The sequence below is a fragment of the Salvelinus alpinus genome, chromosome 5 (genome assembly GCF_045679555.1).
Source record: "Salvelinus alpinus chromosome 5, SLU_Salpinus.1, whole genome shotgun sequence".
Classification (NCBI taxonomy): Eukaryota; Metazoa; Chordata; class Actinopteri; order Salmoniformes; family Salmonidae; genus Salvelinus; species Salvelinus alpinus.
The window spans coordinates 71,177,859-71,322,037 of NC_092090.1; the positions used below are offsets into that span (position 1 = coordinate 71,177,859).

General features: G+C 44.5%; 4 protein-coding genes and 1 pseudogene across 7 annotated transcripts; all 5 read left to right on the forward strand.

Moving 5' to 3' along the window:
• The first annotated feature begins 9,703 nt into the window (after window positions 1-9,703).
• On the forward strand, window positions 9,704-47,257 carry LOC139576679 (transforming acidic coiled-coil-containing protein 1-like). 3 transcript variants are annotated; one of them, XM_071403013.1, is made up of 13 exons: window positions 9,704-9,886; window positions 31,642-31,733; window positions 37,997-38,405; window positions 39,661-39,721; window positions 40,132-40,216; window positions 42,919-42,966; window positions 44,096-44,253; window positions 44,321-44,397; window positions 44,625-44,668; window positions 44,799-44,959; window positions 45,075-45,181; window positions 45,271-45,391; window positions 45,569-47,257. In XM_071403013.1, the coding sequence occupies exons 1-13, from the start codon at window positions 9,822-9,824 to the stop codon at window positions 45,635-45,637; spliced, it is 1,497 nt and encodes a 498-aa protein (XP_071259114.1). In that variant the 5' UTR covers window positions 9,704-9,821; the 3' UTR covers window positions 45,638-47,257. The 3 variants fall into 3 exon arrangements, with proteins under 3 accessions (XP_071259114.1, XP_071259113.1, XP_071259112.1); XM_071403012.1 differs by lacking the exon at window positions 9,704-9,886 and adding an exon at window positions 29,505-29,869 and having other exon boundaries at window positions 42,919-42,968; window positions 44,116-44,253; XM_071403011.1 differs by lacking the exon at window positions 9,704-9,886 and adding an exon at window positions 29,608-29,869.
• A 593-nt stretch (window positions 47,258-47,850) lies between these two features.
• Window positions 47,851-51,010, forward strand: LOC139575228 (activin receptor type-1C-like). Its single transcript, XM_071400204.1, has 3 exons — window positions 47,851-48,019; window positions 48,771-48,884; window positions 50,757-51,010. Exons 1-3 carry the CDS (start codon window positions 47,971-47,973, stop codon window positions 50,972-50,974), a joined length of 381 nt encoding a protein of 126 aa, XP_071256305.1. The 5' UTR covers window positions 47,851-47,970; the 3' UTR covers window positions 50,975-51,010.
• A 6,461-nt stretch (window positions 51,011-57,471) lies between these two features.
• On the forward strand, window positions 57,472-88,585 carry LOC139576681 (pleckstrin homology domain-containing family A member 2-like). The gene is made up of 12 exons (XM_071403014.1): window positions 57,472-57,610; window positions 59,580-59,744; window positions 63,207-63,263; window positions 63,369-63,417; window positions 78,321-78,418; window positions 85,450-85,578; window positions 85,673-85,774; window positions 85,849-85,917; window positions 86,219-86,289; window positions 86,375-86,438; window positions 86,734-86,811; window positions 86,993-88,585. Exons 2-12 carry the CDS (start codon window positions 59,604-59,606, stop codon window positions 87,446-87,448), a joined length of 1,314 nt encoding a protein of 437 aa, XP_071259115.1. The 5' UTR covers window positions 57,472-57,610; window positions 59,580-59,603; the 3' UTR covers window positions 87,449-88,585.
• Window positions 88,586-93,273: 4,688 nt separating this feature from the next.
• Window positions 93,274-115,699, forward strand: LOC139576682 (T-box transcription factor TBX5-like). 2 transcript variants are annotated; one of them, XM_071403017.1, is made up of 9 exons: window positions 93,274-93,425; window positions 96,874-97,043; window positions 97,844-97,938; window positions 104,646-104,765; window positions 107,115-107,262; window positions 107,872-108,024; window positions 111,002-111,093; window positions 113,180-113,406; window positions 113,577-115,699. In XM_071403017.1, exons 2-9 carry the CDS (start codon window positions 96,909-96,911, stop codon window positions 114,137-114,139), a joined length of 1,533 nt encoding a protein of 510 aa, XP_071259118.1. In that variant the 5' UTR covers window positions 93,274-93,425; window positions 96,874-96,908; the 3' UTR covers window positions 114,140-115,699. The 2 variants fall into 2 exon arrangements, with proteins under 2 accessions (XP_071259118.1, XP_071259117.1); XM_071403016.1 differs by lacking the exon at window positions 93,274-93,425 and adding an exon at window positions 95,047-95,452.
• A 16,305-nt stretch (window positions 115,700-132,004) lies between these two features.
• LOC139575327 (coiled-coil domain-containing protein 42 homolog) lies at window positions 132,005-135,353 on the forward strand (annotated as a pseudogene).
• The last annotated feature ends 8,826 nt before the right edge of the window (window positions 135,354-144,179 follow it).

Genomic DNA, 144,179 nt, shown 5'->3' on the forward strand with positions numbered 1-144,179 from the left:
AAGGAAGACCCAGAGTCACCTCTACTGCAGAGGATACGTTCAATAGAGTTACCAGCCTCAGAAATTGCAGCCCAAATAAATGCTTCACAGAGTTCAAGTAACAGACATATCTCAACATCAACTGTTCAGAGGAGACTGACTGAATCAGGCCTTCATGGTCGATTTGACGCAAAGAAACCACTACTAAAGGATACCAATAATAAGAAGAGACTTGCTTGGGCCAAGAAATATGAGCAATGGACATTAGAACGGTGAAAATCTTTCCTTTGGTCGGATGAGTCCAAATTTGAGATTTTTGGTTCCAACCGCGGTGTCTTTGTGAGACGCACAGTAGGTGAACCGATGATTTGAGCATCTGTGTTTCCCAACATGAAGCATGGAGGAGGAGGTGTGATGATGTGGGGGTACTTCGCTGGTGACACTGTCAGTGATTTTTTTTAAATTCAAGGCACACTTAACCAGCATGGCTACCACAGCATTCTGCAGCGATACGCCATCCCATCTGATTTGCACTTAGTAGGACTTTCATTTGTTTTCAACAGGACAATGACCCAACACATATCCAGGCTGTGTAAGGAGAGAGCACTTCCTCCCAGCTGCCCACTGCACTGAGGCTAGGTAACACTGTCACCACCGATAAATCGGCGATAATCGAGAATTTCAATAAGCATTTCTCTACAGCTGGCCATGCTTTCCTCCTGGCTACCCCAACCCCGGCCAACAGCTCCACACCCCCCCCCCCGCAGCTACTTTCCCAAGCCTCCCCAGCTTCTCCTTCACCCAAATCCAGATAGCAGATGTTCTGAAAGAGCTGCAAAACTTGGACCCATACAAATCAGCTGGGCTAGACAATCTGAACCTTCTCTTTCTAAAATGATCCGCCGCCATTGTTGCAACCCTTACTACCAGTCTGTTCAACCTCTCTTTCGTATCGTCCGAGATCCCTAAAGATTGGAAAGCTGCCGCGGTCATCCCCCTCTTCAAAGGGGGTGACACTCTAGACCCAAACTGTTATAGACCTATATCCATCCTGCCCTGCCTTTCTAAAGTCTTCGAAAGCCAAGTCAATAAACAGATCACTGACCATTTCGAATCCCACCGTACCTTCTCCACAGTGCAATCCGGTTTCTGAGCTGGTCACAGGTGCATCTCAGCCACGCTCAAGGTACTAAACGATATCATAACCGCCATCGATAAAAGACAGTACTATGCAGCCGTCTTCATCGACCTGGCCAAGGCTTTCGATTCTGTCAATCGCCGTATTCTTATCGGCAGACTCAACAGCCTTGGTTTCTCTGATGACTGCCTCGCCTGGTTCACCAACTACTTCTCAGACAGAGTTTAGTGTGTCAAATCGGAGGGCCTGTTGTCCGGACCTCTGGCAGTCTCTTTGGGGGTACCACAGGGTTCAATTCTCGGGCCGAGTCTTTTCTCTGTATATATCAGTGATGTCGCTCTGCTGCGGGTGATTCCCTGATCCACCTCTACGCAGACGACACCATTCTGTATACATCTGGCCCTTCTTTGGACACTGTGTTAACTAACCTCCAAACGAGCTTCAATGCAATACAACACTTCTTCCATGGCCTCCAACTGCTCTTAAACGCTAGTAAAACCAAATGCATGCTTTTCAACCGTTCGCTGCCCGCACCCGCCCTTCCGACTAGCATCACTACTCTGGACGGTTCTAACTTAGAATATGTGGACAACTACAAATACCTAGGTGTCTGGCTAGACTGTAAACACTCCTTCCAGACTCATATTAAACATCTGCAATCCAAAATTATATCTAGAATCGGCTTCCTATTTCGCAACAAAGCCTCCTTCACTCACGCTGCCAAACATACCCTCGTAAAACTGACTATCCTACCGATCCTCGACTTTGGTGATGTGATTTACAAAATAGCTTCCAACACTCTACTCAGCAAACTGGATGCAGTCTATCACAGTGCCATCCGTTTTGTCACCAAAGCCCCTTATACCACCCACCACTGCAACCTGTATGCTCTAGTCGGCTGGGCCTCGCTACATATTCGTCACCAGAACCACTGGCTCCAGGTCATTTATAAGTCTATGCTAGGTAAAGCTCCACCTTATCTCAGCTCACTGGTCATGATAACAACGCCCACCCATAGCACGCGCTCCAGCAGGTATATCTCACTGGTCATCCCCAAAGCCAACACCTACGTTGGCCACCTTTCCTTCCAGTTCTCTGTTGCCAATGACTGGAACGAATTGCAAAAATCGCTGAAGCTGGAGACTTACATTTCCCTCACTAACTTTAAACATCAGCTATCTGAGCAGATAACCGATCACTGCAGCTGTACATAGACCATCTGTAAATAGCCCACCCAATCTACCTACCTCATCCCCAGATTGTTTTTATTTACTTTTCTGCTCTTTTCCACATCAGTATTTCTACTTGCCCATCACCATCTGCTCATCTATCACTCCAGTGTTAATTTGCTAAATTGTAATTACTTCGTTACTATGACCTATTTATTGTCTTACCGCCTCACGCCATTTGCACACACTGTATATAGACGTTCTTTTTTTCTATTGTGTTATTGACTGTATGCTTGTTTATTCCATGTGTAACTCTGTGTTGTTGTTTGTGTCGCACTGCTTTGCTTTATATTGGCCAGGTCGCAGTTGTAAATGAGAACTTGTTCTCAACTAGCTAACCTGGTTAAATAAAGGTGAAATAAAATAAAATAAAAAAAGGGCTATTTGACCAAGAAGGAGAGTGATGGAGTGCTGCATCAGATGACCTGGCCTCCACAATCACCCGACCTCACCCAATTGAGATGGTTTGGGATGAGTTGGACTCCAGAGTGAAGGAAAAGCAGCCAACAAGTGCTCAGCATATGTGGGAACTCCTTCAAGACTGTTGGAAAAGCATTCCAGGTGAAGCTGGTTGAGAGAATGCCAAGAGTGTGCAAAGTTGTCATCAAGGCAAAGGGTGGCTACTTTGAAGAATCTCAAATATAAAATATATTTTGATTTGTTTAACATTTTTTTGTTACTACACGATTCCATGTGTTATTTAATAGTTTTGATGTCTTCACTGTTTTTCTCCAATGAAGAAAATAGTAAAAATAAAGAAAAACTCTTGAATGAGTAGGTGTGTCCAAGCTTTTGACTGGTACTGTACACTGAACAATTTCAAACAATTTCAAAGATTTTACAGTTCATATGAGGAAATCAGTAAATTTAAATAAATAAATTAGGCCCTATCTATGGATTTCACATGACTGGGAAGATATGCATCTGTTGGTCACAGACAACTTAAAAAAGTTTGGGCTGTGGATCAGAAAACCAGTCAGTATCTGCTATGACCACTATTTGCCTCATGCTGCCTGACACATGTTCTTTACATAGTTGATCAGGTTGATCAGGCTGTTGATTGTGGCTTGTGGAATGTTGTCCCACTCCTCTTCAATGGCTGTTTGAAGTTGCTGGATATTGGCTGGAACTGGAACATGCTGTCATACACATCAATCCAGAGCATCCCAAACATGCTCAATGGGTGACATGTCTGGTGAGTATGCAGGCTATGGAAGAACTGGGACATTTTCAGCTTCCTTGAATTGTGTATAGATCCTTGTGACATGGGGCTGTGCATTATCATGCTGAAATATGAGATGATGGCCTAGGATGAATGGCACGACAATGGGCCTGTAAGGGCTGTCTCCCTCCTCATCCTCGGACGAGGAGAGGAGAGAAGGATCATCAGACCAAAATGCAGCATTTGGGAAATAAGCCATCTTTTATTTAAACCGACGGCAACACGAAACAAAACACTTTCAAATATACAAAACAAGAAAACGACGTTGACGAAACCTGAACATAAACTTGCATAACTAAACGTAAACTCACGGACAGGAACAGACTACATCAAAACGAAACGAACAGCCAAACAGTCCCGTATGGTACATACATTCAACGACACAGGAGACAATCACCCACAAACAAACAGTGAGAACACCCTACCTAAATATGACTCTTAATTAGAGGAGAACGCAAAACACCTGCCTCTAATTAAGAGCCATACCAGGCAACCACAACCAACATAGAAACAGATAACATAGACTGCCCACCCAAAACACATGCCCTGACCTAAACACATACAAAAACAACATAAAACAGGTCAGGACCGTTACAGAACCCCCCCCTCAAGGTGCGAACGCCGGGCGCACCAGCACAAAGTCCAGGGGAGGGTCTGGGTGGGCAGTTGACCACGGTGGTGGCTCCGGCTCTGGACGCTGTCCCCACACCACCATAGTCACTCCCCACTTCTGTCTTCCCCTCCCAATGACCACCCTAAAACTAACATCCCCTAAATGAACGGCCAGCACCGGGAGAAGGGGCAGCACCGGGACAAGGGGCAGCACCGGGACAAGGGGCAGCACCGGGACAAGGGGCAGCACCGGGACAAGGGGCAGCACCGGGACAAGGGGCAGCACCGGGACAAGGGGCAGCACCGGGACAAGGGGCAGCACCGGGATAAGGACCAGCACCGGGATAAGGGGCAGCACCGGGATAAGGGGCAGCACCGGGACAAGGGGCAGGTCCCGGCTGAGGGACTCTGGCAGATCCCGGCTGAGGGACTCTGGCAGATCCCGGCTGAGGGACTCTGGCAGGTCCCGGCTGAGGGACTCTGGCAGGTCCCGGCTGAGGGACTCTGGCAGGTCCCGGCTGAGGGACTCTGGCAGGTCCCGGCTGAGGGACTCTGGCAGGTCCCGGCTGAGGGACTCCGGCAGATCCCGGCTGAGGGACTCCGGCAGATCCCGGCTGAGGGACTCCGGCAGATCCCGGCTGAGGGACTCCGGCAGGTCCCGGCTGAGGGACTCCGGCAGGTCCCGGCTGAGGGACTCCGGCAGGTCCCGGCTGAGGGACTCCGGCAGGTCCCGGCTGAGGGACTCCGGCAGGTCCCGGCTGAGGGACTCCGGCAGGTCCCGGCTGGACGGCTCCGGCAGGTCCCGGCTGGACGGCTCCGGCAGGCCCCGGCTGGACGGCTCCGGCAGGCCCCGGCTGGACGGCTCCGGCAGGCCCCGGCTGGACGGCTCCGGCAGGCCCCGGCTGGACGGCTCCGGCAGGCCCCGGCTGGACGGCTCCGGCAGGCCCCGGCTGGACGGCTCCGGCAGGCCCCGGCTGGACGGCTCCGGCAGGCCCCGGCTGGACGGCTCCGGCAGGTCCCGGCTGGACGGCTCCGGCAGGTCCCGGCTGGACGGCTCCGGCAGGTCCCGGCTGGACGGCTCCGGCAGGTCATAGCAGGACGGCTCCGGCAGGTCATAGCAGGACGGCTCTGGCAGGTCATAGCAGGCCGGCTCTGGCAGGTCATAGCAGGACGGCTCTGGCTGGTCATGGCAGGACGGCTCTGGCTGGTCATGGCAGGACGGCTCTGGCTGGTCATGGCAGGACAGCTCTGGCTGGTCATGGCAGGACGGCTCTGTAGGGAGGAGAAGGAGAGACAGCCTGGTGCGTGGTCTAGGCACTGGCTGCGCTGGAGAGGAGGAAACAGCTGGAGAGAGAACCCGGAGAGACAGCCTGGTACGGGGGGCTGCCACCGGAGGACTGGTACATGGAGGTGGCACCGGGTATACCGGACCGTGAAGGAGGACACGTGCTCTTGAGCACCGAGCCTGCCCAACCTTACCAGGCTGAATGGTGCCCGTAGCCCTGCCAGTGCGGCGAGGTGGAATAGCCCGCACTGGGCTATGCAGGCGAACCGGGGACACCACCTGTAAGGCTGGTGCCATGTACGCCGGCCCGAGGAGACGTACTGGAGACCAGATACGTTGGGCCGGCTTCATGGCACTCGGCTCGATGCCCAACCTAGCCCTCCCAGTGCGGCAAGGTGGAATAGCCCGCACTGGGCTAAGCACGCGTACTGGGGACACCGTGCGCTTTACCGCATAACACGGTGTCTTACCAGTACGACGCCTTCTACCTCCACGGTAAGCACGGGGAGTTGGCTCGGGTATCCTACCCGGCTTTGCCACACTCCTCGTGTGCCCCCCCCCAAGAAATTTTTGGGTCTGACTCACGGGCTCCCAACCGCGTCGACGCGCTGCCTCCTCATACCAGCGCCTCTCAGCCTTCGCTGCTTCCAACTCCTCCTTGGGACGGCGATATTCCCCTGGCTGAGCCCAAGGTCCTCTACCATCCAGGATCTCCTCCCAAGTCCAGGAGTCCTTGTTGCTCTGTTGAGCATTCCCTTGCCGCTTGGTCTTAGCGTGGTGGGTGATTCTGTAAGGGCTGTCTCCCTCCTCATCCTCGGACGAGGAGAGGAGAGAAGGATCATCAGACCAAAATGCAGCATTTGGGAAATAAGCCATCTTTTATTTAAACCGACGGCAACACGAAACAAAACACTTTCAAATATACAAAACAAGAAAACGACGTTGACGAAACCTGAACATAAACTTGCATAACTAAACGTAAACTCACGGACAGGAACAGACTACATCAAAACGAAACGAACAGCCAAACAGTCCCGTATGGTACATACATTCAACGACACAGGAGACAATCACCCACAAACAAACAGTGAGAACACCCTACCTAAATATGACTCTTAATTAGAGGAGAACGCAAAACACCTGCCTCTAATTAAGAGCCATACCAGGCAACCACAACCAACATAGAAACAGATAACATAGACTGCCCACCCAAAACACATGCCCTGACCTAAACACATACAAAAACAACATAAAACAGGTCAGGACCGTTACAGGGCCTCAGGATCTCTTCCCGGTATCTTTGTTCATTCAAATTGTCGTTGAAAAAAGCAGTTGTGTTCATTGTCCGTAGTTTATGCCAGCCCGTACTATAACCCCATCGCCACCATGGGGCACTCTGTTCACAACGTTGACATCAGCAAACCGCTCGCCCACACGACGCCATACACACTGTCTGCCATCTGCCTGGTACAGTTAAAACCTGGATTCATCCATGAAGAGCACACTTCTCCAGCGTGCCTGTGGCCATCGAAGGTGAACATTTTCTCACTAAAGTCGGTTATGACGCCAAATTATAGTCAGATCAAGACCCTGGTTACGACGACGAGCACGCAGATGAGCTTCACTGAGACGGTTTCTGACAGTTTGTACAAACCCACAGTTTCATCAGCTGTCTGGGTGGCTGGTGATTGTGTGGCCGGTTGGACAAACTGACAAATTCTGTAAAACAAAGTTGGAGATGGCTTATGGTAGAGAAATTAACATTCAATTTCTTACAACAGCTCTGGTGGACATTCCTGCAGTCAGAATGCCAGAATGATGTCTCAAAACTTGAGACGTCTGTGGCAGTGTGTTGTGTAACAAAACTGCACATTTTAGAGAGGCCTTTTATTGTCCCCAGCACAATGTGCACCCGTGCAATGATCATGCTGTTTAATCAGCTTCTTGATATGCCACACCTGTCAGGTGAAAGGATTATCTTGGCGACCAATAAACTTTGATTTGATGAAGAGTCTACTGTTAAAATACTTTTATTTCATAACCGTTGGCTCTGTGCTGTGAGAAGACTGAATCGTCACCCGAGAACAGAGACTGATAACAGGGTCACTCAGATTCAGTAGTGAAAAAGTACCCAATTATCATATTTGTGTTAAAGTAAAGATACACTACATGGCCAAAAGTATGTGGACACCTGCACGTCCAATGGTGGTGAGCTTGACACCACTACAGCCAACCCTTGGCACAGGTGATCTTAGGCTTGTGTGCTACTGCTCGGCCATGGAAACCCATTTCATGAAGCTCCCGATGAACAGTTATTGTGCTGATGTTGCTTCTAGAGGCAGTTTGGAACTCGGTAGTGAGATTTGAGAAATGTTTACGCGCTACGCGCTTCAGCACTTGGTTGTCCCATTCTGTGAGCTTGTGTGGCCCACCACTTTGTGGCTGAGCCGCTGTTGCTCCTAGATGTTTCCACTTCACAATAACAGCACTTACAGGTGACCAGGGCAGCTCTAGCAGGGCAGACATTTTACAAACTGACTTGTTGGAAAGGTGGCATCCTATGACGGTGCCACGTTGGAAATCACTGAGCTCTTCAGTAAGACCATTCTACTTCTAATGTTTGTCTATGGAGATTGCATGGCTGTGTGCTCGGTTTTATACACCTGTCAGCAACGGGTGTGGCTGAAATAGCCGAATTCACTAATTTGAAGGGGAGTCCACCTACTTTTGTATATATATTGTGTATCTTAATAGAAAATGATTCAAGTAAAAGTGAATGTCACCCAGTAAAATACTGCTTGAGTAAAAGTCAAAGTATTTGGTTTCAAATATATTTAAGTATCAAAAGTAAATGTAATTGCTAAAATACACTGAGTATACCAAACATTAGGAACATCTGAAGTACAGATACCCCAAAAACTACTTAAGTAGTACTTTACAGTATTTCTACTTAAGTACTTTACACCAGTGCTCAGATTCCCTTCATCCTTTGACTGAGAAGAACGCTGTGCAGTCCAACCTCGGCATGCTCTCTCTCTGTGTGTGTGTGTGTGTGTGTGTGTGTGTGTGTGTGTGTGTGTGTGTGTGTGTGTGTGTGTGTGTGTGTGTGTGTGTGTGTGTGTGTGTGTGTGTGTGTGTGTGTGTGTGTGTGTGTGTGTGTGTGTGTGTGTGTGTGTGTGTGCGTGCGTGCGTGCGTGTGTGTGTGTGTGCATGCTAATGCTGGGCTTAGGGGAGGGGTCCTGACACACATTGGTTCACAGCAGGTAGAATGTCTCAGAACAACAGGGGCTGTGTTAATGCTCACCCCCCTTCTCTTTTCCTCCCACCATCCTTCTCTCAATTCAATTTAAATTTAAGGGGCTTTATTGGCATGGGAAACATATGTTTACATTGCTAAAGCAAGTGAAATAGATAATAAACAAAAGTGAAATGAACAATACAAAATTAACAGTAAACATTACACTCACAAAAGTCCCGAAAGAATAAAGACATTTCAAATGTCATATTATGTCTATATACAGTGTTGTAACTATGTGCAAATATTTAAAGTACAAAAGGGAAAATAAATAAACATAAATATAGGCTGGTTTTACAACCCTCTCTCCCCTCCCACCATCCCTCGCTCTCTTCCCTCTGTCTGTTGTTCAGCTGCCTAACAATAGGGGCGAGTCTCCCTCTGGAACAATACCCTCAGCCCTACCCTCCTTCCCTCTTCCCCCTTCACTGTTAGAGCTTAGTGGCCTTTACACCACCCCCGTCCCGCCCTCTCTCTCATTCTTTCTCACTCCCACTATCTCTCTTTCTTCAGAGAAGCTCTGTAATGCAAGGAATCTGGTCTGTGCAGGAGGGACCACTCGATCGAAAGAGAGAGAGAAGAGAGGAGAGGAGGGGTTAGAGGAAGCGATAGAAGGAGAGAGAGGGAGACGGCTGGCAGACATACAGAGAGAGAGGCAGGGACTGGCAGAATAGTTGACATGTGATCAGGACTCCTGAGCAGCCAGACCATTCACCCTAGATACAACATCAGCAGCAGCAAGAGAGAGTGAGAAGGAGCTAGAAAGAGACAGAAGGAGCCAGAGAGAGAGACAGAAGGAGCCAGAGAGACAGAAGGAGCTAGAGAGACAGAAGGAGCTGGAGAGAGAGACAGAAGGAGCTAGAGAGAGAAGCAGAAGGAGCTAGTTAGTCAGGGATGTGGTGTGTGAGATGAGAAGAGGCTATAGTGGTCGTGCTCTCATCACTGGGATTCTACTATTTTCAGACAGTGGGAATATGGAGAGAGTGCTCTAAAAGAGATACGCCTGTCGCTTGGAATAAGATACAACACACACGCTACACACATACACACCCAGCGTTGTCATGGGGGGCTCCCTCAGTCAGCACAGGAAGAGCTCCTTCAGCTCCCCCAGAAAGAAGAGCAGCATGTGAGTACACAATCTATCACTGTTATTGTGTGTGTGTGTGTGTGTGTGTGTGTGTGTGTGTGTGTGTGTGTGTGTGTGTGTGTGTGTGTGTGTGTGTGTGTGTGTGTGTGTGTGTGTGTGTGTGTGTGTGTGTGTGTGTGTGTGTGTGTGTGTGTGTGTGTGTGTGTGTGTGTGTGTGCGTGTGCGCGTCTGTGTGCTTGCACACGTATTATTGATCTTGTTCCTGTCCCGTGAGCATGTGGTTTAGTTTCCTGTGTAAATGTTGTGTATCGCTCTCTGAACAGGTTTCCCAGCATTGTCCATTAGCTAAAGTGCAGCAGAACCCGACACGACAATAACGCTTGTTTAGATTGAACTTATTTGACTTCAGAAAGGGGATCTAGATAGGGGAGATGTACAGAGAATTAGGGTCATGAGAGAGATGTAATGAGAGAGATGTGATCAGATCTCCTGACGGAGACACTTAGTACTGAATATGCACAAGATGAGGTGGCATCTAAGGTGAGTGATCAATCAACAGAAGACCAACAGTTTATGCCCATTAATCAGGTGAATAATATAACACTATAATGCATTGTCTCATGATGGCCTCTGACTAAGTCAAGTGTTGAGGTGTGGTTGAATCACTTAAAATTCAATTAAATAAAAACAATTTTGGTCACATACACATGGTTGGCAGATGTTATTGCGAGTGTAGATAAATGCTTATGCTTCTAGAGCCGACAGTGCAGCAGTATCTAACAGGTAATATCTAACAATTCCACAACCAAACCTAATACACACAATCTAGTAAAGGAATGGGATAAGAATATATAAATATAAAATATATGGATGAGCAATGACAGAGCGTCTAAGATGCAATAGATAGTATAGAATAGATATTGTAGGATACAGTATAAAGTATATACATATGAGATAAGTAATGCGAGATATGTAAACATTCTTAAAGTGGCATTATTAAAGTGACTAGTGTTCCATTTATTAAAGTGGCCAATGATATCAGTCTGTAGGTAGGAGGCAGCCGCCTCTCTGCTAGTGATGGCTGTTTAACAATCTGATGGCCTTGAGATAGAAGCTGTTTTTCAATCTCTCTGTCCCAGCTTTGATAAACCTGTACTGACCTCGTCTTCTGGATGGAAGCGGGGTGAACAGGCAGTGGCTCGGGTGGATACTGTCCTTGATGATCTTTTTGGCTTCCTGTGACATTGGGTGTTGTAGGTGTCCTGGAGGGCAGGTAGTTCGCACCCGGTGATACGTTGTGCAGACCGCACCACCCTCTGGAGAGCCCTGCAGTTGTGGGCGGTGCAGTTGCCGTGATACAGCCCAACAGGATGCTCTCATTGTGCACCTGTAAAAGTTAGTTCGGACAAGCCACATTTTTTCAGCCTTCTAAGGTTCAAGAGGCGCTGTTGCGACACACACCCCATGGACCTCCCGGTCGCGGCCGGCTGCGACAGAGCCTGGGCTCGAACCCAGAGTCTCTGGTGGCACAGCTAGCACTGCGATGCAGTGCCTTAGACCACTGCGCCACCCGGGAGGCCAGTGAAGGTTTTAATATTCACAGTGGGTACAACATCTCCTATACACTTCATTATAAACTCACTCACCGAGTCAGCGTATACGTCAATGTTGTTGTCTGAGGCTACCCGGAACATATCCCAGTCCACGTGATCGAAGCAATCTCGAAGCGTGGAATCCGATTGGTCAGACCAGCGTTGGATAGACCTAACCACAGGCGCTTCCTGTTTTAGGTTCTGCCTATAAGAGCGGAGCAACAAGATGGAGTCATGGTCAGTTCGCAAAAAGGAGGGTGGGGGAGGGCCTTGTATGCATCGCGGCACTTAGAGTAGCAATGGTCGAAACATGTTACTCTTAGAGTAGCAATGGTCGAAACATGTTACTCGCTCGTGTACTGCAATCAATATGCTGATAGAATTTAGGTAGCCTTGTTCTCAAATTCGCTTTATTAGAATCCCCAGCTACAATAAATGCAGCCTCAGGATATATGGTTTCCAGTTTGCATAAAGTCCAGTGAAGTTCCTTGATGGCCATCTTGGGGGTCCGGGGGAGATATACACGGCTGTGACAATAACAGAGGAGAGTTCTCTTGGGAGATAATACGGTCGGCATTTGATTGTAAGGAATTCTAGGTCAGGTGAACAAACAGACTTGAGTTCCTGTATGTTGTTACAATTACACCATGAGTCGTTAATCATGAAACATTCACCCCCGCCCTTCTTCTTACCGGAGAGATGTTTATTCCTGTCGGCGCGATGCACTGAAAATCCCATAGGCTGTACTGATTCGGACAGCATGTCCCAAGCTAGCTCTTGTCCTGATTTCGTCGACTTTATTAACTAGGGACTGGACATTAGCGAGTAATATACTTGGAAGCGGTGGGTGGTGTGTGGGTATCCGAAGCCTCACTAGAAGACCGCTCCGGCACCCTCTCCTCCGGCGGCGTTGTTTTGGGTCGGCCTCTGGAATCAGTTCAAATGTCCTGGGAGGTGCAGACAAAGGATCCGCTTTGGGAAAGTCATATTCCTGGTCATAATGCCGGTTGTGCTGGTAAGTTGACGTCTCTCTGATATCCAATAGTTCTTCCCGGCTGTATGTAATAATACTTTTCAGGTTTTCTGGGTTAACAATGTAAGAAATAATATATAAAAAAAACGAAATACTGCACAGTTTCCTAAGGACTAGAAACAAAGCTGCCATCTCTATCGGCACCATTGGTCTTATGGTAAAAGGCTGTTTTGGCCGTTTCTCCTCTCAAACGCCTCCTCCTATTTCTTTCTCTCTCTCTCTCTCTCTCTCTCGAATCGGGACCCGAAGGGGTGCATGTTTTGGTTTTTGTCTTAATACTACACAGCTGATTCAAATTATCACCACTTGATGATTAGTTGATTATGGGGTCCCGAGGACCGAGTTTGAGAAATCCAGCCCTAATCCATGGTAACAGAGAGCCAGTCCTCTCTTTCTCCCAGTAGTTCCCAGTGGATCATCACCATGTTAATGAGCTGCTGAGCCTTTTACACTTTCTACCCATTCACTGATGTCCTTCCTAGTCATACCCTGATGCTGCTCTGCTCTACCCATCCTGTTGTCACAGTGACTCAGCAGTACCACTGGCAGTATTAGTGGTGTTGTCATCTTCTACAGCAGTTGTTGTTTACGCTGGAGGTCATTCCAATTGGTACTGAATAATCCAGAGTAGTGCAACTGTAGAGTAGAATGAGAGCCTTGGGCACTGAGTGGCTCTGAGACATAGATCTGAGACTTCTTCTGTTAGCTTCTGTTAGCTGGAGCGCTCAGAGAATCAAAGGAGAGTCTGCAGACAGAGACATCTTTGTTTGGCTGGTTTTACATTAACAAGCTTAGAATTGGAAATAAACCAGTCAACTTTCTACTGGATGGGGATGTGCCCTCTCACTACACACTGTCAGGCTTCTATATGTACTGTGGGTTAGGCAGTGTTTTTCTAGGCAGTGTCCTTGTTTGTGTGTGTGTGTCTTTCTTTCTCAGTGTGTGTGTGTGTCTCTCTCTCTCAGTGTGTGTGTGTCTCTCTCTCTTTCTCAGTGTGTGTCTCTCTCTCTCTCTCAGTGTGTGTGTGTCTCTCTCTCTCTCTCAGTGTGTGTGTGTCTCTCTCTCTCTCTCAGTGTGTGTGTGTCTCTCTCTCTCTCTCAGTGTGTGTGTGTCTCTCTCTCTCGCTCAGTGTGTGTGTGTCTCTCTCTCTCTCTCAGTGTGTGTGTGTCTCTCTCTCGCAGTGAGTGTGTGTGTGTCTCTCTCTCTCTCAGTGTGTGTGTGTCTCTCTCTCTCTCTCAGTGTGTGTGTGTGTCTCTCTCTCTCTCTCAGTGTGTGTGTGTCTCTCTCTCTCTCTCAGTGTGTGTGTGTCTCTCTCTCGCTCAGTGTGTGTGTGTGTCTCTCTCTCTCTCAGTGTGTGTGTGTCTCTCTCTCGCAGTGAGTGTGTGTGTGTCTCTCTCTCTCTCAGTGTGTGTGTGTCTGTCTCTCGCAGTGAGTGTGCGTGTGTCTCTCTCTCTCAGTGTGTGTGTGTCTCTCTCTCTTTCTCAGTGTGTGTCTCTCTCTCTCTCTCAGTGTGTGTGTGTCTCTCTCTCTCTCTCAGTGTGTGTGTGTCTCTCTCTCTCTCTCAGTGTGTGTGTGTCTCTCTCTCTCTCTCAGTGTGTGTGTGTCTCTCTCTCTCGCTCAGTGTGTGTGTGTCTCTCTCTCTCTCTCAGTGTGTGTGTGTCTCTCTCTCGCAGTGAGTGTGTGTGTGTGTCTCTCTCTCTCAGTGTGTGTGTGTCTCTCTCTCTCTCTCAGTGTGTGTGTCTCTCTCTCTCTCTCAGTGTGTGTGTGTCTCTCTCTCTCTCTCAGTGTGTGTGTGTCTCTCTCTCGCTCAGTGTGTGTGTGTCTCTCTCTCTCTCTCAGTGTGTGTGTGTCTCTCTCTCGCAGTGAGTGTGTGTGTGTCTCTCTCTCTCTCTCAGTGTGTGTGTGTCTCTCTCTCGCAGTGAGTGTGTGTGTGTCTCTCTCTCTCTCTCAGTGTGTGTGTGTCTCTCTCTCGCTCAGTGTGTGTGTGTCTCTCTCTCTCTCTCAGTGGGTGTGTGTCTCTCTCTCGCTCAGTGTGTGTGTGTCTCTCTCTCTCTCTCTCTCAGTGTGTGTGTGTCTCTCTCTCTCTCTCAGTGTGTGTGTGTCTCTCTCTCGCTCAGTGTGTGTGTGTCTCTCTCTCTCAGTGTGTGTGTGTCTCTCTCTCGCTCAGTGTGTGTGTGTCTCTCTCTCGCTCAGTGTGTGTGTGTCTCTCTCTCGCAGTGAGTGTGTGTGTCTCTCTCTCTCTCAGTGTGTGTGTGTCTCTCTCTCGCAGTGAGTGTGTGTGTGTCTCTCTTTCTCTCTCAGTGTGTGTGTGTCTCTCTCTCGCTCAGTGTGTGTGTGTCTCTCTCTCGCAGTGAGTGTGTGTGTGTCTCTCTCTCTCTCTCTCTCAGTGTGTGTGTGTCTCTCTCTCTCTCTCAGTGTGTGTGTGTCTCTCTCTCGCAGTGAGTGTGTGTGTGTCTCTCTCTCTCTCTCAGTGTGTGTGTGTCTCTCTCTCGCAGTGAGTGTGTGTGTGTCTCTCTCTCTCTCTCAGTGTGTGTGTGTCTCTCCCTCTCTCAGTGTGTGTGTGTGTGGCTATGAGAGGGATAAGAAGTTCCGTAGCAGCATGAGATCGTGGCCCTTATTCTCAGATCTATATTTAGCAAATCATCTTTTTCATTTTTAAGTGCAACAGAAATCTGCCTCAGTCCTCATTTCTCAATCCCCCCTCCACTCATCGCCCCTCCTCCATCTCATCCATTCCTTTTTGGAGTAGAGAGTGGCCTGCATTTGGAGCTCCTTTAGACCCTATTTCAGACTGTACTAGGCTGATCTATCCTTGGCCTGAAGCTCTTCCTCTCCTCCTCTCTTCCTCCCAACCTGTCCTCCTCTGTCAGTACTATATCAGCAACAATTCAGCTGTCGATAGACAGACATGGACCATAAGAGGAGGCCTTGTATGACCTTCAGAGTGTGTGTGTTTGGGAGTTCATGTGCGTGCGTGTGCGAACCATTGTTTGAGGAATTATGTATCCTTTGTGTCCCTGTATTGTTACACACAATAGCCTGGTGTCTGTCTGTCCCCTGACCCTACTCTGTCAGTCCTCTCAGAACTCACCCCCAAAAATACCTTCCCCCAAATATTGGACTATAAATTGTGCCTTCATGTATTATACTTATGCTAAAATATTTATTATATTTTACTGAGCCATTTACTTTTATTTTCGTATTCTTATCTTTTATTATTTCTTATCGTTGTTGCATTGTCGATAAGAAACCTGCAAGTAAGCATTTAGTTGGATGGTGTATACCATGTGTATTACATTTAACATTTAAGTCATTTAGCAGACGCTCTTATCCAGAGCGACTTACAAATTGGAAAGTTCATACATACATACAAGTTCATACATATTCATCCTGGTCCCCCCATGGGGAATGAACCCACAACCCTGGCGTTGCAAGCGCCATGCTCTACCAACTGAGCCACACGGGACCAGTGTATCCCGTACATATGACTAATATAACCTGATACTTGAAACCATCTCTCTCTCAGTTAGATGCCTGTTCAAGCTGCTCAGCTCAATGTATTCTCCAGATTGTTAGAGACAGGGTAGGTTTAGATTGTTGACAACATGTAATCTATATTTCGTCTACAATTTTTATTAAGTTAATTAATTAATTTGCACAATGAGCACTTGTTGTCTCTCAAATACATCATTACAGTTGTTGGTTAGCTAGCTAGCGAATTTTAGCCATATTAGCATTGACATGAAATCAGTCAAAACACCTCAAAACAAGACATACTATCAAAAACAAGATGAAACGAGCTGAAACAGGCCACTTGCAATTCCCCACATGGCAGTTTCTTGTCATTCTTATTAGCAGTCTGGCCATCCAGAAACACTCTGAATTCTGCCCCATGGAAGCGCGCACATCGTTTTTGTGACTTTGTCAGCTAACCCATCGATAGACAATAAAAATAGCAGAGGTGGGATGGGATCACTTTGCCTGCTACTTCCAGTCATTTTGAACGGAGCAGAGCAGGTATTGCCTGTCCTTACTATGGCTGAGGGATTGGCATATAGTATTTTAATCATGAGTTCAGGTGGGCTTTCGTGCATCAGCAAACAAAGAAAAAGGAGTGGTGCTCAACAATAATGACAAAATCGCAAGAATGTCTTACCAAGAAAAACTTGTTTCTGCCTTGATTTTTTGGATCTCTTTGTCTGATTCACAGACACCCAAATATCACCTATGTATATTTTGACATGGACTATTGATTAACGAGACACACTATTTCTCTTATCATTTTGTGCAATAATTTTTCATTTACCTTGAAACATAATATAATTATAACTGTTTTACATTGTTGTGTCTCAATTGGCCACTAGGCTATAAATATAAGTTATGTCCAATGGTCAGGTCACTCTGAGGAAGACGTCAGTTTGACCATCAAATGTCAGTCACCTGTTCACATCCTGTACAATGGATTAAAACTTCTTATGGCTGGGGGCAGTATTGAGTAGCTTGGATGAATAAGGTGCCCAGAGTAAACTGCCTGCTACTCAGTCCCAGAAGCTAAGATATGCATATTATTAGTAGATTTGGATAGAAAATACTCTGAAGTTTCTAAAACTGTTTGAATGATGTCTGTGAGTATAACAGAACTCATATGGCAGGCAGAAACCTGATAAAAAATCCAACCAGGAAGTGGGAAATCTGAGGTTTGTAGGTTTGCCTATCCAATATACACTGTACAGTGTACAGTGTCTTTGGGGTCATATTGTACTTCCTAAGGCTTCCACTAGATGTCAACAGGCTTTAGAACCTTGTTTGATGCTTCTACTGTGAAAAATGAGGGAAGGAGAGCTCTTTGAGTCAGGTGTCTGGCATGAGCTGACCACGCGCACTCACGTGATAGTAACCTGCGTTCCATCGCATTTCTGAAGACAAAGGAATTCTCCGGTTGAAACATTATTGAAGATTTATGTTAAAAACATCCTAAAGATTGATTCTATACATCGTTTCACATGTTTCTACAAACTGTAATGGAATTTCTTGACTTTTCGTCTGACCTGCGAGTCATCAATTTGAATTTTGGAACTAAACGCGCGAACAAAAAGGAGGTATTTGGACATAAATTTTGGACGTTATCGAACAAAACAAACATTTATTGTGGAACTGGGATTCTTGGGAGTGCATTCTGATGAAGATCATCAAAGGTAAGTGAATATTTATAATACTACTTCTAACTTCTGTTGACTCCACAACATGGCGGATATCTGTATGGGTTGTTTGGGCTCTGAGCGCTGTACTCAGATTATAGCATGGTGTGCTTTTTCCGTAAAGTTTTTTGGAAATCTGACACAGCGGTTGTATTAAGGAGAAGTTTATCTAAAGTTCCATGTATAATACTTGTATCTTTTATCAATGTTTATTATGAGTATTTCTGTAAATTGATGTGGCTCTCTGCAAAATCACCGGATGTTTTGGAGGCAAAACATTACTGAACATAACGCGCCAATGTAAACTAAGATTTTTGGATATAAATATGAACTTTATCGAACAAAACATACATGTATTGTGTAACATGAAGTCCTATGAGTGTCATCTGATGAAGATCATCAAAGGTTAGTGATTCATTTTATCTCTATTTCTGCTTTTTGTGACTCCTCTCTTTGGCTGGAAAAATGGCTGTGTTTTTCTGTGACTAGGTACTGACCTAACATAATCGTTTGGTGTGCTTTCGTCGTAAAGCCTTTTTGAAATCGGACACTGTGGCTGGATTTACAACAAGTTTATCTTTAAAATGGTGTAAAATACTTGTATGTTTGAGGAATTTTAATTATGAGATTTCTGTTGTTTGAATTTGGTGCCCTGCACTTTCACTGGCTGTTGTCAAGTCAATCCCGTTAACGGGATCTCAGCCATAAGAAGTTAAAGTGAGCAAAAAGAAATCAATCTCTGCCTTTTTTGGTTGAGTGCTCCAACTCCTTTTTACCTTAAATTAGTATTTTTGGAAGTTTTTCTTGGTAAGCCATTCTGAAATTGTTTCTGTAGGTAATATTGGCATTCCTGAAATATTATTTGGTCGAAATTTGATTTGATATCTGAAAAATTTAAGATAATTGATTGCACCCAAATTTGACATTTTAATTTATATATAGATTCAGATAATATTCAATAAATATAGAACCGGACATCCAATTTGGACCAAACCTCTTCCTACCAATGAGTAAAAAGCCACGCAAAGACCTCCCACACCCCATGCCAATCCCACCCCAACAACCAGTATACAGTATCACGTTTCAAGGTAAGACCCAGATGCAGACAATGTCGAAGTAACAACAGTTTATTAATCCAACAGGGGCAGGTAAAGACAGGTCAAGGGCAGGCAGGGGTCAGTAATCCAGATAGGCGGGGCAAAGATGCAGGACAGCAGTCAGGCTCAGGGTCAGGGAAGGCAGAGGTCAGTAATCCAGATAGGTGGGGCAAAGGTACAGGACGGCAGGCAAGCTTGGGGTCAGGGCAGGCAGAAATGGTCAACCCAGGAAAACTAGGAAACAGGAACACTCAAAAGACAGGAAGAGAGAAGAAGAACCCTGCGCCGGCGGGAGAGGAAGAGGGACGGATGTCTGTTCATGTTGAACTCTCAGGTGTGGCCTGTGCTGGCGGTGATGGGGGGTGCTGACGCAGGGCTGCGTGTCGGGGGGCGCTGTGTACACAAACAGACCGGTCGGCATGCTACTCTCCTGGGCGTGGTGAAGGAGGGGAGCACCTCAGCCAAGGTGCAGTGGGACGAGGCTGAGATCACCATCAGGTATTAACATTATAGTTGACCCTGCAGGTCTTGGTAGCCTGGTCCCAGATCTGTTTGTGCTCTCTTTGTCTAATGGAATTCTCATGGCTTGACAATGGCAAGGGAATAGGCAATAGCAGAAACTGATCTGAGACCAGGCTAAGGTATTGATAGAAACTGAGCTGAGACCAGGCTAACGTATTGATAGAAACTGATCTGAGACCAGGCTAAGGTATTGATAGAGCTGATCTGAGACCAGGATAAGGTCTTGAGAGAAACTGATCTGAGACCAGGCTAAGGTCTTGAGAGAAACTGATCTGAGACCAGGCTAAGGTATTGAGAGAAACTGATCTGAGACCAGGCTAAGGTATTGAGAGAAACTGATCTGAGACCAGGCTAAGGTATTGATAGAAACTGATCTGAGACCAGGCTAAGGTATTGAGAGAAGCAAGGCGTATTATTAGGGCTGGGCACAATTATAGCATAATCGTTTCACCAACAATTATGAACAATAACCATGATCCCCCCCCCCCCCCCCTCAAAAATACCCGTCACAATCGTGTTAATACATTCATTTCAGGAGAAGGAGGATTCAGATTTATATTCAAGGAGATTTAGTTCAGTTTGATGTCTTGCTGAATATGTACACTCTCTGATAGATATTATCTACACTGGCTGATAGATATTATCTACACTGGCTGATAGATTTGTAAGTCGCTCTGGATAAGAGCGTCTGCTAAATGACTTAAATGTTAAATGTAGATATTATCTACACTGGCTGATAGATATTATCTACACTGGCTGATAGATATTATCTACACTGGCTGATAGATAGTATCTACACTGGCTGATAGATATTCTACACTGGCTGATAGATAGTATCTACACTGGCTGATAGATATTCTACACTGGCTGATAGATATTATCTACACTGGCTGATAGATTTGTAAGTCGCTCTGGATAAGAGCGTCTGCTAAATGACTTAAATGTAAAATGTAAATGGATAAATCCTGCAGCTAGGGAGTCTCCAATGTAGGTCTCCATAGCCTTGGTCTCCGGTCCCGACAGAGAGTACAGGCGTGGTGGCGTGGTGCTAGGGAGAAGGTCAATCCCGCAGGGTCGGTGCGACGGAAATGAAGTGGCCCCGGCCTTGCTGAATACCTCCCGGAGGTCCTAGTACTCCGTGGGGATGGCGGAGAGATCCGGAGCACCTTCCGAGCCCCCAGGAAGAAGTCCTGAGGCAGGTTGCGCTGACTTCAGATGGGCGTGGCAGAACGGACTCCAGCCCATGATGGCACCAGCAGACCAGATGATGAGAGGATTGTGTCGCTGGAGCCAGGAGAATCCCAAAATCGCAGGAATCTGTGGAGACTTGATGAGCAGAAATTGAATAGTTTCACTGTGATTTCCTGACACCCGTAGGTTTATGGGAGTGGTATTATGAGTGACCCGGCCTATAGAGCGCCCGTCCAGCGCTCTAATATCCATGGGAATGGAGAGGGGCTGAGTGGGGATGTTCAGCTCCGAAGCCAGGGTAGCGTCCAAAAAGCCCCAGTGTCAATGAGGACCCAAAGAGATTTAGCCTGCTTTCCCCACAGCAGAAGGGCATGAAAAGGGGTGCCTGCAAGGGAAGCAGAAAAGTTATCCAAATGGCCCTCCAGAGTACTCGCTCCTACTGGTGAGCCTGGTCTTTTAAAGGACAAGAGTACACAGAATGACCAAGAGTCCCACAATACAGACAACTCTTCGTGTTGACCTTGTATTGCCATTCCACTGGTGACAGCCCAGCTCTGCCTAGTTGCATAGGATCGGGAAGCGGTGACTCGGCCGTCTGTGGAGACTCTCGTTGAAGGTCGGGAAGCCTCGGGTTCTCTCGGCAACAGGACCGTCGGGGACTTTCGGGATGACTCGGAGGCAAGGTGGACGTGCGTGCAAAATCAAAGTTCCTCTTCCTCCATTGTTCCCGTAATCGCCCATCGATACGGATTGTCAACGCGATAAGGGAATCGAGATCGGTAGGTAACTCCCGAGCTGCAAGCTCGTCCTTGACCTCCTCCGAGATGCCGTATCGAACAGCGCTTCCTGGTTCCAAGCACTCTCCGCTGCCAAATTGTGGAAATCCACCGCATGGTTTGCCACACCGCAGGAGTCCTGCCGAAGCTGGATTAGCTTCCGGGCAGCTTCTCTCCTGGAGAACGGGGCATCAAAAACCTTCTTCAACTCTCTCACGAACCCCTTCAGACTAACGCATATGGCCGACTGTTGTTTCCATACAGCAGTAGCCCAGGTGAGAGCCCTCCCTGACATCAGCGTGATGAGGTAGGCTATCTGGCTATCTTGTAGCGATCCGAGGGGAAGGAAGAGGGCTGAAGCTCGAAGATAAGGGCACACTGAGCTAGAAACGCCCGACAGGTGCTCGGCTCACCATTGAAGCGTTCCAGAGGAGGTAAGCGGGGCTCCCGAGAAGGTTGAGTGACCGATGAGACGGCGCTGCTAACAGCTGAGTTACTGAGGGGCTGTGGGGTTACCACTGTGGCCTCCCAGATAACCCGCGGAATTGCTCCAGCAAAATGTCCAACGCCCAGTTATGGCATTCAGCCAACATTTGGACCCCTTCCATAAAACCCCGAAGCAATTCCTTGTGCCTACCGATGGTGGCTCTTTGGGAGGAGATGGCGTTGCGCAGCTGGCCCGGGTCTACTGGGTTAGTCATGGCCAGTTCGTACTATCACGTTTCAAGGTAAGACCCAGATGCAGACAACAACAAAGTAACAATAGTTTATTAATCCAACAGGGGCAGGAAAAAGACCGGTCAAGGGCAGGCAGGGGTCAGTAGTCCAGATAGGTGGGGCAAAGGTACAGGACGGCAGGCAGGGTCAGGGTCAAGGTAGGCAGAGGCCAGTAATCCAGATAGGTGGGGCAAAGGCACAGGATGGCAGGCAGGCTCAGGGTCAGGGCAGGCAGAAATGGAAAAACGCTGGGAAAAACGCTGGTACGCTTGACGAAACAAAACGAACTGGCAACAGACAAACAGAGAACACAGGTATAGATACACAGGGGATAATGGGGAAGATGAGCGACATCTGTAGGGGGGTGAAGACAATCACAAAGACAGGTGAAACCGATCAGGGTGTGACACACAGTATCAGTTCTCTATGTTTGACAAGTAGTATGAAGCTGCGGCTTGGAGTGTTGCTTCTTTATACTTTGTAATATATTCCCTGTGAATCTGGCTATGTGTCACGCCCTGACCTTAGAGATCCTTTTAATTCTCTATTTTGGTTAGGTCAGGGTGTGACTAGGGTGGGCAATCTAGTTTTCCTATTTCTTTGTTTGGCCTGGTATGGTTCCCAATCAGAGGCAGCTGTCTATCGTTGTCTCTGATTGAGGATCATATTTAGGCAGCCTTTTTTCCCACCTTAGTTTGTGGGATCTTGATTTTGTATAGTTGCTGTGTAGCCTGCAGAACTTTACGTTCGTTTTTTGTTGTTTTTCGGTGTTCATTTTAATAAAAGTAAGATGTTCGACTACCACGCTGCACTTTGGTCTCCTCATTCAAACAACGAGCGTAACACTATGTTTTGTTTGCTTTCATGAAGGACTGGCTTGAATTGTGAGGATGGCTACACAATTTATTTTCATCATGAGCAAAATCTATTGGTTTTTCTACCAAAAGTTGAATTTTTTTTTTTTGTGATCTATATAACACAAGAGACCAGCAAAATGGATAAAAGAGTCTGGCGGTATAGCAGGAACAGCATTATCTACTGGTCAAAACCTGGTATTTTCACACTACTTTATGGTAAATAATGCAAGCGACTTCAATTACAAATTTCTCTAAACAGGGGGAAAAAACATCCCCAGTCACAGGGAATACACTACACTGAATAGAGAAGCAATAATCAAAGCCACAGCTTCATACTACTTGTCATACTGTATATTGGTTGTTTGGGTGGGATTGGCAAGGGTTGTGGGGGATTTGTGGGTGGCGTTTTAGATTTTTTGGGATTCCTCATGTCTGTCTTATTAGAAGGAAGAAGTTTGGTCCAAATCGGGTGTTAGGTACTATATTTATTGAATATTATCTGAATCATATAAATTAAAATGGGAAATTTGCATGCAATTAATTTGCAGAATTTCTCAGAGATAAAATTATATTTAAATATTTCAGGAATGCTAATCATATCTGTTACTAACTACAGAAACGATTTTAGAATAATCTGAGATGGTGGGTGTCGAAATCCTCTTCCATTTGCTTTTTGAGGTGGAAAGACCCAATATATTCTAAAATATTCCATCATACAGGTAAAGGAAACACTTGAGTAAATGAGTGATACAAAATATATTGAAAGCAGGTGCTTCCACACAGGTGTGGTTCCTGAGTTAATTAAGCAATTAGCATCCCATCATGTGTAAAAATTCCCAGTTGGAGCAGCAACTGAGACAGTATTTTCCACCACCATCAACATAACACCAAATGATGGAATATCTTGTTGAAGAATGCTGTCGCATTTCTACAATAGAGTTCCAGACACTTGTAGAATAGGGTGGCCCAGCACACTATTAAGACACTTTATGTTTTTGTTTCCTTTATTTTGGCAGTTACCTGTAGGCCTACATTGAACACAACATATTTGATTTGATTTGACATATCCCAACATAACATCTCTAGACCCCCATGTAGTAAAGGTTCTACTGGTCCTCTCATCTATAATTTGTGTGTCTGTGTGTGTTTTCCGCTCTAATTACAAGAAAGGGAAAGGGGTTTACCTAGTCAGTTGTACAACTGAATGCGTTCAACTGAAATGTGTCTTCTGCATTTAACCCAACCCCTCTGAATCAGAGGTGCTGGGGGCTGCCTTAATCAACATCCACGTCATCAGCGCTCAGGGAACAGTGGGTTAACTGCCTTGCTCAGGGGCAGAACAACAGATTTGTACCTTGTCAGCTCGGGTATTCGATTCAGCAACCTTTCATTTACTGGCCCAACGCTCCTACCCGCCAGGCTACCTGCCGCCCCAAATTGGGCTTAGATTAAATATGCAGATACTGTTTTAAGGGAAAGGAAAGGGGGATACTTAGTCAGTTGTAAAACTGAATGCTTTCAACTGAAATGTGTCTTCCGCTTTTAACCCACCCCTCTGAATCAGAGAGGTGCGGAGGGCTGCCTTAATTGACATCCAAGTCTTCGGTTGTTAGCTATATAGGCAAACTATCTCAGTCACGCTTCCCAAATTCACCATCAAAAGTCTTATTGTAGCATTATCTGCACTTATCTCTCTCCTCATCTCCCTCTCTCTCCTCATCTCCCTCTCTCTCCTCATCCCCCTCTCTCTCCTCATCTCACTCTCTCTCCTCATCCCCCTCTCTCTCCTCATCTCCCTCTCTCTCCTCATCTCCCTCTCTCTCCTCATCCCCCCCTCTCTCCTCATCTCCCTCTCTCTCATCTCCCTCTCTCTCCTCATCTCCCTCTCTCTCCTCATCCCCCTCTCTCTCCTCGTCTCCCTCTCTCTCCTCATCTCCCTCTCTCTCCTCATCCCCCTCTCTCTCTCTCCTCATCTCCCTCTCTCTCCTCATCCCCCTCTCTCTCCTCATCTCCCTCTCTCTCCTCATCTCCCTCTCTCTCCTCATCCCCCTCTCTCTCCTCGTCTCCCTCTCTCTCCTCATCTCCCTCTCTCTCCTCATCCCCCTCTCTCTCCTCATCTCCCTCTCTCTCCTCATCCCCCTCTCTCTCCTCATCTCCCTCTCTCTCCTCATCTCCCTCTCTCTCCTCATCCCCCTCTCTCTCCTTATCCCCCTCTCTCTCTCAATCTCAGCTAGCACAATTACAAGGTCTGTTGTAGCAGTACAAGATGATGTAATGCATTTCAGACTACTTCCCCAGGATGATGCTGTAATGACAGCTGGCCTGGTTACTGTAACCGTGCCGACCGGCGCTGTACCACACTTCTCCTCTGTTTAATTTAAACACGTGTCATGATGATGCTCTACACATGCACGCACACACAAAAGCATGGGAGAAACTAGGCTAAAGCATTACTCCATTCAGGACAGAGTTGTAGAACTATATTCAAACACGGCTTTTACTGCCTGAGAGAGACAGAGAGACTCAGGGACTAAGAGAGACTGAGAGAGACTGAGAGGGTGAGTGTACTCAGCACTCTAAGCAGGGTTTCTCTCTTGTTCCTGTGTGTTCCTGCCTGCCTAAGACTGAGGATCCCAGTCAACACGAGCCTCCAGTTTGACAGTGAGAGAGACTGGATCTGGTCAGAGACCACTGATCGCCACAAGGTGGAGCTCTCTTTCCCGCACAAGGCAGAGAATCGTGTACTGTATACACCATGAGTTTACATGGACAGTTTGAGTGTTGTGGTTTGTGATCAAACCTTGAATGAAACTGTTAAGGTGCTGAACGAGGCTAAGGGTGTAGGTATGTATGGCCTTAGACTAGAGGGGACTGTATCATCAATATAATTCAGGCTCTGATCTTGTCCCATCTCGATTACTGTCTGGTAATATGGTCAGGTGAAGCAAAGAAAGACCTAGCAAAGCTGCAGCTGGCTCAAAACAAAGCAGCACTCCTTGCCCTTAACTGCACACACAGAACTAACATCAACAACACACATGATAGTCTTTCACTGTTGAGGAGAAATGTACTACTTCTCTTCTAGTCTTTTTAAGAAACGTTTGCGTTGAAAATGTCTGACCACTTGTATAATCTATTTGCATACACTTCAAACAGACATGCGTACCTCACCAGCCACTCCACTATGTGTTTCTTCACAGTACCCAAACCTAAAACAGATTTAATGCAAGTTCAGCTTAAAAAACAGATGAAAAACATAATTAGTATCACAGCACCTCTCCTCTTTCTATAAACATTTCAAAATATCTAATTTAAATGTACTGTTTATAAGAATATGAACATGTGTATCTGAATAGTGTGTAAATAGTATTTTTGTTGTCACTTGGTGTCTCATCTATACATAACTCTTATTTTGTTTGTTTTTTGAATTTAATTGAATGTCTTATGTTGTTCTTGTCTATAACTGTTCTGTACTTTGTCATGTATTTGTACGTTTTATGTGGACCCCAGGAAGAGTAACTGCTGCATGTGCAGTAGCTAACGGGATCCTAATAAACTAAACCAATACCGCGGTTCACTACTACATTACAGTATGTATTTGGCCAGTACAGACAGAGAGATGTGTTGACTTCTGTTTACCACCAGATGACACTGTTGAGCTTGTTTTTATCTCAGTGCCACAGCTTCACCAGGCAGCCGTGCTATTATAGGAAAGTTAAACTTACTGTTCAGATCATTATTCAGAATCATTGGAGGAATGCTTTTGGTAATCCACATATGTGTGTTCCAGCCTGCTCAATTATCTCATACGGTATCACACCACTCCTCATGTGGCTATGTGGCTACTATACATGTTTACACTGGTTATATTTAGCTCCTAACCACTTCCAGTCAACTCTTAGTTTAATTAAAAGGATGATAGGTTAGGCTGCCTGCACGTACACTCACAACATAGACACATGCATATGCACAAACACACACACCAATCACACACACACACACACACACACACACACACACACACACACACACACACACACACACACACACACACACACACACACACACACACACACACACACACACACACACACACACACACACACACACACACACACACACAGTGGTCTGGGTTGGAATGGGGTCTGGGTTCAGATGAGGACAAAGATTCCAGACACCGGGAATGTGACCCTCTGTCTTTACTCAGGGAAGCTGAAGTCGTCTATAGTCACAAATGTGACTGGGCCTGTGTGTCTGTTAGAAATGATAATATCCTTATTTACTCTTCAGAAACCACCTCTGTTCTACTTAAGCTCTCTGAAGCTTCCTGGAGTGAGATCTTTGGTGTGGTTCTAGAAGTCTCAGTGTGTTCCCGACTGCATGGGTTCCAGACTAGAGCATGGCTGTGTGTCTGTGGGTCGGCCAGCTATTTCTGTGTCCAAGGAAAAGAGTTACATAAGACCTGATTAGTCTCTCTTTCTCTTCATCTCCCTCTCTTTCCTCTCCTCTGCACATTTTCCAGCCCGTGAGTCAAGGTGACTAAGACCTTCCTGTGTTTGTGTGTGAGTGCGTACATGTGTGCTTGTGTTTGAGGTGGACTGTTTATCCCAACTGTAGTGTGGGTGTAGCCTCGTGAAACCAGCCTGATCTCAAGATGGCTCACATTCTGAAACTAAATGTGAGGGTATCGGTTTAGCTAGTTTACCAGGCTAATGTGGGTGGACCCTACTCTATACAGGTGTGGCGAGAGGTGATAAGGTCAAACAGCTCCCCTAACAGGTCTGTCCTGCCTGCTACAGACAACAGACAATAGAGAGGGGAGGGAAAGCAATGCCAGGCATCCCTGACAGCTATGACAACAGATAAATCCTAACAAAATATATACACACTCACTCACTTTCTCTTCTGCCTTCCCTCTCTCTCTGTCAAAGGGTTACAGATAGCTGTGCTAAATGGGGTTCAGTCTGAAAGAGGGAGAGAGAGAGAGAAAGAGAGAGAGAGAGAGAGAGAGAGAGAGAGAGAGAGAGAGAGAGAGAGAGAGAGAGAGAGAGAGAGAGAGAGAGAGAGAGAGAGAGAGAGAGAGGGAGAGAGAGACAGGGTACCCTCTGTGTGTCTTTGTGGGTTCTCCAGCTTGCTGATCACGTCTGAGCAGAAGAGAGCAGAGTAAAGGGGAAATTAAAGAGGAGATGAGAGAGACTCTTTCCTCTGTCACCTCTCTTTATCCATACCTCGTTCCTCTCCTCCACAGAAGCAAATGGTTATTAGATTAGTCATGGTTGATGTTTCTCATACAACACATCTCATTTGGCTTGGCCTAGTTAGAGAGTGTGTGTGTGTGTGTGTGTGTGTGTGTGTGTGTGTGTGTGTGTGTGTGTGTGTGTGTGTGTGTGTGTGTGTGTGTGTGTGTGTGTGTGTGTGTGTGTGTGTGTGTGTGTGTGTGTGTGTGTGTGTGTGTGTGTGTGTGTGTGTGTGTGTGTGTGTGTGTGTGTGTGTGTGTGCGAGCATGAGTGGGATGCATGTTAATCAGAGTTGTGTCAGTGCTGTGTGTCAGTGTGAGAGTGTGTCTGTGTGAGAGTGTGTCTGTGTGTGCGTTTTGGAAGTTATGTAAGCCATCATGAACAGCCTCCAGGCGTGTGGTTGTACATGCACACTTTTGTGTGTGTGTGCGTGTGTGTGTGTCTGCAGAGATGGGAAAGAGAGAGTTTCCACATGGTTGACTAACTACAGCCTGCCATGGTCGCAGAGTTACCGGCACGTTCCATAGAGAGAAGAGTAAGAAGAGCTCTGGAGGATGGTTGTATACACATAGGAGGAACTAAAGGTTCACATTTGATTTGTTTTGATGTAACAAATCTATTAGACTGTAATGACAGAGGACGGAAGAGACAGTGGAACAGATACAGCCCAATAGCAAACTAAATGTTGTTATTCTTGTCGAGATAGATAGGCTAGATGCATCTCCGAGTTTCTGTCTGTCCACCCAGCCTGATTCACTCTGATCCTCTGCACACACCTCTTTCTATCTGTCGGTCTCTTAGATCTCCTATCCTCTATTAGAGTATGTCTGGTCAGGTCTGACAGAAATGTGTACTACTTGTTGTGTTAGCTGTGTTAGGTGTCCTGAGTCTCTCCTCTATTGCAATAGAGCAGCCTGAGAGAGTTGGGGTAGGGGGAGGGTGGAGGGCTAGGCAAACTCTTTTTGGGTGCGAGTGAGAGAGAGCGAGGGAGGGAGGGAGAGAGAGAGGAAGAAGGAGGGAGGAGGGAGCAGTCTGGCAGCCAGCTGATCACTGCTCTGCCATTCAGAGTCGAAGCGGAGGATGGCGAGAGAGAGAGGCTGAGGGAGAAGAGGCTACTGATGCTACAGTAATCTGTGATCTAACAGAGAGTAAGAAACAAACAGCGTCATCTCAGCTCTGTCAGCCTCTTGTCACGGTTTGTTCCGGGATCAACAATGCAGAAGAGCAGTCTGGGAAACGAAAGCAAAAGGAGGAAGTGAAGAGAGAAACAAGAGATGCCAAAAAATCAACATCCTTTCAAAAAGAGAGAGAGAGAACACACGGATCAGCTCCAAGACAGAGAGTGAGAGAGAGAGAGAGAGAGAGAGAGAGAGAGAGAGAGAGAGAGAGAGAGAGAGAGAGATACAAGTAAACAGACTCTGTGGTGAGTCACTCCTCCTCTCTTCTACTCTCCTCTGTGTGTTGTTGCTTATGCACAGAGGAGCAGCAGAACTACGGGAGGAGTTCAATCTAGAGCCAGAGGAGGAGAACCAGACTGTGTGGGAGTAACAGAACCGAGAGTGGAACTGTAGAACCTGTAAGGGACCAGACCATTACAACCAGGAGTATCATCAGACCCAGTGGGGTGCAACCAGACCCAGAGGGTTGTATACTGTATAGAGGAGCTGGTGTGTCTCTGTAGAGATGTCCTGGGGGTCTTTGCTGTCTCCGGTCCAGTGGGCCAAATGGACTTGGTCAGCTGTACGGGGGGGAGGGGAGGATGAGGGGGAGGAGGGAGCGCCCGGAACCAATGATGGAGAAAAGTAAGTGGGCTACAGGTGTGTGTGTGTGTGTGTGTGTGTGTGTGTGTGTGTGTGTGTGTGTGTGTGTGTGTGTGTGTGTGTGTGTGTGTGTGTGTGTGTGTGTGTGTGTGTGTGTGTGTGTGTGTGTGTGTGTGTGTGTGTGTGTGAGATCGATAAAGAGAGATTGTGCTGGGAGATCACTGTGCATGGTGGATGGCAGCAGTGTGTCTGGATCCACCTGTCAGGATGACTTGGGGGAATTTGCTGTTATTAATCATAGAGAGAGAGAGAGAGAGAGAGAGAGAGAGAGATTTTACTCCATTACACACCCAGGCATTTACCATTACTCCATTCCAGCCATTATTATGAGCCATCCTCCCATCAGCAGCCTCCTGTGGACCACAGATACTTAGGAGAATATGTCTTCCTTCATGTGTGTCTGTGTGAGAGAAGGGCAGGAAAGGGATGGCGGCAGGTTTGGGAAGTTTGGGGGAAGGTAGGTTGAGTTTTCTAAAGATGTGGGATTTTTTGTGCTAGTTTCTAGTTTCCAAGTAACTGTCCAAGATCGCCGTATAGAGGTCATCACTGGGACTTTATTTCTGATTGTCTTGCTCTGCTTTGTGTGTGTGTGTGTGTGTTTGTGAGTAGGTGTGTGTGTGTGTGTGTGGGAGAGAGAGAGAGAGAGAGCTGTCTGTATTCTGGGCGCCTGTGTCTTTGTTCTCCTGAGCTGTTTTTCATTAGTGTGTGGACAGTTTGATGTGCATTTAGGTGCATGGGAACACAATCACACACTGGAGCAAAGCATGGAAATAAATCTGGGCCGGGCATCTGAGGCAGCAGACCCTAAGACTGTATGTGTGTGTGTGTGTGTGTGTGTGTGTGTGTGTGTGTGTGTGTGTGTGTGTGTGTGTGTGTGTGTGTGTGTGTGTGTGTGTGTGTGTGTGTGTGTGTGTGTGTGTGTGTGTGTGTGTGTGTGTGTGTGTGTGCGTGCGCGTGCGTTCGTGTACATGTATGTGAGAGAGAGAGAGAGAGAGAGAGAGAGAGAGAGAGAGAGAGAGAGAGAGAGAGAGAGAGAGAGAGAGAGAGAGAGACAGAGAGAGAGAGAGAGACAGAGAGAGAGAGAGAGAGAGACACAGAGAGAGAGACACAGAGAGAGAGACACAGAGAGAGAGACACAGAGAGAGAGACAGAGAGAGAGCGAGAAACTGAAACACAGTCTGTCCTTGTATTGGGGACACGTGGGCAGGATGAGGAGGCTAGTGGATGCAGGTGGCCAGGCAGGGTTAAGCTCCCCTCCTCCCCTCCTCCCCTCCTCCCTTCTTCCCCTCTTTCCCTTTCCTCCCATTTGCTTCTCTTACAGTGACACTTCTTATAAACTCCTTTGGTGGCTGTTGAAGGAGCCATTAGCGAGCCACTGGCCTGAAAGTTCCCCTTCTAGACAACCAGGAGAAGTGCCCTTTGAACATGTAGCAGAAGATCAGTGTGTTACAGAACTGGATGTTTTGTGTCTGCTCTGGCTTTAGTCTGGCTCAGTCTGGGACACAAACACAACTCTGGAACCATGGAGGTGCTATATAAACTTGTAATCAATTCCCCCCCCCCCCCCCCTCTCTCTCTCTCTCTCTCTCTCTCTCTCTCTCTCTCTCTCTCTCTCTCTCTCTCTCTCTCTCTCTCTCTCTCTCTCTCTCTCTCTCTCTCTCTCTCTCTCTCTCTCTCTCTCTCTCTCTCTCTCTCTCTCTCTCTCTCTCTATCCCTCTCCCTCTCTCTCTCTCTCTCTCTCTCTCTCTCTCTAGTTCGGACTCAGAAGGGAACTTTGAGACCCCAGAGGCGGAGTCTCCTGGTCTGCTGAATGACCTGACCCAGCTGGATAACTCTGCCCACACAGGTGAGATTCTGTCCTCTCTACCTGTGTGTCAGTAGGAACAATGAGACAGGAGTAGTGGATGGCGGGTGGGCGCAAGCTACTCTAGCATCGCTCTGTAAAGCCACAGAGACCTGAAGTACAGGTGCTTCTTCACCAATAAAGACTGGCTTAAGATAAGTGCGCCCCTCCAACACACACATACGCACGCACACCGCTGACATCCCAAACCAACAGCACACACAGATCATGTGTTGTCGACCATTGACTTTTATAGAGTAACAATGTTATCCTATTAAACTGCTCTGTGGTGTATTGGACTGGATTAGTTCAATTGTTTGGGATTCATAATCCTAGATCTGGACAAAATGCAATTTAGAAATGGGATTCTATGATCGTAATGTACTGAATCTCCTTTGTCTCTGTAGACAATAACGACCCCTCCTCTTATAACCTCTTATGGGTTACTGACATAAATAAAACATTGACTGAGAGATAATTCAGTCTGGAGGAATAATAATAGTCTACTCGATTACAGCACCGAAGGGAGAAACTACACGGTAACAACAACACAATACTAGATATTAGATATACATAGTCTATTTACTGGGTTAGATGTCTGAGCAGAGTTGGAATTTAGGGTTTCTGAAGAATTGAAGGCCTTTCTTGTTATTGTGCTTGATTGTTTAGAGAAATCAAATAGACCCTCCCATTTCCCCCTCACATCTCTCCCTCTCTCTCTCTCTGGTCAGTGTGTTACCCTGTTAAACTGTGTAGAGGCTGTTATTTATCGGTTGCTAGGCTACAGGGTGAGGCCTAAAGGCCAGGGGCGAGGTTGTCCTGCTCTACTCCCAGATGATTCTGGTTAGAGTTGAGGTTAGGGAAGGTTTCCTCTCCTGTTCAGACAGTAGACATATGGGATTGTCATGATCTCTCCATACTACACATCCACAGAGGGCTAATTTGACTGTAACATCTTACTCATATCTCTGAGAAAAGACAATTGAAAGATGATCTTGTTATGTTTGAAAACAAACCCTTGTTCTTAGTTGAGTCAGATGTTTATCTAAACGAGTAGCGTCTCACATACAAGGGAAATAGAACAACCAAATCACCTAGTGATTTTCGATAACATATCAACAAAACAGACTGTGCAACCAATGATACGAATCATGAATGGATGCTAATCGGTGCTGAACACCCCCCCCTTTAAACTAGGCATGAAAGGAGGTGATAAAGTCTTGAAGGTGAGCAGGGCTGGAGCGCACCCTTACAGGTCGCAGGACGGCTGCTGCAGAGACAACAACAGGTGTCCGTGGGACTGGCACTTGTACTTCAGGTGGGGCCAAGGGAGCGTGTGACACCGGTAGTGAACTACTCAGGGTGGCATCAATGGCAGAGTGGGGACATGCAGGAGGTGGCACCTTCATCAGTCGGCTGCCAGCGAGAGCCGTCAGGCAGTTGAAACGTTGCTGGGCCCAGCTGACGTTGAACTTGACACGGTGTTGACCAGAAGGTGCAGAGCTTGTCTGCACGCTGTGGTCGTTGCACCCTGACCCAATCCCTCACTTGGATTCCAGGAAGCCGTGCTCTCTTTCCTTTGTTGTAGCGCTCCTGACTTTTACGCTGTTGGCTATGCACTGCTGCTTTGACTGTCGAGGCTGAGGGACGGAGCCTGTGTAAGGGCAGCTCTAGTTCACATCCTAGCATCAGCTTGGCAGGAGAGACTCTGGTGGTGGAGTGGTGAGCAGCTCTGTAGTGCAGCAGAGTTTGCAACAAGGAGTCAGTGAAGGAGCAACCCTGAGCTAGGTGAGCTCTGATTGAACCTCTCCACCCGCCCCCTGTTGACCTGGGGGTGGTGGGTAGGTTGTTCTGATGTGCTTGATCCCTTTGCTTTGGATGTAAGAGCTGAACTCAGCCGAGACCAGCCAAGGGTCATTGTCCATGGTCAGAATTGCAGGCAGTCTCCAGCGAGCAAAGAGCATATCCAGGAAGTTTATGATGGCCCCTGATGTGATAGAACTCATGGGTGTGACCTCTGGCCATTTTGAATGTAGGTCATACTCAACCAATAGGAAGTGTTGGTGATGTGGCACATTGTTCACTGCAGATGTCCAGTTGGATATGTTGCCATGGACGGGAGGTCCAGGCCAGTGGTTGCAGTGGTAGTGGCGGATGTCCTGTCTTTCCACAGAGAAGACATGGAGCACAGTCGCATACTAGTCCTTCAATATCATGACCGATGCCAGGCCACCACACCAGATCCCAGCAGCACTGCTTCAGCAAGGTGGCCCTCATGAGCCATGGCCAACACTCGTCCTCTGAGGCTGCTTGGTATGCTGGTGCAGTTTCCACAGGCCAGACGTGTCATTCCAGCATGACAGCTCATGTTTGAACCTGGCATATTGTTGGTGTCGCTGTGCCGGCCAGCCATTGGCTACGTATTCCCGCAAGGTCGTGAAGAAGGGGTCGTTGGTTGAATATTGGGTCAGCTCCTTGTGCGACACTGTGTCTTGGAGAGGTGAGTGTAGGAGCTGGATGAGGTCCTCATCTGAGTCAACCTGGAAACAGGTGGAGTCTGAAGGAACTGAGTGCGAAAGGAGGTCGGCCAACACATTGTCCCTGCCCGGCGTGAACTGCAGCTTAAAGTTATACTGCTGGAATTGGTCTGACCAGCAGTACATGCGGAGGAGCTTGTGTCCCGACCCGGAGGTAGACATCAAGGCTGTGTGGCCTGGTGGTCAGTGCACAGTTTGAAACAACTGTGTTGACCAAGTTGGACACCCATGGGAAGGCATCCACCGGCTAGATGAATCCATCCTCCAGCTGCTTGTGTAGATCCTTAGTGACCTCCTGGCATAAAGCCAGCGGGATATGGCGTAGAGGCTGAATGACTGGAGTCACCATAGGGCCGAGTTCAACAGAGAGAACCCCTGGCTGGTGAACAGGTCCAGATCTAAGATATTAGTGCCCTGCCGTGTGATGTGGAAGGGGTACTGAGTGAAGGCCTTGTTGCCATACTGCACACGTGAGTGTATAAAGCCAATGATATCAATCACTGAGCGCCCATATCCATACAGGCTAAAGCTGGGCAGCTGGAGGGGCAGGTGAGACATGAACTGCTCATAGGAGGCCATGCTGAGGAGCGACACTTTTTCTCCTGTGTCTAGCACGAGAGGAACGCAGGAGTCACCCGGGTATACAGTACAAGTGGAAAACCCAGTCGGGTTTGAGCCAACAGTGCAAGTGACAGGACGGGGTGTGGCTGTGGGGCATGACCCAGACCAGTTTGAGACAACTGCGTGAACGACAGGAGGGGGTGTGTCTGTGGGGTGTGATCCAGCTGGGTTTGAGCCAACCAGGCGAGTGACAGGAAAGGGTGTGTCTGTGGGGCTTGCTTACTGCACAGCTTGAAAAGCACTGGAAGCATGTGTTTGTGCCTCATAGATCTTAGTTGCACAGTGAGCTGCTGATTCCATTTGGGAAGCTATGGCTACAGCTTTTGCTGTAGAAGAAGCCTCTCCCGCACGAGTGAACATGAGGTTTGCTCAATGAACTGGTCCCTGATAATTTAATCTCGAAGATATCCAAACTGACATGACTGCGCTAGCTCTTTCAGATCAGCAATGTACTGCGTCACTGACTCACCCGCTCGCTGTCGAAAACGCAGCCTCTTCAGAAGCACACTCTGTTTCTTTGCAAAATGCCCATCCAAAAGTTCAACAGCTGCATCATATGTGTACGCTTCCCTGAGCGTTTGGAAGATGCGCAGGCCCTCGGCACCGAGACAGTGGAGAAAAAATGGCTATTTTCCTCTCAGGGCTAACCACATCCAGTCCGATAGCTAGCATGTACGTCACAAACGACGACTTCCATCTGTCCCATGGGATTGTTGGTTCTCCCCTGTGAGGCCACTGCTCCGGTGGAGGTAGGGATATTGTAGAAATACTTTCAGCCATCCTCTGTTCGCCAAATGTTATTTTTAAGGAAGAGACAAAGCGAGAGGGATAACTGGGCCCAAGATCTGTCGTCTACAGGAGGTGGCATTTTTCCAACTCACTAAACGAAAAGTTTTTGTATGGAGAACAATTTTTTTATTTTAACCGGTAAGTTGACAGAGAACACATTCTCATTTACAGCAACAACCTGGGGAATAGTTACAGGGAGATGAATGTGCCAATTGTAAACTGGTGATGATCAGGTGGCAATAATGGTCAAATTGGGAATTTAGCCAGGACACCAGGGTTAACACCCCTACTCTTACAATAAGTGCCATGGGATCTTTAGTGACTACAGAGAGTCAGGACACCCATTTAACATCCCAGCACCCTACACAAGGCAATGTCCCCAATCACTGCCCTAGGGTATTGGGATATTATTTATTTATAGACCAGAGGAAAGGGTGCCTCCTACTGGCCCTCCAACACCATCTGGTCTCCCATCCAGGGACTGACCAGGACCAACCCTGCTTAGCTTCAGAAGGAAGCCAGCAGTTGGATGCAGGGTGGTGTGCTGCTGGGTAACAATGAGAGATTGTTGAACATTTAATGGGTTTATTTGATCTAATAGAGATTTTGCAATGCTTAGGTTGTTACGAGTTTAATGATATAAGTAGAACAAGTGATATCCCGGCAATTTTGAGAAAAAACATTTTATATCGGAGTTGTGCCTCTTCGTCACTAGTTACAACAGCCACAAAGTCATAAACCCCACCTATTTATTTTTCTTAAAATGTGATTTTAAACCTAACTTTAACCACACTGCTAACCTTATGCCTAACCCTAACCTTAATTTAAAACCAAAAAAGCTCATTTGTTTTTCAAAATGTTTATGATATAGCCAATTTTGCCTTTGATGCTATGGAAACTAGTGGAAACCATTTTGCCTGTTGTTCACACACGTATCTGCCTTCTCATTGGCTAGAATGGTCCCACCTGATCTTGCCTCCTCCTGACTGCCTTCCATTTTGTAAGACATTTATTTTCATTGTTAGAGTGACCATTAGAGTATCTGGTCAATGTAATGGATAATCTGTGGTAGCATCTCACATACAACAGAAATAGAACAACCAAATCACCTAGTGATTTTCGATAACAACCTATCAACAAAACAGACTGTGCAATCAATCATACAAATCATGGATGTTATAAGTGATGAACACAACATATCTGACACACCCTAGAGAAAGAGAGAGCATTGAGCAATATCACAAGTGTGTGTGTGTGTGTGTGTGTGTGTGTGTGTGTGTGTGTGTGTGTGTGTGTGTGTGTGTGTGTGTGTGTGTGTGTGTGTGTGTGTGTGTGTGTGTGTGTGTGTGTGTGTGTGTGTGTGTGTGTGTGTGAATTGCAGTGTAGTCACATTGTTCTGCGTTCCTGGGCTTTGTGCTGGATTTCTCTATAACAGAGAGCTCACCGTACAGCAGTATGAGTCAGCAACCCTGACTTAAACACACACACATACACGCACACTGGGCTAGAGCCTCTCCTCTCTCAGTGTCAGCCCAGACTGAATTGAGCAGCCCCAGACCCCAGAGAACAGAAGCATGTTAAGTGCATCGCCGTCAGCTGTTGTAAACACAGCAGGATCCTGGGCTAAACATACACTCAAAGCATTACTGTGCTCTTAGGGAAAGGACCATTGTGTGTGTGTGTGTGTGTGTGTGTGTGTGTGTGTGTGTGTGTGTGTGTGTGTGTGTGTGTGTGTGTGTGTGTGTGTGTGTGTGTGTGTGTGTGTGTGTGTGTGTGTGTGTGTGTGTTTGCTGTTGACAAGGTTTTTGTTGACGCAGGGACCATTGTAAGGGATCATTTTTAGCATTCTAGCAGGAAGTTAGGAGCCATTCTGATTGTTCTAACAGGAAGTGAGAGGCCATTCAAACATAGCTCAGTCCACAAGCTGCAGCTCAGCTAGTCACGCTTTTAACTAGGCACGGACTGAGGCTGACCTCCAGTGCTTTAAGTGTTCCCTGTGTTTTGAGCCGCTATAGGACTTAGAGTTACGACACTCCGTACGATTCCAGAGATGTTTTTCACCCTGATGCCCTGGGAACTGAGCTCCCACAGAGAGAATATCCTAAAGAGAAAAGAGCTATAGAGAGAGATGTGCATTTCCTGTAGTGTATTATCTGAAACAAGAAAACCATACAAAGATAAATCCAAGATGTATTTGCTGCTAAAATGTCTGTTGTTGTTTTTGTTGTTGTTGACATAGCATCATTATTGGTGCCACTTTTAAAGAAAGGTTGTTGTCTTGCTTCTCTCCAGCGTGATACTAACTCCACCTCTCTTCAGTCCTCACCAGAGATGTCGGACAGCTGACGCCCCGCCTCGTCCTGGACAGAAACTCCAATCAGGATGTTTATCCCGCGTCCCTACAGGAAGTCCAAGACGCCCTAAACAACCTCAATAGCTCCTCCCCTTCTCTGAGTGGAGCAGGTTTAGACCAGAACCTGAACCTGAGGTTGATCTCAAGACCTGGAGAAGGAGATGGTCTCGCCCCGTCCCCTCTGCCCCAGCCCCGCGCCCTACGCCCTGCCTCGCTCCCTGTCCACAACTTCCCTGACCCCGCCGAGGTTGATGACCTTTCTCCTATCACCTATGACCCCAACGGCAACATGAACTCTGACCCCAACAGCCTGACCCCTGAACTGGACAGACCGGACTCAGACAGACAGTCACCTAGGATGAGCGCGGACATCATGTGAGTAACACTCACATAAGACATATTTTCTTACACATGCCTGACCACTTAGCATACAATCACATGATCTTATCTCTCCCTTCCTCAACCAATCATCCCCCCTCCTCTCCCCTCCACCCCTCTCATGTCTCCCCCACACTCCACTGTCTCTCTGTCCTCCACCTGTCTCTGAGTCTATTTCTGTGTGGCATCAGGACTGCTGACCAGGTCTGTTTACTATGTATGATGCTGTAAGTATAGAATACTGTACTGTGTCTGTTGGCCCGCCACTAAACCTTGACCACATCCCCTGCCTCTGTGTCTCCCCTCCATACATGTTCTCCTACACCACGACTCACTGCAGTCAGAGCAGCCCTGGCTAGACTTCTTTAGTGCGGTGTCAGGTTGACGCATGGAGATAGATTTAACGATATAACCATTTGGTCATCAGATTCTCTCAGGCAGGGCTAGTCGATCTCAGAGTCTGTTTCATTATCACTACCTCACCTCAGAGAGAAAGAGAACCTCACAATACTCTAGTCTACAGAAACTTAACAATACTCTCTGTTCAAGCGTAATCATGCTCTGTGCAGTAGTCTGGTGAGGCAACAGCCTGTTTCATTAATCTGCTTTCTGCTTTCATTTAGCAGCACATATGTACAAAGCAACTCAACAGAGAACATACAGAATGTGGTCTGATTACAGTCTGCTTTCTCCTCTACTTTCTCTCCATTCTTCCTACTGTACTAGGAAGACTGGTCTGGGTCATACTCAGGAAAAGCAACATCGTTTCAGTCTCACCTAATATCATAGGTGTAACGTGTGCGCTGAGCGTCGGGGAGAAAGTTCAGGGAGTGAGTGTTTTAATAAACAAACACAACTACATACAAAACAAACACAACTACATACAAAACAAACACAACTACATACAAAACAAACACAACTACATACAAACCAAGCATAACAACCACCACACAGACATGACACAGAAACAATAACGCCTGGGGAAGGAACCAAAGGGAGTGACATATATAGAGAAGGTAATCAGGGAAGTGATGGAGTCCAGGTGAGTCTGATGACGCGCAGGTGTGCGCCATAATGAGCAGCCTGGTGACCTAGAGGCCGGAGAGGGAGCACACGTGACAATAGGACTCTGCTACCTTTGGGTCTGGCTGCTGTCCCAGACACACATGTTCGGTGGGTGAGCGATGATCTGGTTAGGGTTCGCATAAGGGTAGGTCTCAGTAGCTCTGACCTCAGTGCTCTTTGTCTTCAGGAAGTCCTGTAAAGTGAAGAAGCTGGACAACCAGACTCCATTACAGAACACCAGCGGAGAGGTAATGGTTAATTTTCTTACCAGCTTCTCAAACAGGAAATGCTGTACTCTTCTTCACACCTTACTCATAAAGACAACAAACTTTATTTACCTCTTTTAAAAGAATGATTTTGAATACTCCAGATAAAAGTGTGTGTGTGTATTGCTGTCCTTGGTCATTGTATCACATTTTGTGTGTGTCTGTATGCGTGTGAGTGTAGTGTTTCTCACGCTGGTACCTTTCCTCTGTGTGCCTGACCATGACTGGTAACCGTACAAATTTCTCTCTGAGAGCCCTGTCCTCTTTACTTTACCGCAGCCCTCGGTATATGTCAGGCCTGCTCTGGCACGGAAACAGGGCGAGAAGGGAGCCTGTCTAATTAGACAGATGAAAATGTCTCTGACCGTCTGTCGCTCCCTCCCTGTCTGTAGGACAACGACCATCGCAAAGGTCATGCTACAGACGAGGAGAAGCTAGCCAGCACGACAGGACTCAGAGCAGATAGAGACCACAACGGTGAGTGAGGAATAAGGGGATCAGACACACCCAACATTATTGTGTGTGTGAACCCATGTGTTGGTAAATCAATATCACAGGGAAGGTCATTGTTGTCCCCTATACACCCCCCCAAGAACAGTAAACAGAGACCTGGCAGTGTGGTGCCAGGACAACAACCTCTCCCTCAATGTGAGCAAGACAAAGGAGCTGATCGTGGACTACAGGAAAAGGCGGGCCGAACAGGTCCCCATTAACATCGACGGGGCTGTACTGGAGCGGGTCGAGAGTTTCAAGTTCCTTAGTGCATATCACCAACGAACTATCATGGTTCAGATGCACCAAGACAGTCTTGAAGAGGGCACGACAACACCCTTGCCCCCTCAGGAGACTGAAAAGATTTGGCATGCGTCCCCAGATCCTCAAAAGTTCTACAGCTGCACCATCGAGAGCATCCTGACGGCATAGTCACTTCACCCCTACCTACAGTTGAAGTCAAGTTTACATACACCTTAGCCAAATACATTTAAACTCAGTTTTTCACAATTCCTGACATTTAATCCTAGTAAAAATTCCCTGTCAGTTAGGATCACCACTTTATTTTAAGAATCTGAAATGTCAGAATAATAGTAGAGAGAATGATTTATTTATTTCTTCACATTCCCAGTGGGTCAGAAGTTTACATTCACTCAATTAGTATTTGGTAGCATTGCCTTTAAATTGTTTAACTTGGGTCAAACGTTTTGGGTAGCCTTCCACAAGCTTCCCACAATAAGTTGGGTGAACTTTGGCCCATTCCTCCTGACAAAGCTGGTGTAACTGAGTCAGGTTTGGAGGCCTCCTTGCTCGCACACACTTTTTCAGTTCTGCCCACACATTTTCTATAGGATTGAGGTCAGTGCATTGTGATGGCCACTCCAATACCTTGACTTTGTTGTCCTTAAGCCATTTTGCCACAACTTTGGAAGTTTGCTTGGGGTCATTGTCCATTTGGAAGACCCATTTGCGACCAAGCTTTAACTTCCTGACTGATGTCTTGAGATGTTGCTTCAATATACCCACATAATTTTCCTGCCTCATGATGCCATCTATTTTGTGAAGTGCACCAGTCTCTCCTGCAGCAAAGCACTCCCACAACATGATGGTGCCACCCCCGTGCTTCACGGTTGGGATGGTGTTCTTCGGCTTGCAAGCATCCCCCTTTTTTCCTCCAAACGTAACGATGGTCATTATGGCCAAACAGTTCTATTTTTGTTTCATCAGCCAAGAGGACATTTTTCAAAAAGTATGATCTTTGTGATGTCAAGCAAAGAGGCACTGAGTTTGAAGGTAGGCCTTGAAATACATCCACAGGTACACCTCCGATTGACTCAAATTATGTCAATTAGCCTATCCAAGCTGTTTAAAATAATAGTCAATTTAGTGTATTTAAACTTCTGACCCACTGGAATTGTAATACAGTGAATTATAAGTGAAATAATCTCCGTAAACAATTGTTGGAAAAATTACTTGTGTCATGCACAAAGTAGATGTCCTTATCGACTTGCCAAAACTATAGTTTGTTAACAAGAAATTTGTGGAGTGGTTGAAAAACTAGTTTTAGTGACTCCAACCTAAGTGTATGTAAACTTCAGACTTCAACTGTACATGTACAAATTACCTTGACTAACCTGTACCCCCATACATTGACTCAGTACCGGTACCCCCTGTATATAGCCTCGTTATTGTTATTTTATTGTTACTTTTTAGCTCTTTCTTGAACTGCACTGTTGGTTAAGGGCTTGTAAGTAACCATTTCACGGTAAGGTCTACACTTGTTGTATTCGGGGCATGTGACAGTTTGATTTGAATTAGTAACTCGAATTGTCCACATCCACAATTGTTTCATTTGAAGCTGCGTGTTCCTATGCTCTGATTTGAGCTCCCTCCATCCCTCAGCTGACTCAACCACTAGACATACTCTATATGACTCATGCAGCTTGTTGTTGTGTATGACTGGTAGGTCTGTGTGTATGAGCCAATAAGCAGAACCCCATTAGTGTGACAGGAAGCAGACAGAATGTACCCGATCAATAGTCCCTCAGGCTGCATGTGACACTCTTCTACTGTAGCTGTGTTCTTTTCTCCGGAGCTGAGTTGGCCTTATATTGTCTGTTTTGCTCTGTTCTCTTTTTAGTTCTGTCTAGTCTGGGGAGAAGTACATGGTAGATTTTGTCTGTCATTTTAGGAGTTTATTATGATACAGAAGTGTTTCATGCCCTCTGAGCTGCCGGTATACACTGCCCCCTCCTGGTTACACAGCAGCAGTACATGGAGCTCCCAGTGGTTGGAGTCAGATAAGAATAAAAAAATAAAATGACAGAAAATAAAATAATAGAAAAATAACAGAACAAAATATAATAGTTCCTTTTGAGAATAGAAGGTGGGATAGACCGCTGCTCCCGAATGGCGCAGGGGTCTAAGGCACTGCATCTTAGTGCTAGAGGTGTCACTACAGACCCTGGTTCGATACCAGGCTGCATCACAACCGGCTGTGTTGGGGAGTCCCAAAGGGCGGCGCACAATTGGCCCAGCATTGTCCGGGGTAGGCCGGGTAGGCAGTCATTGTAAATAAGAATTTGTTCTTAACTGACTTGCCTTGTTAAATAAAGGAATATGACAAAGATACTTTTATAGAATTGTCATTCAAGGGTACAAAGGTTTGATGTGATGTTCTCTTCCAGAGCCAGAGCTGAATGTGTCAGCCAGACCAGAGTCAGACTGCTGTTCTATGGTGAGTACACTAACATGCCCTGTTAATAGCCCAGTGAGAGTTTGGTCCACTTCCGATCCGGATCTAGAGATGACGGTTCTGTCAGAATCATGTGCTCCCCCTGGTGACCACTAGATGGCGCCACCAGTGAGCCAGCTGTATGGAACACTTTTCTCTGAAAACAGATTATGGCCATGATGCTACTGTAGAGCGTTAACAATCATTGTCATCATCATGTTTTAGTAGTTGTAGTGGATTACAGCTGTGTTCACAGTGGCGTTGAGGAGCTATCTGGCCCGCTGTAATGGTGACTGGCTTGATTAGTCTTCTAGTCTACCCGGTGCCTACTACAGTAGCACATTACACTACCATGGTAGCTTTACTCCCACACTGTCTGAACATGAACTGACCACAGGCTCCTCAGCCTGCCTGTCTGTCATCTCCAGCTTGTCAGGTGATAGAGGGCTTGAGATGATTAGGATTAGGATATGAGTGTGAGTTATAATCCAGGGAAGGATAAGAGGAGGACGAGGGTTGAGGTCAGCGGAGTCAATCACCACCTTCCGGAGACACCTGAAACCCCACCTCTTTAAGGAATACCTAGGATAGGATAAAGTAATCCTTCTAACCCGCCCCCCCCCCCCCCCCCCTTAAAAGAGTTAGATGCACTATTGTAAAGTGGTTGTTCCACTGGATATCATAAGGTGAATGCACCAATTTGTAAGTCGCTCTGGATAAGAGCGTCTGCTAAATGACTTAAATGTTGAGGGCGAGGGGAGGGCTAGCGAAAGAGATGGAAATAACTACCCTTAGCTCCGGCACTGAGGAACAAGACCTAAACTTCTAGCCCCCCTCCTCTCAGAGCACCAGGGTAGGCATGCTGATGAAGGCAGAGCCAATACAGAAGTGATTGTGTCTGTATACGGCTCTGACAAACACTGTACTATATAAGCTGTTTATTATTGAGTGAAACACACAGATGGAAATGACCTATAAACAAACTGTTTAAACCAGTCTGCCACACCCAGAAACATTCACAGAGAGTGTATCCAATGCTACAGGCCACAGTTGACATTGTGACTAAATCAGGGTTTGGGTCAATTGATTGTAACATCTAGTCAGGTACTTATGGAACTCCTCTCCTACACTGGCACCCATTCCTTCGCAGTATGAGGACCCCTGCCAGCTGAAGAACGCCAAGCTGGGAGGAAGTAACACGCAGAAGAAGACAGGAAGTGAGGTTCTAGACTCCATTTGCATCAGCGAGGAGGAGAAAATGGCTGTTCTCACCCTTATCAGAGAGGAGGTAGGTTAAAAAGTAGACCGCACACACTCACACAGGGTAACACAGTAATAACTGTTTCCTGTGTCAGATCATCACTAAGGAGACGGAGGCCAGTGACTGGAGGAGAAAGTACGAGGACAGCAGACAGGAAGTCATGGAGATGAGGTAACTCACATGTAAGGTTACAAAATTCCTGGAACTTTCAATAAATTCCCTGGTTTTCCAGAAATCCTGGTTATTGAAAGTTACAGGAATTTTGCAACCCTACTCGCATGTACCATTCACCTGAACTGTACTGTGAGGCTAGTAATCATGTGATGTGTGCTGAGCAGTGAACAGACTGAGGGTCAGCTAGTATAGACTCATCAGTAGCCGTTCCTCCTCTCTCATAGGAAGATTGTGGCAGAGTATGAGAAGACCATCGCCCAGATGATTGGTGAGTGGCTCGGTCAACCAACCTCTTCAAACATTCCTCTCCGTAAAATGACAGGTATACCCAGTGTAGTGGTGGCGTTGATGCACGGAATCATAAAATGACCCGTCCGTGTGAACTCTCTCTCGTTCAGAGGACGAACAGCGCAACACCATGAGCGCCCAGAAGTCTTTGCAGGCTGTAACCATGGAGAAGGAGTTGGCGCTAGCCGACCTGAACTCGGTAGAGCGCTCGCTGTCCGACATGTTCCGCCGCTACGAGAACATGAAGAGCACCCTGGACGGCTTCAAGAAGGTCAGAGTTCAAGGGTCAAGAATAGTCTGACCTGAGTATCATTAGTCTTTAAGCACATTTGACGTCTGTTCTTTATGTGGAATGTGGTCGTTCTACCATTTTTGTGTGCGTGTAGAATGAGGAGGTGTTGAAGAAGTGTGCTCAGGAGTATCTGGCCAGAGTCAAGCAGGAGGAGCAGAGATACCAGACGCTCAAACTCCACGCTGAGGAAAAACTAGACAAGTATGATCACGCAAGCACGCACACTACACACACAGTGGTCTGTGACTACGTACCAACCAATGAAACATCTACCCTATTCCTCCCCCCAGGGCTAATCAGGACATATCCCAGGTACGCAGCAAGGCCAGCTCTGAGAGTGTTGCTCTGACCGCCAGCCTGAGGAAGGAGCAGATGAGGGTGGACTCTCTGGAGAGAGCCCTGCAGCAGAAGGTAACGCACAACACAAATGCTACATGCTAATGCATTTTGCTAGCCCCATAGCAGAAAGTAACGCACAACACAAACTCTACATGTTAACAGAAGGTTGCTTGCCCTACATAATAAGTGTTTTTGCTAACCAGATCTTAGTCTTGAATCTCCCTGACGTGATCTTCCATCTTTTCACAGGCCGAGGAAATCGAGGAGCTCACCAAGATCTGTGACGAGCTCATTGCCAAGATGGGCAGAACAGACTGAGACAGATTCCATACGTCCAAATCATTCAATCTTGATCCGCCGAGAAATCCCTGCCTACAACCTATGGCATACTCTGCCCTGTGCATGCGTCCAGCCAATGAGCAGTTCTGTTTTCCCTTGGGGCGCCTGCCCCTAATGCTGCTGTACAGGTCCGATGTCATATGATAACCAATTTTCTCTTGAGTAGTGCACCCTATGGATCGCCATAGGGTGTCATTTGAGCTAGAGATTGTTACATGTGGACTGTTTTTGTTTTGGTCATTTTTGCCATGAAAGACCAAATCCCTTACTCCCTCCATCTGTCTGTCCTGTAACACAAATATAATAGAATGTGCTGTCTAGGCAGTGCATAGATTTGGGCTTATTTACCTGACGATACCATTTTTGTAGAGCATTTATTAATAGATTGTGTATATAAACACCCTGGCTGAGATGTACTGTACATATTTATTCTGAACACTAGGAGACTAGGGTGGGACCAGGTAGACACTCTCTAGGCTCTAGGACAGTTAGAGGTCAGGGGTGAGCTGTGTTTGACCCTTCTGTATGACTGCACTATTACAGGGAGCGGGGATATGGACATAGGGTTAGGATGCACTGCTATTGATAGCGGTCATGTGGGGGGGGTTGTCCTGGAAAGTATAAAGCTTTTCTCCTGTCCCTAATATGAGGCCTTGTGTTGGCAGTGGAAGAGGAGCTGTAGGTCTACTGTATAGTCTGCTCTGTGTGGTCTTGGACAGGTTTAGAAAACCTCCAGCATAACTGCACAGGGGAGGATTTCTCACGGTCCTAAACTCCACCTGGTTAGTGTTTGTCTCAGGCCAGTGTGTTTGAGTAACTGAGTATTCTACTCTGCTCCATCTGGAAATGGTTAATTTAATACCAAGCCTATATATTTTGTTTATGTACAAACATACTGTAAACTGGAAGAGTGTTTTAATGACTGTGGCTGTTATCTTTGGTTCAGAATAAAAAATGCTCAGAATATCCTGCTCATGTTCCCCTCTGGCCACTGACATGCACTGTAGTGTCCAGGTGTGAAACGTTATGACATGGAGGTAGAGAGAACTGTTCCAGGATTACTTGAGCTCCCATTGACCCCGGTCCAATGTAGTGCACTATATAGGGAATAGGGTGCCCTTTGGGACGCACCCAGTGTGTTTTACTGCAGCACCTATTTAGTGGCATAGAAAGATAACGTTTCTCTTATTCACTGCTGAACTGGTTAAATACTCTTCTTCACCCCTGTGGAGTCACACCGCCTCACAGTACTAGTTCCCTCTCCGCCATACCGCTCTGTGGACGCCATAGTTAAACAAGATGCATTATAAACTGGGTGGTTCCAGCCCTGAATGCTGATTCGTTGACAGCTGTCTCTATCATGCACATTTTTGCGCCATTCTGCAGTTGCGTTACCTCCAGCTTCACTGACGGTTTCGTTAAACAATATTTTTTTTTTTTTTAAACGTTATGTCACCGACGATCCCTTCTTTGAATTGTCATTATTTGTGAAGTGGTTATAAGAAAAGTACAGCTATACTGACTATGTTGACTAATATGGTATATGCAGTGTGTCTTGAGTAAACAAGATTGCAGTAATAAAGAAGTGTGTTCTCATGGCTTCTGTGTGCAGGAGAGTTTCTCTGTTCATAGCTTCACAGGTATGGTCTGCCATCACGGCTAGACAGATTGGGTCTGACATCACAGCTACAAGCACTGACTTAACTGAATCCTCGGTCTCTGCCAGAGAACCGTAGTCTAGCCCTGGCCTAGCAGCCGAACAGAGTGTGAAAGGCGTCACCATGTCGGCTTTATCCTCTTATTCTCAGACCTAACATTCCCTGACACAACAATGTCCTCTGTGTGACACACTCACAGAGATAAAGACACATGCACGCAGACTCACATATACTGTGCGAAATGGGTGTTAGAGGGCAAGTACATGCGAGACACATTTTAGGTTGAATTTCACTGTAGTTGGTGTGAATGGTCTGACAACCCCAGTGTGGTTGTATTATTTCTCTGATCACTAAGACAGCATACTGTAGGGGGGGGTGCTGACCGCAAAGGTGAATGAGTGAGTGAATACAGTACAGACAACAGTATTGAGAGTATACCTGACCCTGTCAAAGCTACCCTGGGTAAGCTCATTAACACAATAACAAAGGGTGCTGGGTGTGCAGGGTTGATAGGGATTAGGGCTAAGATGTTATTGCCCCAAAGACACCCCTGCCCCCATTCTCTTTTCTCTCCTCTGCGTTTACCTCCTCTCCGCTCCCACTCCAGCACTGGACTTCCAAACGCACACTTATACGCACCGTGCATCCAGCACTATGAAGACTGTCCTGGCTCTGCTGATGTTGGTATGCCTGGCCTGCCACAGTAAGTATCCTTGTTCATGTAGTAGCAGGGTTATTGGATCAACTAGAGGGGGACCGTATGGGGGTTTCAGGGTTTTATAAGGGGTTATAAGGGCTTTTTAAAGGGGGCTCTGACTCAACGGTGGGTCTGAATATATAGTCTTTACTGGGTCATTGTTAAATGATGTAATCAGGTTAGAAATGTGTTTATCTGGTGGGTGGCAAACAAAATGTCAAGAGCTTAGTTGGATCACATAATTCACAGAAGAGTCTGGGACACAATGAGAGTAACTGATGCTAACACTAACCGTAGGTCAACACTAGCCCTAACTGTACCAGGGGGTCAGATTTCAGTATATTTTGTTTTAGTCATCATATTGATAAGGGTTGTGCCTTGAAGTGCTAGCGAAGGGCTGTTTACTTATTTGTGTCTGTCTCTCTGTCTGACCGGCTGACAGTGGGTTTCAGTGTGCTCTTATTTGTTCATAAAAGCCAGAGGGGTTGACAGGACAGATCATATGGACAGGGTCATTCCTGGTTAGGTCACAGACACAGCCGTGGAGTTGCTCTGTACATGATCAGATATTAGTTTGTATTTATGGGCTCCCGGTTACTCAGAGACAAGGTGTGCATGTTGAGACTGAGAGTTAGGGTTATGTTGAGAGGTAGCCTCGATCCAACCTTCTTGCAGAGGGATTGCTAGTCTTTCTGTGTGTGTTGGTACATGCTGCTTAGTCTCATCTCAGATGTTCTCTCCTGTTCCATGTGTAAAGGCCACGCACTGAAGTGTCACTCATGCGTAGCGTCCAATGAGGATGATTGTACTAAACAAGGATCCACCACCTGCCCTCAATTCGCTGACGCCTGCTCCACCATCACAGGACAGAGTGAGTACACTCCCATAAATTACTTTTATTACCAAAGCATGCAGTATTTTCTTCTACCACTAGATGTCAGGCTAGTTCTAGGAGTCAGTTGATTTTCCTGACTGTAATGTAGGACAGCGCCACCAAAGAGTAGTGTGAAGATAGGCTGAAACTGCTTCTCCAATTAGAAATCCCTGATCACACCTGTAGGCTATGTCAAGGCGACGTTGGTTAGGTAGCCTCATACGTAGAAACACGTCCCCGGTCCAACGGTTGTCTCGCGCTGAACTGCGCCTGTACAGGCCATCAAATCAAAGGCACTCACTCCTTCGATATAAAGTTGATGTGACGAAAATGTAAACGTTTCAGTTTGTCACTTTCACGAGGTTGGAGAAATAACATCGACTACTTACGAAATTGGCTCAAACATAGGTTGTGCCTTTAGATTTCGAGAAAATGAACAGCTAAGGAAGAATGTTTTACTTCTCCCATTGACTTGGTGTGGGTTTAGAAACTCTGTTGCACCACCATCAGCACTACACCACAGATAGAACAAGGAGCCATATGTTTCACCGGCAGTATACATCTGAAGCATCCGGTTGAATTTCCACTCTCCACCAAATATGGTGCGAAGAGGAAGCCCAGTGGCCTGCAGTGGGGGAATATGGCAGAGATAGAACTGGGCCAACATTCTGCAGATTTTGTCATATAAGGAAAGCTCTCAATTCAAGTTTCTGTTCCCAAAACTAAAATCTGTTAAGAACAGAATGAACTACGTTTTGTAGATGTTACCCTTTGCCAACGTTTCTACAAATTGCATTGTTTACAAGGAGTGCAAGGGCGAATTGAGTTAAAGCACATGTGCACTTTTGAAATATGCAAATACCTGCTAGAACACACCACTATGATACATTTTCTCCCATTGAAAACAACACAGATTAACTATCTTTGACTATACACAGCAGAAAGTAGAGCACAGATGTACAAGTGCCGAAATCCACATCGACCCCTAGACCCCGCCTCCTATAGACACTTCTGTAGATCTGAAATTATTAGATTGCAAAAAGATTTAATTCCGCAAAGATCCGCAAGGTACACTTTTTAGACTTCAATTGTATATTATCGGTGTTCTAGCTACTGTGGAACTGACACGAACACATCTTGTACAAAACAGATTTTAAAGCTAAATAAACACGATTCTTTATGCTACTATACTATTTCACACACTAAATCAATGACCACGGAAATTCGATAATAGAGTACATGTGTACGTATTTCTCTCTCTTGTGTCAGCAGTCTCTCTCCCAATCCATGCCCTGTAATCACTGTGTCATCATCTCTCAGGATTCTGGATAAATTCCCAGCAGTTTTTATCAACCACAATTGGGAGTCCTATAGTGTTGTCCGGGTTTGGTCGTCATTGTAAATAATTTATTTAACTAGACAAGTCAGTTAAGAACAAATTCTTATTTACAATGACAGCTTACCGTGGAACACTGGGTTGTTCAGGGGCAGAAAGACAGATTTTTACCTTGTCAACTCGGGGATTCGATCCAGCAACCTTTACGGTTACCGGCCTAACACGCTAACCACTAGGCTACCTGCCACTAACTGACTTGCCTAGTTAAATAAAAATGTTGTTTAAAAAATAATGATGTGATTGCTGTATATAAAAGTACCATGTATGTAAAATGTATGTATATGTAGATGAAAAGCTGTAAAACCCACAAAAAATGTGTCCACCGAAGAGGACAATAAAAGAAATCTCATTCCTCACATCTTTCCTCTCACTCTCCCTCTCCCTCTCCACTCCTCTCTCCCTTCCTCCCCACTCCTCTCTCCTCGCTCTCCTTTCCTCACACTCCTCTCTCCTCCCTCCCTCCTGTGTTTCAGACACGGTGATGAAGTCATGCTCCTACAAAGCATTCTGTGATAAGGCACACAGTGGCAACTCTGGAGCCAAGATGGAGTGTTGTTTCACTGATGACTGCAATGGGCCTCATAAGGGCCACCAGCACGGGGAACACAAAAACACAGCTGGAGCCCTGGGAGCCAGCCCTGCTCTGCTTCTTGGGGCTCTGATGCTCCGCATGGCCCTCAGCAGGTTCTAAACTCCTGATCATAAATACATTCATCCCTTTACTATCCATCTATCCGTGTATTCATTATTTCATACAGTCCTACCACAAAACCATTTATCCATCCATCCCCTCGGAGTGTGCCTACAGAATGCTGATGAGCCAGGGTTTGGTGAATCATACAGGGATTAGTAAGAGTATGTGTGATGCCTGTGGTGGGGGGGGGGTCATAAAAGCACATTCAATCAAGTTTAAAGACAGATGGAACTGATGTATCACTCCACATGACTCAGCTCTGTCACAGTTGTGTGTCCGTAACCAGTCATATGTACAAACTGAGATGTTTGATATGATCAGAGAGAGGATGGAACTCCTGTAGTGTCAGTAGACTCTGGGTGGATGTGAGCCAGGCTGGGGTTAGAACTTTAGATGTATATACTATGTTTATACCTGGGACAGATCTAAAATGTCACCCATGGTAGCCTGTGTGTATGTATGATACTGTTGGTTAGTGCTGGGCTCCCAGTAGGCCTAGTGTTAGGCTCGTTCCCACAGTGACCACATACGCTAGGGCACTCTTCAGCCTTCAGACTCCAATCATCATGAATTAAACAGGAACTCAACACTGAGAGACATGTTGGTACTTGTTGGTCCATTGTTAATATTGTTATGCTTCAATACTTATTTATAAATAAACATGCTATTACACCCTTACATTTCCTTTCTATCTCTCAGCAGTTGGTTTTGTTGTGTGCGTGTAGTGTGCTACAGTGTGAGACTGTCAGTGGGTGGCATCAGTGGAAATGTTGAGACCATAGGTTTAGACTCCCTCCTCCGTTTCTGTGACCTCTGACCTAGTTACAGGCCACATGACAGGACGTGAGGTCACACACACACACACACACACACACACACACACACACACACACACACACACACACACACACACACACACACACACACACACACACACACACACACACACACACACACACACACACACACACACACGCACGAACACACACACACACACACATTTCCTCCTCACACCTCCAGTCTGTCTCTAGTGAACGCTGACTTCTTCTCTGTCTCTGTCTCAGACTGTATAATCACTCGGTGCAGGGAAGGCTCATATAAGGACAGTTGGACGAGGCAGAGAGAACAACTGGTCTAGACAAGGATACAGATCGCACCCGCTAATCACCCCATTCAGACAGAATATCTACCCCATTTAGGCTAGTCACAGTAGCTCTGCGCACCGTAGCATACTGTTACTGTAATTTCTATTTCCCTGTTAGCTTAGTCTCTCCTCCATCTGAGGCCATGTCTCTCTCCCTCCTCTGTCATAAATACAAGTCAGCTGAGCAGAGAGAGACAGAGAGAGGGGGGGTGAAATTCTGAATCATATGATGTGACTTTGACCCAGTTCCCATAGCGATGTTGCCAGCTGAGAGATGGAGAAGGAAAAGGAAATGGTTAGAATATCGCTCTGTTTATGAGAATTTATCATAAATGCATGGTTAAAAATGTATTGAACAAGTAAAACTAACCTACAGTTGAAGTCGGAAGTGTACATACACCTTAGCCAAATACATTTAAACTCAGTTTTTCACAATTCCTGACATTTAATCCTAGTAAAAATTCCCCATTTTAGGTCAGTTAGGATCACCACTTTATTTTAAGAATGTGAAATGTCAGAATAATAGTAGAGAGAATTATTTATTTCAGCTTTTATTTCTTTCATCACATTCCCAGTGGGCCAGAAGTTTACATACACTCAATTAGTATTTGGTTTACATACACTCAATTAGTATTTGGTAGCATTGCCTTTAAATTGTTTAACTTGGGTCAAATGTTTCGGGTAGCCTTCGACAAGCTTCCCACAATAAGTTGGGTGAATTTTGGCCCATTCCTCCTGACAGAGCTGGTGTAACTGAATCAGGTTTGGAGGCCTCCTTGCTCCACATGCTTTTTCAGTTCTGTCCACACATTTTCTATGGGATTGAGGTCAGGGCTTTGTGATGGCCACTCCAATACCTTGACTTTGTTGTCCTTAAGCCATTTTGCCACAACTTTGGAAGTATACTTGGGATCATTGTCCGTTTGGAAGACCCATTTGCGACCAAGCTTTAACTTCCTGACTGATGTCTTGAGATGTTGCTTCAATATATCCACATACTTTTCCTGCCTCATGATGACATCTATTTTGTGAAGTGCACAAGACCCTTCTGCAGCAAAGCACCCTCACAACATGATGCTGCCACCCGCGTCCTTCACGGTTGGGATGGTGTTCTTCAGCTTGCAAGCCTCCCCCTTTTTCCTCCAAACATAACGATGGTCATTATGGCCAAACAGTTCTATTTTTGTTTCATCAGACCAGAGGACATTTCTCCAAAAGGTACGATCTTTGTCCCCATGTGCAGTTGCAAACCGTAGTCTGGCTTTTCTATGGTGCTTTTGGAGAAGTGGCTTCTTCCTTGCTGAGCGGCCTTTCAAGTTATGTCGATTTGGACTCTGTGGATTTTACTGTGGATATAGATACTTTTGTACCTGTTTCCTCCAGCATCTTCACAAGGTCCTTTGCTGTTGTTCTGGGATTGATTTGCACTTTTCGCACCAAAGTACGTTCATCTCTAGGAGACAGAATGCGTCTCCTTCCTGAGCGGTATGACGGCTGCGCGGTCCCATGGTGTTTATACTTGCGTACTATTGTTTGTACAGATGAATGTGGTACCTTCAGGCGTTTGGGAATTGTTCCCAAGGATGAACCAGACTTGTGGAGGTCTACAATTCTTTTTCTGAGGTCTTGGCTGATTTCTTTCATTTTCCCATGATGTCAAGCAAAGAGGCACTGAGTTTGAAGGTAGGCCTTGAAATACATCCACAGGTACACCTCCAATTGACTAAAATTATGTCAATTAGCCTATCAGAAACTTGTAAAGGCATGTCATCATTTTCTGGGATTTTCCAATCTTTTTAAAGGCAGTCAACTTAGTGTATGTAAAATTCTGACCCACTGGAATTGTGATACAGTGAAATAATCTGTCTGAAAACAATTGTTGTCATTGTCACGGACGTTAAAAGAAGAGGACCAAGGTGCATCGTGGTGAGCGTACATTTTCCTTTTTATTAATAAAAATGACGCCAAACAAAACAACAAACACTACAAAAACAAACCGTGAAGCTAAAGGCTATGTGCCCTAAACAAAGTCAACTTCCCACAAACACGGGTGGGAAAAAGGGCAGCCTAAGTATGGTTCTCAATCAGAGACAACGATAGACAGCTGTCCCTGATTGAGAACCCTAACCGGCCCAAACATAGAACTACAAAACATAGAACATAGAATACCCACCCCAACTCACGCCCTGACCAAACCAAAATAGAGACATAAAAAGGATCTCTAAGGTCAGGGCATGACAGTACCCCCCCCCCCCCCCCCCAAAGGTGCGGACTCCGACCGCAAAACCTAAACCTATAGGGGAGAGTCTGGGTCGGCATCTATCCGCGGTGGCGGCTCAGGTGCGGGACGCAGACCCCGCTCCACCACTGGCTCACCCCACTTTGGTGGCACCACTGGTGCGGGGACCCTCGTCGTCGACCTCGGACTGGGCACCCTCGTTGCGGGCTCCGGACTGGAGAACGTCGCTGGAGGCTCCGGAGTGGAGAACGTCGCTGGAGGCTCCGGAGTGGAGAATGTCACTGGAGGCTCCGGACTGGAGAACGTCACTGGAGGCTCCGGACTGGAGGCCTTCGTTGGCGGCTTCGTGCCATGACTCCTCACTGGATGCATCGTGCCATGGATCATCACTGGAGGCGTCGTGCCATGGATCATCACTGGAGGCTTCTTGCCATGGATCATCACTGGAGGCTTCGCGCCATGGATCATCACTGGAGGCTTCGTGCCATGGATCATCACTGGAGGCTTCTTGCCATGGATTGTCACTGGAGGCTTCTTGCCATAGATCGTCACTGGAGGCTTCTTGCCATGAATCGTCACTGGAAGCTTCTTGCCATGGATCGTCACTGGAGGCTTCGTGCCATGGATCGTCACTGGAGGCTTCGTGCCATGGATCATCACTGGAGGCTTCGTGCCATGGATCATCACTGGAGGCTTCGTGCCATGGATCATCACTGGAGGGAGGAGACGTATGGGCAGTCTGATACGTTGAGCTGCCACAGGGCTCACCAGGCTGGGGAGACATACAGGAGGCCCTGTCCTTCTGGGGACAGGCACAGGATAGACTGGGCCGTGGAGACGCACTGAAGGTCTTGAGCATAGAGCTTGCACAACCCGTCCTGGCTGGATGGTTATTTTCGCCCTGCAGATGCGAGGTGCTGGCACAGGACGCACTGGGCTGTGCAGACGCACCGGAGACACAGTGCGCAGAGCCGGCGCAGGAAATCCTGGGCCGTAGAGACGTACTGGCGACCAGATGCGCTGAGCCAGCACCCTCCGACCTGGCTGGATGCCCACTCTAGCCCTGCCGATTTGGGGAGCTGGAAGGTAGCGCACCGGGCTGTGCACGAGCACTGGAGACACCGTGCGCTCCACCGCATAACACCGCGCCTGACCAGTACGACGCTCGCCACGGTAAGCACGGGAAGTTGGCTCAGGTCTCCAACCTGACTCAGCCACACTCCCCGTGTGACCCCCCCAAAAAATTGGGGGAGCTGCCTCTCGGGCTTCCTTGCTAGCCGTGTCCCTTCGTAACGCTGCCGCTCTGCTCTTGCTGCCTCCAGTTCCTCCCGTGGATGGCGATACTCCCCAGCCTGCCTCCAGGGTCCCTTACCGTCCAGGATCTCCCAAGTCCATGAATCCTGGACACGCTGCTCCTCCTTACCACGCTGCTTGGTCCGTTGTTGGTGGGAAGTTCTGTCACGGCCGTTAAAAGAAGAGGACCAAGGTGCAGCGTGGTGAGCGTACATTTTCCTTTTTATTAATAAAAATGACGCCGAACAAAACAACAAACACTACAAAAACAAACCGTGAAGCTAAAGGCTATGTGTCCTAAACAAAGTCAACTTCCCACAAACACAGGTGGGAAAAAGGGCAGGCTAAGTATGGTTCTCAATCAGAGACAACGATAGACAGCTGTCCCTGATTGAGAACCCTACCCGGCCAAAACATAGAACTACAAAACATAGAACATAGAATACCCACCCCAACTCACGCCCTGACCAAACCAAAATAGAGACATAAAAAGGATCTCTAAGGTCAGGGCGTGACAGTCATGCACAAAGTAGATGTCCTAACCGACTTGCCAAAACTATAGTTTGTTAACAAGAAATGTGTAGAGTGGTTGAAAAACGAGTTTTAATCACTCCAACCTAAGTGTATGTAAACTTCCGACTTCAACTGTATGTAATAGCTGTGCTTGACTTGAGCAGGAGCTCACCGGAGCTGGGTACCAGCTACAGCACCTCAAATTTTCTACTGCTTGAACTCCTTTTCCTCTTATTGAATATTAGCTCAAAAGCATTGTGGAGCTCCTGCACCTAAATACAAATAGTACCGGCACCCAACATGAGTACCTGCACCTATTTCAGTCCAAGTCAAGTACTGGTAATAGCCTATAGGTTATCTAAATAAAGTATAGGTCAGTACACAATCTATTTGACTGTATATCAGATGTATAGGAAGCATACCTGTGTATTATGAAGTGAATGGTACACCTATTATTAATCAGTTGTGTAAAAAGTACCCAGTTGTCATACTTGAGTAAAAGTAAAGATACCTTAATAGAAAATGACTCAAGTAAAAGTGAAAGTCACCCAGTAAAATACTACTTGAGTAAAAGTCTAAAAGTATTTGGATTTAAATATACTTAAGTATCAAAAGTAAATGTAATTGCTAAAATATACTAAGTACCAAAAGTAAAAGTACAAATCATTTCAAATTCCTTATATTAAGCAAACCAGATGGCGCCATATTATTGTTTTTTTAATTTACAGAAAGCCAGGGGGCACACTCCAACACTCAGACATAATTTACAAACGAAGCATGTGTTTAGTGAGGCCGCCAGATCAGAGGCAGTAGGGATGGCGCCTTGATAAGAGTGTGAATTGGACCCTTTTCCTGTCCTGCTAAGCATTCAAAATGTAACGAGTATTTTTGGGTGTCAGGGGAAATGTATGGAGTTAAAAGTGTATTATTTTCTTTAGGAATGTAGTGAAGTAAAAGTAGTAACAAATATAAATAGTAAAGTAAAGTACAGATACCCCCCAAAAACACTTAAATAGTACTTGATAGTATTTTTACTTAGGTACTTTACACCACGGCTATTAATGTTTGATGACCCGGCACAATGACAGCCAAGAAAACAGTTAAAACCTAAAGTCAACAACAGAGAGATCAGCGGCAGCGCCAGTCAAGAGTCTGGCTACTCAAACTCCTTGCTTCAGCCAGACAAATTCAAGAGTTCATGTCAACGCAGTTCCTCATACTGTAGCTACAGCAAAAAACGACAAGAGACTAGATCATTTCCGGGATTGGTTCATTCTAATCGCGAGCCCTACCAGGAAAGAAGTCTCAGTTGACAGCGGTGTTCGGGTGCCGCATACATTTCAGATAGTAGACAAATGTCAACTAAGAGTAAAAACAGATTTAAACGAGACGTGTTTTACTCTTTGCGACACTTGGGACGCACGCACACCGAACAGTAAAACGGGTAAGTTTTGTGTGTCTGTATGTGTGTGTTGGGCGGAGTAGCCTAGGTGTGGCAGACATACCTAGAGTTGTGGTTGGCAGATCGTTTCAGCAACTTTCATGCCATCTCAACATGATGCTAAATCATGCTTTATTGGGCGGAATAGTTATTCTCCATACAAGTCGACAACTAGTGAAATAACTGACAGAGTATCTCGCCTACAGAACATAGCCCACAGAGCACCTGATCAAATAATAATGTAGGCATATCTATGATACAGGATGGGTTCCACGTGGATCTGATTCTCCTGGATCAGATACACGGTAATAGTGACACTAATACTCAGATTTTTCACTTGTCAAATAAAAAACAATGATTGCAAAGCTAAACAAACCATACAACTCTATGCACAATGACAATTTCTTTTAAAATTTTCCACATAAAATTTTACAAAAACACATTTACTTGAAGAACAGTGCAGATGCAAAGTTTGGAAACAGAATTATGTTTTGTGCTGTCATTCTGTTAACATTACATCTGCACTGTTGGAATGCACCGTGGAATTACCGTCCTATAGTATTCATATGTAGCCTCTATCTCTGTATCTGCTCCTCATTCTGTTTGGGGAATAATAGCTGTGCATTAATAAACAAAACTTTATGATTCACACTAATCAGTAGGGTTGTGACTATTATGGAATTTGGGGTAACAATTAATTGTCATGCAAAAGGACACTGTTGTCTTAATTGTTTTGAGCTTGTGATGCATCTTTGGAAAATGACCTACTACTTGCCTAATGAATATCACAGCTTGGTGACACCCCTGTCTCAACTGGTTTTGACCGCATTGAACTTTTGGAAATGAAGCTTCTCCTCCCGACCATGCCGTTCTGCTCGTAAAATGACTACCAACTTTATCAAATTCATGTAAAAATTTAAAACTGCTATTGGGTAAACTATATCTACTAGAATATAAAGTTGAACCTCCCCTTCTCCTAAAAATACATGTATTAAGACCATTTTTGTTGTTGTTGTTGTTCAGGGTTATTGTCATTAAGTGTCGGTTAAACAATTATAGGATAACTTTGCCAGCCCTGCGAATAAGGCCTACATAGACAGCATGGTCAAACACGAATCCCTTTTATCCCAATAATAATGTAATGCTAAGTTTAAATGCATCAAATGTCCCATGTCTTGTAAAGATTGAGAACTACTTAAAGTTTGCCATAGATGCCAATATATAATTTCAGACTTGGTCACTCCTGCTATGCTAAATGCCCGAAACAGATGCTTTTTCTGATGTCAAAGCACTGGGTGTGTGTGTGTGTGTGTGTGTGTGTTAATTTCTTTCTTTCCTTAAACAACACCATGAACACGAAATGTTCTTCATATTGCTGTTCCAGAGGAGAAGTTGTGTTAGCATGCGTATGTGACCAGGTAGGTTCATCTACTGTACAGACAGGCATCAGTCAGGATGATGTCATGTCCTCAGCATGTCAGTCAGTCTCTCTGACAAGAGTTAGGTTAGGTTGTCCTCTAATGTTCATTCCCTTGTCACTCTCTGACCTGCCCCCCCCCCCCACTCTCTCTCTCTCCCCCCTTTTTCTCATCTCTATCTCTCCCTTCCTCTCTTTCTCTGCCCCCCCCCCCCCCCCCCTATCTATCTGACCAGATGAAATGTGCCTGTATGCAGATCTGTTTAGTAGTCTATAATTTACAGCTGTGGTGAATCCTCTGGTTAGCAGCACAGCCTGAGGCCTTATGCTTAGCTAGGCGGCCTCAATAACGTCACATGAAAAACTGCTGTGTGTGTGTGTGTGACATGACTGCTCGCTCTCTTCCTCTCTTTCGGGCAAATTCACTGCCAACTGTTACTGTTGCTCTAAAAGAGGATTTGGGTTTTCTGAAGAATTGGAAGCCTGTGTCATTACTGTGCAAGATTTATTTCAAAATGCCTTACAAATAGACTCCTCCCGCTCTCCATCTCTCAGTGATATGTGGTAGCAGGCAGCAGTATGCCATACGTGGACAGGCAGAACCGTGTGTGTGGCTTCCTGGACATTGAGGAGAAGGAGGGCAGCAGTCGCTTCCAGAGACGCTACTTCATACTGGACACACAGGGCAACACACTGCAGTGGTACATGGACAACCCCCAGGTACACACACACACAGTCATTATAGTACCTGTACAAACACACATGACCTCTGATGTGTCTGAGGCAGAGTGTGTTCAAATAGTGTGTGTGTTCCGCCGCTAGCAGGGTAGAGGAAGTGAGACTGGGAGTTGAAGGTTTTTATCTCTGCCTGCATAAGTGCTTGTTGTTAGGCTTGGGCGATACCCCGGTATACGGTATAAATGGTATATTTCGAAATACCGATGGTATGATTTTCAATGCATAAGTGCTTGTTGTTAGGCTTGGGCGATACCCCGGTATACGGTATAAATGGTATATTTCGAAATACCGATGGTATGATTTTCAATACTGTTTTAAATAAATAAATATATACGGTGCATTCAGAAAGTATTCAGACCCCTTGACTTTTTCCACATTTTGTTACATTACAGACTTATTCTAAAATGTATTAAATTACATTTTTTTCCCTCATCAATCTACACACAATACCCTGTAATGACAAAGCGAAAACAGGTTTTTAGAAATGTTTGCAAATAAATTAAAAACAGAAATACCTTATTTATATAAGTATTCACACCCTTTGCTATGAGACTTGAAATTGAGCTTGGGTGCATCCTGTTTTCATTGATCAGCCTTGAGCAGCTGTTTCTACAACTTGTTTGGAGTACACCTGTGGTAAATTCAATTGATTGGACATGATTTGGAAAGGCAAACACCTGTCTATATAAGGTCTCACAGTTGACAGTGCATGTCCGAACAAAAACAAAGCCATGAGGTCGAAGGAATTGTCCGTAGAGCTCAGAGACAGGATTGTGTCGGCAGATCTGGGGAAGGGTACCAAAAATTGTCTGCAGCATTGAAGGTCACCAAGAACACAGTTGCCTCCTCCATCACCCTTCCTAGAGCTGTCCGCCCGGCCATACTGAGCAATCAGGGGAGAAGGGCCTTGGTCAGGGAGGTGACCAAGAACCCGAAGGTCACTCTGACAGAGCTCCAGAGTTTCTCTGTGGGGATGGGAGAAACTTCCAGAAGGGAAACCATCTCTGCAGCACTACACCAATCAGGCCTTTATGGTAGAGTCGCCAGACGGAAGCCACTCCTCAGTAAAAGGCACATGACAGCCCGCTTGGAGTTTGCCAAAAGGCACATAAAGGACTCTCAGACAATGGGATACAAGGTTCTATGGTCTGATGAATACAAGATTAAACTCTTTGGCCTGAATGCCAACTGTCGCGTCTGGAAGAAACCTGGCACCATCTCTATGGTGAAGCATGGTGGCGGCAGCATCATGCTGTTGGGAGGTTTTTCAGCGGCAGGGACTAGTCATGATCGAGGGAAAGATGAACGGAGCAAAGTACAGAGAGATCCTTGATGAAAACCTGCTCCAGAGCGCTCAGGACCTCAGAATGGGGCAAAGGTTCACCTTCCAACAGGACAACAACCCTAAGCACATAGCCAAGACAACGCAAGAGTGGCTTCAGGACAAGTCTCTGAATGTCCTTGAGTGGCCCAGCCAGAGCCCGGACTTGAACCCAGTCAAACATCTCTGGAGAGACCTGAAAAAAGCTTTGCAGCGACGCTCCCCATCCAACCTGACAGAGTTTGAGAGCATCTGCAGAGAAGAATGGGAGAAACTCCCCAAATACAGGTGTGCCAAGTCTGTAGCGTCATGCCCAAGAAGACTCGAGGCTGTAATCGCTGCCAAAGGTGCTTCAACAAAGTACTGAGTATAGGGTCTGAATACTTATGTAAATGTGATTTTTCCATTAAAAAAATTCAATAAATTTGCAAACATTTCTAAACCTCTATTTGCTTTGTCATTATGGGTATTGTGTGTAGATCGATGAGGGGGGGACAACTATTTAACCAATTTTAAAATAAGGCTGTAGCGTAACAATGTCAAGGGGTCTGAAAACGTTCCGTGTGTGTGATATACTGTACCATTTCAAAAGTTTGGACACCTACTCATTCAAGGGTTTTCCTTAGTTTTACTGTTTTCTACATTGTAGAATAGTATTGAAGACACCAAATATTTGAAATAACACATATGGAATCATGTAGTAATCAAAAAAGTGTTAAACTAATCAAAATATATTTGAGATTCTTCAAAGTAGCCACCCTTTGCCTTGATGACAGCTTTGCACACTCTTGGCATTTTCTCAATCAGCTTCACCTGGAATGCTTTTCCAACAGTCTTGAAGGAGTTCCCACATGTGCTGAGCACTTGTTGGCTGCTTTTCCTTCACTTTAAGACATGAAGGTCAGTCAATCCGGAAAATTTCAAGAACTTCAAGTGCAGTCGCAAAAACCATCAAGCGCTATGATGAAACTGGCTCTCATGAGGACCGCCACATAAAAGGAAGACCCAGAGTTCCCTCTGCTGCAGAGGATAAGTTCATTAGAGTTACCAACCTCAGAAAATGCATCCCAAATAAATGCTTCGGAGTTCAAATAACAGACACATCTCAACATCAACAGTTCAGAGGAGACTGTGTGAATCAGGCCTTCATGGTTGAATTGCTGCAAAGAAACCACTACTACAGGACACTAATAATAATAAGAGACTTGCTTGGGCCAAGAAACACGAGAAATTGAGATTAAACTGGTGGAAATCTGCCCTTTGGTCTGGAGTCCAAATTTTAGATTTTTGGTTCCAACCGCCGCCTCTTTGTGAGACGCAGAATAGGTGAACGGATAATTTCCGAATTTGTGGCTTGGAGGAGGGGGTGTGGGGGTGCTTTGCTAGTGACACTTTTGATGATTTAATAAAAATTCAAGGCACACTTAACCAGCATGGCTAACAGAGCATTTTGCAGCAATACGCCATCCCATCTGGTTTACGCTTAGTGGGACTATCATTTGTTTTTCAACAGGAAAATTACCCAAAACACACCTCCAGGCTGTGTAAGGGCTATTTGACCAATGCAGAGAGTGATGGAGTGCTGTATCAGATAACCTGGCCTCCACAATCACCTGGCCGCAACCCAATTGAGATGGTTTGGGATGAGTTGGACTGCAAAGTGAAGGAAAAGCAGAATGCCAATAGTGTGCAAAGCTGTCATCAAGGCAAAGGGTGGCTTATTATAACTGCTTATAACTGCTTATAACTAACTAAGTTATGTATAACTATAATAAATATATATATCCAGCTCAGGGCTACAGCTATGCATTTGCTTTGGTAACTTGCTAGCTAAGTGGCTAGATATGAAGGTCAAGGTCAAGCTTCTTGGTTACATCAGAGACATTCAATCCCCTCCTGGATCAAGATCCCTGTTGCCTAAATTGTTCTGCGTCCCCTCAAAAAAAGTATATACACAGGTATATATTTTTATTTTATTATTTATAGCAGCCCTTGTGTGCACATTCGGTAATACTGTATACCCTGGTATGGTACAGAAACAGTTTGACGGTATGAAAATCTGGTTGCCGCCCCACCCTACTTGTTGTGTTACTGTGTTTATTACACTGTATGTCTGCCTCTAGAACCTGCCTAGTGGAGCGAACGCAGTTGGGATTCTGCAGCTGACATACATCTCCAAGGTAACAACACCCTTAAACAGACTTCTTAGTAAGGGCAATGTTTTTGACTGATTCCAGACTCTCATCTTCTCTCTCATCTCATCTGCTCCTCTGTTCGGGGGTTAGGTGAGCGAGGCCACGGGGAAACAGAAGTCCAAGACTGAGTTCTGCTTTGGTGAGTCAAAGTGTTTGTTTGAGTGCTTTTGTTTGCTTGAGTATGAGAGTGTAAGGTCTTCTCATGGCCCTGGTGAAACACGTACAGTAAAATGGGTTCAGTTGTGTGACATATGAATCGTTCCATGTCATTTTCAACAAGCCATGACACCCACCATCTCAGATTGTTCTGAAATTGTTTCTGTAGTTTGAAACATCAGCATTCTTCAAAGTGTTTGGGAGAGATTGAGATACATTGTCTAGATAAAGTAAGATATTGTCAGCGTATAATGATATGATGTTTTCCGTAGAATTGAGAGAGATTGGTGTAATTTATTTTGATTGCCGAACTGCCTGGGCCAGTGGCTCCATAGACAGGTTGGTTGTTTAGCAACAAAACCGATGTGTGTGCAACTATGGGGCAAAACAGACAGAGTTCGTTTCGATTGTTGACAATATACAGTTGAAGTTGGAAGATTACATACACCTTAGCCAAATACATTTAAACTCAGTTTTTCACAATTCCTGTTACGCTCGATGAGGATAAAGGTAAGGAGTCAGGCGCAGAGAGCAAAGGTAACGGGAAAAAACCACTTTTAATGTCCACCCAGAAATACAACAGGTAATGTCAAAAAAAACATTGGCGTACAACTCCAACCTGAATAAAGTCCAAAACTGGAAACATAAATTCAGTCTGTGGTAAATCCCAATGAAAAATAGCAACCTCAACATACAAACAGAGAAACAAGCCCGCACAAACATAAACGGGCTAAACGAACTTAAATAACCCCACCCTAACAACCAAACACTAAACAGGTGAAATCAATTAGACAAAAACAAACGAAAAGGAAAAAAGGATCGGTGGCAGCTAGTAGACCGGCGACGACGACCGCCGAGCGCCACTCGAACAGGAAGGAAGGCCACCTTCGGTAATACTCGTTACAGTACCCCCCTCCTGACGCGCAGCTCCCGCAGCGCGCCGACGCCGGCCTCGAGGACGACCCGGGGGCCGAGGCGCAGGGCGATCCGGATGGAGGCGATGGAACTCTCTCAGCATAGATGGATCCAATATATCCCCCACCGGGACCCAGCACCTCTCCTCCGGACCGTACCCCTCCCAGTCCACGAGGTACTGAAGGCCCCCCACCCGACGTCTGGAATCCAGAATAGACCTTATCCTGTACGCCGGGGACCCCTCTATATCCAGAGGGGGTGGAGGGACCTCCGGCACCTCACCTTCCTGCATGGGACCAGCTACCACCGGCCTGAGGAGAGACACATGAAATGAGGGGTTAATACGATAATAAGAAGGAAGTAACAATCGGTAACACACCTCATTTATTCTCCTCAGGACTTTAAATGGCCCTACACACTGCGGACCCAGCTTCCGGCAGGGCAGGCGGAGGGGCAGGTTTCGGGTCGAGAGCCAGACCCTATCCCCCGGTGCAAACACGGGGGCCTCACTGCGGTGACGGTCAGCGCTCTTCTTCTGTCGTCTACTCGCCTGACGCAGAGACTCCTGGACGGCTCTCCAAGTCTCCTTAGAGCGCTGTACCCACTCCTCCACCGCAGGAGCCTCGGTCTGACTCTGATGCCATGGTGCCAGAACCGGCTGATACCCCAACACACACTCAAATGGTGACATGTTGGTAGAGGAGTGGCTTAGTGAGTTCTGAGCGATCTCTGCCCAAGGGATGTATCTTGACCACTCCCCTGGCCGGTCCTGGCAATACGACCGCAGAAACCTACCCACCTCCTGGTTCACTCTCTCCACCTGCCCATTACTCTCCGGGTGATACCCCGATGTAAGGCTGACCGAGACCCCCAAATGCTCCATAAACGCCTTCCATACTCTGGAAGTAAACTGGGGACCCCGATCAGAAACAATATCCTCGGGCACCCCGTAATGCCGGAAGACATGGGTAAATAATGCCTCCGCAGTCTGCAGGGCCGTAGGGAGACCGGGCAACGGGATAAGACGGCAGGACTTAGAGAACCGATCCACAACGACCAGGATCGTAGTGTTCCCCTGAGATGGAGGTAAGTCAGTCAGAAAATCTACCGAAAGATGGGACCACGGCCGTTGTGGAACGGGGAGGGGTTGTAACTTCCCTCGAGGCAGGTGCCTAGGAGCCTTACTCTGAGCGCACACCGAACAGGAAGAGACATAGAATCGCACATCCTTCTCCAAGGTGGGCCACCAGTACTTCCCCCTAAGACCTCGCACTGTCCTCGAAATACCCGGGTGACCCGACGAGAGTATACCATGAGCCCATCGAATCAATTGATCACGAACAGCGAGCGGTACATACCTACGCCCCTCCGGGCACTGTGGAGGTGCAGGTTCCTCCCTTAACGCCCGCTCGATGTCCGCGTCCACCTCCCATACTATCGGTGCCACCAACTTGGCCGCCGGAATGATGGGAGTAGGATCGATGGACCGTTCCTCTGAGTCATAGAGACGAGACAGCGCGTCGGCCTTAGTATTAAGTGAACCTGGTCGATACGAGATAGTAAAACGAAATCTGGTGAAATACATGGCCCACCTTGCCTGACGCGGATTCAGTCTCTTAGCTGATCGAATATACTCCAGGTTACGGTGGTCAGTCCAGATGAGAAAAGGGTGCTTAGCCCCCTCAAGCCAGTGTCTCCACACCTTCAAGGCCTTAACCATAGCCAACAACTCCCTATCCCCCACATCATAATTCCGCTCCGCTGGCCCAAGTTTTTTCGAAAAAAAAGCACAAGGGCGGAGTTTTGGTGGCACACCCGAGCGCTGTGAGAGCACCGCTCCAACCCCAGCCTCGGATGCGTCCACCTCTACTATAAACGCCAAAGAAGGGTCCGGATGCGCCAACACTGGCGCCTCGGTAAACAGCACCTTCAACCTACAGAAGGCCCTGTCTGCCTCTGCCGACCACTGCAAACGCACCGGCCCCCCCTTCAGGAGTGAGGTAATAGGGGCTGCTACCTGACCAAAACCCCGGATAAACCTCCGGTAGTAATTGGCAAACCCTAAGAACCGCTGCACCTCTTTTACCGTGGTCGGAGTCGGCCAATTACGCACGGCTTTTACGCGGTCACCCCCTATATCCACCCCCGAGCTGGAAATGCGGTAACCCAGGAAGGAAACGGCTTGTTTAGAAAACTCACATTTCTCCGCCTTCACGTACAAGTCATGCTCCAGCAGTCGCCCAAGAACCTTGCGCACCAGAGACACATGCGCGGCGCGTGTAGCAGAGTAGATCAAAATATCGTCAATATACACCACCACACCCTGTCCGTGCAGGTCTCTGAGAATCTCGTCAACAAAGGATTGAAAGACAGCTGGAGCATTCTTTAACCCGTACGGCATGACGAGGTACTCATAATGGCCCGATGTAGTACTAAACGCGGTTTTCCACTCATCTCCCTCCCGAATACGCACCAGATTATACGCGCTCCTGAGATCCAGTTTCGTGAAGAACCGTGCTCCGTGGAATGATTCCATCGCCGTAGCGATGAGAGGTAGTGGGTAACTAAAACCCACCGTGATGGAATTGAGACCTCGATAATCAATACACGGACGCAACCCACCATCCTTTTTCTTCACAAAAAAGAAACTCGAAGAGACGGGTGACATGGAGGGCCGAATGAATCCTTGTCCCAGAGCTTCCGTGACATATGTCTCCATAGCCAACGTCTCCTCCTGGGACAAAGGATACACATGACTCCTGGGAAGTGCAGCGTTTACCTGGAGGTTTATCACGCAATCCCCCTGTCGATGGGGAGGTAATTGGGTCGCCTTCTTTTTACTGAAGGCGATAGCCAAATCGGCATACTCAGCGGGAATGCGCACGGTGGAAACCTGGTCTGGACTCTCCACCGTTGTCGCACCGATGGAAACTCCTACACACCTGCCTGAACACTCATCAGACCACCCCTGTAGAGCTCCCTGTTTCCACGAAATAGTCGGATTGTGAATAGCCAGCCAAGGAATTCCCAGCACTACCGGAAACGCAGGTGAATCGATAAGAAACAGACTAATCCGTTCCTTATGATTCCCCTGCGTAATCATCTCCAAAGGAATTGTGGACTCCCTGACCAGGCCTGACCCTAACGGTCGACTATCTAAAGAATGTACAGAAAAAGGGGGGTCAACCTTAACTAACGGAATCCTCAACCTCTGAGCGAGTCCGCGATCTATAAAATTTCCAGCTGCGCCTGAATCGACTAGCGCCTTATGCTGGAGAGAGGGAAAAAATTTAAGGAAGCATATTAACAAAAACATGTGACCAACAGGAAGCTCTGGGAGAGTGTGGTGCTGACTCACCTGAGGTGACCGAGGAGTGTTCTGCCTGCCCTCTCTATTCCCAGATGACCTCCTCCAGCACCGACCGGAAGTGTGCCCTCTTCGGCCACAACTGGTACAGGAGGAGCCTCCTCCGATCTCCCTAGATGCTGCCCCTCCTAGCTCCATCGGGATGGGAGCAGGAGGGTCAGGAGATGGAACGAACAGGACCCTTTCAGAACGTCCGCGAGCAGCTAGCAGATGGTCTAACCGGATAGACATGTCTATTAGTTCATCCAAACTTAGCGAAGTGTCCCGACAAGCCAGCTCTCTGCGGACGTCCTCTCTCAGGCTACACCTGTAATGGTCTATCAGGGCCCTGTCGTTCCATCCTGCTCCAGCAGCCAAGGTCCGGAAATCCAGCGCGAAGTCCTGCGCGCTCCTCGTCCCCTGTCGTAGATGGAACAGTCTCTCACCCGCCGCTCGGCCATCTGGAGGGTGATCAAACACGGCCCGAAAACGGCGGGTGAACTCCGGGTAGTGGCTCCTCGCTGAGTCGGCCCCGTTCCAAACTGCATTGGCCCACTCTAGGGCTCTACCCGTCAGGCAGGAGACGAGGACACTCACGCTCTCCTCATCCGAGGGAGCCGGTCGAACGGTGGCCAGGTACAGGTCTAATTGTAGCAGGAATCCCTGGCACCCCGCCGCCGCTCCATCGTACTGGCTAGGAGGCGTAATACGCAACGCGCTGGTACCGGGTCCCGCTGGAGGAGATGGTAATGGTGCTGGAGGGAGGGTAGGTGGGCTTGTAGTGTTTGTAGGGAGACCACTCCTCTCCCAACGATCCATCCTCTCCATCATAAGATCCATTGCTGATCCAATACGATGAAGGATGGACGTGTGATGAAGGACTCTCTCCTCCATCGTGGGGAGAGGGGTGGTCGCTGCTCCTGCTGGCTCCATTCGTGGTGCGGGCTTCTGTTACGCTCGATGAGGATAAAGGTAAGGAGTCAGGCGCAGAGAGCAAAGGTAACGGGAAAAAACCACTTTTAATGTCCACCCAGAAATACAACAGGTAATGTCAAAAAAAACATTGGCGTACAACTCCAACCTGAATAAAGTCCAAAACTGGAAACATAAATTCAGTCTGTGGTAAATCCCAATGAAAAATAGCAACCTCAACATACAAACAGAGAAACAAGCCCGCACAAACATAAACGGGCTAAACGAACTTAAATAACCCCACCCTAACAACCAAACACTAAACAGGTGAAATCAATTAGACAAAAACAAACGAAAAGGAAAAAAGGATCGGTGGCAGCTAGTAGACCGGCGACGACGACCGCCGAGCGCCACTCGAACAGGAAGGAAGGCCACCTTCGGTAATACTCGTTACAATTCCAGACATTTATTCCTAGTAAAAATTCCCTGTCTTAGGTCCGTTAGGATCACCACTTTATTTTAATAATGTGAAATGTCAGAATAATAGTAGAGAATTATTTATTTCAGCTTTTATTTATTTCATCACATTCTCAGTGGGTCAGAAGTTTACATGCACTCAATTAGTATTTGGTAGCATTGCCTTTAAATTGTTTAACTTGGGTCAAATGTTTTGGGTAGCCTTCCACAAGCTTCCAAATTTTCAATGGGATTTATGTCAGGGCTTTGTGATGGCCACTCCAATACCTTGACTTTGTTGTCCTTAATCTATTTTGCCACAACTTTGGAAGTATGCTTGGGGTCATTGTCCGTTTGGAAGACCCATTTGCGACCAAGCTTTAACTTCCTGACTGATGTCTTGTGGATATATTGAAGCAACATCTCATAATTTTCCTGCCTCATGATGCCATCTATTTTGTGAAGTGCACCAGTCCCTCCTGCAGCAAAGCACCCCCAAAACATGATGCTGCCACCCCCGTGCTTCACAGTTGGGATGGTGTTCTTCGGCTTGCAAGCCTCCCCATTTTTCCTCCAAACATAATAATGGTCATTATGGCCAAACAGTTCTATTTTTGTTTCATCAGACCAGAGGATAATTCTCCAAAAAGTACGATCTTTGTCCCCATGTGCAGTTGCAAACCGTAGTCTGGATTTTTTTATGGCGCTTTTGGAGCAGTGGCTTCTTCCTTGCTGAGAAGCCTTTCAGGTTATGTCGATATCGGACTTGTTTTACTGTGGATATACACTGCTCAAAAAAATAAAGGGAACACTAAAATAACACATCCTAGATCTGAATGAATGAAATATTCTTATTAAATACTTTTTTCTTTACATAGTTGAATGTGCTGACAACAAAATCACACAAAAATGATCAATGTAAATCAAATTTATCAACCCATGGAGGTCTGGATTTGGAGTCACACTCAAAATTAAAGTGGAAAACCACACTACAGGCTGATCCAACTTTGATGTAATGTCCTTAAAACAAGTCAAAATGAGGCTCGGTAGTGTGTGTGGCCTCCACGTGCCTGTATGACCTCCCTACAACGCCTGGGCATGCTCCTGATGAGGTGGCGGATGGTCTCCTGAGGGATCTCCTCCCAGACCTGGACCAAAGCATCCGCCAACTCCTGGACAGTCTGTGGTGCAACGTGGCGTTGGTGGATGGAGCGAGACATGATGTCCCAGATGTGCTCAATTGGATTCAGGTCTGGGGAACGGGCGGTCTATAGCATCAATGCCTTCCTCTTGCAGGAACTGCTGACACACTCCAGCCACATGAGGTCTAGCATTGTCTTGCATTAGGAGGAACCCAGGGCCAACCGCACCAGCATATGGTCTCACAAGTGGTCTGAGGATCTCATCTCGGTACATCGAGCACATGGAGGGCTGTGCGGCCCCCCGAAGAAATGCCACCCCACACCATGACTGACCCACCGCCAAACCGGTCATGCTGGAGGATGTTGTAGGCAGCAGAACGTTCTCCACGGCGTCTCCAGACTCTGTCACGTCTGTCACATGTGCTCAGTGTGAACCTGCTTTCATCTGTGAAGAGCACAGGGCGCCAGTGGCGAATTTGCCAATCTTGGTGTCCTCTGGCAAATGCCAAACGTCCTGCACGGTGTTGGGCTGTAAGCACAACCCCCACCTGTGGACGTCGGGCCCTTATACCACCCTCATGGAGTCTGTTTCTGACCGTTTGAGCAGACGCATGCACATTTGTGGCCTGCTGGAGGTCATTTTGCAGGGCTCTGGCAGTGCTCCTCCTGCTCCTCCTTGCACAAAGGCGGAGGTAGCGGTCCTGCTGCTGGGTTGTTGCCTTCCTACGGCCTCCTCCACGTCTCCTGATGTACTGGCCTGTCTCCTGGTAGCGCCTCCATGCTCTGGACACTACGCTGACAGACACAGCAAACCTTCTTGCCACAGCTCGCATTGATGTGCCATCCTGGATGAGCTGCACTACCTGAGCCACTTGTGTGGTTTGTAGACTCCGTCTCATGCTACCACTAGAGTGAAAGCACCGCCAGCATTCAAAAGTGACCAAAACATCAGCCAGGAAGCATAGGAACTGAGAAGTGGTCTGTGGTCACCACCTGCAGAACCACTTCTTTATTGGGGGTGTCTTGCTAATTGCCTATAATTTCCACCTGTTGTCTATTCCATTTGCACAAAAGCATATGACATTTATTGTCAATCAGTGTTGCTTCCTAAGTGGACAGTTTGATTTCACAGAAGTGTGATTGACTTGGAGTTACATTGTGTTGTTTAAGTGTTCCCTTTATTTTTTTGAGCAGTGTAGATACTTTTGTACCTGTTTCCTCCAGCATCTTCACAAGGTCCTTTGCTGTTGTTCTGGGATTGATTTGCACTTTTCGCACCAAAGTACGTTCATCTCTAGGAGACAGAACACGTCTCCTTCCTGAGCGGTCCCATGGTGTTTATACTTGCGTACTATTGTTTGTACAGATGAATGTGGTACCTTCAGGCGTTTGGAAATTGCTCCCAAGGATGAACCAGACTTGTGGAGGTCTACAAATCTTTTTTCTGAGGTCTTGGCTGATTTCTTTTGATTTTACCATGATGTCAAGCAAAGAGGCACTGAGTTTGAAGGTAGGCCTTGAAATACATCCACAGGTACACCTCCAATTGACTCAAATTATGTCAATTGGCTTTAGAAGCTTCTGATAGGCTATGTCATCATTTTCTGGAATTTTCCAAGCTGTTTAAAGGCACAGTCAACTTAGTGTATGTTAAATTCTGACCCACTCGAATTGTGATACAGTGAAATAATCTGTAAATATTTGTTGGAAAAATTACTTGTGTCATGCACAAAGTAGATGTCCTAACCGACTTGCCAAAACTATAGTTTGTTAACAAGAAATTTGTGATGAGTTTTAATGACTCCAACCTAAGTGTATGTAAACTTCCGACTTCAACTGTATATGTATCTTATCCAGAGCGACTTACAGTAGTGAGTCTTTTTTCTTACTGGTCCCCCATGGGAATTGAACCCACAACCCTTGTGTTGCAAGCGCCATCCTCTATCAACTGAGCCATATAGGACCCATGTAAGCGATATTTCATCTCCAATGTTTATTGAATAAATAAATGCATTTGCACAATGAGCACTTGTTGTATCTCAAATACATCATTACAGTTGTTGGTTAGATAGCAAGAACATGTTTTGCCATATTAGCAATGACATGAAATCAGTCAAAACACCTCAAAACAAGACATGGTATCAAGAACAAGATGAAATGAGCCACTTACGATTCCCCACATGACAGTTTCTTGTCATTCTTGCTAGCAATCTGGCCATCCAGACACACAACAACACTGGAACCGCGCACACCGTTTTTGTGACGATATCAGCTAACCCATCTATAGACAATGAAAATAGCAGAGGTGAGATGGGATCACCTTGCCTGCTACTTCTGGTTATTCTGAACGGAGCAGAGCAGGTATTGCCTGTTATTACTATGGCTGAGGGATTGGCATATAGTATTTTAATCATGTGTTAAGGTGGGCCTTCGCGCTTCAGCAAACAAAGGAACAGGGGTGCTCAACAACAATGACAAAAATCATGAATGGCTTACTAAGAAAAACTTGGCTTGATTATTTTGGTCTCTGTGTCTCTGGATTCCCAGACACCCAAATATCACTTATGTATATTTTGACATGGCTTATTGATTAACGAGACACAATATCTATCTTATTATGTTATGCTATAATTTACCATTTACCTTGATTTCTTTTTTTCTTTTCTTTTTACATTGTTGTGTCTCAATTGGCTACTAGGCTATAAATAGAAGCTATGTGCAATGGTCAGGTCACTCTGAGGAAGACGTCAGCTTGACGTCAAGACACCTGTTTGCATCCTGTACAATTGATTTCTTATTGCTCAATATAATCCATCTCTGTCTATTTTTGTTGAGTGCTCCAACTTCTTTTTACCTCAAATTAGTCGTTTTGGAAGTTTTTCTTGGTAAGCCATTTTCAGTATTTTAGTCATATTAATGAAATTGGTGCCAAGTCCCATATGTTCCAAACCGACCAACGATATGACCATTTTAGTCTATCAAAAGTTTTTTTGTGTCGAGAGAGTGAGAGAACTGCACAAGCAGCTTTGGTTTCTGATGAAGCATGTAAGACGGGGATCATCAACTAGATTCAGCATCGGGACAATTTTCTTAAGTGGATGGTCAGGGGGCTGAAACATAATTACAAATTGCAATTGACTGCAAGAAGCAGAATTTCAACCCTTGTTTACATTTGCAGGTTTTTTTCTGGATCAAAATAGGGCTTCGGTGGTGGGCGTGGTGGTGGTGTGGCCATCGGCATGGCCAATGGTGCTGTCGCCAACTGAAAATTTAAAAATCCCTTGTGTTGGCCGCAGTGACAACATTTTGCTGTTTTAAAGCTAATTTCTTGCAATTCTGCACATTTTGCCAGGTGGCATAGATAAAATGTTGCAATTTTAAAGCTAATTTCCTGCAATTCTACACATTCTGCTATGAGGCTGAGAGAGAAATTAGCAGTTATAAAGCACATTTTCTGCAATTCTACACATTTATGCTATATAAGTGACATTATAGCAAAATCAATGGGGGGCCCATGCCATGGCACAAATACTCCTGAATGCATCAATATATATTTTTTTAGATTCTCTCTTGACTATCTAGCTTTTATTTTGTTGATTGTTAGTTCTCAAACACGATCTTATTAAAAAATATATAGGTCCCTTTTCTACATACTTTATATCTGGTTTTAGTCGTTTACACCGAAAATGTTTTTCCAACCTGAAAATGATTTCCAACAAATCATTTTTGGGGACATAGACATCTCGAAAAAACAATCAGGCGGCCCACCCAATACTTTTCTATGCAGAAAACAGCGATCACGTACACTGAGTATACAAAACATTAAGAACATCTTCCTAATATTGAGTTACACCCCCCGCCCCTTCTTCCCTTTTGCCCTCAGAACAGCCTCAATTGGTCGGGTCATGGACTCTACAAGGTGTCAAGTGTTCCACAGGGATGCTGGCCCATGTGGACTCCAATGCTTCCCACAGTTGTCAAGTTGGCTGAATGTCCTTTGGGTGGTGGACCATTCTCGATACACACGGGAAACTTTTGAATGTGAAAAAACAGCATTGTTGCAGTTCTTGACACAAACTACTATACCGTGTTCAGAGGCACTTAAATATTTTGTCTTTCCCATTCACCCTCTGAATGGCACACATACACAATCCATGTCTCAATTGTCTCAAGGTTTAAAAATCCTTCTTTAACCTGTCTCAACCCCTTCATCTACACTGATTTGAAGTGGATTTAACAAGTGACATCAACAAGGGATCATAGCTTTCACCTGGTCAGTCTATATCATGGAAGGAGCAGATGTGTGTAACGTTTTGTATACACAGTGTATATCTCTCTATTATATGTGGAAATACTTTGGAACAGATTTCCAAAATTAATATCAGTTGGCGCTGATTTTCAGTTTTTTTTTTTTGTCTTTTATGTCCAACAATAAAATTATAAAAACTAAAAAAGAGTTCCTGATGTAAGATATGTAATAGACGACAAAGGTTATCTGAGGATAATAATTTAACAAACTCGCTTTGGTCTGGATGTACCATTTTGGTTAAGTAAGTTTTGAGATGGAATGACAGAATGTTTGAAAATAGCTGTATATCTGTGTTTTATCAAAGATGGTGAGAGCACTGTGTGGCATCTTTACCTTTTATTGAATAAAACCAAAATTAGTGCCTTATTTCAAATCAAATTTTACATGCGCCGAATACAACAGGTGTAGACCTTACAGACCTTACTTATAAGCCCTTAACCAACAATGCAGTTAAGAAAATACATTTTTTTTTAAAGTAAGAGATAAGAAAAACAAATACTTAAGGAGCAGCAGTAAATAACAATAGCGGGGCTATATACAGGGTGTACCGGTACAGAGTCAATGTGTCAATGTGCAGGGGCACCGGTGTCGAGGTAATTGAGGTAATTATGTACATGCAGATAGGCTTATAAAAGTGGTAATAACAGAGTAGCAGCAGCATAATGGGGGGTTGCAAATAGTCTGGGTAGTCATTAGCTGTTCGGGAGTCTTATGGCTTGGGGGTAGAAGCTGTTTGGAAACCTCTTGGACCTAGACATGGCGCTCCGGTACTGCTTGCCGTGCGGTAGCAGAGAGAACAGTCTATGACTAGGGTGGCAGGAGTCTTTGACAATTTTTAGGGCCTTCCTCTGACTCCGCCTGGTATAGAGGTCCTGGATGGCAGGAAGCTTGGCCCCGGTGATGTACTGGGCCGTACGCACTACCCTCTGTAGTGCCTTGCGGTCGGAGGCTGAGCAGTTGCCATACCAGGCAGTGATGCAACCAGTCAGGATGCTCTCGTTGGGGAGCTGTAAAACCTTTTGAGGATCTAAGGACCCATCAATCAATCAAACAAATATTTTTAAAGAGCCCTTCTTACATCAGCCAATGTCACAAAGTGCTGTACAGAAACCCAGCCTAAAACCCCAAACAGCAAGCAATGCAAGTGTAGAAGCACGGTGGCTAGGAAAAACTCCCTAGAAAGGCCAGAACCTAGGAAGAAACCTAGAGAGGAACCAGGCTATGAGGGGTGGCCAGTCCTCTTCTGGCTGTGCCGGGTGGAGATTATAACAGAACATGGCCAAGATGTTCAAATGTTCATAGATGACCAGCAGGGTCAAATAATAATAATCACAGTAGTTGTCAAGGGTGCGACAGGTCCGCTCCTTAGGAGTAAATGTCAGTTGGCTTTTCATAGCCGATCATTCAGAGTATCTCTACCGCTCCTGCTGTCTCTAGAGAGTTGAAAACAGCAGGTCTGGGACAGGTAGCACATCCGGTGAACAGGTCAGGGTTCCATAGCCGCAGGCAGAACAGTTGAAACTGGAGCAGCAGCACGGCCAGGTGGACTGGGGACAGCAAGGAGTCATCAGGCCAGGTAGTCCTGAGGCATGGTCCTAGGGCTCAGGTCCTCCGAGAAGGAGAGAAGAGAGAGAGAGAATTAGAGGGAGCATACTTAAATTCACACAGGACACCGGATAAGACAGGAGAAATACTCCAGATATAACAGACTGACACTAGCCCCCTGACACACAAACTACTGCAGCATAAATACTGGAGGCTGAGACAGGAGGGGTCGGGAGACACTGTGGCCCCATCCGACGATACCCCCGGACAGGGCCAAACAGGCAGGATTTAACCCCACCCACTTTGCCAAAGCACAGCCCCCACACCACTAGAGAGATATCTCCAACCACCAACTGACCATCCCGAGACAAGGCAGAGTATAGCCCACAAAGATCTCCGCCACGGCACAACCCAAGGGGGGCGCCAACCCATGCCAAATCTTTTATTTACGTCCCTTCCAAATGACCCTTTGTGATTGGCTGTGTTAGTCATTTCGAGTAATAGTTGACTTAATTGGTTCCAAAATATTAAATAGACCTCAGAAGGAATGCTGTCCCAACCAGGTCATTTGTCTTTATTCATGTTATCCAATGTACTTTTTAAGTTCATGGAGAGAGATTTGGTCTCCCATCAAGCTGGCTTCCTCAGTTGAGAGAAGAAGAGTTCTTACATCTTTAAAAAGGACTCCGTCTGGCTTGGAGTGGATTTACAATCAGAGGGGTACAATTCTTTATAGAAACGGGGGAATCTTTATGTCATGTGTGCTCCCTCCGGCCTCTAGGTCACCAGGCTGCTCGTTATGGTGCACACCTGTTACCATCGTTACGCGCACCTGCGCATCTTCAGATTCACCTGGAGTCCATCACTTCCCTGATTTACCTTCCCTATATATGTCACTCCCTTTGGTTCCTTCCCCAGGCATTATAGTTTCTGTTCCTGTGTCATGTCTATGCGTTGTTCGTGTTTCTAATTTTGTATTATGTCGTGTTTATTTATTAAAACACTCACTCCCTGAACTTGCTTCCCGACTCTCAGCGCACATCGTTACACTTTAGTTGATATAATTTGGGTTCTGATAGTAATTCACCTGATTCAGTTTCAATGGTTACAATATCCGCTAATTACTGCGAAGCTTGTTAGCCAGAAGACAACTGTGTCGATTACCATGAAACTAATGCTTAAGTTTATCTCGAGGGATGGAATATTCTGCTCTCTCTCTTATCAATAGATTTAGTTCTGTCTTGACGTTGGAGAGAGTAGTTGCACTGAAAAAAGTATTTGTTGAGAACGCTCTAACTTTGTTAACAACTTTTCCAATTCTGATATCTTTTTTAAAATGTGATTTATTCAGCCCAGATGCAAATGTAGTTGCATTGTTTTTAATAAAACCTTTGTCCCATAAAATCAGAGAATCATCAACTGAATTTTTGTTAATAATTATGAATTTGTTCAATTCAATTTCATGTGTGTTCCTCGGAGCATTGCTCTATCAATGTGGTTTTAGACTATCAAGATAGTTGGACTGTTTGATAGAACTATTAAGGCCTTTCAAATTCCACAAGAGAATAGCTAGTGTTGTCATTGTTTTACTAAAATGTAATTGTTATCCCACCCATTGGTCCGCTCCCACTTAGAAGACCCTCTCTATAAACCATTGACACTACTTTATGGTAAATAATGCAAGCTACTTCAATGACAAATTTCTTTGAACAGGGGAAAAGAAACATGACCATATTCACAGGGAATACATTACATGGTATGGAGAAGCAAGCCACAGCTTCATACTACTTGTCAAAAATAGAGAACTGATACTGTATACTGGTTGTTGGGGTGGGATTGGCATGGAGTGTGAGGCTTCCGTGGGTGGCTTTAAAAATATATATATATATACTGTATATATATATATATATATACAATTCCTCATGTCTTACTAATTGGTAGGAAGACGTTTGGTCCGAATCGGATGTTGGGTACTATATTAATTGAATATTATCAGAATCCTATACATTAAAATGGCCAATTTGGGTGCAATCAGTTAGCTTAATTTCTCATGGATTAAATGATATTTCAACAAAATAATGTTTCAGAAAATGCTAATCGTATCGGTTGCGAAGAACAATCTAAGATGGTGGGTGTCAACCCTCTTTCTGGTGCTTTTTGAGGTGGAACAACCCATACCTGTTCTGTCCTCCTTGCAGTGATCAGTGCTATTATAACCTCTGTATTTCTGTATATCACTATGTATATCACTATGTCTGCAGTGATCAATGCCGTGTCTCGGCGTTATTTCCTCCATGCCAACGATGCTGCTGACCTGAAAGACTGGGTCCTCGCTCTGAACAAAGCTACCAAGATCACTGTGAGTACCCCAACTCCTGTAGCTAACGTTACCATTAACATATGGTAACATTAACATAACATATGATTCATCTAATCATTACACGTATAACCAGGTGTGTAACTTGCGGTCATGACCCCCCGCCCCCCACCCCATATGAGAGACAGGTAAATTTGCCCTTATAAAAATTAATTAACAGCCTTGGTTTCTCAAATAACTGCCTCGCCTGGTTCACCAACTACTTCTCAGATATTCGGTGTGTCAAATCGGAGGGACTGTTGTCCGGACCTCTGGCAGTCTCTATGGGGATGCCACAGGGTTCAATTCTCGGGCCGACTCTTTTCTCTGTATATATCAATGATGTCGCTCTTGCTGCTGGTGATTCTCTGATCCACCTCTACGCAGATGACACCATTCTGTATACTTCTGGCCCTTTGAGCACTGTGTTAACTTACCTCCAGACGAGCTTCAATGCCATACAACACTCCTTCCGTGGCCTCCAACTGCTCTTAAATGCTAGTAAAATCAAATGCATGCTCTTCAACCGATCGCTGCCCGCACCCACCCGCCCGACTCGCATCACTACTCTGGACGGTTCTGACTTAGAATATGTGGACAACTACAAATACCTAGGGGTCTGGTTAGACTGTAAACTCTCCTTCCAGACTCACATTAAGCATCTGCAATCCAAATTACATCTAGAATCGGTGTCCTATTTCGCAAACAAAGCCTCCTTCACTCATGCTGCTAAAAATACCATCGTAAAACTGACTATCCTACCGATCCTTGACTTTGGCGATGTCATTTACAAAATAGCCTCCAACACTACTCAGCAAATTGGATGCAGTCTATCACAGTGCCATCCGTTTTGTCACAAAAGCCCCATATACTACCCACCACTGCGACCTGTATGCCAGGCCCTCGCTTCATATTCGTCGCCAAACCCACTGGCTCCAGGTCATCTATAAGTCTTTGCTAGGTAAAGCCCCACCTTATCTCAGATCACTAGTCACCATAGCAACACTCACCCATTGCACATGCTCCAGCAGGTATATTTCACTGGTCATCCCCAAAGCCAACTCCTTCTTTGGCCGCTTTTCCTTCCAGTTCTCTGCTGCCAATGACTGGAACGAATTGCAAAAATCACTGAAGCTGGAGACTTATATCTCCCTCTCTATCTTCAAGCATCAGCTGTCAGAGCAGCTTACCGATCACTGCACCTGTACACAGCCCATCTGTAAATAGCCCACCCAACTACCTCCCCATATTGTTATTTATTTTTGCTCTTTTGCACCCCAGTATCTCTACTTGCACATCATCATCTGCACATCTATCACTCCAATGTTTTATTATTTCGCCACTATGGCCTATTTATTGCCTTACCTCCCTAATCTTACTACATTTGCACACACTGTATATAGATTTTTCTATTGTGTTATTGACTGTACATTTGTTTATCCCATGTGTAACTCTGTGTTGTTTTTGTCGCACTGCTTTGCATTATCTTGGCCAGGTCGCAGTTGTAAATGAGAACTTGTTCTCAACTGAGGTGAATTACAAAATGTACAAATTTGATTGATAGGGGAAATAAATTCCCACCATAAAACGCCAGGCAGCTACTTGGTTTCTGTGTCTTGACACAACACAGTGCTACTCCTTTCCTCATTTTACGATTGGACCCCCCCACCCCCACCCCACACACACACCGCTAATTATGCTTTTGGTTGGGCACGCGCACATACTCTCACAATCTCTCATCTAGAATATGAGGAAATGGTGAAACAGAACAGCATGATTTGTGTTTTGAGGTTTCACAGAGCACATTCCAGCACAGTGTGTGTTGAATCCTATATTCAGCCTGTGGGGGGGGCTTTCCACACATACACTGTTTATAATATAATACTGTATATACCATTTAGCAGATGCTTTTATCCAAAGTGACTTACATTCATGTGTGCATACATTTTATGTACATGTGGTCCTGGGAATCAAACCCTATCTTGGCGTTGCAAGTAGAGGTCTTCACGGAGCCACTTGTACCTGAATACCCGAGACCCGATCCGGGACGTGAGCAAGTCCGGATCCAGAATTCTAAATAATGTCACGTGTCTGGGCCGGATCTGATTTGATTTTCACGGGTCTCAGGTATGTGTAGTTTCAACTGACTTGTCCAGAAGGACCCATACAGATCAGAACGCGACTGCTGCAGTAGAGCGAGAGAGAAATCGTATAATTTATGCTGCTGCTCTTTACTTTTCACAAGAGTGGCGCGTGAAGCTTGTTGTTGGCCAATCATAAGTCATCAAAGCGGCAATAGGCAACAGTCAGAGCCTCCGTGTGTGGCAAAAGTTAGGACATATCTAATCAATGGAAGATGGAATTAAAATGAAGGAAAGTTAAAGGAGAAGGATGAGCTACAACAACCAAGAGCCAACAGGTAGGCTGCTACTTTATATTCTGAATGGAGTTGTTGTTTGTAACTGTAAGATGAGAAAGCGCATGCAGCTTCAATTAGCCTAGATGGTTAGTTAACCAGGTTCTCCTGGTTTGATGCAGTCAAGACTGGTACTACGTGATCATATTGGATGATAAATAACCTAGCTACAGTATGGCAGCTATTAGTCTACTATAGTGCGAGTCGGCTTGTTTGGTTGCGGTCTCTCCCTCCCTGTTCCCGTGTCACACACTCACACACACAGCACGGCCCCTGCTAGAGCGTCACCTCCCCCTCACGCTTTATCAGCTCCGGTTAATAAATTACCTTAAAAATATACTTTTCTGCTGCTTCCCTCACTCGGATCAGACCGGGTCTGGATCTGACCAGGTCTATACGGAACTGGTCTAGTTGTCCTTGTGTCCATTTGGAACGGGTCTCTATATTAAAAAAGTGAATTCATACATATCTGTTCCGGATGGGAATGCCTCAGGTCCATTTCGGAACGGGTCCAACTTTTTGGACCCGTGAAGGCCTCTGGTTGCAAGTGCCATGCTCTACCAGGACCACACACATCTGCTGTTTGTGCTGTGGAGCTGCAGTAAAGATCTGAAACACACACACACTTCTTGACCAGAGAGTTTAATGCTGAAGGCCTGTAACTCCTCCCTCCACACTTCTACAGAAGGCTGAGAGCAGCAGTTAGTGGTTATGTCCCAATAATCTTTATTTTATCTGTCTTTTTTCTCCTGAAGTGTGCACTCGTTCACCACTCCACATAAATTTGAAAACATTGGATTGGTGTAGGCCTAGAGGGAGTTTCCATATACAGTGCCTTGAGAAAGTATTCATACCCCTTGACTTATTCCACATTTTGCTGTGTTACAGCCTGAATTTAGTTTTTTTTCTCACGTATCTACACACAATACCCCATAATGACAAAGTGAAAACATGTTTTTAGAAATGTTTGCAAATGTATTGAAAATTAAATTCGGAAATATCTCATTTACTTAAATATTCACACCCCTGAGTCAATACATGTTAGAATCTTCAAGCTCTGTCAAGTTGGTTGTTTATCATTGCTAGACAGCCATTTTCAAATCCTGCCATAGATTTTCGAGCTGATTTTAATTAAAAACTATAACTAGGCCACTCAGGAACATTCATGTCGTCTTGGTAAGCTACTCCGGTGTATATCACATACACGTGATTAGCAGATGTTATTGCAGGGGTATTGAAATGCTTGTGCTTCTAGCTCCGACAGTGCAGTAATATCTAACAAGTAATATCTAACAAATGACACAACATATACCCAGTTCCCAACAAATCTAAGTAGAAATTAATTAAGACTCTATACATATGGACAAGCGACGTCAGCGGAACGGACTAAGATACAGTAGAATAGTATAGAAACAACAGTATATACAGTGGGGAGAAGAAGTATTTGATACACTGCCGATTTTGCAGGTTTTCCTACTTACAAAGCACGTAGAGGTCTGTAATTTTTATCATAGGTATACTTCAACTGTGAGAGATGGTATCTAAAACAAAAATCCAGAAAATCACATTGTATGATTTTTAAGTAATTCATTTGCATTTTATTGCATGACATAAGTATTTGATACATCAGAAAAGCAGAACTTAATATTTGGTACAGAAACCTTTGTTTGCAATTACAGAGATCATACGTTTCCTGTAGTTCTTGACCAGGTTTGCATACACTGCAGCGGGGATTTTGGCTCACTCCTCCATACAGACCTTCTCCAGATCCTTCAGGTTTCGGGGCTGTCGCTGGGCAATACGGACTTTCAGCTCCCTCCAAAGATTTTCTATTGGGTTCAGGTCTGGAGACTGGCTAGGCCACTCCAGGACCTTGAGATGCTTCTTACGGAGCCACTCCTTAGTTGCCCTGGATGTGTGTTTTGGGTCGTTGTCATGCTGGAAGACCCAGCCACGACCCATCTTCAATGCTCTTACTGAGGGAAGATCTCGCGATACATGGCCCCATCCATCCTCCCCTCAATACGGTGCAGTCGTCCTGTCCCCTTTGCAGAAAAGCATCCCCAAAGATTGATGTTTCCACCTCCATGCTTCACAGTTGGGATGGTGTTCTTGGGGTTGTACTCATCCTTCTTCTTCCTCCAAACACGGCGAGTGGAGTTTAGACCAAAAAGCTCTATTTTTGTCTCATCAGACCACATGACCTTCTCCCATTCCTCCTCTGGATCATCCAGATGGTCATTGGCAAACTTCAGACGGGCCTGGACATGCGCTGGCTTGAGCAGGGGGACCTTGCGTGCGCTGCAGGATTTTAATCCATGACGGCGTAGTGTGTTACTAATGGTTTTCTTTGAGACTGTGGTCCCAGCTCTCTTCAGGTCATTGACCAGGTCCTGCCGTGTAGATCTGGGCTGATCCCTCACCTTCCTCATGATCATTGATGCCCCACGAGGTGAGATCTTGCATGGAGCCCCAGACCGAGGGTGATTGACCGTCATCTTGAACTTCTTCCATTTTCTAATAATTGTGCCAACAGTTGTTGCCTTCTCACCAAGCTGCTTGCCTATTGTCCTGTAGCCCATCCCAGCCTTGTGCAGGTCTACAATTCTATCCCTGATGTCCTTACACAGCTCTCTGGTCTTGGCCATTGTGGAGAGGTTGGAGTCTGTTTGATTGAATGTGTGGACAGGTGTCTTTTATACAGGTAACGAGTTCAAACAGGTGCAGGTAATACAGGTAATGAGTGGAGAACAGGAGGGCTTCTTAAAGAAAAACTAACAGGTCTGTGAGAGCCGGAATTCTTACTGGTTGGTAGGTGATCAAATACTTATGTCATGCAATAAAATGCAAATTAATTACTTAAAAATCATACAATGTGATTTTCTGGATTTTAGATTCCATCCCTCACAGTTGAAGTATACCTATGATAAAAATTACAGACCTCTACGTGCTTTGTAAGTAGGAAAACCTGCAAAATCGGCAGTGTATCAAATTCTTGTTCTCCCCACTGTACATATGAGATGAGTAATGCAAGATACAGTATGTAAGCATTATTAAGTCAACGAGATACTGTAGAATAGTATAGAAAACAGTATATACACATGAGATGAGCAATGCCAGATATGTAAACAGTATATTTGGCCTTGTTTTAGGTTATTGTGCTGCTGACAGGTGAATTTGTCTCCCGGTGTTTTTTGGAAAGCAGACTGAACACCAGGTTTTCCTCTCGGATTTTGCCTGTGCTTAGCTCTATTCCGTTTCTTTTTATCCCAAAAAACTCCAGAGTCCTTGCTGATGACAAGCATACTCATAACATGATGTAGCCACCACCATGCTTTTAAATCTATAGTGTGGTACTCAGTGATGTGTTGTGTTGAATTTTCCTCAATCGTAACGTTTTGTATTCAGGACATAAAGTCAATGTATTTTCTTTTTTACTTTAGTGCATTATTGCAAACAGAATGCATGTTTTAGAATATTTTTGTTCTGTACAGGCTTGCTTTTTTTCACTCTGTCATTTAGATTAGTATTGTGGAGTAACTACACTGTTGTTGATCCATCCTCAGTTTTCTTCTATCACAGCCATTTTACTATGTGAAATCACCGTTGGCCTCATGGTGAAATCCCTGAGCGGCTTCTTTCTTCTCCGGCAACTGAGTTAGGAAGGACTCCTGCATCTTTGTAGTGACTGGGTATATTGATACACCATCCAAAGTCGAATTAATAACTTAACCATGATCAAAGGGATATTCAATGCCTGCTTTTTTTAATCCACCTACAAATAGGTGCCCTTCTTTGTGAGGCATTGGAAAACCTACCTGGTCTTTGTGGTTGAATCTGTGTTTGAAATTCACTGCTCGACTGAGGGACCTTACAGATGATAATTGTATGTGGTGGGTGAGGTAGTCATTAAAAAATAATGTTAAACATTATTATTTCACACAGTGAGGCCATGCAACTTCTTATGTGACTTGTTAAGCAAATTTTTACTCCTGATCTTATTTAGGCTTGCCATAACAAAGGGTTTGAATATTTATTGACTCAATTTTTTAAAACGAATTTGTAAAAATGTCTGAAAACATCATTCCACTTTGACATTATGGGATATTATGTGTAGGCCAGTGACACAAAATTTCAATTTAATCAAATTTATATTCAGGCTGTAACACAACAAAATGTGGAAAAAGTCAATGGGTGCGAATACTTTCGTAAGGTACTGTAGCAGTCATTTTCTTTCCAATCCATGAAGGGAAGTGTCACACTTCGGGAGGAAGGAGAGATTATTGGAACCTGTGTCAGAAAGGTCACCACTGTCTGTGGCTCTGTGAGGTTGAAGTGTGGTGCTGTTCTGTTTCTTCTCTATTGTCACCTGCCCTCACACAACTCTCGCTCTTCCACTTCCTCTTTAACTGCCCTGTATTCCCGTTGAAGAAACCCTGTATGCCTTATGGGCCTTGTTTATCTCACATTTCCTGTTTATCACTCCATAAATATGTTATAATGCATTTATAGTTTCATAGGATATCAATAAGTAAACCTGAATGGTAATGTGTTGTTGGCTAAATGCCAACTGCTAGCTGTATGTTTGACTTATTGCTCAAACTGTTGTTTTCTGTAGGTCCCTAAAGCAGGGCCTCTCCAGCACAGATCAGAGGTTTCTACAGTAACCGGTGAGGCAGGGGGTAAGAGGCTGGCCTACAAGACTGAGATCATCGGGGGAGTGGTGGTGCACACACCCATCTACCAGGTACTATGGTCTAGACCAAATACACTATTGCCATGATGACAATGAAGATGGCGGTAATGATGACGTGATGATGATGATTGTGTGTGTGTTGCAGAATGAGGGGGAGGAAATGGAGGTAGGGGACAGGAGGGTCTCCTCTGTAGGCAGTAGACCAGGTGTACTGAGGTGTGGCTATTGTGTCAAACAGGGTAACGTGGTGAGTACACACACACACACACACAAGCTCGTACACACACACACACTTTTGAACTAATCTGTTGTGTGTTTCAGAGGAAAAGCTGGAAGAGACGTTTCTTCACACTGGACCACAACGCTGTCAGTTACTACAAGTGTGAAATGGTGAGGTCATATCCTGTCCCTCTTCTCTCCTCTGTGTGTGGCTCTGGGTAGTAACGCTGTTGCTGTTTAGACCTCAGTGGGGTGTAATTACAGATGTCCTCAAATGGATTTGGGATAGGAAATACAAACCAAGCCAATACATTGTAGGAAAAAACATGTGTCCTCCACGTTTAAGTCTTTGGTTCTGCTTTTGTGTGTTTAGTTTTCTGTGTGACAGATATGTCAGTGGAATAGAGTAAAGTGGTGTTTTTCTGATGCACGTGTGCGCGTGCGTGTAACCTGCATTTGATATGTATTTCAGGATAAGGAGCCTCTGAGAGCTGTTCCTCTGAGAGACATTCAGAAGGTCCATGAGTGTCTGGTGAAATCTGGGTGAGAGTCACACACCTCTCTTTCTCTCGACACCAGACCCAAACAAACACAGAAGCTCAATGTCTTACCCACTCCTCTCTGTCAGGGACCTGCTGATGAGAGATAACCTGTTTGAGATCATCACCAGCTCCAGGGTCTTCTACGTCCAGGTAGGGGGGGGGGGGGGGTTGTCAGTTGGGCTTCCATCTGTGTTGACTCCTCTCTGGCTTGATGCTCTGTTGCTCATGTGTGGCCTTACTTCTGTTTTTGGAGAAATGGACAGGATGTTTTTTGTGAATTGGAGGAGAACTTTCCCAACACTTAACCGTAAGAACAATAACATCCCTTGTCCCCCCATGGGAGAACAGCTGACTAGGGGCAGGGGCCTCAGATCACAGAGAGGTGTGTGTGTGCTTACTGAGTTGTTTAAGCGTGATGTGTAAGCATGTGCTGGTTTTGTTGCAGACAGACACTCCAGAGGACATGCAGGGCTGGATCAGAGACATTGAGTTGAAGATACAGGACTTCAGAGGCTCTGCCAAGGTAAAGGTAGATTTAGATACATACGAAAGCCTCATATCACAACTCCTCAGAATTTGCCCCACATGACCCGACGAACCGACTAGCAATTCAGACCAGTACTATTAGTGGTCCTTATGGCATGCCCAAATGCAAGCGTGATTCAGTGGGGGAATTGGAAAAATGGAATCTCTCTCTCTCTCAGGGTTCTGCATTTACGTTTGCCTCCTCTCTGTATCGCCATGGTAACACCTCCCACCGTGGTCGCCAGGGAGATGACAGGAGACCCCCACTAGTGAAGTCGTGTTCCGTGGCCCCGGGGTGGCAGCCCTGGACCCCTGTACCCCAAAGAGAGGCTCCCGCTCTGGGCACACTGGACAAGGACAGTCCCTTTAGCAATCTGCCCTCCAGTCTTTCCTCTCGCTCCACCTCTTCCTCCACCTCCTCATCTTCATCATCCCCCTCCACACCCACTCTCATCCCACAGGGGGTCCCAGCTCCAGCCCTAGCCAGTGGTGTGGGGGTCCCAGCCTGCCCTGGCCCCATAGCTCCAGACCCCTCCAGCAGCCGGAGGAGACACCGCTCTCAGCCTCAGCCCCCCAAAGACCGCAGCTTCCCTTTCAGCCTGGACGATGATGGCATCCGCACCACCGACGTCTAGAACCAACCACGTCTAAAATCAACCACTTCTAGAATCAACAAAACTCTGCATCCAACAATATATAGAACCACCATCTAGAACCAATGTGTAGACAAACAATGACACTTGTTTGAGTGCTTTCTACCGTTGAAAGACTGAACCTCCCTCCCCCACCCCCTTCTCCTCTGCTCTAAGAGTTTCACAGGCCTGCTGCTGAAGCTACGTCTGCTGTGGGTCTGTTTGCTGAAGTAGCCCTGGTGGGGGAGGGTAGTGATGTAAACTGTGGTTCCTTGATGCGTTCTCTCACTGAGGGGTGTGTCAGTAGTGGCTGTGGGCTTTTTGTATAGAGGGTGACTCAGAGAGAGCAGTGTTGGGCAGACTGGGAGGGGTTATCAGTATTAGAGTGTCTGGTGGAATGTGAAGGATATGTTATATTTTATTGTACGATTTCCTCTTTAAACTTGAATGTAGTCCACCCAGGTACTGAGATGAAGGAAGGTGGATGCTGTGGTGGAGCCTGGTCTGTCTACCGAACACCCTCCACTAGTATAAGTCAGCTGGTCTTTTGCTTGTATTAACCAAGGTTATGTCCCAATTGGCACCCACTATGGGTCCTGGTCAAAAGTAGTACACTATATAATGAATATGGTGCCACTGCCAATTGGGACCGAACCCAAGGGTCCCATTCAATCAATAACCTGGTCATGGAACATGTTAGTGTCCGTGGCTCTGCCTGTCGGTAGACAGTCCTGTTCCCTTGTTAGACTGCATCCAATTGCGTCAAATCGCTACATCAGCAGCACATTTTGTATATATGCTTTTAGCGTATTTCTGCATGTTCTTCCACAAACGGGATTCTCTTGCTCAAATGCAAATTATCTACTATGGTAATGTGTCACGTCACATGTTGTGTTTTGCCTGCCTGCACCTCACCGACCCAGGTCCAGGTGTGCTTTTCCCTTCTCTTTAAACTTAACCTGTCATGTTTCTGATTCTTTATACATAGACTCCTGTTGTAAATCACAAACATCAATATCTGCTTTGTGTGTGTGTGTGTGTGTGTGTGTGTGTGTGTGTGTGTGTGTGTGTGTGTGTGTGTGTGTGTGTGTGTGTGTGTGTGTGTGTGTGTGTGTGTGTGTGTGTGTGTGTGTGTGTGTGTGTGTGTGTGTGTGTGTGTGTGTGTGTGTCAGACATCGGTTCAAATACTATTTAATGTATTGTAATGTTCAATACATTTGAAACATGTATTCAGATAACCTTTATTTGAAAAAAACAAGTAGTTGAATATTGGAATGTATATGGACATACACTTGGAAAGTATTTGAAAATACTCATACACTCCCATACATTTAACCCAGGTATTTGAAATAAGTATTTGAATATACTTTTAAAATACAATTTGGTCGACTATTTGGTTTTTTACAAATACTCAAATAAAAGTACCTGTTTTGGGCTGTATTTGAAAATACTGAAATACACAGAAAAAAAATATTTAAATAACAAATGCTCAAGTACACATGTATTTGAATCCAGAGAGTGTGTGTCTATCTGTGTGTGTTGAGTTCATCATGGTTGACTGGCTGGTCAAAGATTTTAGAGACAGGATAATGTTTGTTTTTAAGTTGAGGCATCTTTGATTTCTGTATATGCTCTTTTAGCATTTTGCAGTACTGTCAGAGAGAGAGTGGTTAAATGCTAACGTCTGCTATTTCTAATTCAATTTCATGTATTTTGCTCTTCTGGTTACTGTTTTCTCTGATTTAATTCCTGTGGTACAGTATTTCAGATGTAATGGACTGCCTTCTACCTCGTACCTGGTGTCCACTCACCTACCTGATCATAATGGTGTTGTTGTTTTTTTACTTGTAAGCAAGTGCATTAAATAAGACAAAAGCTTTTTAGTTCTGTTGTAAAGTTGTCTGATTTGAAACCAATCTAGTTTTGGCCAGTACTTTTGATGTGAAGTGAGTGTATGACCCACTCAGTCCTGTTATAATAGTAACTGCTTGTCATCCTGTGATCTGATAGTGTCACTGGTGCGCTGGATACAAGCAACACAAAGAACTTAACAGATGGTGTGAGAAAAAGACAGACAGAAATACTATTTTTCTCTCCTATTGTATCTCCTCCTCTTCTCTCCTCTCCGCTTCTCTCTCCTCTTCTCTTATTCCTACCTCTCTCCTAGAGGTGAGATGAAGTGACCCCAGACCGTCCACCCTGGCCGGCCCTGCCAGAGGCTGTGTTAAGTGAAGTCTTTCACACGTCCAGTGCTGAAACCTGTGACCCAACGCTAACCCAGACCACCCCGCCTGGGGACATGCCTCCTGAGCTCTGTACCATGGTGGGGAAAGGTGTGAGCCACAGTAAAGGCCACATTAACACAGTAAAGGGCCTTAGAGCATCACAAATGTCAGCTGTGTTGACATGAGTTTTCAGCCTTTAAAGACTGACATCCCAGAAGTGATAAAGTATCCAACTGGAAGGAAGAGGCTTTTTAAAGGTAGCAGTTAAACAGGACTGACTGATGGAGGACGAGGAAGGTTGAGGAGGAGATAATGATGTCTAGGAGAGGAGGAGGATAATGATGTTGAGGAGGATCATGTCTAGGTGAGGAGGAAGATAATGACGTCTAGGTGAGGAGGATAATGGTGTCTAGGTGAGGAGGATAATGTCTAGGCCAGCGAGCAGTATATGGAAAATATGAGGTCTTAATGCATAAAGTAGTTAGTCCTGTAGTAGTTCATTTCTGATGAAGCTCTAAGCCATTCTCTGTCGCTCGCTCTCTTTTTCTCCATCTCTCGTACGTACGTGTGTGTGAGTGGCCAATGGCCATCAGTGCGTAAAGAAGGTCACTTGTGTTTAGTAACACTTCAGAGTGACGCCTGTGAGTGAAATGTTCCTTTCGGGACATACACGCAGGCACAAAGGCTGGTATCCTAAATGTTAATGTTACCACATGGACACCTCTGTACCCCCCTCTCACCCTAACCCCAGGCCCTTTCTGTCCCCTCAAACTCTGCACCTGCGACTTTATTGGTCAAATGCCAGCGGATAAAATAATGGGCACTTTTCTGCAGAGAAACTCTGCCGTCTGTGTGTTAGAAACACTGCCGTCTGTGTGTTTGAGACACTGCCGTCTGTGTGTTTGAGACACTGCCGTCTGTGTGTGTGAGCGTGTTAAGAAGAGTTTAGGAGTGTGTGACCTGATGATTTGGAACTCTTCAGAGTAAGTTTGAGCACCGTGTTTTTGTGTGCTATTGTGATGTTAGTCCCTGTTCTGCTGTGTCTGTCAGAGCAGAGGGCCAACACTAGAGGGCGATGGAGGGCCAGACACATCTCTATCAGGACAGTGACCCTAGAAGAGACTAGCCCTGTCTGAGGAACACACTGCACACACAGACTAATAATACGAGTCATTTACAGTAGTGATGTTGTTTTATTGAACAACAGTCGTGTAGTGTGGGCTAATAGACAGTAGAGTGTGCTAACAAATTGTGTTTTGCAGCCTGGGATCTGGTGCCAGAAGGCTATGTCCTGCATTCCAACCCCAATATAAAGTAATAACACAGTGAAACAACACTTCCTTGAGTCTCTGTGCCATTCGGCATCTCTCAATGGAATCCAATCAGGACAGCTTGTAGTTATTCTTTATGTAGTTTATCATGTGAGGGTCCCTCTCTTTTCCACAAAATAGGACCTGAGAGAGACCACCTGACTGAAGGGGGTGGGGGAGAGAGAGGGGGGGGACAGGAATGTGACTTACCCTGTGTGATGTGATTGTTTGCAGAGAAATGGGTTGACCTTGTCCATTGCTACCACACAGACATACACACAGTCACACACACTCATTCCCTTTGGTCTGGCTGTAGGTGTGTGGGACAAAGCTGTGGAGTGCTGGAACACTTGGAACCACTTCCTCCATACAGACCTAGCGGTTAAGAGCGTTGGACCAGTTACTGGCTTAACCGAAAGGTCGCTGGTTCGAATCCCAGAGCCGACTACTTGAAAAATCGGTTGATGTGGCCTTGAGCAAGCCACTTAACCTTAATTGCTCCTTTAAGTCGCTCTGGATAAGAGTGTCTGCTAAATGACTAAAAAAACGTTTTTTAAATGACTTGATAGAGGAAATGTAGAAGTAAGGATGGGACAGTGTAGTCCAACCATGGCCACAAAAAGGCATGTATTTTACCTCTGTCTATGTCTCTCTCAGCTTCTTAGTTCTATAATGAAAGTTCTAACATGGAGAAGTTTGTTTGGTTACTCAGCTTCTATACTCTCAATGTTGGAGAGTTGAAAACATGCCTACTGGAGTGAAATGACAAAGGCCCTATCACATAGGCCTGACCTAACCTTCCTTCTATTTATCGACTGAGATGATGTTCTAGAAGTCTTAAGTAAAAGATAAATATGGCAAGTTCAAAACAATCAAATTCTGTTTGAGACAAATATTTGTGATAAAGTCAATAAATCATTTGAATTGATTCATTTGCCTTTTTTTCAAACAATGTAGCCTTCAACTATTAGTGTACTTTATTAGATTTCTACACACAGAGACTAAATATAGGTTATGTTATCTGCAATTATGAATTCCTAAACTAAAATCTCTTTAAAATCAGAATATTTTAGATATTGCTTAAGACAACTAAATTGTATAAAACAGCACTTGATGAGTATTAGAAAATATTTTTCAAGAATGTTAAGTGGCATTCAAGTTAATAGGCTTTCTACATTTATGATTTGGTTATGGGATGTTTCACTCCCTGCCAGTCAGTTTAAGATTGTTTAAATAAACACATTGCATTAATATATACCTACATTTAAAAAATATAGCCTACCATTGCACCTCGGACCTGATTTTAAAAAGTTGAGGCTTAATTCCTAATCTGATTTTATTTAAAATACCTCTTTGAATTTAGTGATAGGCCCCTACATTCGTTTATAACAATCTGATATATTTGGAACATTGAAGTTATAAAGAACAACGGTTTTCGAATTATGCCTAATATTTGTTTTATAAAACATAAATTATTAAAAAGATGAATTGAATATGAGCGTCCCTCAGGCCAACACGCATGTCAAACTATAGCCTACCAAATGAATGTTTTTGTTCGAAATTAGATCAAAATGTGATTACACGTGGAGGCCTACAATTATAGCTATGAAAGTAAACAGTCGGTCTAGAAAGTACTCGGAAAGAATCAGACTTTATCTCATCTGAATAATACCCGTTCACAACTGCACATGCAACCGCAGCCAGAAAAGACGACCGACCATCACTTGACCAAACATGAAATAGGCCTATTCTATAAATATACCAACTATCTCGAAACGATTGTTTAACGGAATTCTAAATATTATACACAAAATATTTCAATATTTTTGTATATCACACCGAGGCTGATGTTTCTGATTCGCAGCGCAGGATTAAGATTTTAGATGTTAGTGGGTCTCTATCTTTTTCTCTCTTTCTCAGGGCCCAAGGCCCCAAATATAAAAGAGAACACGTACAAGTCAGAGGGCATGGAGAGAGAGGGGCGAGACAGAGGCCTGAGTTCCACTGCACATTAAGTTTAGAAACCGTTGTCGTCTGATATTCGCAGAACACCCTCACATCGCCGGGTTATCAATAGAAGGTTGATCTTTGTCTATCAGTCATTTCCATTCATTTCTCTGGCAGTTGAAATGCCACATACTGGTGGCAGTATAGTGTAGGCCCAATGTTGACATTATATCTTTGTGATTGTTCACAGTGGGGTCAGTTATGTGAGCAGTGGCGTGTGTGGTGCACGCAGCGACGGAAATCAATGCCAACTCCACAAGAGCCACAATCTCAATGCCCCTACACGACAGCACATGCTCTAGGCATATGTGCATGCCCCGAAGCACATACGCATGGATTGCTTCATATGAGACCATTGAGGACTGTTGACACACTAGACCTCGGCTACTGACCGAATAGACAGTAAATGTCCCAGCGCGGAACTGCCATCTGAACACGGTAAAATACAACAATTGTTGAAATAACCTACTACTGATCTGTTTTGGAGACCATGCATGACCGACTGGCTATAGGCGTTTGTCTTCTTATGTGTGATTAAAAAAAAATAGAGGTCAAGCCTTTTACTAATATGCCTAATATTAGCCTAAATTATATGCTAGGCTACCACTTTAGGAAATAATTGTTTGATTGAAGAAAATTTGCGTTTTAGAGCACCCGGGACACTGCATGTGTAAAAGCCAAAATTCTGGTGACAATCCTGTAATAACGAGTTTATTGCTGTGACAAATGACCGTTTTGAGAAACAAGAACATTATCGAAGCAGAATGTCAATGCTACAGAGTCATCGTCGGTAGCCTATGAGCCGTAGCCAAGAAAATGTGAGAAAAGCAAATCAGATTAGGTTAAAGTTAGGCTATGTTTACGCGATGTTGGCCTATTTTTTTACATCAATGAGTCCAGGCTATAATTTCACACTAAAGTAATAGGCTGTATTGCTGCAAGCCTATCCTATTTCAGTGTGCGTGTGTGTGTGTGTGTGTGTGTGTGGTCGTGGATTGATTATTTGATTAAAATCAGAGTCAAGTATATTCCACCAAACGGAGAGAGCAGAGCTCAAACGAGCGCCTGTTTACCTCATGCTGACCCCTTCAACTCCGGGTGACTCTGCTCAAGAGCTGCACGGTAATGGATGCGACCGGTTGATTATCTCGATTCTTAATACAGACGCAGCGCCCTGGAGTGAAATGCTGTGTGAAGGATGGTAGCCTTTGAGATAATATACATGTAGGTTATCCTAGCTATTATATAAGAAAGGGAAAGAGTATAATTAAGCAATAAGGCCCGATGGGGTGTGGTATATGGCCATTTATACCACGTTTAAGGGCTGTTCTTACACCGACGCAAAGCGGAGTGCCTGGACACAGCCCCTAGCCGTGCTATATTGGCCATATACCACAAACTCCCGAGGTGCCTTATTGCTATTATAAACTGGTTACCAACGTAATTAGAGCAGGAAAAACACATATTTTGTTATCCCCGTGGTATACGTCTGATACCACAGCTGTCAGTCAATTAGTATTCAGGGTTCAAACCACCCAGTTTATTATAGTATTTATATCCTGAGATCATGCATGCATGTATTTACAGAAAATGTTGCTCCTCTCTTAAATAGGGATAATAGTACCTTCATGCTCTTTACATCAAACCAAATCCTCATAAACCGACCTCCATTTTCTCAATATAATCCCTGGCCATGCAGGGAATAAATTAATCTCTCTCTCTCTCGCTCGTCTCTCGGTCTGTCTGTCTCTCAGATTCATAGCATCTTTATTAGCATGAATGACAAGGCCACTGTTGCTAAAGCTCTCTGTCTCTCTCTATCTCTCTCTCTCTCTCTTTCAGATTCAGATTCATAGCATCTTTATTAGCATGAATGACAAGGCCACTGCGCTCTCTCTGTCTGAGCGAGAGGGGGGTGGGGAGGGAGGGAGAGCAATCTTATAGGTCCTACATTCTTTCAGTAACTGGCTATGACGCGAGGGTACGATGGGGGTGGGGGCTGAAAAACGTAGGGGGTGCCTTGAAATGGGTAATTCCTGATTTGAGGGTCAAACCGAGCTCCAGCTCCGCACACGATAGACTGCTGCATGGAGATAGAGGGAGAGGAGAGGGGAAGGCGGGAAAAGACTGGGGGTCTCTGGTGAACCAGGCTGGCTTCGGCAACCGTCGACGGTTAGAGTCAGACATAGGGAAATTCATTCAGACGTATGGTACAATCCAGTTTTAAAATACTAAACGTATATAGCCTAACCTTCGTCCAGTGTAATTATTCACCATAATAATGCGTTACTGACGGAGGTCTGAGGGAGTGTTCTATTTAATACGGTGAACTCTGTGGGTCTGCGTGTTTGGAGAATTTCGGATTAGGTGACACAGCGACTCTGGACACTGATCTAACAAACACACACACACCAGGATGACCGTGGAACTGTGGTCTCCAGGACCGAAACAGAACAGCGCATGAGGTACACAGACCCGAAGAGTGTGTGAGGAGTGTTTAAGTGAATGTGTGCGGCTGGATGTAGTGTTGTTTAGACTCAGCGGCTTGGCTTTAGACGGCTGTCTCTATGTCTTCAATATTCGGGTCCAGAGTTGATGTAGAGTGCAGACCTTGTGTTCAAATTCTTTGAAAGTAATTGAAATAGCCTAAAGACATTTCGAAGTAAGTATTTGGATAATTTTTCTTTGAAAATATAAGTAGGCTAGTTGAATATTGGAATGTTTTTGGAAACACTTGGAAAGTGTTTGAAAATACACAAATACACAGACAAGTGTATTTTCAAATACACATATTTAAATAGTCCATGCATTTTAACCAAGGTCTGTTTGGTCCAAGGGGTATTTGAAATAATGGAAACAAGTATCCTATTTCAAAATACTGTAGTTTCGGCTATTTACATGAATTTACTTGCAAATACTTTCAAATAATTCCAATATAAGTAGCTGATTTGGCCACATTATTTGAAAATACTCAAATACACAGAAAATAAGTATTTCAATAACAAATAGGCCTAGTAAATACGCATGTATTTGAGGCCAGGTCTGGTACAGTGAGAGGTGCAATAATTTATAGAAAACAAAACAATGTTTTACCAGTGGGCCCTGATCATTCACAGCTTATAATAATAGCATCCTTATATAACCGTCTATCTATTAGCTTACTAATAGCATATTTAATCACTAGTAGGATATTGTTACGCGTTATTAGTAAGGATATGCTACATACATTATTATGATCACTAAGCCTATTCCTATTATTCTTATCTTCTTATTAATTATGACTGTTATTCGATTATTATGATGATGATGATGATTATTATTATTGTTATTATTACATGTTGTTAAATATGCACATGCTGTGATATAGCCAAAACACAATTTTAAATAATAGATTAATAATAGATAAAGCCTTAGCCTACTGATATTTAACAAGACTACATGTTGCAGATGACTATCTAAATCAGAATAATATACATTTCATTGACTATCTAAATAGACATTTAAATGTTTATTTAAATATATATTTTAATTATGCTTATTTTTTCTCATTTGTTTCATTTGATTATCTAGACCATTTATGCATGAGCTTATTTCTTTAGGCCCAAGATGTTTTCAAATGCACAACACAGCTTATTTTGTAATATAGTTTTAGTTTGAATTTTGTCATATTTTCTGTGAAATGAGACTGAGGTGTATATTGAATTCAAGTCATTATTATCAGCTCTGTTATCCCAGGCCTAATAGGTTAATAATAAAGTATTAACATACTGTATTTTAGGCTTATCAGATAATAGTGTTTGTGTGTGTGTGTGTGTGTGTGTGTGTGTGTGTGTGTGTGTGTGTGCGTGTGCGCGTGCGCGTGCGTGTGTTGTGTCTATCCCGTCAGTGTGTCCCTTGGTGTCAGGTATTGTAGTGTGTGTGATGGCTAACGGCGGGGACCCGTTCGCCATCCCAGAGCGCATGGACACAGACACGAACTCACCGAAAGAGAACAAACCGGAGAATCACACTAGCTCCAGCTCTCCACCGTCACCGGGGACCACGCGCACACAGCAGGTAACTTCCCGTTTGTGTGTGTGTAAATGTAAAAAATTTCAAAACGTGAAAACGAGGCACTTGTATATATTTTTTAATTGTGGGTGATCACGATTTATGCATGATTTTCTCTTCTAAAGCGAAGTGGGAAAGTAATTGTTGAAAATAATGTCATTAAGTTAGTCTATAGTAGGCCCATAGCCTATTGAAGAGAACAAATGAAAATACTCTGAATAATATAGGCCACTAATTTAAACGATTATTCCCCTAATATAAAAACTAAAGTCGGCGAAGTAGCGCATTTCATTTCAAAGCAGAAACAAATAGCCAATTTTAGGAACGCGGGAGCTGAATATGACCTAGATTTGGTTTCTAAACAGTCGGTTGGTTACCTAGAACATGCCCAGAGCAAAACTGACTGACTGACTCTCTGGTTAAATCTGTGTCAAACTCTGTTAGTGAAAATATCGGGGTTTTCTTATAAATTTGAAACCTTCAGTAGCCTATTTACAGTGTAGGCCTATGCGGCATCTAATAAATAGGCTTACAATAGTTATTGTTATTAATATTAATATAGGCCCAAACGTATTGTCATTTTAATCAAACCGTTCCAATAGTACAACAGTCTCACTAAGATAAAATACATTGTTATTGGTCAGGCTGTAAAGGCTTACGTTTGTTGTATTTTTAAAACTGTTTTTACAATGTTCAATTAAGTTTATGTAGACCAATCGGTAGGATATTTCTTCAATGAGGGATCGGGACTTTGGTTTAAATATTTAGTATATATATCTCTTATCTTATCTGTTCTCTATTCTCAGGGGATGGAGGGAATAAAAGTCTACCTGCACGAGCGCGAGCTGTGGGAGAAGTTCCATGAGGTCGGAACAGAGATGATTATCACTAAAGCGGGAAGGTAAATGCGTGCGCTATGTGTTCTTGCATTAGATGAGAATGAAAATTCGTGTCCATTATAGGCTACAATTAAGCCTATAAACTAGTACAAATTGTTTTCTCACTTTTTACGTTAGGCTTAGGCTATAGGTTTTTTGAGCTTCCGTTAATTAACACTGAACATTTAGGGAAAATAAAAATGTGCCCACTAGGCCTAGACCTGTTAAACATGTCACATTTTTGTGATTAGGCCTACTGTTTGTAACGTTTGTATTTATAATTAGGCCCATAACAAGTAGGCTATTGGCCGGGTACACATTTTCAAGTAATATCATTTTCTCATTAGCCGAATAAATGATTGGCGGTGGCTATGAATATGGAGTTTCGCACTCGCCCCGCCCCTCTGGAAACCTCTTTCTCAAAGCTACGCATCCAAATCATCTCCTGTACGTGTTATTCTACGCACACATTTTTTCTTGCTGTTCACACTTCATCCCCCTTCACGTTTCTCTCTTTACTCACCCTCTTCTGATCGAACCATGATGATGTATCCTCCCACTGGACACAAACTGGTTGGTTGAATCAACGTAGCTAGTAACTTGTCAATGTATTGTGACGTGGAATCTACGTGAAAATACATAGGATTTGAAAAAAAGTAATCAACTGTTGTTTGGAAGGTGAAATTTCAACCACAGGATTAGGTCATCATTGTAACCAGTTTTCAACATAGACAAATTTAAATGAAATATGTTGAATTTGTACCTTTGAAACAATGTTGTATCTTCAACACATAGACAAACCTTGTTTAAAATACGTTGAATATGTACCTTTGAAACAGCTTTGGAGCTTCAATTTACAGTATACAGCAATATCAATGGAATACATTTAACTCTGAAAGTGTTAAATGTACACTAATTTCAGTGAAGATATGAGTCCCACTGAACTAGTGTTAAAATAACACTTTTGAAAGCGTTAAAGATCTAACTCTGTGACAGTGTTCCCAATTCAACTCTTAAAGTGTTCAAATGAACTTTGTTGTGGTGTTTGCATAGCTCTACTGTAGAGTAATATGCAACACCTACAGTGTAAAACACTTAATTTAGAGTAAACTGGGCTCACTTTGCTTAGTGCTGATGCTGTTAAACTTTCTCAGTGTAAGAAATGAACACCTCTAGTGTTACAGTAAATACTTTTTAGGTGTTGTTTTAACACTATGTTGTAAAGCCTAATTTGCATATTTCCCGGGTGCCTTTTCTTTTCACGTGAATTGTAGAGTTTCCACCCATGACTGTATTTGTTAGTGACAGAGACATGGTTATTGAATTATTTCATTTTAAAGGCCTGTGGCATTCACCAAGTGAGTACCTAGTCGAATGTGATCATTCAAATGAAGCTCTATGACAATACAATACATATATCATAAGGCCTTACTTTGATGGCAGTGGTGTTAGGATACTCCTGGTTTGCAGGCCACATCAGGCCTGCAGGTCACATTATGCCGACTTGCAAAGTGATGTGTAATTCCTATTGGAATCCAGTCAGAGTTAGGATATTCAACAGCTGGAATTTTTAATCACCTGCAACCTGCATTCAGAATGACTTTCAGCTTTAGGAAAGTTGATAAGAAGACTACCTAAACCATTTAAACTGGAACAACCATTTCAGTAACAGGTACAATAAATCTAACTAATTGATTGTATGTTATTTATCTTTGTGTAGCATAAGATTAATCAATCAATCAAAACCAAAAGCAAAAACACAGATGTTAAAAATAATCCTAAAAAATCTACCTGCAGTAGAGCATGCTTGGAAATATGATAATGATAAGCGGGGTTTTGATGGGACTGTTTTACTCTCCACACTGTACAAAATAACTGGTTATTAACACCAACGCTGGGGGTTCTTTTACACCACTTAGGGATCATTTCACTCTTACAGAGTGAGTTTAACTCCTGAATCAACAGGAACATTTTTACACTGAAAAATCATAGTTGGCCAATATGCTGTGTATTAGGACTGTGACAAATCTTTGTTGTTTTGGCTCTGTGCTCTAGCACTTTGGATTTGAAATGATACGATGACGATGAGGTTAAAGTGTAGACTGTCAGCTTTAATTTCAGGAAATGTTCATCCATATTGGGTGAACCATTTAGAAAGTACAGCACTTTTTGTACATAGTCGCCCAATTTTAGGGGACCAAAAGTATTGGGACAAATTCACTTATGTGTATTAAGGTAGTCAAAAGTTTAATATTTAGTCCCATATTCCTAGCACGCAATGATTCCATCAAGTCTGTGACTCTACAAGCTTGTTGGATACATTTGCTGTTTGTTTTGGTTGTGTTTCAGATTATTTTGTGCCCAAAAGAAATGAACAGTAAATAATGTATTGTGTCATTTTTTTTACTCACTTTTATTGTAAATAAGAATATGATTCAAAATACTTCTACATTAATGTGGATGCTACCACGATGACGGATAATCCTGAATGAATCGTGAATATTGATGAGTGAGAAAGTTACAGAGGCATGACTACTTTAATACATATACATATAAGTTAATTTGTCCCAGTACTTTTGGTCCCTTTTGGAGCTCACTGTATATCCGCCATCAGAAAAAAACTATGGGATGAGCAGCACTTCCTACTGGAGAGTTGTTCTATCTAGAGCTATTCATGTGTTCTCCCATCCAGAGTTTTAACCAAGCCCTGCTTAGCTTTGATATTTATCACTGACTAATACCAATGTACTATCGTGAGAATGGTTATTGAGAGGTCTCTAAATAACAAAATTCACTATAGCTATCAAAGTCATTCCAAAGGGTAGGTTTAACAGAGCAAATTAAATTTAACTGTACTTTAGAGATCATCAATGATACTATTTAGGCCTATATCGCATTTGCAAAGTCATCTAGAGCTATGTTTCAATTCATCCCAGGGTTCAACAAAAAATTGACAATACATACAGTGCCCTCAAAGTATTCATACCCCTCAACCTTTTCCATATACAAAGTGTGATTAAATTGTCATTTTTTTGTCAACGATCTACACAAAATAATCTAATGTCAAAGTGGAAGATTTTTTAAATAAAACACTAATATATTTTGATTAGATAAGTATTCAACCCCCTGAGTCAATACACGTTAGAATCACCTTTGGCAGCAATTACAGCTGGAAGTCTTTCTGGGTAAGTCTCTTAAGAGCTTTGCAAACCTGGATTGTACAATATTTGCACATTATTTTTGAAAAAAGTTCTTCAAGCAGTATAGCTTGAAGTTGGTTGTTGATTGTTGCTGGACAGCCATTTTCAAGTCTTGCCATATATTTTTCAGACGATTTAAGTCAAAAATGTAAATAGGCTACTCGGGAACATTCAATGCCATCTTGGTAAGTAACTCCAGTGTATATTTGGCCTTGTATTTTAGGTTATTTTCCTGCTGAAAAGTGGATTTGTCTCCCAGTGTCTGTTGGAAAGCAGACTAAACCTTTAGGACTTTGCCTGTGCTTAGCTCTATTCCTTTTCTTTTATCCTAGTCCCTGCTGATGACAAGCATACCCATAACATGGTACAGCCACCACGAGTTGTGTTTGAAAATATAAAGAGTGGTTCTCAGTGATGTGTTGGATTTGCCCCAAACATTATGATTTGTATTGAGGACAAAGAGTGTATTTATTTTCCACATTTTGTGCAGTATTACTTTAGTGCCTTATTGCAAACAAGATGCATGTTTTGTAATATTTTTATATTCCAAAATACATGTAGGTTAATATTGTGGAGTAACTACACTGTCGGTGATCCATACTCAGTTTTCTCCTATCACAGCCATTTTACTCTGTAAAATCACCATTGGCCTCATGGTGAAATCCCTGAGTGGTTTCCTTCCTCTCCGTTAACTGAGTTAGGAAGGACACCTGTATTTTTGTAGCAACTGGGTGTATTAATACACCATCCAAAGTGTGAAAAAATCATATTAAACAACATTATTGCACACATAGTTAGTTCATGCAACTTATCTGACTTAAGCACATTTTTACTCCTGAAGTTATTTTTGCTTGCCATAACAAAGGGGTTGAATACGTGTAACCGATAAATGGCTAGCTAGTTAGCGGGGTGCGCGCTAATAGCGTTTCAATCGGTGACGTCACTCGCTCTGAGACCTTGAAGTAGTTGTTTTTGTGGAGCGATGGGTAACGATGCTTCGTGGTAGGCAGTTGTTGATGTGTGCAACCAGGGTCCCTGGTTCGAGCCCAGGTAGAGTCGAGGAGAGGGACGGAAGCTATACTGTTACATACGTATTGACTCAAGACATTTCAGCTGTTAATTTTATTTATTTGTAAAAATGTCTAAAACGTCATTCCACTATGACATTATGGGGTATTGTGTGTAGATCAGTGACATTAACATCTAAAGAAAGGTTCATTCATTTTAAATACAGGCTGTAACACAACCAAATGTGGAAAAAGTAAAGGGTTGTGAATAAGGCACTGTATAGGTCTAGGGTTTCAAGCTTTGGTTGATTTCAAATGTAATCTTCAAATGAATCACTCGATTCAACTCTCCATCTTATCCAAAAATCAAGGCTAAAGAATAGGACTAAATCAAACTTTATTTAAAGTGCATTTAAAGTTTGATTAGATTAGATTTAGTCCTATTATTTGATTTCTGGTTGAGGTGAAGACGTCTATATCAATTATTCATTTGTAGACAATCTGGATATTGAGTTGTGCCAACGTAACCAAATATCAACCGTAGAAGGAGATGTATCTTCTGCTTGGACAGTTCCATTTGTGCCACTGACTAATTCCAGTTTGTCTACAAATTATTAACTGATATGTTGGATCCACTTCTGCATCTCAACCCAAAATCTAAGTTTAACAATAGTACTAAATCCAATCAAATTTGAAATACACTTTAAATAAAGTTAGATTTGATCTAGTCATGTTCTTTAACTTTGATTCTTTGTTGAGATGGAGATGTGAATCCAATTGATCAATTAGTCATTTGTAGACAAACTGGAATTAGAACCAGTCTAAATCAGTGGCACAAAAGATTCAAATGTTGATATTTGGTTGCGTTGACAACAAAACACAATTCAATATCACTTTTGTAATGCAATAAATAGCCTATTAACTTGTCGACAAGTTAACAAATGATCCTGAAGTTTGGATTCACATCTCCAACTAAACCAAAAATAAACTTTAAAGAATAGGATTAAGGCTGTGGCTCAGATGAAACTATCCAAGCATTCAATATCCTTTAAATATTGATATTTGGTTGCGTTGTCAATAGCATAAAGCTAAAACTATTTTAGAAACTAATGTAACAGTATTTATTCAACCTTAAAATGGCCATATTTTGAGTTTAGCCTAATGTAACTATACATGTATTTTTATGTAATCTTAGAAAGCGTGCATGATCAAGATAGCATGCAAAGGTTACAGGTCTGTGGAGATCTTTACAATTACTATAATAACCTGCGCAGAATCTCGAACAGCATTGATCACTTGCACTATGTACTTTTAATGTAATCTCAACTGCAATCCAGGTCATTTGGTTGTGCTATGAGATCCAAATACAAAATATCTGACATTGCATTCCCATTTGAACTTTGTTGTGTTTTTAAATGGTTGAAAGTGCAGCGATAACACATGTAGATGAATACTAAACCAAAAATCTGACATTGTTTTTCCATTCGAATTTGGCTGTGACTTTAGAAGTGTTGAAAGCATAGTGATGACACATTGGGAATTCAACAAACTTCTGGCTGTCTTTTTGAGTGGGTGAATAAAGGTTGAAATCTCATTGATCAACACCTCAACCAAATATTACCCACATTTCCACATTGAAGTGACATGGTGTGCCCAGTGGGCTATGTTTCTGCCTCATACTTCTGAACAGTTTAAATAAAAACCCTGCAGTGATTAATGAAGACTGCCTACAACCATATCTGTCTGTTGTATTGGATATTGCAGTTGCACAAGAGGGACGCAGTCCCTACACATTGCATTGGAGCAAAAACAATCTGCATTTTGTGTGATGATGGAGGCTAATCTTTGTAGGTTTCATACAGTAGCCACTAGCCAGAGTTGCTGGAAAAAAACACTGCTACTTTGACTGCCTGTCTGCTTCCTGCTTAGCCAATGTTTACAATGATGATTGAAAATAACTTTAAATTGCTAATTGGACTGTGACTGTGTCTTGCTTGTGTTTGATATGCTGCCTAGATAGCTGCATGCAACTCCCCACTTGAGTTTTGCACTGGAGTTTGTATGAACATGTTGATCATGTCTTTTGTGTTCAACATGTAAATAGCTGCATGTAGCTTAACTCCCCTCCGGAATAAAGAACATGAAATCATGCTTATGCTTAATATCCTACTGAGGCATGGAATTCAATAGAGAGAACATGTCGACCATGTCCTTTGTGTACAACATGAAGTTTGTAGGCTACACCAGACAGTCGTTCATCGCCGATTAAGGAGGGGGAAGCGGCAACAGAGCAGTGGGCAGCAGCTACATATTTTTTTAGGAGGGCAGAAATCTCAGTATCTTTAGCCAGAACAAATTGGGCCTCCAGAAAATCCGGAACTGCAGCCACTCCGTAAATTGTTTAGATGATTCTAGTTTTGTTTCGGGTTTTGCTCACAACTGCAGCAATGGCTGCTATGCCTCAGTCATAGGCTACTGATATTGTTATGATCCTGACTGTCTGTGGTGTTGCTGTCTCGCCAGGCGGATGTTCCCCTGCTACAAGGTGAAGGTTACGGGCCTCAACCCTAAAGCCAAGTACATCCTCCTCATGGATATCGTGCCAGCGGATGACCACCGCTACAAGTTTGCGGATAATAAATGGTAAGCTAGCTATATAACAAAACGTTGTATATTTAAATAGCCTACATTATGTGTTTTGAGCTGCTAAAAATAAATAGTAAAACAGTATATATTTTAACAGCATTATAGAGAGTGAAACATAACACAGAGCAGGGACGTGGATGTTTAGGTCCCACTCAGTGCCCTGTGCTCTGTGGCCTAGTTTCCTGTGTATGCCTGCTGCCTGCGCATCACACCTCCTGCCCCTGACCACCAGTTCAGTCTCAGTACCATGGGTTCATGTGGCGGGCAGATTAAAGGCTAGGTTTCACTGAGGTCAGCACCAGGCTGCAGGGGAGATGTCGGAAACTCATAAACTCAGACATTTCCAACTTGCTTACTCGTTGTAGAAAGATCTTACCCGAGTTTCCCTCTTGGGAAGTATCAGATACAACCAATATGAAGCTCTACGCAAATAATTTACGCTCATTTTAACTAGGAGGTCCCAGGTTTCCAACATGACATGAATGCGGCATAAACCCTCTCGTGCTGTGTATGTCTCCTCTCCCTGGTCACATGATGGAGCCCCGTGGCACCCTTAAGGACACGTCATTCATCTGCTACAATAGAAGATGGGCGCTCCATTTTCAGTCATATGTTTAGACAAGGGACTATGTTAATGCCTAATGTGAATGTTGTTATGCGTGGGTAGATTATTTGTTTGTAAATATCAGCGGTGCTCTGTCATTTCCCAGCCATATTTGACAGAAGTGGAATAACTTCAGTGAACATGTTTGCCAGCTCGGTCCAGTTGTTGCCAGTTGGAGGGCATTCTTCTCTGACAGATTCCAACTTAAGGAGTCATACACACGACAACAACACGCACACACCTCATAGGCTATTGTCATTAAAGTGGCACGGTTGGGATCAATTAAATTATTTTCCAGTAAATTCAGGAAGTACACTGAAATTCCAATTGTCGTCAACGCTTTTCAATAAGGAAAATGTGGAATTGGAATTTGGTTTACTTTCTGATTTCACTGGAATTTAAATGAAATTGACTCAAATACTATAAAACAAACCAGAACATTTAGCATGTTTTAAATATACTGAACAGAAATATAAACATGCAACAATTTCAACGATTTTACTGAGTTACAGTTCATATAAGGAAATCAGTCAATGAATTAATTTGGCCCTAATCTATGGATTTCACATGGGCAGTGGCGCAGCCAATCAGAATGAGTTTTTCCCCACAAAAGGGCTTTATTACAGACAGAAATCCTCCTCAGTTTCTTCAGCTGTCCGGGTGGCTGGTCTCAGACAATCCCGCAGGCGAAGAAGCCGGATGTGGAGGTCCTGGGGTGGAGTGGTTACACATGATCTACGGTTGTGAGGCTGTTGGGCGTACTGCCAAATTCTCTAAAATGACGTTGGAGGCGGCTTATGGTAGAGAAATGAACATTAAATTCTCTGGCAACAGCTTTGGTGGACATTCCTACAGTCAGCATGCCAATTACACGCTTCCTCAAAACTTGAGACATCTGTGGCATTGTGTTGTATGACAAAACTGCACATTTTATAGTGCCATTTTATTGTCCCCAGCACAAGGTGGGGTAAGGTGTAAGGATTATACTGTTTAATCAGCTTCTTGATATGCCACACCTGTCAGGTGGATGGTTAATCTTGGCAAAGGAGAAATACTCACTAACAGGGATGTAAACAAATTTCTGCACAAAATATGAGAGAAATAAGCTTTTTGTGCTTATGGAAAATTTCTGGGATCTTTCAGTTCATGAAACCAACACTTTACATGTTGCGTTTATATTTTTCCTATATGGACAATAGTTTTTGGAAACATGTTCACATGGTTGGAATTTGCTTGTACCTCATTGCTCTGATTAACACCTGTATTGGTATGAACATATCCTGATGTAACAGACAGGGGCCAGCAGGGTGTCTCTTTGTTATAAAAGCAGTTGAAGCGTGAGGAGGATGTTGGTCTAGTAATAATAATAGATACAGCCAGCGGCGCACCATGGCATGTCAGATTTATGTGTCTCCTGTGCCAGTGTGACAGCACGACCACAGTAAATAGCATGGCCAGGTTAGACTGTGTGTGTGTGTGTGTGTGTGTGTGTGTGTGTGTGTGTGTGTGTGTGTGTGTGTGTGTGTGTGTGTGTGTGTGTGTGTGTGTGTGTGTGTGTGTGTGTGTGTGTGTGTGTGTGTGTGTGTGTGTGTGTGTGTGTGAGCGAGAGAGACACACAGTACGAGGGGCAGGTAAAAGGGCAGGGCTGGGTCAGACCAGGGCCAACTGACTAGCATCCAATTGTGATTGATATTTGGTTGAGTTGTCAATGTGTGAATTTTGTGTGTGTATGTGTGTGTCAGGTCTGTGACGGGGAAGGCGGAGCCGGCCATGCCAGGGAGGTTGTACGTCCATCCTGACTCTCCGGCCACCGGAAGCCACTGGACACGTCAGCTTGTCTCCTTCCAGAAACTCAAACTCACCAACAACCATCTGGACCCCTTCGGACACGTTAGTCCTCAACCTCTCTACCCTGTGTGTGTGTGTGTGTGTGTGTGTGTGTGTGTGTGTGTGTGTGTGTGTGTGTGTGTGTGTGTGTGTGTGTGTGTGTGTGTGTGTGTGTGTGTGTGTGTGTGTGTGTGTGTGTGTGTGTGTGTGTGAAGGGATAGTGCTGCTGTCTGCTGTGGTTCTGTTAGAACAGTGGGAACCTCAATAATGATGTTAGGTACGTTAAGGGTCATTAGCTCATCCATGCCTGGTTGGACCGTCACACTGGTTGGTTGGACCGTCACACCAATTAGGATTAGGCCTCTCGATGAACGCACACGCACGCACACACAACTATTATCTGCTTTCTGCTAGGCCTATTATCTGTTAATACTTTACTATTACACACAGAGCATGGCTACCAGAGAGGGAACAAAATCACTGACACGACAAACATATGCACAGTGCATTGGTACATAAAGACACGCATTTGGAAATAAACAATTTAGCTTCAGCATAGCATGCGTCCAGACACAAGGGAAAATTTATGGATAGGCCTATTGAATATCTCCTTCTACAAGTGGGATGGAGTTAGAGCATTGGTTTAATGTATTTGTTTTTGTTGTGTTGCAGATCATATTAAACTCCATGCATAAATACCAGCCCCGCCTCCATATCGTCAAAGCAGACGAATACAACAGGTTTGGTTCCAAGAACACTGCCTTCTGCACGCATGTGTTCTCAGAGACCGCCTTCATTGCCGTGACATCATACCAGAACCACAAGGTACCGAAACACTGAACACACAAAATCATTTATGACTTTTCTTTTTTTTTTAAGTCACATTTTCGTTCATCTTATTTGATCAGATATTTCTGGATTATTTTGGCATAGATACAGTTAAATTGTCCAGGTCCTGTTGTACAGGCCAGAGTTGTCTTATGGGTATATAGATTTGTGTTAGCCATGTGAATCAGTGCATTTTCCCCCCCGATCACTGTTCTCAACTCAACATGTCCAGTTTGATTACATCCCAGTGTTTACGCATCACAGGGCAGCTCTGACCTGTTCCTTTCCTTTGATCATATATGTTATGGTTCCAGCGCCATAGAGAAATCACTCTCACACACAGACAGGTAACTGCCAAAATAAAGGAAACACTTGAGTAAATGAGAGATACAAAGTATATTGAAAGCAGATGCTTTCACACAGGTGTGGTTCCTGAGTTGATTATGCAATTAACATCCCATCATGCTTAGAGTCATGCATAAAAATACCCAGTTTCCCATTATTTTGGCTACCATGGCTAGAAGCAGAGATCTCAGTGACTTTGAAAGAGGGGTCTCAAAGGACCATAGGGGGTTTAAATGGTGTGTGTGTGTGTCTCAGTCACCAGATCTCAACCAAATTGAACACTTATGGGAGTTTATGGAGACAGTGTTTTCTATATAAATATAAATCAACACCATCAACAAAACACCAAATGATAGAATTTCTCATTAAAGAAAGGTGTTGCATCCTTCCAATAGAATTCCAGACACTTGTAGAATCTTCACCAAGGTGCATTGAAGCTGTTCTGGCGGCTCGTGGTGGCCCAACGCCCTATTGAGACAGTTTATGTTGGTGTTTCCTTTACAGTGCATTCAGAAAGTATTTAGACCCCTTCACTTTTATTCACATTTTGTTACGTTACAAACTTATTCTAAAATGAATTAAAAAATATATATCTCATCAATCTACACACAATACCCATAATGACAAAGCAAAAAGAGGTTTTAGATTTTTTTTGCAAATTTATTACAAATAAAAAATATCACATTTACACAAGTATTCAGACCCTTTACTTAGTACTTTGTTGAAGCACCTTTGGCAGCGATTACAGACTCAAGTCTTGAGTATGATGCTACAAGCTTGGCACACCTGTATTTTGGGAGTTTCTCCCCTTCTCTACAGATCCTCTCAAGCTCTGTCAAGTTGGATGGGGAGCGTCGCTGCACAGATATTTTCAGGTCTTTCCAGAGATGTTCGATCAGGTTCAAGTCTGGACTCTGGCTGGGCCACTCAAGGACATTCAGAGACTTGTCCCAAAGCCACTCCTGCGTTGTCTTGGCTGTGTGCTTAGGGTCATTGTCCTATTGGAAGGTGAACCTTCGCCCCAGTCTGAGGTCCTGAGCGCTCTGGAGCAGGTTTTCGTCAAGGATCTCTCTCTACTTTGCTCCGTTCATCTTTCCCTCGATCCTGACTAGTTTCCTAGTCCCTGCCGCAGAAAAAGATCTCCACAGCATGATGCTGCGACCACCATGCTTCACCATAGGGATGGTGCCAGGTTTCCTCCAGACGTGACACTTGGCAATCAGGCCAACGAGTTCAATCTTGGTTTCATCAGACCAGAGAATCTTGTTCTTTAGGTGCCTTTAGGCAAACTCCAAGTGGGCTGTCATGTGCCTTTTACTGAGGAGTGGCTTCAATGCTGCAGAAATGTTTTGGTACCCTTCCCCAGATCTGTGCCTCGACCCAATCCTGTCTCGGAGTTCTACGGACAATTCCTTCGACCTCATAGCTTGGATTTTGCTCTGACATGCACTGTCAACTGTGTGACCTTATATAGACAGGCGTGTGCCTTTCCAAATCATGTCCAATCAATTGAATTTACCACAGGTGTACTCCAATCAAGTTGTAGAAATATCTCAAGGATGATCAGTGGAAACAGGATGCACCTGAGCTCAATTTCAAGTCTTATAGCAAAGGGTCTGAATACTTGTATAAATACTTATGTAAATAAGGTATTTCTGTTTTTTAAACGTGTTTTTGCTTTGTCCTTATGGGGTATTGTGTGTTGGTTAATGAGGACATTGTTTTTATTTAATCCAGTTTAGAATAAGGCTGTAACGGAACAGAATGTGGAAAAAGTCAAGGGGTCCAAATACTTTCCGAATGCACTGTATTTTGGCAGTTACCTGTAGTTTCTCTCTCTCTCTGTCCACACACGCGCACGCGCACACGCACACGCGCACACACACACACACACACACACACACACACACACACACACACACACTGAAACACATGAAATACAAGTTCAAATTATGTGCAATACAAAATTCTAAACTATTGAATGCAAATTGAATTCCTGAACACAAATTCAAAATGGTTTAATTCAATTACTATTGGCATTTATATCGCTCCATTGTGAAAGCCCACGGCGCACCCGTGATAAACACATCACCACGCCTAACAAGAAAAACACAAACCAACGGCAAGTTTCCCACCGTGTCATTGTCAATGAAAATACCTATTTTTCACCCCAAATGTTCCTAGAACAACTATATTTCACTTAAGGACTTTAAAGCTGGAGTCCTTGGTGAAACTGCTACGTTCATTTGGGATATTACAACAACAAAGAAATTACAGCAAACAACAAACTTTGTTTAGTTCTTTTCCCCTCACCTCTGTTTTGTCCATAAAACAATAACAAAGGTGCTGGGGGCCGACAGCGGCGCTGTTTCTCCTAATGCGGATTCCATCTTTAAACCTGCCAACTGTTTAGGGAAACAGTTTACACTGCGATTCTGCTGGTTCAAAATGAATACTTTCAGAACATGGTCAGTGTCTGTGGAATGTCCATGTTGCGTTCCAGAATCCCAGAATCTAGCAACTGTTCAGGTCCAGATTCAACATTTAGTGTCTCATGGATCAGCACAGTAACACAAAGGGCTGGGCAGGGTGTTTGGTGATCTAAGGCAGTGTGTTGTGTCCCTGTCAGATCACCCAGCTGAAGATAGAGAACAACCCGTTCGCTAAGGGCTTCAGAGGCAGTGATGACATGGAGCTGCACCGCATGGCTAAGATACAGGGGTGAGTACAGACTCCCTCCCTCTCTCTCTTTCTCTCTCTCTCGCTCTCTCTCCCTCCCTCCTTCTCTCTCTCTCTCTCTCTCAGACTTTTGATCCAGCCTGTCTGAAAGGGACAGTCTATTTTGTGCATATTGTGTGAGGCGGTTTGAGTAAGTGTCCTCTCAGAAATCAACTGTAAACTTAGAAGGGAAGAGGAGGGGAGGAGAGGGGATGAGGAGGGAGGACTGGGGAGTCACTGTACAGCTCTAGGTGAAGATTGACGGAGGTGAAAAGAAGGGAGGGGATGGACTGGGGTGTTAGAGAGATTGAGAGAGACGATGAAAGCAGAGAGAGAGAGGTGAGGGAGAGTATCTGAAGTGGCATGTGGATGAGAGTTTATTTTTAGAGTAGCATTTTATCTGTCAGCACAGTGTGTGTGTGTGTGTGTGTGTGTGTGTGTGTGTGTGTGTGTGTGTGTGTGTGTGTGTGTGTGTGTGTGTGTGTGTGTGTGTGTGTGTGTGTGTGTGTGTGTGTGTGTGTGTGTGTGTGTGTGTGTGTGTGTGTGTGTGTGTGTGTGTGTGTGTGTGTGTGTGTGTGTGTAGAGCCACAGACCACTGTCCCCTACATACCACTGAGGTCACCGAGAGGCCAGTGTTCAAGAGAAAGAGAGAGTAAAATTACATCAAAACATGCATTTCTTTAATAGAAGAATAATGATCAAACTGGGAGGGAGACTACAAAAAGAAAGGAATACTGAGTGTGTAATTGAGGTTTTGAGTCACAAGTATGGAAATATACAGTATATTGAAGAACAGGTGGAAGTAAATTATTGTGTAATATTTTGGCAAGCAGCTTAGACAATATTTTCAAATCTACGTTAATTAGACTGTTTGCCTAAAATATATTCATATATCTGCTCACTGGGCACACACTGGTTGAATCAACGTAGTTCCAACGTAATTTGTCAACGTATTGTGACGTGGAATCAATGTGGAAAAATTTGAAAAAAGTAATCAACCAGCACTGTTTTCATCTAATTTCAACCAACATTATAAACATTGAAATTAGGGTAAAACTTCAATTTAAATACATTGACTTAACCTGACTAACAGATGGTACATCAATAAAAGTGTATTATTAATATCGTGAATTTGGCATCCATATGGGCTAATGATAACTACTTCTAAACTTTCAAAGATCCAATCAACCATGGATAAATGATAGTATACCTACCTACATGTAGAAATGATGGTGTCTTTTGTTGGGCAAATCAGATGTCAATGTAGCCTACATAAACGCAACCTCACTCCGAATTTACTTTCACATACAGATTGCGTAAGAAAGGTTAGAGGAGTTACTGTCAACTATTCAATGTTATTTAGGTAGTCTACGGAAATAACTATGGAAGCTGATTAATGTCTAAATGTGTTGAAATGATAGCACAGCTTGTTTCCAAAGCTAAGCAGGGTACATAGAGGTAGGCATCTGGATGGTAGACTTGTTATCAAGTGCATTACCCCTCATATACCATTTAAAGAGTCACTGTTCAGACAGAAATCGTTGGACTGTGACTTCCCATTTTATTTCAATATACCTCGTTATTTAGGTTGATAGCTTAACCGTTGAAACAATGATGTTTATTCAAACATACCATTTTACTATCATTGAAACAAGGTCAAAGGCAATTTAAATGTATACATATTTCTGATGATTATGTTGAAATTAGATTGATGAAACAACCTGTTAGTCAGGTTATGTCAATATATTTAAGTTGAAGTTTTACCCTAATTTCAATGTTTATAATGCTGGTTGAAATTAGATAAAAACAATACTGGTTGATGACTTTTTTCAAATCCAATGTGTTTTCCACATTGATTCCACGTCATAATACATTGATAAATTACATTGAAGGTTGATTTAACCAGTGTGTGCCTGGTGGGTGGTGGTTTAGTTTTCTTAGTACTGGAGGCCTGTCTCATTACTGTGCTTGGACTAAAAGATGATTTGAAAATGTGTTGCAAATAGTATATATCACTGCTTCTCCCCCCCCCCTCTCTCTGTCTCTCTCTTGCTCTCTCTCACCCTCTCTCTCTTGCTCTCTCTCTCAGTAAGGAGTATCCGGTAGTTCCTCGTAGCTCAGTGCGTCAGAGGGTGTGTCCTAGTGGGAGTCCGTTTGGGGGGGAGGCGAGGGGGTTGGGTTTGCACCCCTATTCCTGTGAGAATGGGGTGAGCAGCACCCCCCAGGACCTCCTCATCCCCCCTCCAGCCCCCTACACCCTCCCCCAACCAGACACACACGAACACATGCAGGTGTACCACTGCAACAAGAGAAAAGGTACGCTACGCTGCATTTGTACGATTACTGTCACTCTAAACACTGGAGCAGTTTGTATTGCCTCTTTGTCTCTGGCGTGATTTGTTTCTATGATCGTCATTGTTAGTGGAAGACCAGTCCCCTTTATAGTGTGTTACTCAATCTTACACCCCCCCTCTCTCTCCCCACAGCGGATGATAGCTGTCCTACAGCAGACAATCACCAGTACAGGAAGCCCTACATCGTCAGTTCTCCCAGCAACGACGAGTCTTACTATCAGCCGTCTGCTTACCCTCATCCCCCTCTCCCTCCCTCCGTCCATCCCCCTCCCCCTGGTCTTTCTGACTCCCCATACAGGTCAGAGGCGGGGCAGCGGCAGGCGTGTATGTTTGCTGGCTCAGAGCCCAGACTGGAGAACCTCAGCTGTACATCCTGGTCCTACAGCTGCCCATTGACTCCACCCATGGCCCCCATGACCCCTACTGACCCCTACACAACCTTCCCCCAGCAGCCCTACTCCTCCAGTCCCCGGAACGCTCAGCTGAGCTCCATAGCCCACCAAGGCTCTCCTCCTCTGGGGGACTCTCTCTCGCACGGCCAGACCCAGAGCTCCAGACCACACCAGACACCCCAACACCCCAGCCCACCCGTCAGAGAGTACCACCGCTACCCCTCTTCCCCATCTCCTCCTCACTACCACACCCTTCACACACATGTCAGGGGAGGGGTCCCAGAATGGAGCGCGGCCACCTGATTGGACCACAGGTGTAGGGGAAAGACTCTGATTGGTGGCTTGGGGTTATGTTTATGTGAGGTGTTGTCATTTTATGTGTGAAGAGATTTAATTGGCCAGTTGTGTGTTTCCCTGTGCCATGGGTGGAACGTTAGATCTTCTGTGTGTTACGTTTAAGTCCATCCTCCTCTGACTGGGACCTCTCTGGAAGGAACTGATGTTAGAGGAACTTGGTGGATAAGCATTCAAACTAGAGGGACAGGAAGAAAGATGATGCCATCAACTAAAACGTTCCAAGCTTCATTCCTGAGACTGTTTTTAATACAGTATGTGACCTGTCTGTCACCCTGTCACCCTGTCCCCTGAAGATGTGAGACTGTCTCTCTGTGGCCGTGGTTCCCAGTTGGTTTGTGACCCACCGAAATCCCTGTGATCCAACAGACAAAACCATATTTCTAATCTGTGTGTGTGTCAGCTCAGCTCAGGGCTGCTGTGAGTTAATGTCGGCTGAGAGGGGCTGCGGTGGCCACAGGCAGAGCAGAAGAGAGATAAACTGTTAGTTTACACCAGGCTGCAGGGAGGAAGACATGCACACACACACACACACTGACAAACACAGAGAACTTGTTTAGAGGCTGCCGCATGGCAGAAGACCTGTACACACTCCCATTGCATTTTGGGTATACGCACATCTCATCATCATGCAGCTGTCACTGCTGGCCTCTCCTTTACCCCTGAACTGACCAAACAAAACTCTCTGTTTCTCTGAACTGACCAATCAACACTTTCCGTTTCTCTAAACTGACCTATCGATCAACACTGTCCTTTACCCCGAACTGACCAATAAACACTCGATCAACACTACATTTCTGTCTCTCTCTGCCTGTGTTTCTAGCCCCCCCCCTTTCAAGCCAGTATTATAGTCACATTTTAAAACATATTTAGACATCATATGATTATTGTTCTTGTCTAGATATTGTTTTATTTTCCTTGAGAGTCAGTGGGTGCATTAGTTGGAACCAGGTGATGGCCTGGTGTTTTACACTAACATAGGAAGAGTTCGTATTGGTTCACAGAGGATCAGTACGTAAGCACTGTATGTGCAGAGCGAGAGTCATTCCTGTGTGTGTGTGTGTGTGTGTGTGTGTGTGTGTGTGTGTGTGTGTGTGTGTGTGTGTGTGTGTGTGTGTGTGTGTGTGTGTGTGTGTGTGTGTGTGTGTGTGTGTGTGTGTGTGTGTGTGTGTGTGTGTGTGTGTGTGTGTGTGTGTGTGTGTGTGTGTGTGTGTGTGTGTGTGTGTGTGTGCGTGTGTTTATGTGAAAGCAATACTTTAAAAAGAGACGTCCTGTGATCATTTGAGAAGTGTTTGTACTTTATTGTATCGTTATTGTTTATAGTATTTATTGGCCTTGAGATTTTGTCTGGTTTTGTTGTAAGATGGTGAAATTACACAGTGTTGGTTGAATTGTTCAAGTTGTTTGTTTCCCATTGAAGTTTCAATTTTTTTGCTTTCCTCCCGTCTCCTGTCATTTCCTTTTGAATACAATATTTAACATGGTTGTAATAAATGGCTTGTTACTTTTTCTGTTCTGATGTGTGTGTGTATATATATACAAATGTATTTACAGAACTTAAATACGTTTGAAGAGAATTTCAAATAACTCAATCTGTTGTCATGTTTATGTTCCTTCTGAAGAGACATGCATCACACACACACACACACACACACACACACACACACACACACACACACACACACACACACACACACACACACACACACACACACACACACACACACACACACACACACACACACACACAAAGGCTGAGTAGGGAGTAACTCCTACAGTGCAGGTTAAAGAACATTGAGCTGAGCTGTGTTGATAAAGGAAGTTAAACAGAGTAGTCTAGTTTGAGTGCAGCTGTGTGTGTGTGTGTGTGTGTTTTCTCTTATCTGACAGTTTGTTTGGCCTCTCCAGTCTCCTCCAGCTGTACCCTCTCACACAGATGACCTGCTGCCCAGAGTGGAGTGGGGTTGACTGGGCAGGAGCGGGCATCACCATGAGGACTGTTGGTGGTCCTCCATCTCACTCTCTGTCCCTCTCTCTTGCCTCCTGAAGTGATTCTCGTTAAGGTGTCGTGTTTCTGCTCCTCAGTGGGGTTAAGGACTCCTCACACCTGCCCACAGCTCAGGGAAAGGATGAGACCGTTACAGCACACACAAAGACACTCAGACACACACAGTGCATGGCAGAGAAACGTGTACGTACGTGCGTGCATGCGCACTTGCGTGTGTGTCAGCTTGACTTTCCCCAGCTTTCTCTGCAAGACTTTGCCACAGCCAAAATGTAAACACACTCTTACTCTCTACCTCTCTCTCTCCCTCTTTCTCCCTCTCTCTCTCTTTCTCCCTCTCTCTCTCTCTCTCTCTTTCTCCCTCTCTCTCTCTTTCTCCCTCTCTCTCTCCTTCTCCCTCTCTCTCTCTTTCTCTCTCTGGGGTCGGGGTTAAGCACACATCTCCTTTGAAGGTCCTTACCTCCTTAACCCTTCCTCTCCTGTGTTAGAGAGTGCTGAAAGGAGAAGCAGGGGAGTGGAGAGGCCCCTGATCCGTCTGTTAAACAAACACAGTGGAGATGAATCACCCTACCACAAGCTCCTAGAGGAATGTTCAGTACACTACCGTAATAATACAACAGGGCTCTCCAGACAGAGATAAGAAACAACCAGATTATGAATGAGAAATGTCTCTCTGTAACTGTTGAGACCATCAAAGATTGTGTTTGTGTGTGTGTGTATATTATAAAAGCTGAATGTTTAGTCTGGAGACTGTCTTATGATCAAAGAGCCTAAGTGGTGCTTATCGGTATCTCCAGCCTAGTCACCCGTGATACAAATCAGTATTCGACGTTCATCCATGTCTGAGGATGTCCGGAGATGATGTGGAAACCGGCCACTAGGGGCAACAGTGAGCACTGTTACCTTCAAAAATATGTTCTATTGTGGATGGGGATGGTGGATGGGTGTAAGCATCTGATTCTGAAGGTTGCAAGTTTGGAATCCAGCGATAGAAAGTTGTTTTTTAGATTTTGTTTTAAGCCTATCCCAAACCTTAACCCTTACTTTAACCATTCAGAGTTAATGACTAACCTTAAGATTTAGGAGTTAATGCCTAAACTTAACCCTAACCTTAAAAATCGGAGTTAATGCCTAATCTTAACCTTAAACACTTCAAAATTTGACGTTTCCAACAACATCAAAATTTGACGTTTGAGAAGCATGGATGAAAGTCTAATTCTAACGTGAGACTGAGAGCTAGTTGGTTATCTCTCCCTGCCTCTTCCCTCCCTTCCTCGCTCCCTCTTTATTCCCCTCTCCCTCTATCCTCCCTTACTTCTTCCCTCTCTTTCGTCCCCTTTCCCCCTCTCCATTCCTCCTTCATCCCTCTCTCTCTTCCCTCTCTTCCCGTCTCTCTAGCCCACTCTGTCTTCCCGTCTCCTCTTTCCTTCTCTTTCTTCCCCTCTACTTCCCCCTCTCCCTCCTTCCTTGGTTTTGGTTTTACACAAGTATTAGATCTAATTATAATCTGACATAAATATCTTCAGTTTTACCCATCCTCTTTAAGAACACAGGCATTTGTGCGATGTTCAGTCCTTAATGACATCATTTGGGGGAAATAAGTCATTAGAAATGGAGTGTAATTGAAAAAGCTGATTATGTTCCACTTACAGCAGTAGGTCCTAGGAGTCAGTCACTTACAGAAGGAGAGTGGTCTGATGGTCGTCTGGCTTTGGCGTCTAACTCAGGCTCTGTGTGTTTAAAACATAGAATTAGCATGGATAGAGCTTAAGAGAAACAGGTGTGCTACAGTAAGGCTGGAACAAAAGTAAGTGCTCGTAAGTAAATTGTATCTGCCAACAGTTACCCAGGCTACATTAGCTAGCTAGTAGCTATACACATATTTTACAGTTAGTCACTACAGCTGCTGCATGCAACAATGATATCCTACTTACAGTTCCACATCATTCGACCCAACATTTCAAACGGTATGTATCAAATATGGTACACCCACCAGGCAAAGTTGATTAGAAGGATAATGTCTGTTCTATAAATTCTAATTCCATGGTTTAAAAGCCCTGAGAGTGGTAATGTCATTAAGCTGTTCATAGTAACGAGCCCCAGACTCAGGCTAATAACCCCAAATTAGACTTTATGGCTGAAATAGTCTTGGTTGTTCTGGAGTAGATCTTCATATGGATACAAAGCTGTCAGGGATAAGAGAGGGCAAAGAGCACAGGGGTGGGTGTACACACAAGCAGTTGTCATTGGGTAAGCAGGCGTGCATGTGTATTGTAGCTGTACTGAGATATGATGCAGGTGGACTGTGCACTGCGCCCTGGCAGGGAGACGGGACTTCATTTTCAGACTTTTAGCTCCATTACAAGATGCTCATACAGCAGCTCTCGTCTATTTGTGTTTCTGTGAGTAGGGTTAATAGGATTGTTCAGGATTTTGGCAATAAGGAAATCTACTTCCCTAGAGTCAGATGAACTCGTGGATAGCATTTTGTGTCCAGTATGAAGGAAATTAGAGGCTGTTTTGCAAGCCAATGCTAACTAGTGTTAGCACAATGACTGGAAGTCTACAGGAACAGCTAGCATGCTAACTGTTCCCATAGACTTCCAGTTCCAGTCATTGCGCTAACAGTAATTAGTAATTGCGCTGACGCTATTTAGCAACTTCCTTTAAACTGAACACAGATACATAAAATGGTATCCATGAGTTCATCTGACTCTGGGGATGTAGAAGGGGCTTCATTGCCAAAATCCCAAACTACCCATTTAAGGATAAAGACACACACAAACACACAAAAACACAAAACATAGTGGGGGTGAGATCTGGTAAATTGTGCACAGGATAGATAAATACTGATCATCATTACGCTGAACTCATCATTAGCCACCCCCCCCCTCTCTCTCTCTCTCACACACACACACACACACACACACACACACACACACACACACACACACACACACACACACACACACACACACACACACACACACACACACACACACACACACACACACACACACACACACACAAAAACACACACACACACACTGTGAGCTGCAGCATGAAGACAATAGGAGGGGTTGCAGGTCAATCAGACAGGTCAGGGAGGTCAGACTAACTTCATTAGAGAATCTAGAAAGACTGTTGTAATACCTCACCACTGAGGTGCAGTGGTGGTCACTAAATACCCGGGCTGTGACGTGGTTGGAGTAGTCAACAAAGCAGCATGACAGAAATATGATGCCAAGTTTTAGAACTACTGGTAGTTTCTTTGAGAAGATATACACTGAGTGTACAAAACACTAGGTACACCTGCTCTTTCCATGACATAGACTGACCAGGTCAATCCAGGTGAAAGCCATGATCCTTTATTGATGTCACAGGTAAAATCCACTTCAATCAGTGTAGATGAAGGCGAGAAGACAGGTTAAAGAATGCTTTTTAAGCCTTGAAGCAATTGAGAAATGAATTGTGTATATGTGCCATTCATAAGGTGAATTGGCAAGACAAAAGGTTTAAGGGTCTTTGAACAGGGTGTGGTAGTAGGCGCACTGGTTTGCCAGGCGCACCGGTTTGAGTGTGTCATGAACTGGAACTCTGCTGGGTTTTTAACGCTGAACAGTTTCCCGTGTGTATCAAGAATGGTCCACCACCCAAAGGACATCCAGCCAACTTGACACAACTGTGGGAAGCATTGGAGACAACATGGGCCAACATCCCGGTAGAGTCCATGCCCCGACGAATTGAGGCTGTTCTGAGGGCAAAAGGGGGTGCAACTCCTAATGTGTTCTTAACGTTTTGTCCACTCAGTGTATAACGCGATCTGGGCATTTGAACAACAGCATAAATACACCTATTTGACTTTTGCATGTCAAAACCCGAATGACTGCTGCTGCACATGCTGGAGATGAAGGAGAACGCAACAAACATGCAGATACAATAATTGAAAACACATTATCTAACTGGGGATAGCTAGCTAACATAATGTCACAAATCATGATGACCTAGCCAGCTAACTTTCATTCTGAAATAACTTCATATGTCCAAGTTAGTCAGATATTAGTTTAGAAAGACTTGAAATTGGCATGTGAGCTAACTAGCTAGCAAGCTACCAGATAGCTATAGCTAGCTAGCTGCTTATCAAAGGTAGATAACTGGTTCTAAAATTTTGCAAACTATTTCTCAATGTTTCTCAAAATTACTGTAGCTGGCTAATTAATTGATCATGCTTTGTGATACACCTGGTTTTATGCTGTTTTAGTCCACACAATATGTTTCCCTGTCACCTACAGTAGAACCTGATAAACAACATGGGGGGACACAATATAATTGGCCAGCCACCGTCATGCTTTTCTGTCCTAGCAGATCCACAATGAGAAGGTTCCAGCTATTGTATCCCTCTGTCTTTCGACTCTTGTTGGATGTAGATGTCTGGTTTATCTAGATGTCTGGTTTATCAAGGCTAGCATGACTGTTATGATTATTCATTTACAAGTAAATTACAATTATCTTTTTGCTTTAGCGCCATCTGTACCTGATAGAGCAGATATAGTCTCTGGCACGAGAGACTCATTTGGAGGGAGACTAGAGCAGACCCAAAAGTTCTGACTGAAAGCACATTTGAGCATCCCAGGATGGTCCATTTACTTTGTAGTGCTATAATTTATGCTATGAAATCCTGCGATTTCATTGGGGCAGTTCCCACTCAGAGCAAATAGCTGGCAAAACAATCCAAGTAATGTTCTCACGGCCTATGCGCCCCGGAGGCGGAGCTGCTGCAGCCAGTCACTGAAAAGCAGAATAGTAAGTAACTGAACAGCTTGTATTGAACAATATAGTTTTGAAAGAGGAAAAAGGGCACATTTACTGCACTTTTATGAGCATTTAAAACGTAATCCATCAATTATATAATATATATTTTTTAAATATATTTGTACTTTTTTTTTACCAATCACAGGTGCGGCGCCACCCCTAAGGCCCTAATGGAGCAGGCCGCCACTGGTCTAGTGCTGTATATAGTCCATACAGTCTGCAGTATAGATCCATGTATGTGTTAAACAACCCTAATCCTGCAGGTTTAGAGGGTCAGAGGCTGTTCAAGTGGTGGACAGAGATCCATCCTAATTTCCCATCTGTTTGCAGCATGGAGCTCTGTGAGGAGGCACAGTGACCAGCCTGCATGTCTCCAGTGCGGCACTCCATGAGGAGGCCCAGTGACCAGCCTGCATGTCTCCAGTACGGCGCTCCATAAGGAGGCCCAGTGACCAGCCTGCATGTCTCCAGTACGGCGCTCCATGAGGAGGCCCAGTGACCAGCCTGCATGTCTCCAGTGCGGCGCTCCATGAGGAGGCCCAGTGACCAGCCTGCGTGTCTCCAGTGCGGCGCTTCATGAGGAGGCCCAGTGACCAGCCTGCATGTCTCCAGTACGGCGCTCCATGAGGAGGCCCAGTGACCAGCCTGCATGTCTCCAGTACGGCGCTCCATGAGGAGACCCAGTGACCAGCCTGCGTGTCTCCAGTACGGCGCTCCATGAGGAGACCCAGTGACCAGCCTGCGTGTCTCCAGTACGGCGCTCCATGAGGAGGCTGAGGAGGCCCAGTGACCAGCCTGCGTGTCTCCAGTACGGCGCTCCATGAGACCCCCTGCTGCACAAAAAGACAAACCACCTCTAATAGAGTCATGCTCTGTTCACCAGCCCAAAAACTCAAACAAACTACTATTAGACCCTAGAAACGTCCCTCTCATAAACACATGAATAGGCACAGACAGGCAGACAGACAGACACACACACAGACACACACAGACACACACACACACACACACACACACACACACACACACACACACACACACACACACACACACACACACACACACACACACACACACACACACACACACACACACACACACACACAGAGGCGCGCACACACATATGAAAGCGTGGAAAGGGGAGTGGAGACGCACCCCCCAGTGAGTAGTTGGAGGGTTGGGGGTCGACGTGGAGCCAGTGTCCAGTCTCATTACAGACAGGGGAGTTGAGAGGCATGCTAATCCACCCATCCCCCTCCACCCATACACCCATGCACACACATACACACAACCGTCTTTCACCATCTAGAAAATCAGCAAGTGCGACTTCAAATAATTGTATTTAATTATATTATTTTTATATTATAACGTCTCATGTCAATCAACTTTAAAAGTCTAAAAGCAACTGCAGATGAGACTGTAACGTCCAGGCCTCAGGGCCTACTTCAGCAGCCAGGCAGCACATGCAGCCAGCAGGCTCCTTCCCCAGCATTCCCCCAGTGTTCCCTGGAGGTTTGTTGTTACCCATGTTTCATGATGTTGGCAAACAGCCCAACAAGACCCCTGTAGAGACACTAACACACAACAAAAACATCAATAAACAAACAAACGCATAAACACACCCCTACACACATCCCCCAATGCACACACACGCCTTTCCTATTTACCATCCCATTGTTGGCTATATTTTCCCCTACTCCCCCCTCCCCTCCCCAAACATACACACATATACACTCCATGCGTCCCTCAAATATGGTTTCTCATCACTAATCGATGAGCCCGAAGAGCATCATTACCATAAACACAGACTTCCTCTCAGGGACATACACGCTTTGTTTGGGCTGTCCTGTTGACCTTTAATAATGGATATCCAAATGTTTATCACCTCTGCTCAGTGGGGGAGAGAGAGAGAAGGAGAGAGGGAAGCATCTTTTAGGAAAATCCACTTTGGTTTTTTAACATTTGTTTTCTTCACTTTTTGTTAGTTACTGCAGATTTAGGCTTTGTGTTCGTGCATCCATCAAAGTAGCTGGAGTTGAAATGTGTGATGAGGTGGAGAGGGACAAGCTTTGATTGGGAAAAAGGGAAGGAAGGATTTATCTAATTGAATTTATTTTTGAGACCTTCAAACCTTCTTAAAATGAATAAGAGTTCTGGCCAAATTAGGAGAGGAGGTAAAGTCATTATTATTCCTTATTTGCCATTATAGTTAAGATCCAATGATGGTTATTGGCAAGAGTGGAGATGGGCTCAATCCGAAGGATCAGGACGGGGGAGCTAGGAGGGCATCAAGAACTTCCCTGAAGTATGTGTGGTGCCACCACTCATCTCACTTCGGTCTCTTGGTGGACCCACTCTCCACAAGTAGAGCCCCACCAGCCACTATACTTTAATTTAATTCACAAGGTATTACAAACTGACCACAGTATTTAAGTGGCAGCCTTTCTGCAATGTATTTACAATGACATCATCCACAGACCTTGGTACATTAGGGAAGGAGTGGGAGCTTAAAAGCCCTAAAAGGGCATTGCGCCGTAAAGTACAAAGAAGTACTTGTATTTTGTTTTGTGTGTGTTCTCTGTTAAATGTTTGCTTAGCCTACATGTTCACACGTTTTATAAATGTAATGTATACAATAACTATGTATTCATACTTTAACTCTTTAACTCCGCCCTCATATGACATGTCTGATAAAATGTTTTATCTGTTTTTTCAATGACAGACGAAACAGACAAGGTTTGATTCTAGACCTTGATTCTTTACAAGTAAAGGCCAACAAAATCCAACTTATTATATGGAATGTGCACAGATGTGGTTTTCCTGCAAGAGCTACACTTCAAACAATGAGAAATGTAATACTTAAAGAGGAGCTTGGTTGGAGGGGCCTTTGCAGCCACCTACTGTAGTAACAGAATATGTTTAGGCATCCTGATAAATAAGAATACACCCTTTTCCCTTATATCCCAGCACATGGACCAAGGCCATTTTCAAATGTTGAATTGTACCTTACAAGGGGGAAAAAATGCAATTGATTTAATGGTATATCCCCCATGGGCAAATCTGGTGTTTTTAGATAGAATTGAAGCTATATTAGATCAGACCCACACTGGGACTATTAGTTTAGCAGGTGACCTAAATCAAGCATTCAGCAAGTTAGACAGAGCAATAAAAAAGGGAAATTCAAGAAGCCTCCAAAGAGGCTGACCAATTTCCTCAATATACAATATTTTACAGGACACCTGGAGATTATTATTCCCAACTACAAAAGGCTACTCCTTTTTTTTTCTCAAAGTAAGAAAAGCTATTCAAGAATTGACTACAATGTACTGGGTTATAAAATATATTTCCCACTGTGATTATTACCCAATGTGATTATTAAAACCTACCCTAACCAGAAACAGTGGATGGATGGTGGCATTCGCGCAAAACTGAAAGCGCAAACCACCGCATTTAACCATGGAAAGAGGTCTGGGAATATGGCTGAATATGAACAGTGTAGTTACTCCCTCCGCAAGGCAATCAAACAAGTAAAATGCCGGTACAGGGACAAAGTGGAGTCGCAATTCAACGGCTCAGACACGAGACGTATGTGGCAGGGTCTACACGAAATCACGGATTACAAAAAGAAAACCAGCCACGTCACGGACACCGACGTCACGCTTCCAGACAAACTAAACACCTTCTTTGCCCGCTTTGAGGATAATACAGTGCCACTGTCAAGGCCCACTAACAAGGACTGCACCCCCCCTCCTTCTCTGTGGCCGAAGTGAGTAAAACATTTAAACGTGTTAACCCTTGCAAGGCTGCTGGCCCAGACGGCATCCCTAGCCGCGTCCACAGCACATGCGCAGACCAGCTTGCTGTTGTATTTGCAGACATATTCAACCGCTCCCTATCCCATTCTGCTGTCCCCACATGCTTCAAGATGGCCACCATTGTTCCTGTACCTAAGAAGGAAAAGATAACTGAACTAAATGACTACCGCCGCGTAGCCAGTGATGCCAACTTAGCAATTTTGCTACATTTAGCAACTTTTCAGACTACCCTGGCAACTTTTTTTTCAAACAGCACCCAGCATCAAATGTAGTTACTTTTAGAAATGTATTTGAAACTTTTAGCAACTTTTGAAAAGTGACTCAAACGCTAAAATGCACACATTTTCCTCTAAATTACACAAAACGATTTTCTCTGTCACACACTCAGTCACAACACACGTGCCTGGCTGCAAAAGTGCATTGTGAGTGACGTCAGCAGCAGGCGCTCAGCTCGTGCAGCACAGGCCAGCAGCAATTTCCGCAAATGGCAAATCATTGTTGGCTGAGCTGCCTGTGCACGAGCTAAGCGTCTGCTGCTGACGTCACTCACAATGCATTTTTGCAGCCATTCACGATAACTAACTACCAATACACTGCTTAAAACTATAATTGTTCAGAATGTGTAGGTTTACTAGATAAAAAGAAAATAAATAAAATGTAATTGTTCAATAATGGGTAATGTGTAATTGTTCAATAATGAAATGTGTTGTGTTTAAAAATAAAAATACCTGATCATATAAAATGCGTTGTGTTTATATTAATTTTACAAATAAAAATATGTGATAAACAAACAAATCTAAACTAACAAATGTCAAATCATAATTTTCGCCGAGATAGCCAGTCAATTTGAGTAACGTTATTGTGTATTCTACATAATGATGCAGTTTTATGTTATTACGCAATGATATCACAACGTCATTTAGCAACTTTTAGCACCAAATCGACCTGCCTCTAGCAAATCCCCCCTGAAAATTAGTTGGCAACACTGCGCGTAGCACTCAATTCTGTCATCATGAAGTGCTTTGAGAGATTAGTCAAGGATCATATCACCTCCATCTTACCGGCCACCCTAGACCCACTTCAGTTTGCATACCACCCCAACAGGTCCACAGACGATGCAATCGCCATCACACTGCACACTGCCCTATCCCATCTGAACAAGAGGAATACCTATGTAAGAATGCTGTTCATTGACTACAGCTCAGCATTCAACACCACAGTACCCTCCAAGCTCATCATCACGCTGGAGGCCCTGGGTCTCAACCCCGCCCTGTGCAATTGGGTCCTGGACTTTCTGACGGGCAGTCCCCAGGTGTTGAAGGTAGGAAACAACATCCCCACTTCGCTGACCCTCAACCACAAGGGTGCGTGCTCAGCCCCCTCCTGTACTCCCTGTTCACCCACGACTGCGTGGCCATCAAATGAAATCATATCAAGTGTATTTATAAAGCCCTTCTTACATCAGCTGATGTCACAAAGTGCTGTACAGAAACCCAACCTAAAACCCCAAACAGCAAGCAATGCAGGTGTAGAAGCACGGTGGCTAGGAAAAACTCCCTAGAAAGGCCAGAACCTAGGAAGAACCAGGCTATGAGGGGTGGTCAGTCCTCTTCTGGCTGTGCCGGGTGGAGATTATAACAGAACATGGCCAAGATGTTCAAATGTTCATAGATGACCAGCAGGGTCAAATAATAATAATCACAGTGGTTGTCGAGGGTGCAACAAGTCAGCACCTCAGGAGTAAATGTCAGTTGGCTTTTCATAGCCGATCATTCAGAGCATCTCTACTGCTCCTGCTGTCTCTAGAGAGTTGAAAACAGCAGGTCTGGGACAGGTAGAATGCCTGTGAATGCCTCCAACTCAATCATCAAGTTTACAGACGACACAACAGTAGTGGGCTTGATTACCAACAACGGCGAGACAGCCTACAGGGAGGAGGTGAGGGCCCTCGGAGTGTGGTGTCAGGAAAACAACCTCTCATTCAACGTCAACAAAACAAAGGAGATGATTGTGGACTTCAAGCAACAGCAGGGGGAGCACCCCCCTATCCACATCGAAGGGACAGCAGTGGAGAAAGTGGAAAGTTTAAAGTTCCTCACCGTACACATCACAGACAAACTGAAATGGTCCACCCACACAGGCAGTGTGGTGAAGAAGCCGCAACAGCGCCTCTTCAACCTCAGGAGGCTTAAGAAATTTGGCTTGTCACCCAAAACCCTGACAAACTTCTACAGATGCATAATCGAGAGCATCCTGTCCGGCTGTATCACAGCTTGGTACGGTAACTGCACCACCTTCAACCGCATGGCTCTCCAGAGGGTTGTGTGGTCTGCACAACGCATCACCGGGGGCAAACTACCTGCCCTCCATGATACCTAGAGTGCCTGATGTCACAGGAATGCCAAAAAGATCATCAAGGACAACAACCACCCGAGCCCCTGCCTATTCACACCGCTACCATCTAGAAGGAAAGGTCAGTACAGGTGCATCAAACCTGGGACCGAGAGACTGAAAAACAGCTTCTCTCTCAAGGCCATCAGACTGTTAAACAGCCATCACTAACTCAGAGAGTCTGCTGCCTACATTGAGACCCAATCACTGGCCACTTTATTAAATTGATCACTCGTCACTTTCAACAATGCCACTTCAAATAATGCCAGTTTAATAGTGTTTACATATCTTGCATTACTCATATCATATGTATATACTGTATTTTATACCATCTATTGCACCTTGCCTATGGCGCTCGAACATCGCTCATCCATATATTTATATGTACATATTCTCATTAGGTGGCTTTTACTTGCAAAATATATTGAAATGCACTAAAAACGAACAAAGGGTACAAATTGAAGATTTGCATGTTCATCCCCAGAATCTTTTCACTTGTCTGTTTTCAAAAGATGGAGCTAAGGACATGAACAACTTCATAGTACAGAACACTATAACAACATGGAAGGAAATGAAACGCATTCTACAATAACCAATATCACTCCCTAAAAACACACCGCTATGGAACAATCCTTGGATAGCTTTACAGAAATCACAGATAAATTGGCCCACATGGTAAACTAAAGGCATAGAAACCGTAAACTACATGGTAATAGGAAATACTATATATATATATATATATATTTCTAACTGAAAACTTTTGGACATCAGAGCGATGTTGGAATCCTATTTGAGTCAGAAAAAGATAGTCAAATGATAGGTAAACGTAGTAGTATAAACGAATGTATAGAATTTATTATACAATAGACAAAATTCACAAATTCTACAGCACAGCTTCAGAGTCACATCACGTGTAGAACTAACAATGAGTCAATAATTCCTGCTTTCTGGGAGTGCTATAAAGTCCAACAGTTATGGGCAGTTAGAAAGCTGGCTGTCAGAAGTTGGATAATGTAAATCTACTTTTAATCCGTCTATCTGCATATTTCAAGACATGTCATATGGGGGTACAGTGAGATACCCAATGAGTCGGACAATATTATTTTTGTCACTTGTATTGAAGAAGCTATTACTTAAATACTGGAAGTTAAACAATACTCCAATGTTAAGTGAATGGAAGAATCACATTCTTTATTATTTCAATATAATATGTAAAAAATCTGGCAACAGACAGAAACAACATAAAACAATTTGAAGTCATATTGGCCACAGTCTTACAAGCATTAGAAACAACATTGGGTGTGGTTACTGTGGGAACATGTGGGTCTGAGCAAGTGTGATGTCTTTAATGTTTGTGGAAATGTATGTATGTAAATGTTAAGTTGTCTATTGTTTTTGACCATGTATTGTTAAAAAAATAATAAGTTAATAAGTTAAATAAAATATTTAAAAAAAAGGGATGTGTGATGTGTGTCTCTGAAGTGTGTGTATATTCATGGCTGGAGGTTGATGTGTGTGTGCTGGTGTCTGCCCCTCCTCTCCTCTCCCAAGGGACAGCAGAGTGACAGAGGGAGACCCAGGGATGGATGGAGCAGAAAACGACAAACAATCACAGATGATCAGCCTGAGAGTCAGGAGGATGCCTTCAAATATTAATCAGCTGTTAAAAGGTCTGGTGGCGTTTACATGGGTGTGAGGTCCCCATCTCCTCAACCTCACACTGTCATCCCCGACAACACACTTTTATTTTAATAGCATCGCTACATTAGCATTAACAACTTTGTATGTATCATGTGTGTGTGTCCCCGTATGAGTGTGTGTGTGGCATCTCCATGCATGAGTGGCCTGTGTGTGTGTATTTCATCAAAAATACATACAGCTGCGTCTCCCTACTCCCTCCATCGCTATATTGTTATTTTTTCCCTCCAATGGCTCTAGGTCACGGCAGTGTGTGTGTGTGTGTGTGTGTGTGTGTGTGTGTGTGTGTGTGTGTGTGTGTGTGTGTGTGTGTGTGTGTGTGTGTGTGTGTGTGTGTGTGTGTGTGTGTGTGTGTGTGTGTGTGTGTGTGTGTGTGTGTGTGTGTGTGTGTGTGTGTGTGTGTGTGTGTGTGTGTGTGTGTCACGTTTGCATTTGTAGATGCATTTTCCTGGTCCTGCTGCTCTCCTCTCGTCTGTCTCACCATCTTCAACACAATATGATCAGTAGAGTTACAGTCAACTGGTAGGCATAACATCATACTGTATTTCCATTAGCTACATTAGATGATTGTTAATAACAGTCCCATCTGTCTCCTGTTATGTTGTAATGTAGTCTAACAAAGGTGACGACTGAGCTGTTTACTGTCTGCAGTCTGAAGATGACAATGCTCTCTGGATCACAGGTAGCAACTAGTCAGTGAAGATCAGTTATAGTCACTAAAAAAGACTGGATGTATTAGCGGTGGCACAGTCCACAGAGAAATGTGTGATATCAGGTGTGAGACAGCTTGAAATCACGAGATTACACTTCTCTCGCTTTGTCAGCAGCCGTTGGTCAGATGGGGAAAATGCACACGCACACACACGCACACACACGCACGTCTGTGGCTATCTGAAAAGATTCTGTGTAGTGAGAAATAAACTCAGCAAAAAAGAAACATCCCTTTTTCAGGACCCTGTCTTTCAAAGATATTTCGTAAAAATCCAAATAACTTCACAGATCTTCATTATAAAGGGTTTAAACACTGTTTAAATGCTTGTTCAATGAACCATAAACAATTAATGTACATGCACCTGTGGCACGGTCATTAAGACACTAACAGCTTACGGACGGTAGGCAATTAAGGTCACAGTTATGAAAACTTAGGACACTAAAGAGGCCTTAATACTGACTCTGAAAAACACCAAAAGAAAGATGCCCAGGGTCCCTGCTCATCTGCGTGAACGTGTCTTAGGCATGCTGCAAGGACGCATGAGGACTGCAGATGTGGCCAGGGCAATAAATTGCAATGTCCGTACTGTAAGACGGCTAAGACAGTGCTACAGGGAGACAGGATGGACAGCTGATCGTCCTCGCCGGTGGCAGACCACGTGTAACAACACCTGCACAGGATCAGTACATCCGAACATCACACATGCGGGACAGGTACAGGATGGCAACAACAACTGCCCGAATTACACCAGGAACGCACAATCCCTCCATCAGTGCTCAGACTGTCCGCAATAGGCTGAGAGAGGCTGGACTGAGGGCTTGTAGGCCTATTGTAAGGCAGGTCCTCACCAGACATCACCGGCAACATCGTCGCCTATGGGCACAAACCCACCATTGCTGGACCAGACAGGACTAGCAAAAAGTGCTCTTCACTGACAAGTGGCGGTTTTGTATCACCAGGGGTAATGGTCGAATTTGCGTTTATCGTCAAAGGAATGAGCGTTACACCGAAGCCTGTACTCTGGAGCGGGATCGATTTGGAAGTGGAGGGTCTATCATGGTCTGGGGCGGTGTGTCACAGCATCATCGAACTGAGCTTGTTGTCATTGTCATCCTGACATAACCCTCCAGCATGACAATGCCACCAGCCATACTGCTCGTTCTGTGCATAATTTCCTGCAAGACAGGAATGTCAGTGTTCTGCCATGGCCAGCGAAGAGCCCGGATCTCAATCCCATTAAGCACGTCTGGGACCTGTTGGATCCGAGGGTGAGGGCTAGGGCCATACCCCCCAGAAATGTCCGGGAACTTGCAGGTGCCTTGGTGGAAGAGTGGGGTAACATCTCACAGCCAGAACTGACAAATCTGGTGCAGTCCATGAGGAGGAGATGCACTGCAGTACTTAATGCAGCTGGTGGCCACACCAGATACTGACTGTTACTTTTGATTTTGACCCCCCTTTGTTCAGGGACACATTATCCCATTTATGTTAGTCACATGTCTGTATAACTTGTTCAGTGTATGTCTCAGTTGTTGAATCTTGTCATGTTCATACAAGTATTTACACATATTAAGTTTGCTGAAAATAAACGCAGTTGACAGTGAGAGGACGTTTCATTTTCTGCTGAGTTTATATAGGCTAAATATAGACCTTATAGATATGCAGGTAGGCTATAAATAGAAGTAGAGAGAGAGACAGAGATACAGAATGGAAAACAGACCACAAGCCTTATCAGACACACACACACACACACACACACACACACACACACACACACACACACACACACACACACACACACACACACACACACACACACACACACACACACACACACACACACACACACACACACACACACACACACACACACACACACACACACACACACACACACACATACACACACTGTAGTGGAGCTTCTATGTCAGTAGTTTGCCATTGGGGGCAACAGAGGCTTTGTCCATGTATTGCCATAGAGACAGGATAGTACAGCAGGGTAGAGGGCAGTCCGAAGGGAAAGTTTCTCAAGTTTCTAACTGCTGATCAGAAACTCCCTGGAGACAGCAGATAAAATTGCCTTGGATCAAGAGAATTATTTTCAGACTGTTAAGGAACAACTCTTAATGTGCATTTGTATGTGTTTGTATGTGTTTGTATGTGTTTGTGTGTGTTTCTATGTGTTTGTGTGTGTTTGTATGTGTTTGTATGTGTTTGTATGTGTTTGTCTTTGTTTATCAAATAAATAATGTGTTGGTCACATACACATGGTTAACAGATGTTAATGCAAGTGTAGCGAAATGTTTGTGGTTCTAGTTTGACAGTGCAGTAATATCTAACAAGTAATCTAACAATTCCACAACAACTACTTAATACATAAGATGGAGAGTTTGCGAAGGCGGAGAGATAAGGAGGAGAAACTGAAGGAGTCTCTGCTCAAATTTGACAAATTCCTCATATTGGGTGGCTAACACACACACAGACACTGGAAAAACCATCATAGTCACATGTGCCATCTTGCAGGAGAACGAGGCAAAGCGAGGCCATGTTGAGAAGAAGTCGGAACGAGAGAGGGATGCTGTGCGTCAGAAAGAGGGAGGGAGAGACAAGAGTGCGCTCCTGGAGGCTTGCAAACTGAGGCTGCAGTGCATGGTGGAGAAGATTGCCCTCTACTGGACCTTCCTGGAACAGGTCCTCAGACTGATCAAGGTACCCAAGACTGGCACTCACTACGGCTTGTTCATTTGTGCCAATTTGAAGTTTGAAGTTTCTGGGAAAGTTACAGAAAATGACCTGAAAAGTTATAATGGATAAACCTCTACAATTCACCCCTCCTGAGAAATGTGTTTATCTATTAAACTTTTTGGTCTCTGGATATGCCGCTAACATTCTTAACTTTAAAAAAAAATCCATATTTCTTGTGGGATCAGCGCACTTGCATTCTCTTGGAAATGTGGGCTGATTAATCTAACAGCTCATGTTTGTTGCAAATGGAATTTCCACATCCTGGTTCAACCCAAATCCTATCTTCAACCACAACCCTAACCCTAACTTCATGTCCACATCCCGGTTCAAACCTAATCCTCAACCATAACCCTAAACCTAGCTTCATGTTCAAATGTATAACGTGTGCATGTGTACAGTTGAAGGCAGAAGTTTACGTACACCTTAGCCAAATACATTTAAACTCAGTTTTTCACAATTCCTGACATTTAATCCTAGTAAAAAGTCCCTGTCTTAGTTCAGTTAGGATCACCACTTTATTTTAAGAATGTGAAATGTCAAAATAATAGTAGAGAGAATGATTTATTTCAGCTTTTATTTCTTTCATCATGTTCCCAGTGGGTCAGAAGTTTACATACACTCAATTAGTATTTGGTAGCATTGCCTTTAAATTGTTTAACTTGGGTCAAACATTTCGGGTAGCCTTCCACAAGCTTCCCACAGTAAGTTGGGTGAATTTTGGACCATTCCTCCTGACAAAGCTGGTGTAACTGAGTCAGGTTTTGTAGGCCTCCTTGCTCGCACATGCTTTTTCAGTTCTGCCTACACATTTTCTATGGGATTGAGGTCAGGGCTTTGTGATGGCCACACCTTGACTTTGTTGTCCTTAAGCCATTTTGCCACAACTTTGGAAGTATGCTTGGGGTCATTGTCCGTTTGGAAGACCCATTTGTGACCAAGCTTTAACTTCCTGACTGATGTCTTGAGATGTTGCTTCAATACATCCACATAATTTTCTTTCCTCATGATACCATTTATTTTGTGAAGTGCAGTCCCTCCTGCAGCAAAGCACCCCCACAACATGATGCTGCCACCCACGTGCTTCACGGTTGGGATGGTGTTCTTCGGCTTGCAAGCCTCCCCCTTTTTCCTCCAAACATAACGATGGTCATTATGGCCAAACAGTTCTATTTTTGTTTCATCAGACCAGAGGACATTTCTCCAAAAAGTACGATCTATGTTCCCATGTGCAGTTGCAAACCGTAGTCTGGCTTTTTTATGGCTGTTTTGGAGCAGTGGCTTCTTCCAGGTTATGTCGATTTAGGACACGTTTTACTGTGGATAGAAATACTTTGGTACCTGTTTCCTCCAGCATCTTCACAAGGTCCTTTGCTGTTGTTCTGGGATTGATTTACACTTTTCGCACCAAAGTACGTTCATCTCTAGGAGACAGAACACGTCTCCTTCCTGAGCGGTATGACGACTGCGTGGTCACATGGTGTTTATACTTGCATACTATTGTTTGTACAGATGAACGTGGTACCTTCAGGTGTTTGGAAATTGCTCCCAAGGATGAACCAGACTTGTGGACGTCTACAATTTTTTTCTGAGGTCTTAGCTGATTTCTTTTGATTTTCCCATGATGTCAAGCAAAGATGCATTGAGTTTGAAGGTAGTCCTTGAAATACATCCACAGGTACACCTCCAATTGACTCAAATTATGTCAATTAGCCTATCAGAAGCTTCTAAAGCCATGACATCATTTTCTGGAATTTTCCAAGCTTTTGAAAGGCACAGTCAACTTATTGTATGTAAACTTCAGACCCACTGGAATTGGGATACAGTGAATGATAAGTGAAATGATCTGTCTGTAAAAAAATGACTTGTAGATGTCCTAACCGACTTGCCAAAACGATAGTTTGTTAACAAGACATTTGTGGAGTGGTTGAAAAACAAGTTTTAATGAATCCAACCTAAGTGTATGTAAACTTCCGACTTCAACTGTATATTTAGTATGAAGAGATATAGCTGCTGCTGGGGAGGTTTGCCACCCTGCTATCCACCAGAGAGCAGTTGCAGCAGAGGGAAAGAAGCGAGGTGCAGGATCAGGCTGGCGGCCAACCGGGGGCACAACAGAGATACACAGACCAGCAGAGCTGCGGTATTCTGCAGAAGAAAAACCTGTTGTCTCAGCTACAGACAGAGCTGGACCAGATACGCGTCAACACTCTCAGATGGGTACCAGACCTGATCACACACTCACAGACCTTTAGATGGGTCCCAGATTTACCATATAGTACAGTCCATGTGTCTATTTCCAGACTATAAACCGTTTTTTTGGGGGGGCGGGGGGGTTCAGGTGAACACATGGTACCACATCCAAACCAAAGCAGCGAAGGAGACACTTCTATTGGGCCAAACCAAAGTGGTAACCTTTAATCTTTACCACATGATGGGTGGGACCGCAGGGTAGGAAGAGGGAGTAGCCATCGATGACACAGTGACACAGCTGGAGAAAATGTGTGATGTCACAGCTGGAGAAGCTCAGTGATGTCATAGCTGGAGAAGGTCAGTGATGTCACAGTGATGTTACAGATAGAGAAGGTTAGTGATGACAGCTGAAGGTCAGCTATTGCCGCGTTAACTTGCTAGTCGGAACTAGGAAACTCTGGCATTTCCGATTTGCTAACTGGTTGCAGTGCCGCTGTCAACGAATCAGCAAGTCGGAAATTTTCGAGTTTCCTAGCATATGAACATGGCATATGTCACGGTGATGTCAGAGCTGGAGAAGGTTAGTGATGTCACGTTGATGTTACAGTTAGAGAAGGTTAGTGATGTCACAGTGTTGTAGAGTAGAGGGCAAAATAATTTGCTTACAGTAAAATCTGAATGTATTTTGCTCTCCAGACCCAGCTCTTCATTCAGGATCAGTCTGCCATAGTTAACAACCTCAAACAGAGCCCTTCTCAGCTTCCTACTAAAGCCAGTTTACCATGTGTAGGATGATCAAGTGGACAGACAGAGGATACTGCAGGGATTATTGTTGGGGGTTGGCATTCCATATCTTGTGCTGTTTCCACACAGATACTAATGTGATGATCATCACTGTGCAGCAAACATGCCATGATGACAATAATACTTCTGCAATTAGTCCAAATTTGAGATTTTTGGTTCCAACCGCTGTGTCTTTGTGAGACGGATGATTTCCGTATTTGTGGTTCCACTAAGCATGGAGGAGGAGGTATCATGGTGTGGGGGTGCTTTGCTGGTGACACTGTCTGTGATTTATTTAGAATTCAAGGCACACTTAACCAGCATTGCTACCACAGCATTCTGCACCGATACACCATCCCATCTGGTTTGTGCTTAATGGGACTATCATTTGTTTTTCAACAGGACAAGGACCCAACACACCTCCAGGCTGTGTAAGGGCTATTTGACCAAGAAGGAGAGTAATGGTATGCTGCATCAGATGACCTGGCCTCCACAATCACCCGACCTCAACCCAATTGAGATGGTTTGGGATGAGACTGTTGGTTTGGGATGAGACTTCAAGACTGTTGGAAAAGCATTCCAGGTGAAGCTGGTTGAGAGAATGCCAAGATTGTGCAAAGACAAGGGTGGCTACTTTGAAGAATCTAAAATCTAAAATATATTTTGATTTGTTAAATATTTTTTGCTCACTACATGATTGCATATGTGCTATTTCATAGTGTTGATGTCTTCACTATTATTCTACAATGTAGAAAATAGTAAATATAAAGACAAAATCCTTGAATGAGTAGGTGTGTCCACACTTTTGACCGGTACTGTATATACGGTGCATTCTGAAAGTATTCAGAACTCTTGACTTTTTCCACATTTTGTTACGTTACAGCCTTATTCTAAAATTGATCAAAATAAAATACAATAGCATTCCTATTACAGCCAATAAACTCTGTAAGTGGTGAAATCCCTGGGCGGTTTCTTTCCTCTCCGGCAACTGAGTTAGGAAGGACGCCTGTATCTTTGCAGTGACTGGGTGTATTGATACACCATCCAAAGTGTAATTAATAACTTAACTTCACAATAACTGCTTTTTTTTGTTTTTTAACATCTACCAATAGGTGCTCTTTGCAAGGCATTGGAAAACCTCCCTGGTCTTTGTAGTTGAATCTGTGTTTGAAATTCACTGCTCGACTGAGGGACCTTACAGATAATTGTATGTGTGGGGTACAGAGATGAGGCAGTCATTCAAAAATCATGTTAAAACACTATTATTGCACCCAGAGTGAGTCCATGCAACGTATTATCTTGTTAAGCACATTTTTACGTCTGAACGTATTTAGGCTTGCCATGACAAATGGGTTGAGTACTCATTGACTCAAGACATTTCAACTTTTCATTTTAAATGTATGTAAAAATTCAGAAAAACGAATTCCATTTTCACATTATGGGGTATTGTTTGTAGGTGACAAAACATCTCAATTGAATCCATTTTAAATTCAGGCTGTAACACGACAAAATGTGGAAAAAGTCAAGAGGAAGTTAATACTTTCTGAAGGCACTGTACATATGAAATGGGTAAAACAGTATGCAAACATAATTAAAGTGACCAGTGTTCAATGACTATGTACATATAGGGCAGCAGTCTCTAAGATGCAGGGTAGAGTACCAGGTGGTAGCCGGCTAGTAACAGTGACTAAGTTCAGGGCAGGGTACTGGGCGGAGGCCGGCTAGTGGTGACTATTTAACAGTCTGTTGGCTGTTAAATATTCTGCCCTGTCTGTCGGGTGAGTATTATTGGTTGGTACTGTATGTGCCTTTAGGTTCCACTCCATGTGTAGGCTATTGTAACAGCATGTGTGGTAGTCTTTCATATGTGTAGTAGTTTGTTGCGTCGTATTGCTTAGTTTATCATTTGTGTCGACTTTGAATTCAATCTAAGCCACAGATTGTTAACTTCCTCCATGTTGTACTTGACCTTTATAGACGCGGACCTGAAGACATTCAAGCAGCACTCTGAGAGCAAGCATCCCAAGTCTCCAATGATCCCAGTACTGGTTGATGTGCAGGCCTAAGTGACCACACACACTCAAATTGACCTACAGCTTGGTTAATATTCTTCCATTATTCCCTCACAGTAGACATATTGTAAACCACCATGTTGTCAACAAAATGCTGTCCTCGATGCTTAAATTGTATTGTGTATGGCTCAATTTGTGAAAATGCTGTGATCAAATCAAATCAAAATCAAATCAAATGTATTTATATAGCCCTTCGTACATCAGCTGATATCTCAAAGTGCTGTACAGAAACCCAGCCTAAAACCCCAAACAGCAAGCAATGCAGGTGTAGAAGCACGGTGGCTAGGAAAAACTCCCTAGAAAGGCCAGAACCTAGGAAGAAACCTAGAGAGGAACCAGGCTATGAGGGGTGGCCAGTCCTCTTCTGGCTGTGCCGGGTGGAGATTATAACAGAACATGGCCAAGATGTTCAAATGTTCATAGATGACCAGCATGGTCAAATAATAATAATCACAGTAGTTGTCGAGGGTGCAGCACCTCAGGAGTAAATGTCAGTTGGCTTTTCATAGCCGATCATTAAGAGTATCTCTACCGCGCCTGCGGTCTCTAGAGAGTTGAAAACAGCAGGTCTGGGACAGGTAGCACGTCCGGTGAACAGGTCCGGGTTCCATAGCCGCAGGCAGAACAGTTGAAACTGGAGCAGCAGCACGGCCAGGTGGACTGGGGACAGCAAGGAGTCATCATGTTAGGTCGTCCTGAGGCATGGTCCTTGGGCACAGGTCCTCCGAGAGAGAGAAAGAAAGAGAGAAAGAGAGAATTAGATAGAGCATACTTAAATTCACACAGGACACCAGATAAGACAGAAGTACTCCAGATATAACAGACTGACCCTAGCCCCCCGACACATAAACTAATGCAGCATAAATACTGGAGGCTGAGACAGGAGGGGTCAGGAGACACTGTGGCCCCATCCGATGATACCCCCGGACAGGGCCAAACAGGAAGGATATAACCCCACCCACTTTGCCAAGGCACAGCCCCCACACCACTAGAGGGATATCTTCAACCACCAACTTACCATCCTGCGACAAGGCCGAGTATAGCCCACAAAGATCTCCGCCACAGCACAACCCAAGGGGGGGCGCCAACCCAGACAGGAAGATCACGTCAGTGACTCAACCCACTCAAGTGACGCACCCCTCCTAGGGACGGCATGAAAGAGCACCAGTAGGCCAGTGACTCAGCCCCTGTAATTGGGTTAGAGGCAGAGAATCCCAATGGAGAGAGGGGAACCGGCCAGGCAGAGACAGCAAGGGCGGTTCGTTGTTCCAGAGCCTTTCCGTTCACCTTCACACTCCTGGGCCAGACTACACTCAATCATAGGACCTACTGAAGAGATGAGTCTTCAATAAAGACTTAAAGGTTGAGACCGAGTCTGCGTCTCTCACATGGGTAGGCAGACCATTCCATAAAATTCACGATGAGTGAATAAAATCACTCATCGTCTTTAAGGTTGTGATTCACAGACACACGATGACCACGATTTGAATCCTGCAACTGAGACGGAATGACGTTGAGGGACACACACTGAGACCCCGAGTATGACTGGTCATGGGCCGGATATTTTGGACAACGACCTAAAAGGGGTGCAGAAGCACGGTTTTGACCGTTTCTGCCTGCCCTGACCCTGAGGCTGCCTGCCGTCCTGAACCTTTGCCCCAACTATCTGGATTACTGACCCCTGCCTGCCCTTGACCTGTCTTTTGCCTGCCGCTGTTGGATTAATAAACTGTGGTTAATTCGATGTTATGAGTACCTGGTCATGCCGTTTGGACTCACCAACGCTCCCGCTGTCTTCCAGGCCCTGGTCAACGATCTTGCCCGGGACATGTTGAATCGTTTTGTTTTTGTCTATCTTGATGACATCCTGATTTTCTCCCGTTCTGCCCAAGAACATGTTCTCCATGTTCAACAAGTCCTTCAGCGCCTCCTGGAGAATCAGTTGTTTGTAAAAGCGGAGAAGTGCAAGTTCCACCGCTCCACTGTCTATTTTCTGGTAAACATCATCACTGAAGGGAATGTTCAGATGGATCCGGAAAAAGTGAGAGCGTTGGTGGATTGGCTCCAACCCACGTCTAGGGTGCAGCTACAATGGTTTCTGGGGTTTGCTCATTTTTACCGCAGTTTCATTCGGGGCTACAGCAACCTGGCGGCTCCCCTCTCTGCGCTCACCTCTCCCATGGTACTGTTCACATGGTCCCCAGCAGCGTACAAGGCTTTTGTGGATCTGGAGCAACGATTCACTTCTGCCCCCTTCCTCATTCATCCGGATCCAACCCATCAGTTTGTGGTGGAGGTTGACGCTTCCGACGTGGGAGTAGGGGCCATCCTTCATCCTTGTGCCTTCATGTCCCACAACACCCCTTATTCCACACTATGCCTTTTATGCCCCATGGTACCTCACCCTCGGCAGTGATGGAAAAAGTACTCAATTGTCATACTTGAGTAAAAGTTAAGATACCTTAATAGAAAAGTAAAAGTGAAAGTCACCCAGTAAAAAAATACCTGAGTTAAAGTCTAAAAGTATTTGGTTTTAAATATATTTAAATATCAAAAGTAAATGGAATTGTTAAAATGTACTTAAGTATCAAAAGTATAAACCATTTCAAATTCCTTATATTAAGCAAACCAGATGGCACAATTTTTTGGGGACGGATAGCCAGGGGCACACTCCAACACTCCAACGCATAATTTACAAACGAAGCATTTGTGTTTCGTGAGCGCCAGGTCAGAGGCAGTAGGGATGACCAGGGATGTTCTCTTGATAAGTGTGTGAATTGGATGATTTTCCTGTCAAAATGTAACAAACTTTTGGGTGTCAGGGAAAATGTATGGAGTAAAACGTACATTATTTTGTATTTAGGAATGTAGTGAAGTAAAAGTAAAAGTTGGCAAAAATATAATTCGTAAAGTAAAGTACAGATACCCCAAAACACTACTTAAGTAGTATTTTAAAGTATTTTTACTTAAGTACTCTACACCACTGAACCTCGGACACTTTGGAACTCTCCATCTTATCTCTATCACCCATTTTCCCTATGCTACTTCCTTCACTTGTTCTTCTCCCAATTTGATCAAATGTGGACTCAGTAACACATTTAAAGTGTTGTGGTGTCCTGTTTTTAAAAAAAGAATTAACCTGTGTAATGCTGACCTGCTTATTCTGGTAATTAGTCTGAATGCAGTGTTAAATGTCCTTCTCACAATTGACAGCAGCAACATGGAGGTACATGTATCTGTGTTTAGGCATGGCTTCCTTGTTTTGAGTCCTATGTGTTTATATTAAACCTACTTTACACATCCAGTTGTGTCTCCATTTGTAACTCACATATCAAAAATCTAAATATGCTGTTTTACATTGTGTTATTTGTGCTGGTCTAATTCCTAAAATGGAAAAGCAGAAGTTCTCTATTTCTGTTTCCACTTTGTTCTTTTTCTGCCAGAAGGGGAAGAGAACAACAACATTGACTAAAGTTACATTTTCACAGTGCAGGATCTACTGCATGCATAGAGAACACCTACAAAACGTTTTAGATAAGGGGCAGGGGCTAGGTGTCTCCCACCTTGCGGAGCACAGTCTCTCACTGGCGGTTCTCAGCAATCAGGGCCTGGTTTCCCAAAAGCATCTTAAGGCTAAATTCATCCTTAGAACCTTCATAGGAGCAACGTTATATCTCCAAGCTGTTTCCCAAAACCATTGTTATTAACCTTGCACTTGAAAACGCGTGTAATCTAGTGCCTTCCTCAGACAACTCGTAGAACAGCTTATAGATGACTAAACATCGAATTACATGATTTATCCGTCTCTCTGTGACCGCCATAACATCAGAATGAAGTTGACTACAAATTCAAAGTTGCCAATGTCTTTGCAATTGATACAAACAAGTGACATATAAAAAGTCGCTTTGAATGAAAACCAAGATGACTGCATTAAAATATAAACAGTAAGCTATAGGCCTATGTCAAACATTAAAATACATTTCATGTTCAATCAATTGACTTCTACTTTGCTACTTCTAGACTACTGTTTGTAATTTTGTAAGGAGCCTAAAACTCACTCACTCTAAGCATGCCCCAGCATCATCACACACAGCAACTAATTTGTATAATATTGTGTGACAGGCTGAGAGACATTCGAATGTGTAAACACATTACATTATCCCCTTCTTAGACTGAAACACACCTTGTGTTTAATAACATGGATACATTTTTTTTTTACAATTACTCATGGAATCTGTACAGTAACCATATACATTCAGAATGCATTGACAATACATTCATTACAGAATTCACCACACATTAAGTGTGTGCCCTCAGGACCATACTCCACTACCACATATCTACAACACAACATCCATGTGTTAGTGTGTGTATAGTGCGTATGTTATCATGAGTGTATATGCATGTGTCTGTGCCTATGTTTGTGTTGCTTCACAGTCCCCGCTGTTGCATAAGGTGTACCAAAGACTGTGGGCTCTCCTTCAACGTGACCGACGTTAACCTTCGCAAGGCTGCTGGCCCAGACGGCATCCCTAGCCGCATCCTCAGAGCATACGCAGACCAGCTGGCTGGTGGGTTTACGGACATATTCAATCAATCCCGATCCCAGTCTGCTGTCCCCACATGCTTCAAGATGGCCACCGTTGATCCTGTTCCCGAAAGCTAAGGTAACTGAACTAAATGACTATCGCCCCGTAGCACTCACTTCTGTCATCATGAAGTGCTTTGAGAGACTAGTCAAGGATCATATCACCTCCACCCTACCTGATAATCTAGACCGACTCCAATTTGCTTACCACCCCAATAGGTCCTGAGATGATGCAATCGCCACCACACTGCACACTGCCCTATCCCATCTGGACAAGAGGAATATCTATGTAAGAATGCTGTTCATTGACTACAGCTCAGCATTCAACACCACAGTACCCTCCAAACTCATCATTAAGCTTGAGACCCTGGGTCTTGATGCCGCCCTGTGCAACTGGGTCCTGGACTTTCTGACGGGCCACAGACAAACTGAAATGGTCCACCCACACAGACAGCGTGGTGAAGAAGGCGCAACAGCGCCTCTTCAACCTCTGGAGGCTGAATAAACTTGGCTTGTCACCTAAAACAATCACAAACTTCTACAGTTGTACAACCGAGAGCATCCTGTCGGGCTGTATCACCGTCGGGTATGGCAACTGCACCGCCCACAACCCCAAGGCTCTCCAGAGGGTGGTGCGGTCTGCACAGCACATCACCGGGGGCAAACTACCTGCTCTCCAGGACACCTACAGCACCCGATGTCACAGGAAAGCCAAAAAGATCATCAAGGACAACAACTACCCGAGCCACTGCCTGTTCACCCCGCTATCATCCAGAAGGCAGGAGGTCAGTACAGGTGCATCAAAACTGGGACCGAGAGACTGAAAAACAGCTTCTATCTCAAGGCCATCAGACTGTTAAACAGCCATCACTAACATAAAGAGGCTGCTGCCAACATACAGACTCAAATCACTGGCCACTTTAATGAATGGATTGAATAATGGTATCACTAGCCACTTTAAATAATGGCACTTTAATAATGTTTACTTATCCTACGTTACTCATCTCATATGTGTATAGTGTATTTTATACCATTTATTGCATCTTCCCTATGCCACACAGCCATCGCACATCTGGACATATTCTTACTCCATCCCCTTACATTGTGTGTATAAGGTAGTCGTTGTTAATTTGTTAGATTACTTGTTAGATATTACTGCACTGTCGGAACTAGAAGCACAAGCATTTCGCTACACTCACATTAACATCTGCTAACCATGTGTATGTGACAAATACAATTTGATTTGATTTGTATTTTTATCTGTTTTTTAAATCTGATTCTACTGCTTGCATCAGATACCTGATGTGGAATAGAGTTCCATGTAGTCATGGCTCTATGTAGTACTGTGCAGCTCCCATAGTCTGTTCTGGACTTAGGGTTTGTGAAGAGACCTCTGGTAGCATGTCTTATGGGGTATGCATGGGTGTCTGAGCTGTGTGCTAGTTGTTTAAACAGACAGCTCGGTGCTTTCAACATGTCAATACCTCTCATAAATACAAGTAGTGATTAAGTCAATATTTCCTCTACTTTGAGACAGGAGAGATATTATTAATGTTTGCTCTCTGTGTACATCCAAGGGCCAGTCGTGCTGCACTGTTCTGAGTCAATTGCAATTTTTCGAAGTCCCTCTTTGTGGCACCTGACCACACGACTGGACAGTAGTCCAGGTGCGACATAACTAGAGCCTGTAGGACCTGCCTTGTTGATAGTGCTGTTCAGAAGGTAGAGCATCACTTTGTTTGGGACAGACTTCTCCCCATCTTAGCTACTGTTGTATCAATGTTTTGACCATGACAGTTTACAATTCAGGGTTACTTTCAAGCAGTTTGTCATTTCAACTTGCTCAATTTCCACATTATTGATTACAAGATTTAGTTGAGGTTTAGGGTTTAATGAATGATTTGTCTCAAATACAATGCTTTTAGTTTTTGAGATATTTAGGACTAACTTATTCCTTGCCACCCATTCTGAAACTAACTGCACACTTTGTAGTGTGTAGTGTCTTTGCTTTCCAGTAATTCTAGCTGCCTTATCTGATCAAGCTCTGTAGCAATGCTAATTGCCTCTTCCAACGTTTTTGGCACTGCCTTGCACAGGTGCATACGAAGATCACTGTACCCAACGTATGTAATTAAAGGGTCTCATGCAGCGAAACACGTGTGCTCTCGTTGTCAGCCT

Excerpts from the sequence above, each read along its gene's own strand:
- LOC139576679 (XM_071403011.1), top strand. The coding sequence starts at position 29,751 with ATGTCCTGGGGGTCTTTGCTGTCTCCGGTCCAGTGGGCCAAATGGACT. Across the intron at positions 29,870-31,641 it reads GGAACCAATGATGGAGAAAA|TTCGGACTCAGAAGGGAACT; the intron begins GTAAGTGGGCTA and ends CTCTCTCTCTAG. Across the intron at positions 39,722-40,131 it reads TACAGAACACCAGCGGAGAG|GACAACGACCATCGCAAAGG; the intron begins GTAATGGTTAAT and ends CCCTGTCTGTAG.
- LOC139575228 (XM_071400204.1), top strand. The coding sequence starts at position 47,971 with ATGAAGACTGTCCTGGCTCTGCTGATGTTGGTATGCCTGGCCTGCCAC. Across the intron at positions 48,020-48,770 it reads GGTATGCCTGGCCTGCCACA|GCCACGCACTGAAGTGTCAC; the intron begins GTAAGTATCCTT and ends CCATGTGTAAAG. Across the intron at positions 48,885-50,756 it reads CTCCACCATCACAGGACAGA|ACACGGTGATGAAGTCATGC; the intron begins GTGAGTACACTC and ends CCTGTGTTTCAG.
- LOC139576681 (XM_071403014.1), top strand. The coding sequence starts at position 59,604 with ATGCCATACGTGGACAGGCAGAACCGTGTGTGTGGCTTCCTGGACATT. Across the intron at positions 59,745-63,206 it reads GGTACATGGACAACCCCCAG|AACCTGCCTAGTGGAGCGAA; the intron begins GTACACACACAC and ends GTCTGCCTCTAG. Across the intron at positions 78,419-85,449 it reads ACAAAGCTACCAAGATCACT|GTCCCTAAAGCAGGGCCTCT; the intron begins GTGAGTACCCCA and ends TGTTTTCTGTAG.
- LOC139576682 (XM_071403017.1), top strand. The coding sequence starts at position 96,909 with ATGGCTAACGGCGGGGACCCGTTCGCCATCCCAGAGCGCATGGACACA. Across the intron at positions 97,044-97,843 it reads GGACCACGCGCACACAGCAG|GGGATGGAGGGAATAAAAGT; the intron begins GTAACTTCCCGT and ends CTCTATTCTCAG. Across the intron at positions 111,094-113,179 it reads CGCATGGCTAAGATACAGGG|TAAGGAGTATCCGGTAGTTC; the intron begins GTGAGTACAGAC and ends TCTCTCTCTCAG.